Source organism: Vicugna pacos, chromosome 24 (genome assembly GCF_048564905.1).
Source record: "Vicugna pacos chromosome 24, VicPac4, whole genome shotgun sequence".
Lineage (NCBI taxonomy): Eukaryota > Metazoa > Chordata > Mammalia > Artiodactyla > Camelidae > Vicugna > Vicugna pacos.
The window spans coordinates 3,273,245-3,379,119 of record NC_133010.1 but is presented as its reverse complement, the minus strand read 5'-3'; the positions used below and the strand labels follow the sequence as shown (position 1 = coordinate 3,379,119).

The following is a 105,875-nucleotide window of genomic DNA, read 5'->3' as shown; positions in this document are numbered from 1 at the left end:
GAGATCCTTCCCTTAATCACACGTACTGTTTAAGGAAACACTTATGAGCACGGCACTAGGACCTGGACATCTCTGAGGCCTCTATTCATCCTGCTACACCGGACTTCTCAACGCTCCCCAGAGGCAGCTCCTTCTGAGGAGAGGGCAGGGTGTTGGGGCGCACAAGGCGGAGCACGGCTGCTGCAGCCAGAATTTGGGTTTTGGGGGAGAAGTGCAGAGGTGACGACTGTGTCCCAGGCCACCAGATGTGACTGCTGGCTGGCTGGTGAGGACCACCCTGGGGTGGAGTGGGCCTGGCACCTCGGTTCACACTTGCGGGCTGTGCACCAACCAAGAAGCACTTGCCTGAGGCTGGTCGGGGTCAGCATGGTCCCCGGCTCCGAGGGCCCTCCATCCTGAGCGCCAGCAGAGCCTTGGTGAGGCGTGAACGTCCAGTAAGCCGTGGCTCTTACCAGTCTCCTGACTCTGCTCTGTCCCTGCCCAGCCCTTCCTGCCCAGGACTGTCTGGTTCACCTCCGTCTTCCTCAGGGGCTGCCCAAGACCCCTGGAATCCCTCCTGTCCTCCGATCTGCCTCTGGGGCGGGGGACATGCCCTCTGCCTGGGACAGTCTCCTGAAGACCTCCGAGTGGCTGCCCTGTTGCTTTGAGTCTCAGCTTGGGGGTCACCAGCTCAGAGAGACCCTCCCAGGCTCTAAATTGCAGCGGCCACCCAGTCACTGTCCGTCCCGTCCCCAGACCTGGCTTGTCCCCCAGGCTTTTGGTTGGTTCCTCTGGCACGTACGCCCCAGAGAGGGGACCACCGCTGGCTTGTCACCACCACAGCCCAGGATACAGTGATGTTTGCTGACCCAGTCAATGGATGGATATTTTCCAGACGTTGGTTCAATGAGAAAATGCCGCAAATAACAGAAAACAACACCCAACAGCAAAAGCAAACCGGCGAGCGGGACGAATCCAGCCAGACCGTTCCAGCGACGCTGGGACACGGTCCGCCCCTCCCCCCGGGCCCAGGCCCTGGCTGGGTTCAGGTTGTTACAAGACTAGGAGTTCGGGCGGAGCTTTTGTCCGGCGAGTGCATCTGCTGGGCTCCCGCTGTTGCCCGGCTGCCCTGTGAACAGAGCAGTAAGTGCTGGCTCCAGGGACTCTCCGGGCTGGGGGACCCTGGCGAGGCCCTCAGCCCGTCCTCAGGGTCCACGAGGTCTTTCTGGGAGAGGAAACGAGGCCGGACATCCTTCTGTCACGTCCAGGAGCCAAGCACAGCCTAGGGCTCAGCGATTACTTTTGAGTCAAATCAAACAGAATATTCAGGCGAGATCTCGCCACACAGAACTCCAGGGAGTGTTTGAATCCCAAACCCTCTTCCCCCGACAGCCAGCGTGTTTGCAGGGAGGAGGGTGTGGGGCCTGAACCACTGGTGTGGCCGACTCGAGGGGCGGCCACAGACCAGCAGTGCTTTCCCACTCACACATTTTTTCCAGGTGGGGGCAGAGAAGGGAGGACATCGGGATGTGTCCCCTGTGGCCCTGGGCTCAGGGCAGGGGCTCCTGACCCTCCGACCCACCTCTGCGGAGCAGCACTGCTGTGACGGGTTTTACAAGCTGGGGTTCCACAGAAGGCTTAGTTTGACAAAAGGGCTCTGCTACTCAGAATGTTGGAACACCATGAAGGGAGTCCTACTCTGCGATTCACGCATGAGGCTCAGAGAGGGACATCGTCTGCCCCGGGCCAGACAGTCTGCACGGGTCCCCTGGCCCCTGGGCTCCCCCCAAACAAAGGCTCCCTGAAGCTGGGCTCTTAGCTTCTGCAAACCCATGGGGTGGCCTGGTACGGAGCAGCCCGGCACCCGTCCCATCAGCCTGCACTTGGCCTGGGACCCAGACGGAAGTCCCTGCCGAGAGCCAAAACCAGGAGGTTCTGTGCTCCAAGGTTCCTACTTGCAACTCACGTGAAAGACAAGCCCCAGAAATGCTTCGAGAGCATCTAGGCATGCGAATTAGCCACTGAGGTCGCGGGTCGGGGCGGGCGGCACAAGGCAGTTTGTTGCTGGGTGCAGGCTGGCTCACCTGGGGTGACGGGGGTGATCCACCTGCTGTTTCCCGGGAGGCCTGGTGCTCTGTTGCCATGTGGAGGGGGGAGGTCCAGACAGAGCCAGGCAAGTCGGCGAGTCCACCTGTGCCCCATGGGGGAGCCTCGTGGTTGGTGGATCTCAGGAGGGCAATGGTGCAGCCCACCAGCCAACATCACCGTGACCCCAGTCCTCTTGGTTGGACCCTGCTGGGTGAGATAGGCTTGGTCCTGCCTGATTGAGCTGCCCAGAGAGGAGACCAGACCAAGATCCAGGGCCCAGAGAGAAGGTCCTGGGGGAGGCAGGGCAGTGGGACTCAGAGGGCCAACCCCAGATTTCTGAGGCTGAATTCAACTTTTGAGATCTGACTGGCAGAGATGGGGAGGGGCTTCCAGAGCCAAGGCCAAGGGCCGGAAAGCTCAGGGAGCTCACAGCTCAAGGAGAGCAGACAAGAACAGACATTCTTGCTTCTTGCTTTGTTACTGATACCAGGGGAAGGATTTCGGTCTTCTACCGTTGAGTGTGGTGTTAGCCTTGGCTGTTCCATAGAAACCTGGTGAGGGCCAGGTGGACAACGTTATCTTCTACAGCTGCTTGTGGATGTTTTTGTTATGAAAGAGTATTGCATTTTGTCAGATACTTTTCTGCATAAATTATAATCATATGGGTTTTTTCCCCTTCATTCTGTTAATATGGTTTATTACATTAATTGATTTGCATGTGTTGAACCATCTTGCATTCCTGGGATAAATCCCACTTGGTCATGATGTTATCACATTAGGTGCGAGGCCCTGTTCTCGGGGCCCTGGCCGGACTGAAGCCCCTCTGGCTTCGTCAGGGAGTTCTCTCCTACTTCCAGTTCGCACTGGAAGGGTCCCCTTCAATTATTAAACTTGAATAAGAAATATGAAAAAGAAAAATCCAAAGCAAATTAATATAAACATATTTTTATTTTTAAATCCACTTCTTAAGGTATAATTTACATACAGTAGAATGCACCATTTTAAAACGTACAGTAGATCACTTTTGATAGAGGTACACACTCATATAAATGCCACCACATGGTAGGAGGTTGCTAACTTTATTCTTCTACTCAAAGGACCAGATTTTGGCTTTTTTGTGTATTCTCTTCATATTTATATTCTATTTTTTTACCTTCTGTTCTTTATTATTTGGCATCATTATGTGGTTCCTTCTGAAGTTGTAAGTATGGTTCATATATTTCTATAATTATTTATTTATTAATTCAACAAATGTTTATCAACCACTTAAAATATGCCTGATGCTATCGTAGGCCCTGGAGATTTAACGGGATTTTTTTGAAGACACAAATCCCTGTGTCTTTATAAATTGTCTTCTAGTGCCTACACCAGAAAACAGAATGAGTAACCCAGCTGTGCACCATGTTAGAGAATGGCAAGTGCTAAGGGTAAAAGTTAAGCATAGATGGAGGAGTAGGAGTCACAGAATGCTGGTGGGTGGGAGCTGCAATTCTGGGAAGTCAGAAAAGTCGTTTCTGAGAAGACACATTTCAATAATAAGCAGAAGTAAGTGAGGAGGTGGCCATGCCTATTTAAGGAGGAAGAACAGTTAAGACACAGAAAACAACCTTCCAAAGGTTCTCAGGCAGGAGGATGCCTGATGTCCGGTAGAAAGTTACAGGAACAATGGTGTAAGTGTCACAAACAATTGTTAGAGCTGAACCCTATAGAATGAGATGACACGAGTGGAGATGTGGTGAAGGAAGCCATTTGGTGGGATTGTTGCTGAACTTCAGCCTCTGAGCCCCCATTCGCAAATTGAAACTCGGAGACAGAGTTTGGATAAAGCTGGCAAAACAGCTTTATTTCCATACCAGGCAAAGGAGGTGACAGTCGGCTGGTGCCTTTAAGACTGTGAGCCCAACGTGGAGAAGGTGGCTGAGGGCTTTGTGGTGAAAGGCCAAGGAGCAATGCGCCTGGTAAGAGTCAGGGCAAACCCGGAGCTGTGTTTTCTTCTTTGATGCAATCATGCGGGTGTCAGGGGAAATCTGGTGATTTTATTTATTTTGTTTTTAATTTTATTTAATAATTTGTCCCTGATTTCTGATACCCATTTTGATGATAAATCAGTTCTGGCCTTACTGAATCTGTGTTATATATTTTCTGGATCAAGAGTCAAAAGCATAAAGTCACTCCAAGTAACTTATGAAATTTTGATTTGTTATTTATACTTGCTAAATAGGTAATTTCATTATGGATGCTCTTTAACTACATGGAAAAGGCTTTAAAATTAAAAAGGAAAATCAGAAAATATAATAATATTATAGGATGATTGAAATTATATAGATATGTTTGTATATAAGCAGAGAATAAAGTAAAACAATGAGAACTATTTGTAGGTTGAAATTCTGAAATATGCTTTTAAAATATGTTTCAGAGAGAAAAACTGGAAGAACACAAACTTCTGAAGCCAGTGGTAGGAGAATTGGCTATGAGAGAGGACATGACAGAAGTTATAGAAATGCAAGAAGTAGCACAACAGGCTAGATCGATAGGAGGTGAAGCTTCATACCATGCACCTTTTATAAGTAACGGGTTTTTTCAAACACAGAGCGGTTTTCCTCAACATTGCTGCCTCAGTGATTTACCCAAATAGCTTACGTGCCCTAACTGGCAATGGAGGTAAAATTACAGCCACAATAAGCCTAAAGATGGAAAAAATATTTTTTTCTTAAGGCATAATCCAACTAAGATACTGAGGAAGTCAGGAATCATGACTGCAAACTGGTGTCCAAGTCAAGAAATGTATTTGCTTAGGAGAGAATCTCCAAAAGTGTCATTTCTAAATTATATAGAGATATTATTTTTCAATAATTGAGATGCATATACATTATATGCACATATATATCCTATACACATGTATATGCTTACTAAAATATCTATTAGAATCTCTAACTGTCATATGAGGAAAGAGCTTCAAGACATTAAAGTGACCTGATCAAGATTGTAAAGCCAAGTCATTAGTTCTCAGACCTTTGCAGAGGGAACAATCACTTGTGGGCTTTTTTTTTTTTTTTGCCAAAAAATGTCTTGGTCCACATAGGAAGACCTTGAATCAATGCACATGGTTAAAGCATAAATGTCAACATTAAAAAAAAATGTTTCCCACGTTAGTGTAATTATGAAAACTTTGAGAAACAGAGTTACAGTGTTGATGGAATTAGAAATATGAAAGTTGTAATTCAGAGTCCAAATACACTGTTGTTGCAAGTCACCATATCCCCAGTTTTCTTTGCAGATGAATCATTTCTCAGCCATGTCTGCCTTATATTCAGTGTAACCATGGAGATGAACAGCCGTGTGAATGAGTTCATTCTATATGAGTTAACACGAGATATATTAAGGGAGAAAGTAGTATTCGTGATCTTGCTTGTATACCTCACAACTCTGTTGGTGAGCTTCCTAATTGTGATGACCATAAGACATAGCCAGACACTTGGGAGCCCCACGTACTTCCTCCTTCTCTGTTTATTCTTTGCTGATTCTTGTTTGTCAACAACCACTGCTCCTAGATTGATTGTAGATTCTATACCTGAAAAGAAATTCATCTCCTACAATGAATGCATGACCCAGATCTTCGCAAGTCACGTGTTTGGGTGCATGGAGATCTTGGTGCTCACTCTTATGTCCTTTGATCACTATGTGGTCATTTTAAGCCCCTGAGATACACAACCATCATGATCCAATGCGTCTGTGCTGCATTGGGTGGGGTCTTGTATCCATTCTTCAACACAGATCCTCTTGGCTCTGAAATTACCCTTCTGTGGGCCCAGTGTTATCAGTCACTATTTCTGTGATATGCAGCCTTTGTTGAAACTTGCCTGCACCAACACTTATGTCATCAATCTACTCATTGTGTTTAACAGCGGGGCCATGTGCATGGTGAGTTTCACAGTGCTGCTTATCTCCTATGTTTTCATCTTACTTCTCTGAGTAATCAGACTGCAGAAGGAAGAAGGAAAGCCCTCTCCACCTGCACCTCCCACAGTATTGTTATCATCTTGTGCTTTGAACCGTGTGTATTCACATGCACTCGACCTCTATCTGTATTTCCAATGGACAAGATAGTGGCTGTGTTTACACTATTGGGACACCCTAACTCAACCGTCTGATTTATACTCTGAGGAAAGCAGAAGTCAAAACTTCAGTGAGAAAGTTATGGTGCAACAAACTCTGACTTGAGATGGCAAAGAGCAGAAGAAGCCAATTGCTAATTCTGTCACAGTTTAAATAAAATGGATTGATAGAAAAGACAAAATGTTCTCACTCCGATGTGGACAATGGAATCCTCTTCCAGTGGGAGCTTCGGGGGAGCAGGCAGACTGAGCGCAGAGCAAAGCCAGCGTGACAGACCGTTAAGCGCAGTCATGTTTGTGAAAGCACAACCCTTTCCTGCGCGTCTGCGGTTTGCGTCGATAGCGCTGCTCTTTTGAAGCTTGCGAGCCAGATCCTGTTGTCTCCATAGTTTGCGTTTTTGATTTTTGTATTAATTTGCTTTGGATTTTTCTTTTTCATATTTCTTATTCAAGTTTAATAATTGAAGGGGAAGAGCATGAATTGCTTCAGGTAACATAGATATCCTCTCCTTAAAAACCACACTTTCAATAAATCAAAAAGTAGCAAAAGATAGTTTTGTTGGCAGGTGGACAGCCATAAAAGAGGTCGTGTAATTTTATTTTGTTTCATTTTAAGTAAACAAAGAGAAGGTTTGGAAAAAAAAAAAGAGAGAGTAAAGATTTGGGGACTTAAAGACAGGAAAGCAGCACTTGACAAGATATATTCATTAGATCAGATCGTCGCCTCGGAGGTTTATCATTTTCATCCGTTGTTTCCAGACCCTCCTGGACCATCCTACCTCTTTGATTAAGGGGTACATCACAGTAGAGGAAGCTATTTCCGTTTATAAATCCTTAAGTTTTACTTTCACCTGTTCAAATTTTAACCACTTCAAATACATTTGGAAATATATTTGGTGCCAAAAGCCTTCCAATTTTTTTTCTCTGGATAAATAAACATCTGCATCTCTCTCTTATGCTCCTATATTACTATGTGGATTTTCATATACACATAATTAATTGAATAAGGCAATCCTGGATTATATATTATTCCTGCTCTGTAATCTGATCATTTAAACAAGCTTTCGCTTGTGTTATTTCATTTGACCTGCACATTTAATTTTTTTGCAAGGTAAGTGTGGCCATTTGCTTTGTCCTTTTCTAAGTACAAAGTCTGATTTGTGCTGCAGGAGTTTTACCTAAGACAGGTGAGAACTAGAAAAGGATGTGACTAGATAGCCTTCCTCTCTAGCATTCATGCTACATGTCATGTAAAATATTAAATACAAATCATCACATAGATTGCATCTTAGAAAAGAAATCCTGAGCCTTCAAAAAAGGATGATAATTGATACCTTAAATTTCTGTCCTGACTTCAAAATCAAGTTCTTTAAACTGCATGTTGGGGCCAATATCAAAGCAGAAAATAAATGCCTAAATAAATCATACTGAAGAGGAAGAAAGAAACAAAGATTAGATAAAGTCAGAACAAGAGAGAGGAGAGTGAGCAGACACGAAGGAAAGAAGAGCCAGGGGACAGGATACAGAAAGATATAGTGAGGGGAGGTGAGCAAAAAATGGAAGAGCCAGTAGTTTGACCCAAGATTTCATCACAAAGTTCAGCTTCTTTCTCCCTGACCCACCACACCATCACTTTCCCCAAAACCAAGCCAGGAATGTGGTCATAAGAGAAAGGTTGTCAAAAGTCCTGAAAACCCAAGTGTGTAGAAAGTACAGTACTATCATGGACTTTGTCCCAGAAACATCACCACTGACTTAGAACTTCATATGGGAGGATTCCCAGGATAGAAACTTCTGCCACACTGGCCTCAATGCCATGGTGCAATCATTGCCTTGCTTTTGAGCAGAGATGCTTGGGAAACAGTGTACTTTTACACGGAGGTCGGGGGTCTTAGGAACGCTGGACCACCATGACCCTTCACTGGTGACAATACTGCCCAGGAGCTCCTCTGTTTGTCAGAAGACACCCTGAGCAAAGATTCTAAGGCAGAAATCTTGAGAAGACAATTGGAAGAATTTCAGACAGATTGAATCACTCACTTCTTTTCTGAGGACCAAATAGATGACTTCCAATCAAGTGTATTTTTCATATCTTCAACTTTAATTGACTTACATGGTGAATTATATGAAGTCTGAATGAAATACACAAACTACACTTCACTGAGATTTATCAGTGCCTTCTACCACAAGAGGTTATGGGACGTACGGAGTTTTGGGGAAAGAAACTCTGCACGTGGCCATACTTCTCAGGTGTCTCCCCAGAAGCCCTGGGTCAGAGAACAACAGTGTCTGTACTGGAGTAGACAGAAGGGTCATGTAAAATGGAGCGAATTTCTTAATTTGGTTCTTGCATACTTTATGGAGAAAACTATTTCTGTGTTCTGAGAAAAAAATGTTTATCAAGCCATCTCTCTTCCCACAATACCTGTTTTTGGAAAATCATGAGTTTAAGTGTTTTCTTTTTGCTACATTGGACATTAATTGTAACTCCCACAAAGGTTTACATTTCCTAAGACAGGGCTTCAGCCTCAGGAGCTCCAAGTAAACTATTTCTCCCAGCCCAGTCCCAAAGGATATTCCATGAGCTACCTAGCTCAGACAGTCCAAGCACAAAAGCAAACTTTGGGTCAATTAGCTAAACTCCAACCCCTATGACTTGATATGAGGAAAATGCTCCCTTCTCTGTAGGATTTCCTTAAGCCCATCTCTTCTAGAGGCATGGAAGCCTTTGAAGCCACTTAAAGACTCAGATAAATGAAATGTGTGGTAGACTTGAGTCCTGGCCTCACCACTGCTATGTGAATTTAAGCCAGTTTCTCAACCTCTTGAATTTCCTATTTTCTGTTTGTAAGAAACATATAGTAATAATCAATATTTATTTTATATTATTAATATTCCATTTTTACATTTTTTATCTATGTTTTTAAAGCAATGTAGAGAGTAAGACAAGAAGGAAGGAAAATGAATGGAATTCTTGAATACTTTGTCTTACGTATTTTTCTTTTTTTTAAGAGTATTCTATTTTATTTTATTTTACTATTTTCCCTTAATTCAGAGGATTGAACCCAGGACCTCATGCACGCCGAGCACACACTCTACCGCTGGGTTATGTCCTGCCCCACTGACCCACCCCTGCTTTTTCTTTTTCTTTTTTTCTTTTTTTTTTAAAGATATGTCCTTCCACTTGCAGGAAAAAGAATTAGATCTTTGCTTTTGGATGGTTACAAGCTATTCAAGGTGAGAGAGATTACATTACAAAAGTGCTTTCTTACCCAGGAAACCATGTTACAACCCAGCACTCTGGTCTAAGAACTGCCTGCAAGGTGTGACATGGCCTTCAATGACGGTGAAGTGAGAGGTCCAGGGTATGTTTAGGTGGAAGGGGAGAGCTGGGGACAGACACTGAGGTTGGAGTATGCCATGGATGGATTGCACCATGCTCTGCACAGTTGCTGCAGGGCTAGTGGCAGCTAGCAAGCCCAGGTGTCTCAGAGAAACATTGTAGAGAAAGTAACATTCCAATGCCTGGCCTTTATTTGTTGCAAATGTATGGGAAGAATCTGAGGAAGGGTTTTTGGTGTGTCACTTAACGTATTTGAGTCTCAGCTTCCCCATCAATTAAATGCGAATATGAAGACTTAGTTTTAAAAACTTTTCATAAATACTAAAATGTATAACATATGAAAAGAAAGAATGCCTAACTCAGAAATAGTACAGAAAAAATATTTATGTATTTTTATCAGTTCTCCTTAAAGATTGCAAATAGAGAAAGTGAAATAAATCACCCATGCCACACAGTAAATCAGCAACAGAACTGAGCCTGGAATCCAATTATTATAACAAGTCTTATGAATCTAAATCTTGTTAATTTTAATATGACATACACAGTGATTTTATAAAATTTCCCAGCTGGATGAGTAAGAACAGCCCTGGGAAGGGCTCCTGCATTACACTCCCCAGGCCCAGAGCCCTGAATGAACACCCGCCTTTGAGGGGATGGCTAAGCTGTTCAGTTCTGGGGGCAGAAAATGTTTCAAAGGGCAGTTTCAAAGGAGAGCACTGAGCTGGACAAAGGCAAGAAGGCGAGTCAGTGGTCTCTGGAAGTTCCTTCAATCTGAGTGAATTGACTCTGAGGGCATTAAAATTCATTGCAGACTGAATGATTAGATTATCCAACTGGCATCCTGGTTCTGTTATATCAAGACCAGAACTTTATTGAATGCAGTTGATAATGGTTATTCCGTCACAGAAACTGTGAAAATAGGGATAAATCACCACTGAGGTTTCTACTATCTTCAGTTTGTCCACCCCTGCCTCACATGTAGTCTCGGGATAAATTAGGGCCCTAATTTAAACTCTGTTCAATGGAAGTTGTAGCTTACTAAGGTGAGGTTTCCAATGAATAATACAGACCCTCTGGCCAGATTAAACCCACTCTAACATCCAAACTTGAGGTAGTAGACAATGTTATTGAAATAAGAAATATTTTCAGAATTAAAGTCAAATCACTAAAAGCAAAATTTAATTTTGTAGGAGACAAAATTGAGAATAAAATGAGAAAAATAGTAGATAGACAAAAAGTGCCTTTATTTTCTATTAGAACTTTTAGACCTTATATTCAGATTTAGATCTGGGGAAATTAACTAGAATACAGAGTTATTTTAAATACTCTGGTCTGTGTTATATCATAGCATGATTTATAGTTTCATCAATATCAAAATGCTAATAGAAGCAATAACTATATCACTTTGCCAAATTGAAATATTAGTGTGTTAATGTTAAAGATAGGCTTACATTTAAATATGGGAAGATATCTCACTTATTCATTTTTTCAACAGATAATTACTGAGCTCCTATATCAGGCTGTTCTAGACACTAATTACTAATTTTACATCAATCAACAAATGAAAAAAAAATAATTCCTTGCTTCATAGCTTACATTACATGACAGAAGGCAGACAAAAATAATAATAATAATAAGTAAACAAAGTACATGGTATATTAGAAAGTGATGAGGTCTCTCAAAAAATACAAGTAGTTAGAGAGGGGGCTCATAAAATCCAAGGGGCAAGTTGCTATCTTTAAACACTTGAAATAGAGACGTGATACAAGAACACCTACAGCTGAGGTTCTGTGAATGCTCTAATCTCTTCCACTCCTGAGTCGTGATTTTTTTTTCATCAGTCACTGAAATCCGCATCCTAAATATACAGGTTTTTCCATGTGAAATAGTTTGAGTAAGTTCCCATTTCTAATCTCTAAGGTAGTTTTGTCTTCCCTGCACAAAGGTTTTCCAAAGTATCTACTGAGTGGCAAGAAGTCTGGGAGACAATTTCTCATTTCATTCTTTTTTGACATTTCAATTCCAAGTAAGCATAGAATTCAACTCTTTTCAATTTACATTTGAGGATGCTGAGCTGCCAGATCAGAGTTCATAAGTAATCTAAGGGGGAAAACATTATTTCCTGACCCTTATGTTAGTGCTTTTTACATTACATTGCTTTACCACCTGCCAAACAAGACTCACCCACATAGAGTGTTTATCTAATAAGAAAACTTGAATTTTCAATCTTGACTTTAAATTTTTTCAAAGATCAACATTTTACTTTTCATTAGCCACTATTATTCTGTTCCACACTTTCCTCATGGCATTTTTCACTTCCTTATTCCTGAATGTGTAAATCAAAGGATTGAGCAAGGGAGTTAGGATGGTGTAAAATATGGCTACTATTTTGTCAAAGGAGAAAGCAGATGGAGGTTGTGCATACACAAATATGCATGGGACAAAGAAAAAAACCACAACAGCAATGTGAGATCCACAGGTAGAGAGAGCTCTCTGCTGCCCTTCAGTACTACGGGTTCTCAGAGAGAGCAAGAAGACCCCATAGGAGACGAGCAACAAGGAGAAGATAAGGATGCAGATGAACCCACTGTTGGCAACCACCAAAAGGCCAAAGATGTGAGTGTCAGTGCAGACTAGCTCCAGTAATGGGTATAAGTCACACATGAAGTGATCAATGACATTGGGGCCACAGAAGGGCAGCTGGAAAGTGAAGAGAATTTGTATCATGGAATGCAGGAAGCCCCCTGTCCAGGCTGCCCCTGTCAGAATGCCGCAGAGCCTCTGGCTCATGATAGAAGAGTAGTGCAGGGGTTTGCAGATGGCCACATAGCGGTCATAGGCCATGGCCGTGAGGACAGTCACCTCTGCTCCAGCAAAGAAGTGCTCAGCAAAGAGGTGGGTCATGCATCCTTCAAAGGAGATGGTTTTCCTCTCAGAGAGAGAGTCCACGATCATCTTTGGGGCAATGGCGGAGGAGAAGCATGCACCCATGACGGACAGAAAAGCCAAGAAGAAGTACATGGGGGAGCCCAGGAGTGCTGGGCTGCAACTGATGGTCACCACCATTAGCAAGTTGCCCCCGATAGTTGTGATGTAGCCAAACAAAAACACAACAAATATTAGTTTCTGTATATTTGGATTCTGTGAAAGCCCCAGGAGGACAAACTCAGTTACAAAGCTTTGGTTTTGCATGATTTTCAAGAAGAGGGTGAAAGCTACTACAGTGAGCATGTAGAACCTACAATTATGAGAAAGAAAAATGTCTTATACCAGTTCATGGAATTACCATAGTCAATGAGTTTGTTCATCCATGTGAAAGATTATCTAATGTACTTGTGCTTCTCTTGTCATTGACAACAACAACAACAAAAGAAAGTTTTAAGGCAGCAATGGGATGTCAGGAAGGATAGGGATGAATTATTAAATACTTTAAGATCGTCAGAGCTTCAGAATAGGGGAAGGATGGCGATCCAATGCGATAGGGATGAGAAATGTATTTTTTTATCTCAACTGTTAACTCTGATCATGTAGTAGTGGTTTCCTGGAGTGAACTGGAAGAAGGATTCTGAAATCACATCCAACTTTTCTGGAAAGGAGGAAGGCAGTTTATTAATTACAGCTGCCATGTGCTTGGAATGGGAGCGGGGATGACCTGCACGCCCTCCCTGACCAGGAAACGTCCTTATCTGCAAATAGAAGAAGAAATAGCACCCAGTTAAGGACATGCTTAGAAATCATGGCTATTCCCCCATGACTTTTAAAAGTCTGAAGTGAATTGAGCCTGTAAGATTAATTAATCAATTCTTTATAAAAGAGAAAGATCAATGGGAATTCACTCTGCTATAGCCTAACACATCACAAGGATGCGTGCTTTGAGTTGGTTTTTTTCCCACTCATTGAAAACAAAAAGAGAAGTTGATAAAAAATAATAATACCCACTTATGAGTATTGTTATTATAACTAAGTTAAATAATGCAAGGAAGCATTTGTTCAGGGTCTAGTGGGTAAGAAACAGTCCATGTTAGGTCTTAGTACTTTATTTTACTGGTAGAAAATTCATGCCTTTTAAAAGAGATAAAAATCAAAGAAATAACAGGTGCTGAGTCTCAAATTTTAACCCGGACCCCTGGCTCCAACGTCCAAGTCCTTTCCACTGGATCTACAGGGAAAGAAGCAAACATTTTTTCTAGCAAGAACTTTAGAACAGAGGTGGCCTTTGGAGGGTTGCCGTCCACTTTAGAGGTGAAAACTTCTGATTCCTTTGTTCACGTTTGAATGATGCCTCTTGATGGAGGACACTGAGCAAATGATGTAGAATCAGAAGGTAATGGTCCAGTTACTTACAGACACAAACTGGCAACAACCACATAGGTAAGGAATATAAATTATATGGTGAATATAAGTCAGAGCCTTGAGGCTTCCATTATTTGCTAATTATTTATACTATATGTCCCAGTCTGATCAAGTACAGCTTGGCAAGATAAATGTGTTTCTCAAATTTCTATGACTATTGTAATGTAGGGAGGTTCATATATAACCTTTCTGTTCATCTCACAGGATTATAATGAGGGTCAAATTGAAAAATGTGAAACTGTTGCTTTTGATAAAATGTCCATATCAGTTTTAGTTACTTTTCTCTCACTTAAAAATCCTGACACCTTACCCACAGAAAGTTTTCCCATGAGTTATCCAGGTTATTACTCCAAATTTTGACTTCATTTTTCATAGCAAGACACATCTTTGAAGAATGATTGTGTCCTTACTTGTACACTTAAGAGACATTCATCAAACGACATGTATGTGTGTACAAATAGGCAAGTAAAAGAATAATTAGGCTTTCTGTAAAAATTAAAAAATAAGTTGTTTTTTATGAATGACAGCTAACAAAAATAATTGAAAATTTTAATAAAACTAACAAATATAGAAGTGTGTATAGTACTATCTGTCCATTTGTTTACTTTGAAATAACCATCTTCATTATGTTTCCAGGGCACCAGACATTCCTAAACAGTGCTTGCATTACGAACTCCATATCCAGCTACAGACTGCCGTCAAGAAAACAAGACTATAAAACAAACCCTATGTTACAACAGTTATCAGTTTATCCTCAGATCAAAACAAGAGAGACGATGGAATGAAATGATGAAGAGCACCAGCTCCAGGTGCACAGAGACCTCGGTACAAATCCAGGCTCTTCTACTAAGGTAGATTATGTGATAAGAAAAGTTACATAAAATTCTCAAGGACTCAGATTCTATTCTGGAACTGGGTATAATAATAGTGCCTCCTGAGAGAGTCCTTGCGAAAATCAGATAAGGCTGTGCTCATAAAACCATTTATGCATTTAGATGCACTGGAGAAAATTATAAACAGTAAGAACAAGCCCCCAAAGCAATTGACACAGAGTGGAAATGAGAATGCTTTTATTCCTAATTTCTGCTTTACCATGCCAGGGCTGAAAAATAGCTTTACTCATTTTTGACTTATTCACAAATATAAAATATTTTATTGGTCAGAATGCATAAATGGTACTGTTTAAATCTGCAACACTTTTGAATATCTTTAATAATCTCTGAAATAAATGATTGTGGCCTTCAGACCCTCATGTGTCCACCTCTTTTTCAGGCAGCTTCATTTTACAAATAAAATCAAATAGAATGAAGTCTGGAAATGAAAACCAAGATTCTATTTTAATCTAACAGTTAAATAATTCTTAGGCTCTCTACTTCCTTACTTGGGGGGTTTCTCAGAGAAACACTATTTTAGAATCAAAATGCTCATTAAATATAAACAAATCAAGCCTCTCTTTTTTTTCAGATAAAAGAAATTTCTAACATTATTGTTAAAGCTTTGACAATGGAGAGTATGGTGTCCTCAGAGTTTATGATCACAAGGGTTTTGATTTGGAATTATTTATTTATTTATTTATTTAACATTTTTTATTGATTTATAATCACTTTACAATGTTGTGTCAAATTCCAGTGTTCAGCACAATTTTTCAGTCATTCATAGACATATACACACTCATTGTCACATTTTTTTCTCTGTGATTTATCATAACGTTTTGTGTATATTTCCCTGTGCTATACAGTGTAATCTTGTTTATCTAGTCTACAATTTTGAAATCCCAGTCTATCCCTTCCCACCCTCTACCCCCACCCCGGTAACCACAAATCTGTATTCTCTGTCCATGAGTCTATTTCTGTCCTGTATTTATGCTTTGTTTTTGTTTGTTTGTTTGTTTTTGTTTTTGTTTTTTAGATTCCACATATGAGCGATCTCATATGGTATTTTTCTTTCTCTTTCTGGCTTACTTCACTTAGAATGACATTCTCTAGGAGCATCCATGTTGCTGCAAATGGCATTATGTTGTCAGTTTTTATGGCTGAGTAGTATTCCATTGTATAAATATACCACATCTTCTTTATCCAGTCACCTGTTGATGGACATTTAGGCTGTTTCCATGTTTTGGCTATTGTAAATAGTGCTGCTATGAACATTGGGGTGCAGGTGTCATCCTGAAGTAGATTTCCTTCTGGATACAAGCCCAGGAGTGGGATTCCTGGGTCATATGGTAAGTCTATTGATTTGGAATAATTTAAAAGGTAATTATCCTAAATGCATTTTGTTGTCCTGGATTGAATCCTAGAACAGAAAAGGGACAGTAGTGGAAAGATTAGTAAAATATGAATAAAATCTGGTGTTTCATTAAGAATAATGTATCAACGTTCATGTCATAGTTTTCATAAATATACTCCTGGTAATGTTGGGTGATGAATATGAGGGGAAAATAACTGAGGAGGCGAAATCAGAACCCTCTATAATAGCTTGCAACTTTTCTATTAATCTAAAATTACTCCCAAATAAAAAGCTAATTTAAAATAATATCATAATTGTTCAGTTCCTGATACCAAAAATGTAGTGATTATGTGTCATTGAAGAAACCACAAAGCCTCTGAGTCCTCGCTCATAAAATAAGAATAGGCAAGTAACGCTTGTCCAGGCTGCTGGCCCCTGAGAGTCAAACAAGACACTTCTTACGAACATTGTTTGCAAAGTACAATTTGAGTGGAAGATGTGAAATGTTGATATAGGCATGATTTTACAGGGATGTTTATACACACAAAGTGAACTGGAGAATTGAATCTATCATATGAAAAAAGTATGTTTCTAAATCATATTTTTAATTATATCAAACCTAAATTGTAATGAAGCTGCTTCATTTATTTAATCTTATTAGGAAATGTTTTAGCAGTTATTTTCAGAATCATAAACATGTTTATATTCCTTATACTAGTAGCCTTAACCCTAAAAATTGTTCTAAAAGTAAAATGAGGTGGTGTAAGTTTTTTAGTGAAAGATGATGTCATATATAATAGTAAAAATTCAGAAATATCTAAAATGTTGAATGATAAAATGTTTATGTAAATCAGTCTACTACAAACTAGTAGCAAAATATGCTATGAGTAAGACACTAGTAATAAAAGGACAAAGATGGTGAGACATTTTTACTTGCTAAATGAGAAAAACAACAAAAACATTGTGATAACCCTGCTCAGACATTTTAATATTATTTTAAAATCAGAAGTAAACATGTAAAAATGGTAGGGATTTTTAAATTTTCAAAAGATATTTTGGTATAATTATAAAAAATTTAACATGAAAAATCAAGTTTAAAACACACAACACCATATTTTTCACGATCTAAATATTTGTTCAGAAAAAGATGAGGTTTGAGGGTAATTTTATTATCCACCCAGGGCAATTAATTTGCATAGGTGGAGCCAACATGCTAACGTAACACGGAGTCTAATACTGAAAGGGCTTACCTTCTGTAAACCATCTACAGACAGCTGCACTGTGGGCCCAGCCCTCCCATCCTCTGTACTGACTCTGATACCAGTTTTCACTTCATATACTCCTACGTGGAACAGCTTGTTCTGTCTGTACCTCTCATTGAAGACCCCATGGTCTTTCCTTTCTTGATAGTCATATTCTTTAAATGCTGGAGCTGCACAGGAGATCGCTCAGGTCCCCTCAAACCAGAAACTGTGGGCTCTGGGCCATGTCTTGGATCTGTGACCCTGGAAATTTTGCCTCCTGACTCTTACCACTGCTCACTGTTTCCTTCCCATTTGTTTCAGCAACAACCCTATTGCAGCATTGATCATTCTGAAAATGATAGAGAAATTCCTCTTTCAACTTTGAAGTTGATATATTATGTAATATACATAGTAATTGTACTATTACATAGTACTATGTAGTATGTTACATAGTAATTATACAGTATTAAATGGTAAGTATAATATTCAAAATTGTATGAGAAATTAGTAGTACAGTTGTCATCATAAGCAGTGTTTTTTCATTATATTTTAACTTTAAATGAATAGATTTAAAACTCCATTCTGATTACTCTCCCTGATAAGTTCCTTAAATCCTCTGTACATTTGATCCAGGATTATTATTTATTTCATAAAAGATTTATTCTTCTTCTGTCTAGCTAAGCATATTCCTATCCTTCATAGTCTGAGAAATATGTTCTTTTCAGATTTCAGACCCTTTCTCTCCCCTCAGTATTGCTCTGCTGATTTATCTAAATGTCTCAACTTTTATACTCTTACTATTTCTGGAATTTGGAAAAAAACTAATTGTCTAGGTTTCCACCTGTGTCCTTCCTGATGGATGCCTGAGCCTTCTTTCCATCTGTTGTCTTAGTGACTTAGCTCATTTCAGGAGAGACAAAACCATGACAACTAGCACTAAAGCAGTTGAGAACTTCACCCGTTTAAATAGCCTGAACAGTTCTGAAGCAGAAGTCAAATGCTATTTGTGATATCAAGTGCACGTGGGGAAAATTAAATGGGCAAATTTAAAATCAGAAGACTACACTCTGGGACTTGAGTAAGACACTCCATCTTACCTTTCATGTCCTTCCCTGGGCCACTTTTAGCAGTTTTTTGTGGGAATATTAAGTGCTATATTGCATATCAATAAGTCTAAATGGTAAACGGCACTTGAGTTACATTGCTTCTATGATGATATTATTCATATAGCCTCAAAAATTCCACTTTTTAACCTAAAACACCAAGACAAAGGACCATGTTAGAGGATGAAGGATAAATGAGAATATATAAAGTAACAAAAACATGCTATTGACTACCTATGACACAATGATTCATTTGCTGCATTTCATAGTTATGTGGGTTTAATTTGAAGATGAAAAACTGAAGATAGGTCTAATTTTTAGACTTGAAAAGGTACTCCTAGCCCTCCAAAAAATGTTTGCATTCAAATAGCTGCTAATTATTGAGCACTTAAGTTGCATCAAGTGTTGTCCAATTAACTCCGTATGTATTGTTTCCAAATCCTTTGGCCTTGTTAACATATAATCTCCATTAAAAAATAAACCCTCTGAGCGCAAACAAATTTGTACAGCTGGCCCACGTGTGCACAGTTACATGACAGACCCTAGCCTGCCTTAAACCTGGTAGCCTGCATCACGATACCCGTACTTTCAAGTACTACATCCCAATTTAAAATCCTTTCTGAATATGCAAAAATGTGAGTTACAAATCTCACCATGTCTCTGTTCCTTGAGAATTCTGGTAATGACAATCTCTTATTCTCTATAGGAAAGTCCATCCTCTAGCTGGCCAAAACATGAAGTATGGGCCCAAGTCTTACTTCTACAACTAAGAGCGGGAGGAAGGGCAACTCTGGCAGATGAGGTTGAGAATTTTCCCTGCTGCTTCTCAAGCACTGTCTTCAACATGGTCTCCAGGAAAAAATAAATAAAGAAGCAAAAGTTTCCTCCTTGACTTCTAATTGGAAATTCCCAAGAGGCCATAAACCTGCAGAATTGCCTCTCAGTTCCCCTCAGGGCTTGGAAATTTCCCATCATTACATTTTTCCAAGATGCAGTCTGTGGTTTGACTTGTTCAGGTGTTTGTAAACTTTTTATGCTCCCAATCAGAGATTTTTTTCTTTTTTCTTTTTTGACTTCTCCTGGTCTTCTATTTGAAGATGCTTTCACTTGCCTTCATATTCAGAAACTGAAAACTGTGTGAACTGGGACTGAATATAGTGCCTTAGCAGAACTGGGGTGAAAAGCCTGTGTACTTATTAAGTGAAAAAGATGAATTCTGGGATGAGGCACAGCATCAGTCCACAAAGACATGTTCTGTTTGAGGGTGAGAGCAGCAGTCCATGCTTATTAAAGAATAACAATTAAATACATTTTTGCACATAAAAAATAAAAGCAATCGAGATATAAAATAGAGGATAGAAAAGAGACATAATGAACACTAAATAGGCCAAAGAAATCAGCAAAAATTGATCAACACCTTCAGGACATGTAGACAGTGGGATCCAAACTGGTTCCCATCATCATCACAAGCATGATTTGGACATGTCCACTCCCATTTGCTACTTCAAAATCTAGATGTGGGATAAGGAAGAGAAAAAATAATCACTGAAGTAGTTAAGATAAACAGTTAAAAAACTGAAACTGAGGACATAGAAATGGAGAGGAGAAGAAAGAACTAAAAGCTACTTAAGAGGCATAGATAGCAGTTTGGGGTCAACAATAATAATAAGCAATGTGACTAAAAAGCATGTTACAAAAGTCATGGGTCAGTATGAGATATTTTGATTAATTAATGGAGATTTAGAATCACAGGTAGAGAGGAACTACTTAGGTATTTGTTTGTTGTCCAGTCAGAGCACAGAAAGATACTCCCTGGGGCTCAAGCATCTCTCTTCCTGTTCAATTCCAGACTCCATCTCTTCTTGTTCTCTACTAGGAAAGCAACCCTGAAATATAGATTATCTGTATCTGTTAGGATTGGTATTATGAGGCAAGAGAACACTTGTGTGGTATAGAATAGTGGTTACCAAATCAGGTCCAAGGACAGGTGATAAAAGTTTTCACCAACCATAAAAAGAAAAACATGGAGAAAACTGAATTTTTCATAAAAATAGCTAACTTTTATAAACGTATTCACACTGATGGGCTATTGTTATCCCCTATTCTATGTTCCTCTTCACTCTTGGTATCAAAAATGGCTTTTTTTAAATGAAATAATGGTGATAATAAATCACAGCTTTAAATATATTCTTGTTTGGCAAAACAAAAAGTCGACAACTGTGTATCAGTCCCCTCAACTAAAAAAAAATATTTTTTTTCCCAGTACGTAAAATACAAGACTGGGAACCAGTGCTCCAGTGGGAGACTGCTAGAAGTAGAAAAGGCCTTAGAAGACCAGTAATTCTCAGAAAGTAGGTTTAAGTGAACTGGAATGATCTGGGGGATCACTTAGCAAAAACATCCATTTTAACCACTTAAGAGTATTGAATTAGAAAAACTGAGGAAGTAAACTAAGAAAGAGGAAGACGTGAGATCCAGGATACAGGAGATCCTACAGGGGAGAGGGAGAGGAAAGTCCCCAAGACTGTCGCTGTGCACCAGGCCTGGGCGACAACTAGCCAACGGAGGGAGTGTACCAGGAGAAAGGGGAGTAACTGCAGGAAGCAATGCTTTATGTGAAGGGAAACTCAAAAGCACTATACTCACAATCTATGTAGTGACCAGTGTTCACATGCTCATCCTACCAGTGTCCCAGCAAGACGCAGATGGCACCCTCGAGATAAAGACGTGGCGCCGAGCAAGTAGTCATAGATGCTATCACCCTGAGCCCCAGAAGGGCAAGGAGAGGGAGAGGTTAGTGGAAACTGAAAGGAGTCATGTGGACTTGGCCACCTGGAGGTAGTGACTTTTGGCTCAGGAACACACCTGGCCTGAAGAGGCCTTGAAGGGAAGGAGCCAAGGGAATAAATACCTTGACCTGGCTCCTTCCCTCCCTCCCATCTCCTGCTGCAGATCTCACTGGCCAAACACAACAGAACCCAGAGGTCCCAGCTGTAGTAGTCCATACATCTTTCTTGAGCAGGAGAGCAGGGTGAAGGGAGCAGAGATCTGGAGGGGCAAATGAAAGACTTCTGGAACACTCATGATGATATATATACACACTGATCAAGGACTTAACCAAAATTTACAAAAACATTTGGAAGACGTATGGGAGAAGGAGAGGGAAATACTGTAAGACAGCTGTATCTCAATCATGGCAGAAGTCAATAATATTTAAAGTTGGTATCTCTAAAAACTACAGCTATCTATGTATCATTTAGAAATATGGAGATAAATCATAAGACAAAAACAATAGCTGAGTGAGTAAGCCTTTGGTATTTTTTTTTTTTGGTGGGGGGAGGTAATTAGGTTTATTTATTTATTCTTGGAGGAGGCACTGGGGATTGAACCCAAGACCTTATGCATGAACATGTGCTCTACCACTTGAGCTGTGCCTTCCCCAGAGGAAAGCCTTTGGAAACTAAGGGATTAGGGACATTATAAACCTTGCAATATTATTTGATTTTTTAAAATGATGTATTTAATAAAAACTAATTTTAAAAAAGTTGCTAGAAGGCTGTATGAAAAGCTAACACTGGGGTAAAAAAGAAAGCTAACACTGGTTATACCTGTGGAGCTAGAATAAGGGAATGAGAGTAGAAAAAAAACATTAACTTTTCACTTCACTTGCTCTTATATTGTTTTACTATGAACGTCTGTTATTTTCATAATAGTATTTATATCTTAAAAAAAAGAACTAGATCAACTGGATTTAGTCGCTAAAGGGAATTTATCCCTCAGGTGGGCTAGGGCAGAGAAGCTGAAACACATTCATTTGAATCAAATGAAGTCCTAGGTGGATCAATGACTTGACCAGACACATACATAGCTTAACAAAGCCTTGGTTAGGACCTAGGACTTCACTGGGGACCCAAGGGGAGGAGTCCCTTCTAATCTCTCTTTGCTTCAGAGAGAATAAATATTATATAAAGGTATGTCTCATCATCTTTGAATATTTACGTATTGAAGAAGCCTAGGGGTGAAAGACCAAGTAGAGAGGCCCAGACCAGGCGAGAACTGCTCAGTCACGTCACTCTGGTTGAGAACCACTAATTTTAGAGCATCTTGTTATGCAACAAAATAATTGATACAAAATAATTGATATAATCTACTCTTTAAAAAAAAAAGAAAATATTGTTGTCCCATAACTACCTGAGTGCCATCACACCATTATAATACTGCTTTCTGATGTGGTAAAAACAAAAAACAAAAAACAAGAAAACCCTTCCTTTTAAACATTTAAATATTAAAAGGAAAAAGAACCACAAGCTAAACTGAATGTTTAATACATTTGCAGGAGGAAAGGAATGTGACAAGGATTAGAATTTTATAATATACACTAAACATTTATGTAAAAGATGTTCCATTTTTCAGAGAAGTTTCCCCTAGTTCCCTGTCTTTTCTGTCTTCCTCAGAGCAATAAACAGTAATTACTACTCTCTCAGATAAGCTGCTCCACTGACTTGGACAGTAATTACATCTTTATGTTTCATTATCTCCAAAAACTACCTTTCATTTCATAGCACAGTCTCACTGCACTGTTTCACAGTAAAATTGTACTCCTCAAATTTGAAGAACTTGAATAAAAGGTAGAGGCCCAAGGATTTTTAGGCATTGATTAAGTAACAATGTCTACGGGCACAAACGTTCTATTTATTCATATTTTAATAACTGCAATAAAAGCAATGAAAGCTACTTTAATGAAAAAGGAACTCAGGAATGAGATAATTAAATATAACTAACTACATTTCAAATACAAATACCAGAGTAGTGTCAGGTAAATATCTAAATTATCTACCCTGAATTCTGGTCTGAGAAAAAGATCGGAGACAATTACAAGGAAGGTGCTTCATATCATCAGGTCCATTTTTAAAACAATGAGATCCTTTAGGACAATCACTTTAGCCTTTCTTTTTCTCAGAGATTTCTGTTGGTCCTCTTGTTGGTAACCCATTTATGTCTGCACCCTGAAATGAAAAATCATTTTAGATATTAGTTGTAATAATATAATAATATTTAAAAGACAGACACTATAAGAGATATTCTCTTTAAAAACAGACAACGAAGTCCAGAATGATAGAACTTCCAGAAACATGCAGGATGGCTAAATTTGTGCAGCTGAACAAAACCAAAGTTGAATTTGACAAGCACCATTGCTAAAAGACAACTAAATTGCCTATTCATTAAAAAAAATAACTTATTGTTTAAAAAAAATACTCTATGATCCTACCAATTAAGTATCTCATTAAAGTTATCAATCAGTGAAACTGGCTTATTTTAGTATCATCTCTTGTCTTCTATTAACTATTTAGCATTACTCTTACCAGCCAGGAAATACTGGTTATTATCTTGGCTATAAAGCAAAGAGCAAACTCATAAATCAGAGGTCTAGTTTAAAACCTTAGTTTAAACAAATGTTAACTGTTTAAATAAAAAACCCCAAATCTCTATTTTAAAAAAGAAGGAAATGTAGACACATTAATGAAGGTTTTGTCTGAAGAACTTGCATTCCCAAAAGCCAAGTATTTTACCCTGTACCCCAGCCCCTGCAACCCCCCGCTCATTCAAGGCATTTTAACGTTCTTACCTTATAGTCTACTTTGCCTTTACTTTTATCGTTGGATTCTCGTACAGCTTTCCTAGGCCATATACAACTAACAAAAGGGGAAATCAGCGGGTATATATATGGCTCCAGAAATTTTTTGTAGACCCAGGGCAAAACTGGAATGACAATGCAGGGAATGCACACCATTGTCCCAGGCTTGAGCTCTTGGACTGCCAATAAACGTGAAGAAAAAACAAATTAGATCAAATGACTGAAGGAATTCACCTAGATTAAGATATTTGAAATGACTTTCTACACTGAAGGAAAAACTTAAATCATACTACAAGTATTAGCTTAAATCAAGTCTATTAAATCAAAATGCTGCTATCTGCAAGGTAAAGGAATAATAAGTGGTCTACCGGAAAATAATAGTGAGGTGCCTGCCTCCAAACCTCTCCAGTCACTGCTCCCCAATCATAAATATGATAATATGAAGGAATAGCACCAACATTTGCTGGGTGCTAGGCAGTCAAGCTCTTAACACATATCAACTCATTTAAAACACCCAGTGAGGTTGAGTACCCTGGCATTTCCATTTACAGATAAATAAAAGAGGGCACAAAAACATTAAGGAACTTGGTAATTTTCACATACTCCAGTTTAGTGTGACTTAACTTGCAAAGCCCAACCACCTTCAGGGACTGACAATATTCGTTACACAACTTACAATGCCAAGGGAAAATTTTGTTGAATGGAACTCAATGAGATACCACTTTGGAAGACCTCTAGGCTGCAAACTGGCTTGCCTCTCCCAGGCAACAACTCTCCCTTGATATATTTGCTTTTCCTTTTTTAATAGCAATTAAGGTATACTGAGTAATAAAAAATTTTAATTTAGTATTGTTATTTGTATAAGTAAATTGTCCATTTCCAAACATTAACACCTAAATTTCCTTGATGATTAGAAACTGTCTTCGAATTTCTCAAAATCAGCAATTTCTTGAAAAAGAACAAATATTACTTCCATAATATACTATCAAACCATGGACCTCTTAAATTGACAAGAATTTTTAATCCCTTAGCAGAGGCCTTAAAAACTCAGAAGCTTCAGAACAGTGCATAAGGCTAAAAATTAAGAATGTTAAATTTTCTTATTTTCAAAACACTGTAAATTAAGTAGTATTTGCTGACAAATGAATAAGCACTGTTACACTAAAGCAATTCAAAATTATTTACAAGTGAAGAGTGGTATAAATAATCCAATCTGAATGTGGCTTTGAAATGAATTACAAGACCTGTAAACAAATATAAACGTACATCAAGGAATGACCAGCTATTTTATAAAGAATTCATAACTGGATTCTTTAAAAACAGTCCTCTAGTCAAATTTAATAAAACAGTGTAAGAATTTATCAAAGCATTTTGTTTCAAAATTTTAAAGAACGTATTTTCTGATTACAATAAGCCAAACTGGCAGGAGAAGGGGGAGGGTCTTTTTCAAAGAATTATTATTCTTGGCTATTGGACATGTAGAATCTGATCAGAAGAGACTTAAAAGGTGGCCTGGTTCAGGTCTTATGAGTACCACAGCCTAATACTCAAGCAGCTGCCTGAACTTGAGACCTGCTTTCACTATTTTCAACATAGTGTTCTTGGGCAAATCATTTAACCAGTCTTTGCTGTAGTGCTCTCATGTCTAATGTGAAGACAATAATAAATAGTACCTATCTCAGAGGGATGTAGTGTGGACTAGATAAATTCATAGGAATACAAAGCTCAGAACAGTGCATACGTTAATGTTAAATGTTGTTACTAAAAGGGAAAAAACCCCAAAAACCCAAGGATTAATTTCTAATCATCAAGGATCCAAAAGTAATAAACTGTTCAAAGCCCACACAAAGGCAACCAGTAGTTAGAGCTGGCTAAGACCAGAATTCCTAAAACTGGTTTCCTAGCTCAATGCTCTTGCCTTTTCCCTTCCAAAACCATGATCATCATCATTCCACTTTCTACCAAACTTTCAAAACCAACCAAATCCTTCAATACAACAGGCAATACCACCGAGCACTAGACTATTAAGACTGTCAATCCCTCCATTGTAAAGATTTAAGTTTTTAGCTACTTGAAATTGTGTTTTAAGTGAATTCTCAAGAAAAAATATCACTAATTACTTTTGTCAAATTATGGCTTAGAAAGGTCTAGAAGGCGGCTATGACATATTGATTAAAAAAAAAATCACGATTTTTTAAATTCTCTCCAAGCCAATTCTCGGATATTACAATAGAGCAAGAAAAATGGATTGAAACTGCTGGAGGAGAGAAATTTCTTTCATCTGCCTTAGTCCACTACAATGGAATAGGAAAAGGCGGAGGCTCCATCAAAACTTGGGCAGGGGTAGCGGGGGAAATGCCACCTCCTTAAGCAACCCAGTCCGGCGTATTATTTACTGGAGACAGAAGAGAGCGGGACAGGCTGAGTCAAAGACAAGGGCTGAAAAGATAGAACAAGGGCAAATGGTGGTGACAATAACAGAGAAGTGATACCGACAATTCAGGCCAGAGAGCGGATCCTGAGGAAAGGAGAGACGGATCGGACGCAGAAGAGGGGTGGACGCGGACGCAGGGGAGGAAAACGGCGAGGAGGGCAGGGGCAGGGGCAGGGGCTCCGCGGGTGCGGGCAGCGGTGGACTGTGACGGCCGGCGGGCCGCGAGGCCAGAGCGCTGGAGAACCGCGCACCCCGCAGGCTGCTTAGCGCGTCTCCATAGCGCCGAGCCCCCGTCCGCCCCGAAGCCCCAGCCACAGCCTCGGCCCCCGGGGCCCCGCTCACCCGCGACCACCACCAGCGGAAATGTCCGCGCTTCTAGAGTGAGGAACGCGGAGGGACGTGCCGCAGCCGCGCCAATGGGCACAAGGGCCGACAAAGGTGCGCCTGCGTCAGCCCGAGGACGCGCCGGACGTAACCGTGACGCCCAGGCTGGGACTGGGGGCGGCTTCCGGGCCGGCGCGGAAGCCGCTGGCTTAAAACCTGCGGGCCAGGCCTTCCCCGGCGCCCGGTTGCCGGGACAGGACCCGGGGTGCTGACCCAGGAGAGGATAACGCCTGTGCCAGTGGCTCACCACCTTCGGGAAGGCCTACTCTACCTGCTGTTCTCCAGTGCAGTTTTGGCTAAGCTAACCATTCTACTACAGTAATACTAACAGTGAAGTCAACTTTAAGCGGTATTCTCTTACAAAAAGCAACACTTCGCACCCGCTAGCATAAACAACAGTCGAGAAGGCGGAGTTGGAACCCTCATACACTACTAGTCAGACTGTAAATATCGCTGCTTTAGAAACGCCTGGAAATCCGTCAAATGTTTTAATAGCTAATCCAGCAGGGCCACTCTTGGTATACACTCAAATGAAAACACATGCCACACAAACTTTGTAATAGCTAAACAACAGGACCGGTATTCCACACTTCCACAGTGAAACACAGGTACATGCTGCAACATAAACCCTAAAAAAATTATTCTAAGTCAAAGCCAGTGACTAAGGGCCACATACTAATACTTCATTTTTATGAAATGCTCAGAATAGGCAAATGTACAGTCAGAAAATTGGTTGCCTATGGCTGGATTGTGGGTAGGGGGTAGTGACAGCCAACCACTACCAAGGTTCCTCTTTGGGATGTTGAAAATAACTAAAATTCATTGCGCTGATGGATGTGGAACCAAATATACTAAATGCCACTTAACAGTGCGTTTAATCTCAATAACGTCGGTGTTAAAGTTTCAGAAATTTCCCCATGTTCTAATATTCCATTTTATGCACAAATTCACTGAGATGCAAAACAGCATGCTATGAACCAAAATTAGTGGTTCAGAGCAACAGAATAATCTAATTCTAATAAGAAGAAAACTCATATGATCAATCTTGTGATGACATTTAAAATATATTTACTAATTAAGACAACCAAGACTCTGCTTTTACTTTTATTTGCATTTATTTTTTGCTGAATTTATTCCCGGGCCATAAGTTTTTGTTTCTTCAGTTTCTTCTGGGATATCTGTGGAAAAGAAAAAAAATAAAAGGGCTTAAGATTCCAGGAGAAACCCATACTACATCTTAAAGGAGGTCGTATCTCAACGAAAGAGCAACTGAAAATTTCAACATAAAGGTTAAGAGTCCTTTGGCGTAGAGACAAGGGGAGATGAGATGGGCAGCTGGGAGGAAATTATAGTAAGCAGGAGAGTCAAAACTGCACGCAGGGAGCCGAGATGGTTAAGACTAAGCGACAGCAAGGATGGAGGATATTTAATGATAAAAATCAACAGAAGTCAAATCCATTAGGTGTGAATTATCACCCTCAGGTTCCGGACTTAAAGAACTAAATGTAATCATTAACTGAAAACAAGCTTATTAGATTGGGGGGAGGCAGGGAAGGGGCCCTTTGGATATGTGGCATTCAAAGTGACTATGGACACTTCAAATGCAGGTAAAGAGTAAGTGAGGTAGAACATCAGATATTCATGTAGTTCTAATAAACTGTAAATACAAAGTTACTATTCATTATTAGTCACAAAACAAAGGAGACCCATGAAAGCCAAAATAAAATGACTACAAGAGGTAGTTGGTTGCTCAGAACAGTTTCCTTTCACGGTTATTCCAAAGGTGTCCTAAGTCAGTCATCACAGCAACCACTAATTCTAATACACCAAAGGAAACAGCAAAGACTAAGTAATTTACCTTTTTCTTCTGTGCAACCTCCTCTTCTGGTTTAGGAACAATCTGCTCTTTTTCAGTAAGGATCATCTCAATGTGGCAGGGAGAGCTCATGTAAGGGTTGATCCGACCATGAGCTCTGTTAAGTCCTGCGCCGCATCTTGGGAGCTTTGTTCACCTGGATGTGCTCAATGACCAGTGAATCCACATCTAAGCCCTGGGAAGAGGGGAGGGGAAACAAAACCAGGTAATACCTTTATTTTAAATCCACAAACTGCCGTTAAAGTCCCTGCCTTAATGCAATCATTTTGAAAGGCAACCTTTTAAAACTATTTGTTCAAGCAGTTTTTTAAACACGTAGGATAGTGTCCTTTAAATCTAAGTAACTGCCAAAACTCAGTGCGAAATGTACCTTGTTTATAAGGGCACTCCATAAAGGTCGCTGAGGAATGGAGTTACAGGATGGGTAGCATTAAATAAATCGAGACAACAGCAACTTTAAATGAATAATGAAATTGCATGTATAAAGATGTTTATGGTTTGGGTACCTTAAGTTCTGCATTACTTTCTGCATTTTTGAGCATGTGCAGTAAAAACTCAGCACTCTTTTTGGGCCATCGACCCTGTGTCCAGCCCCACTGTTTTGCCTAAGAAAATGAAAAAAAAAAAGAGACGCTATTAGTTATTTCCCGATTTAAATCAATGTTATAATCAAGATGACTTATTTTAACATTAAGGTTGCTCAGAACATGTTTTTTTTCATGGTTAATACAAAGGTGTCCAAAACTGCCATCACAGGAGCAAGATCCCGATTAAAGGCAGATTCTTATTCCATCCACTTTCCCTCAGTTTGTCTTTTGAAACGACAACTATGAATTCTCACCTGGGCACACCTACCAACTCCACCATTGTAACGACGAAACGGCACACATTGCTTCTGTAAAGTGACGTCCTTCAAATACTTGGTGGCTTTTCGGATATGCATACCCTTAATGGCCTGGGCAGTTTCACGAGTGTTCTAAGTATAAATAACATAAGCTGTGAGTTAACTGTATTTTCAGAAACCTCAATTTAAAAAGTAAACATTATCAGATTTTCAAAATATGAACATTTAGCAACAGCTAAAACCTTTCTTTGGAAGTGAGGTAAAACAATGAGGAAAAAAAAATCTGTGATTAAGAGCCAAGGACGCTTGGTTTGAAGGTGGAGAAAAATGATTCCAAAAACCATTTATTCACTATTAACATGCTCTCCATCATCTTGCAAACAATTACATGTCCCAGATCTTGGTCTGTATACTAGGTTCTCAGGTAGTTTCACCCAATTCCACAAATCCTAAATCAAAGTGCTCATTATATACTGTTGATTACCCACCAAAAGGTGGCTGCTCAGAATTGATTTATTTTCACGGTAAATCCAAAGGCGTCCTAAGAAACACATCATCGCAACTACCTTTTTTAGGATGGTTAAGAACTCGCGGAACTCTTTTAGAGCATAACTATGATCCACATACCTTAAAGTGAACACGAAGATTTGAACCTCTTGATTTGCATGCTAGAAAATAAACAAGTTTTGGTTAACATTGAGTATCTTATTGTCTTGCTCCAAAATAAGGAATGTTTCTTGTTCACTTACATTTTGTGGGGTTTTCTGGGTCAAGTGAATAGCGAACCATTTTTAGAGGTCACCTGAAAGGGAGCAAGAACCATTCTGTTAATCTATGTTTACAACGGCATATAGTTTATACAAGTATTAAGTACTACCCCCGCGGCTGCTCAGAGAGTAATTGTTTTCATGATTAATCCAAAGGTGTCCTAAGAAACAACATCATCGCAGCCATCCTTCTCTGTCCAGTTTTCTTCCCTTTTGTAACTACCAGTGACTACAGCAGTGCTGACATCAGACTAGTGAAACGGACCTCGTCGGCCCTCTTGCCTTCTGGAAGAAAACACAGTCTGTTTCAATTCACATCTGGACGCACTGGCAACTCAAGCCAACTACAGTCCCCTACGTGCTCCCCCTCTATAGAAACCTCCTTTGCTCACAGCTTCACAAATAATCCGCTCTTCCCACACTTTAAGGTTATTACTTGCGTTAAACGCCGTTGAAGTTGAAAAAACTTAAAAGAGTAAAGCCTCGACCGGACCTGACCATATACCCCTCAAACTTTCTCTGGATGCGGCTACAAACGCGCTGCATACGCGGCCTCCACTCACCACGAAACACATGACCTCCGGAGTCGGCACCGATCACAGACTGCCAGTACAACCCCGCCACCCGCATTCCTGCCCATCGGGCCCCTCTGCCTGCTGCCAAGGCCTGACGGCGCCGGGGCTCCGGGCTGGGGAATCCGACACGTCGCCCGGCACAGAGGGCCATCGCCACCAGCGAGTAATCAGTAGCCGCCAGCATCCTCCTCCCGAGGGTCTCGAAATCGGCGCCCCCAAGTCTAGGATGGCAGCGATTACCGGAGGAGTCAAACGTCGGAGAAAGAAGCCGAAGACCTACTCACCTCAGGCCGCCTACCGGAAAAGGAAGAGCGGTGGTTCATGGGAGAATTCATGAGATCTCGATATCTCGCGAGATTCCCTGCCGAAGGAACGAGATTTGAAGAGAGGAGGAGGGCGGAGGGAAAAGGGAGTATGGAGTTTGTTTGAGAAGATCTGAAAACGAATTGCCTCCTTAGGTACTGTCTCAAAATTCTCCTCTTTTTTTGTATACAGAAAAAGTTACGAATTTTAAATATCAATCAATTGAAAACTGGTTTGTAGTTCTAGAACAGGACCACGTATCGTTAGGTATAGATGAGGCATTCATTTGTCAACTTTCGTTAGGTTTCATTATGTGATTATGTGAAAGTGGTTAGTAAATGGACAATAAAAAGATTCGAAGGACGAAATGTAATTATGGTAATCAGAAAATTCTCAGGATGGGAATATCACTCAATCAATTGTACAGCAACAGTATGAAGGCTGTACTAACTGAAGTGTCTGGTTCAAGAGTGGGGTCTTGTTCCTCACTGCAACTGATAGATCTTCATCTGGGAAAGGATGTCTGTTCCTTGAGAACAAAAATACCAAAGGGCATTTTCTTCCTCATTCAGGTCATCCATCTGGTTATTCCCTTACAATCACTGATTGTATTAGCACTTAGCTTTAGGTCTTCCTTTTATAGCCTTAGTGAACTAGTGAAAATTTTAAATGAACTCTCTAAATTGTATTATATTTATACATATATATTTATATATTTACTTCAATCTGTTGTTTTAACAGAGTCTTTGTTTTAATTTTATGATATTTATTGTGCAGAAATCTTAATTGCTAAAACAATAGTTAACTACAAATAGGAGTAATCCTTAGCAATCAATTTATTTGTTCATTCATCCATTCAGTGAATATTCATTGAACACTTATACGCCCACCATGATGCTAGATGCTATAGTATAACAAGTACTGGGAAAGTCTCACATGTCAAGGAATCCACAGTCTTAGAATGAGAGTAGAGATAAAAAGGGGACAAGGAGATGAACAGCCAATTAGAATACAGTGAAATTGCTAAAGTGAGGTGAGCACTTCCCTGCCAACGTCAGAGGACACCATACTTTTTTTTAATGGAGGTATTGGAGATTGAACCCAAGACCTTGGGCATACTAAGCAAGTGCTCTACCACTGAGCTATACCTCCACACCCTAAGAATATCACTGTTTGGAGCAGAATAAGGCCATTTGAGGAACAGCAGGATACCCTAATCCTCTCAGAGAACCTGGAGGTAGTCAGGGGCCAGATCACTAGGGCTGGTTAGGGTATCTAGGCCCTGACTTGGCACTTGGAATTTGTTTTAATTGTCATGGAAAACCACTGAAGGACTTTTTACCTAATGGCTTTAGCAGCTGTTGAAATTCATTGCCTAGATGCATGATTTCATTAGATGTTGAAAAGCAGTGATTTCCCCCCACCTAATTTTATCATTCCATTAGCATTTTTAAATTGGATTTGTATAAAAAAGTACTTTCCCTATTTCACACAGGAACGGCAGGCTCAAACTTATTGACATTCAGAAAAATGAGCTGGTTCCCTAATAACTGCCAAAAATACTGATTTAGATTTTTAGAAATCAGCTTTATTGAGGTATCCTTTATATGCAATAAAACTCCCCCAATTTTAGAATTAAAACAAACAAACAAACAGGCACAGTTTTAAGCATTTCATGTTAAGTTTTAAAACTTTGAGGGTTTTCTCGCAGACCCTGTGAGGCAGGTGTCCTTACTGTTCACATTCTCGTAAACCAGAAGAGGGATTTTGGAGATCTCAGCAAACACCCACCTACTTATGTGGGTTCCAGAGTCAGACACTTGGAGGGGTTGTCGGGTCTCCCAATTGAATAGTAGTAAAATCTGGATAGGGATTTACTATGAATGGCAGGAATGGAAGTAGAGCCTCTATGAAGAGAATCTGGCAGTAGAAGGTGGTAGAATTTTTTGCAACAGATTAATTTCTTAAGGCATCTCATAATGCAAGACTAATTTCCCAAAGCAATGAACATGAAATAAGAGGGAATGTATTCCCAATACACCTAAATATGCAACTGTCATAACAGTCTACACATTTTTTTCAGCATTCTCTCTTAAGATTTCATAGCGTAATGCTTGAGAGCATAGACAGTGGAGTCAGACTTCCTAGTTTCAAATCTCATCTCCTCTCTCCTCTTCTAGGACTGCCTTTCACTTGCCCTGACCTGGAGAAATTACTTAAGTGACCTGTGTCTCAGTTTCCTTATCTTATCTTCTCTCGTCTGTAAAGTGAAGACAATGACGACAGTAGGGGTATTATGAGAATTAAGTGAGTTAATACTTACAGAGCACTTAGAATGGTGCCTGGTACCCAGAAAGTGCTATTAAGTATTTGTTAAACTAAAAATTATTAACTGTGTTTCAGAGAAGGATTTCTTAAATTAACAGCATGGCAGATCATGAATTTCTTTCTTTCAAAAACCTTTTTCTAACATTTCATCACATCTAAATTCGGTTGCAAAGTTATCGATATTTTTGGATACATTTCCAGCAGTAGTGTTGGCACCCTCTCTTAGGTGGAAGACCTTGTTTTAGGATACAGAAAATACTCTTCTGAGTCATAACGGTGAACAACACTGTAATCACTAAAATCACTTATGGGTTCACAAACGTAGATTTGGGTAAAAGCAGTCACACATTAAAGACTGTGACCATATTTATATGATTTCATTTATGCTAAAGACAAAAACTAATCTTTTCTATAAGAAGTCAGGATGGTGGTTGCCCTCGGAGGGGAGCAGGATGACTGGAAGGAGGTACAAGGTGGCTTCCAGATGCTGATAATGTTCTGTTTCTTCATCAGGATGCTGGTTTCACAGTTCCTTAGCCTGCAAGTTTGTCCAGCTTGTGGAAATTCATGGAGTTGTACACATATGCTGCGTGTGTGTCTCTCTCTCTGTTATGCATATATATTATTCAGTGTTATTCTTTATTTATATGAATTTTTGATATTTTTAAGTAACAGTATGTTCATTAGTTTGCTAGGGCTGCCATGACAAAGTACCACAGACTGGCTCAAACAACAGATTTCATGCAATTTCTTTCTTTCTTTGTCGCTGAATCACTAATCCATTCAACTAAGAAGCCATTACATGTACTAGGTGGGCCATTCAGGGTCCATGTACAGTAAATTCTAAGGGGTAATCTACTAGCCATATACAGACAGATTATATAAAGAAGCAAAGATTTTATAAAGAATGCAAGTGATGCCATAAAACAACGCAGGATTCACACCCAGAAGAGTTGTGCAGATCTTAAGTAATTTTGGTGACTGCTTTCTATGGTGTAATGAACGTTTGGTGGCATGGAAGGGACCACATGCCAATACGGATTGAATAAATCCGACAATAACCTTTAAGGGTTGCGCTGACCACATGCTGGGTCAGCTGAGCTCAACTTGGAGAAGGGGAAGGGTCTGGCGCTTATTACACAGGCATTGTGGCTGGATGCTCCACATTTGCTAGTTCATAGAGTCTCATGACAGGAGGAGGGGGTAGTCAGGTTGGGCTTCCCCTGGAAGCAAAGTCTGAGACACAGGTGAACAAGCGCTGTGGAAAGGTAGGTCAGGTAGCAGGACTGATCAGGAGGCCTAGTCAGGCTGGGATGCAGTCCCCAATGAAGGCTTCAGCCTGTACCCTGCCCCCACCCAGGGGAACCCTGGGGCTGGATGCTCCTTAGAGTTGTTCCAAGTTGAGGGGGTAAGGGGGCTGGGCCTTTATAAGCCCATTGATCAGTCACTGGAGGTGGGCTGCCCGGGAAGCGGGTGTGACCTTGGGTGAAGCAGGGTTCTTCAGCCAGTCCTTAAAGAGGACTGACAGCTGGGGAATGACAACATTCTTAATGGAGGGAGAGTAAGTCCTTTGTTCCTGAAGAGGGATCTGGGAAGCACATCCCAGTGTCCCCTACAGTAGATATTATTGTTTCATTTTACAGACAAGAGAACCAAGGTTCAGAAGGGACAGAGCAAGGGTTTGAACCTAGGTTTACTGTCAATGCCTGCATTCTTTCCCAGCATCCTGTCTGCCAGTTCTGCACATTCCTGCCTCCCTGTTTGCCGGTGACCTCCACGTTTCCAACCTCGGCTCACCATGGCTATCCTGACTTCCCCACCCTGCCTCGGGGCCCTCCGTCTCTTGATTGGCTATGGTGCTTCCCTCCAGCTTTTACCTGGTCCACAGTCCCACTTCCTCAGCCCATGGCTACCTGCATTCATCAAGATCAATGTAATAAAAGCAATGTGAGGAGGATTATTCTGGCTCTGAGGCACTAGGTGGATTGGTGAAGCCAGCAATGTCAGATTAAATTCTGGAAAATACCAGAAAAGCTGTAGCAGAGGAGGTAAGACAAGTTTGGCAAGGGCAAAGAAGGTAGGAACAGAACAGCAAACGCCTTTGGGCTCCCCTGGGACCTTCTTCTTTTGGCTTCCCTTTGATGGCGACCACGGGGGTTCATTTGCACTATAGATCTCCAGGGAGCAGCAGGGAACAACAAAACCTTAGCCTTTCAGAGTCAAAGCCATTCTCCTTGCTGACCTGACAAACACAGATATCAAGTTGTCCCTGCAAGAGTTTGGCAATTTGTCCAAACAACTGTTTTCCATTGAGGATATAAATCTCTTAGGAAAAGGTTTGTCTGCCTGGTTTGTTCAATCAGTTGGCCAATATGAATTAGTCTGACCACGTCCTTGGAAAAGAATATCTTTGGGGGTTTTCTGATGACTGAATATTCAATCTTCTGCTTTTATCATCCACCTCCTCTGTCCATTCCTATAATACTTTTGAGACAGTTGGCTCCTGGGTCTCCAGGAGAGCCAGGGGAGGGAAGTCTTAATCCTTTAACAGGGATTTCCTTGGCTCTCCTCAGTCTGAGCTTCCCATACAGTGCTCTTTGAGTCTTCCTTAGAAATTGGCCTTCTTTACCAGGAAAGGGGAATTCTTTACATGACAATAAGAAAAATGTAATTCCTTACACCAGAGGTAGAGTCCTTTTCTTTGCCTCTCAGGCAGGTGCACTGCTGCCATCTCCTTCCTGCCTCCCGGTCTGTCTTTCCCCAACCTCCCAGAGCTAGCACTGGGGGCCAGGGTTGTGTAGCGGGATACTGACATCTGGTAACTGGGATGGAATTCCACTACTTCCCCAGTTGGGTCTCTTTGGTTTTGCTGAGCTTTGCTCCTTCGTTTGTTTAAAAAAAAAAAAGATAAACCAATTGTGCTGGGTTGCTAGGAATGTTATAAGAGAAAGTTAAAAGATGCAATGAACAGCACAATGTAAATATTCAGTAATACTGGCTCATTCCTACTTTCTCCCTCCTTCTCCTTAGGGTTTATTCTTGGACATCACTTAATCTGATTCTTTTCCCAAAGCAGGGATTTCCTCTGTGACATCCTGCACTGACTACCCTCTTCCAGATCCATTCTCTGACGTCTGTGCCTTGTAAGGCTGAGACTACCCACTGCCACCCAGACCTCCCTTTGGGTGTGGCCCATGGTGAGCATGAGAAGGAGCTGGAAGGTCAAGGAGAAAGGCTGGGCTGTTTCTTCCTAGCTCCCTTGCTGCCTTGGCACTGGGTTCTGAGTGGCTGCATCTCTTCAAGACTACAGCCCCTGCCAGATTGCCTGTCCTCCCAAGCTCAGATCTCTCTGGGCTTCCTTTCAGTACCTCCTAATTCAGTCAGTCGCAGGCACGGAAGCATCTTTCTGTGGTTGCTGCTCTCTAGGTGCCTCAGTGTCTCTTGTTAGTTCTGTTATATTTGCCCATATCTCTTGAGTTCCTTAAAGCCTCTTCTGATGAACTCTCTGCATGGAATTATTTACTGCTGGCATCCAAGCAGAAAATCATCCACCCTCTGAATACTTCCGGAGACTGGAGCTCAATATTTATCTTTTCACTCTGACTTAAAACAATGATGTATTTGAGAATGGAACTTATATTTAGGGTATATCTACTGTATGTTGAGCGCTACGTACACTTTGTTACACAACGACTTTGAGAGGAAGATTGTACCCCCCAACACTTCACAGAGGGTGGACCTGAGGCTCAGGGGAGTTCGGTAACTTGCCCTGATCTTGCAGCTAACAGGCAACACTGCATGCATTTGACATAGAGCTAGGTTGTCCTAACTCCAACATTTGCTCTTTCCTATCGTTACACCCAGCTGTCATGGGGCAGAATTCCAGAAAGGGGAAGCTGGAACTATGGGGAAATTTGCTTTTGTCACAATTTTGCCAAGGGCTAGCTTGGAAAGAAACCCCAATACTGTTCACCAAAACTTCTCTTAAAGGACATGTTCCTGTTAAGCAGTAACACCAAGGGCCACTAGATGGCACCAGTTCAGCACTGGGTAAAGCTTTTTCCCGTAACATTTCTGTGGGCAAAGGGAGTGTCTAGAAAAAGTTCTGTTTGCCTTGACTTGAAAATACGACTTTGAGTGTAATGAACTATGTGTTTCCTCCAAACTGGGCTGACTTTTCGAGGCTTTGAAAGGTGAGAATATGAATGGGGCATAACGGGGAAGAGGGGAGACTCATGTAGCCTCAGGAATGATGCAGCTGCAGCCTCACAAAGGGTTAGTGGGGTGGAAGCAGTACCCTACCTGTGACACCAAACCAAGTAAGATAGTCATTCAAAGGCCAGGGAAGCATGAGAGGTGGAAGGGCCTGATGAAGTCTTCTAGCACAACCCTGTCATTATGCAGACGAAGGGGCATTCTTCTGTCTCTTTCTGTGCAAGTGATCCCTAACTTACCCAACTGCTCTAACTAAAATATATATAAAATAAAATATATATATATATTGGCCTAACATCTTGTGCCTTGGGACCTTCCTGACTCTGTAAGGCAACTAGATAAAGGGTGCAACTTTTGCTCCCCTCTCTTTGTTTCTGAAGGGACTTCTTTTCTTTTTGTCCATTTGAAATTCTCTAGACAAAAATTTAAAGTTTTGTCTTTACATTTATCACTTAAATGGAAAACAAAACCAGGGAATACATTCATCTGGTTCAAAAATCAAAACAATATAAAAAGGCAGCCAGTAAAAAGTCTGACTTGTATCCCTTTCCACATCTCTCTCATCCTCCCTTTCCTCAACCCACGAGTAGCCATCATTTTTATTGCTTCTCGAGTCTTCTCGAGTTTCTTAATGCAAATACAATCAAGTGCAAAAATGGAAAGGTTTTTATTTATGTCTTTAGGGGAAAGGATTCTCCACTGTTGGTCCCTGGCTGCCAGATGCCCTTTCATTCCCACTTATCTTTAGGGGTGATTTCTCTAGTGGTCACACTTTATTGGAATAAAAAAGATTGAGACGTGGTACTGACAAATACCAGTTAACTGTACCCAGATGGTGCTCCTGTCCTGGAAACCATGGGAGCCCTTGTCGTCGCACCTAGTCAGCGCTCCTGGTCTTTCCCAAGTCCCCAGATGCTCGCTCTCTCGTTCCTGGAGGAAGGCTTAGTTTCTGACTCCATGTGTCCTCCAGGAGACGCTAAGCCTGCCTCCTCGCTTCAGAGCTCCTCCACCTCTCCTTACCCGGCTCCTTCCAAGGGCTCCAGCTCTCAGCATTCCTGGGGCTCTGGCTCTGCCTTCAGACACCTCCCACTCTTCCTTATCTTCTCTCAACTCCTTGTTTCTGTCCCTTTTTGCCCCCTTTTCCCAGCAAAGTTCTCTAAAGACTGGTCACTGAGATTTCTTCACCAGTTAGTTCAGTTCACTGAAATTGAATGAGCACTTATGACCTGTGAGTTATGTGCTAGATGAGGAAGATACAAAGATAGAAAAAGATGTGGTCCCTGCCACTGAGGCTCTGTGGCTCAGACCTAATTAAGTGAAACACGCTGGGATACATGTAGTAATACAGCTGTGGTCTCACTGGGCTGAGCACAGAGCGGGAGCTGTGATTCCTAGAGACGAGGATCTCAGTCACCACTGCCGGGCCTCCAGGTGCTGGAGCTTGGGATGTTAAGATCCTGATGCTGCTTCCTCAAACAGGTCCCCTGGGCTAATTTGGCCCCCCTTTCTTTAGTCCTCTGCTTCCTGCCACCTGTTTAGATGCCATTCCTCTCTAAAGCCCTCCAAGTCAGGGCCATTTCCAGATCTGGCCTTCTCAGGTACTGCTCCCTCCTCCAAACCCCCTTCACCCCTCAAAAACGAACCTGTGCACCTTCCCCCGGAGCCCTGTGTTTGTTTTCCAGGGTGGTGGCTCACGCATGTGAAGATAATACTGTTTTCCTGAAGGGCCCATCCCAGCTAAGTGACACAGGTGCGTTTTGATAGTGATCTGGAAAGGCAATTCCTTAACATGAAGGATTCTCGGTCACAAATAGGTTTTGAAGCTTAGTGACAAACCAGAAAAGCTCTGAGGAGGGCAGACCAATGGATGGAGGTGTTGGTGCTGGTGAAATGTCATATGAGGAGCCATAAAATGAGAAAAGAAATCTACCAGTGATTGGACACTGACTCATCATTTGCCAAGCATTGCCTGAGAATTTTGCTTATATTGTCTCAGGATATTAGTTTTCTCATGCTGTGTGATAATACCACCACAAACCTGGTGGCTTAAAACAACACATGTGTGTTATCTTAGAGTTTCTGTGTGTCAGGAGTCCAGGCAAGGTTGGATTCTCTGCAAGATTGCAATCAAGAGTTGGGCTCTCATCCGAAGGCTTGACTGGGAAAGAATCTGCTTCCAAGTTTGCACAGTTGTTGGCAAGATTCAAGTCTTTGCTGGCTGTCAGACTGAGGGCCTCATCTCCCCTCTGGCTGAGAGGCCATGATCAGTTCCTACTCAGTTGTTGCCCAGAGGCTGCCCTCAGGCCCTTGCCATGTGGGCCTCACCAACATGGTTGCTGACTTCATCAAAGCCAAGAAGGATAGGGTCTGGTAGCAAGATGGATATTAGAATCTTATGTAACATAATCATGGCAGTGATGTCCTGTCACCTTTGATGTATTCTGTGGGTTGGAAGCTTGTCACAAGTCTTGCCCATACTCAGAGGAGGAGATTACCCAAGGTCCTGAGACCAGGGGTGGGTATCATAGGGCCGTCTTCGAGTCTGCATCACCATCTCTGGAGTGGGCATTTCTAGGCTCACTCTACAGGTGAAGAAAAGGAAGATTGGAATAGTAAGTAACTTGTCCAAGGGCGCTTAGGTGGAAAGTAGGGACTCCAGACATGGCCTGTCAGATCTGAAGCTCATTGTGTCCCACTAAGGTAAACTGGGGGTGTTTGGCCTGGATCAGAGCAGACTCAGAGGTGGGAGTCCTGTTGACAGTCTTCTGGAACCTGGGTCACCACATGGTTGAGGGCATGGACAGAACTAAAATCAATAACTGGGAATTGTCAGGCATAGAGGTAACCTCAAATAAAGGACTTCTAGCATTTACAGTGACCTGAATAGAATGAACGTCCTGAAGTGGCCTCTTCCTTTTATCACCTGGGCTCAACCAGCAACCATGGCAGGATGAACCCTGTCTAGGACGCTGAATGGGGTCCTATCACGGGATGGGGAGCTGCTGGATGGGGTTTAAGATCTCAGAAGTAGAGAGTCTGTATTTCTTAGAGGATATCAAAGGTGGACTCTGCAGTGGATGGACCTAGAGATTATCATACTAAGTGAAGTAAACCAGAAAGAGAAATACCATATGGTATCACTTATATGTGAAATCTAAAAAAAATGACACAAACTTATTTACAAAACAGAAACAGATTCACAGGCATAGAAAAGAAACTTATGGTTACTGGGGAGAAAAAGAGGTGGAGAGATAAACTAGAAGTTTGAGATTAGCAGACACAGACTACTACATATAAAATAGATAACCAGCAAGGTCCTACTGCATAGCACAGGGAACTATATTCAATATCTTATAATAATTTATAATGGAAAAGAATATGCAAGTGAATATATGTGTGTATATGTATGACTGAAACATTATGCTGAACACCAGAAATTGACACAACCTTGTAAACTGACTATACTTCAATTAAAAAAAAGAATATGACAAAGAATATATGTATATGTGTATAACTGAATCACCATACTGCATACCAGAGACTAACACAGCATTGTAAACTGACTATACTTCAATAGAAAAAAAGAAATGCCAGTAGAAAACAAAATCAATAAAATAAACTATTAGCTAGACAAATCAATTTAAAAAAGAGAAAGCACATATGTAAAAATGATACATGGAAAGTAAAGATAATTCAGTGGAAATTAAAATAAATTTAGAGTTATTTGTGTTAAAAAAAAAAAAGGTGGACACTGAAGAACCCAGCAGCCAGGTGGAGGAAATATCCTGGGGGAAGTTAAATTTCACCTTGCTTGTGAATCTGTCCAGGTCTGAAGCCACCTTGAGGAGGCCCCTGGACTTCTCTCCCTTCTCCTGCTGACAGTCTGCCTGGGAGTGAAGGTCAAGATGACGGCAGGGGTTGTTCCCACGTGTAAGTGCCCTCTGTGGGTTTCAAAGAAACTTTTCTCTGGGTTTTATTATCCTGACTATGCTGATAAGAAGATTGACCAACCAGGAAGAGAAAGTGGGAGCCACAGGCCATATCTCTTGGCAGGTCACACTCAGGTCTTTCCTGCTCACATCAGCTGGGGTTGCAATAGCTCCCAGTTCGAGTGTACCTGAACTGGTCACTCGAGGGCAGAGTCTTGTCTGTCTGGAAGTCCTGGACCAATGAGCTGAAGTAAACACCTCACCCCACTCTCTACTGCCCCTTGTGCAAATTCCTTGTCTGGCTGATACTTCTTTTGTGAAATTGTGCCAAAGTTTATCAGTTCTGGGACAACATGCATAACTTTGCATAGGGAATAAAACTCTTTTTATTTATTTCTTTGTCTTGCTGAATAGAATTGCTATTACTTCCCCTATGAGTTTCTGACATAAAGGCAGATAGACCCAAGTGCAAGCTTTTCTATCATCATGTTGGTCCTGCTGAAAGGATTTGGAGCTGGGTTCCTGTGGGGGGCAAGGGCCTATAGGTCAAAGCTATCCTTTCGAATCCTGGTTCAATGGATGCGTAATTAATTCTTTGCTTGTTGTACATATTCTCTCAGGCAGAAGTGTAATTTGAGGAAAACAGGGAGTGTGTGTGTCCCATGGAGATTGGGAGTGGAGCCCCACTTGCTCAGCTTTCCTCCCACTGTACCAGCCAGCCTGGCTTGTTCATGCCCTTCTTGTGTCTCTGGGCCTTTGTGTCCTCACTCACCTGGAAAGGCTTGTCTGTTTCTCTCATTTAGTCACCGGAGCACCACTGAGGGTGCTGGGGAGTCTGGCGTGGCTGTGCCGGGTAACGTCATTCAGAGCTCTTGACCTCTTTGGACATTCATTCCTCATGTGTGGCAGGAAATACTTATTGACTCAGACTGAACCCACCTGGACAGTGGGAAGACCTGGACAGTGGGAACCACCTAACCTACTGGGTAGCTGTAGGGATTAAATGGCATAAAGAAAGTTGGGGGTCAAGGGTGAAGGTATAGCTCAGTAATGAAGGTAAAGTACATGCTTAGCATGCATGAGGTCCTGGGTTCAATCCCCAGTACCACCATTAAAACAAATAAATAAATAAATAAAATAAATAAATAAACCAAATTACCCCCTGCCCCCACCCACAAAAAAAAGGAAGAGTAATTTTATTTCAAAAAAAAGAAAGTGAGAGCAGAATTCTTTCTGGACTTCTGTCCATTGATGTCCCATCCGGAGCCTTCAGAGCGACTCCAGCCCACAGTGACTGATCTCATTTGTCACTTATTTAGCCCTGTACTGCTTAGCTAATTTGTGATCTGTTTATGTGTGTGCTTTACCTACTCCTCTTGTACATAAGCTCTTTTTCTGCTCCTTCGGGTCCTTTCAATACCTAATGTGATGCCCAGTCATAACTGGCTTAGTCTCTGTAGATTGACTGCTTAATTGAAGCTGTGATCCACAGAAGGAGATTTATTTTCAAGGGACCACCCAATGCAAGAACCTTAGGTTTGAGATCATTTTATGCCCCTTTCATGGTGGAATGAAGACTGAATAACACAGTCTTAATGAATAATGCAGTGTGTCATGAGTTGGAAAGGGAGAAAAAAAGGGAATATCTATACATGTCATTTTCAATCATCTTGATTTGAATTGCCTGGTCGTATATGGTCAAACAATAAAAGCTGGGGGAAAATGGTCAAACTTATCGCTTGATTCTTTGAGACAAAGTAACTGGCTGATTGACTGTCTTTTCTGTTCAGCAGAATTTGCGGGTCTCGGAGCCACGGCCAGAAACTGAACTGAGGCTAATAGGGTCACAGCAGGGAGGGAACAGCAACCTGGCAACATCTTTATTTTTGCCTTGTTGGTGTAACCTTGCTCACAAAGAAGACATGGAAGAGAAAAGACTTAGAGAGTGGGAGAGGAAAAAGAAAAGAAAGTCAGATCGTGAGGAAGGGCCAAGAGGACACAAAGGAACCAACCAGTTAACACTCAGGGAGTAACCAAAGTGTCTGTGGGAAGATCACAGCAGGGCTTGCCCCACATGCTGACAGAGGACGAGCTAGGTTGCCTTCCTCCCAGCTGTGCCCCGCAGGGTGATGTCAGTGGCCATCTCCAGCCTGAATGATTCTCACACCCGCCATTTCCCCAGCAGGCAACAAAGTTCCCCTTACCTCTGCCTTTCAGGGGGGTCTGGGCTCAGAGATCCCCTCAAGCCCTCAAGTCAGGGTACTCCAGAAGAACAGAACCTACCACACAGTGGTCCTTCAGTATTCACAGGGGATTGGCTCTAGGACCCCCCCCCCACCCCATGGATACCAAAATCGGAGGATGCTCAAGTCCCTTATACAAAACAACATGGTATTTTGCATATAACCTACATACATCCTCCTGTATACGTTTCATCTCTAGATTACTTATAATACCTAATGGAAAGGAAATCTATGTAAATAGTGGTAAATTCAGTGTAAATGTGTAAGTAGTTGCTGGCACATGGCAAATTCCAGTTTTATTTTTTGGAACTCTCTGGGTTTTTTTTTTTTAAACAAATAATTTTGATCTGTGGTTGGTTGAATCCATGGATGCAGAACCTGTGCATATGAAAGGCAGACTATATGTGTGTGTGTTTGTGTGTGTGTATATATATATATATATATATACACAGACATATGTATAATGTAATATATAATATTGTGTAATATATATATATGCACATATACTCTGCCTTTCATATGCACAGGTTCCGCATCCATGGATATATATAGGAGAGATTTACTTCAAGGAATTGGCTCATGTGATTGTGGAGGCTGGCAAGTCCAAAATCTGCAAGGTAGGCTGGCAGGCTGGTGATCCAGGGAAAAGTTGCAGTCTGAAAGCAGTCTCCTGGCAGAACTGACTCTTCCTTCAGGGATCGCAGTCTTTTTTCTTCTAAGTGACTTCACCTGATTGGATGAGGCCCACCCACATTGTGGAGGGTCATCTGCTTTCCTAAAAGTTTATTGATTTAAATGTTAATCTCAGCTAAAAAGAAAAAAAACTTCACAGAAACAGCTAGAATAATATTTGACCAGTTCTTTGGGTACCTTGGCCCAATCAGTTGACACATAAAATTAACCCATACACCTGGGAAGGGAATTTGGTTTCATGGCAAGAGCTGATTTTGGAGGGAAGTGGCTGTTGCTTCTTTTTTTTTTTCTTTCAAAACTTTATGTATTTATTTATATTTTCAAACAGAAATACAGGCAGATGGAAAATAATCTGAAAGGCCTAGAAAGGTAGCTAGGGAAAAATGAGCCTACTTCCCCTTTCTAAGCTGTTTCTTGAGAATCCTTTCAGAGATATTATATGACTATAGAAGCATATTCCCATAGAGTTACATACTGTATACACTTCACATCTCCACCTTGTTTTTTTCTTCACTTAACAAGAAAAATCAGAATTTTTCCTACATCAGCTTGCATTGACCCACTACATTCTTTTTAAGGGCCAGATGATATTCCCTAGTGCATTTACCTGGTCTCCTAGTGATGCTCATGCAGGATGTCTCCAACCTGTTGCTATTGCCACCACATTACAACAAACATCCTTGCACATCTGTCCTTGAAGTAGCCTTTTCCTTACAAACCCCTCATGATTTCCCCAATGCATCTTTCAGGTGAGCTCAGTCAAGTTTTTCTGATATATCCCCATCTCTCCAGGTCACACCCTGCCTTCATGAAGCTTTGTATGTAAAGCCACTGCATCTCCTGCAGGCTCAAGCTCTCTCCTCCAGGAAGAAGTTAATCTCCCTCTGGTTTCCTGGGACTCGACTCAGTTGGACGGTGTCTGCCTGCATGCCTTTATCCCACCCCAAACGGGGTGCTTCAGATTCAGCTAGGCTTGCTCTTTGTTGAAGAGAGCCTGTATATTTTCTAAGCTTATTTCAGAGGCAGCAGCATTCAGATTCAAATTTCTTCTGACACTTGGCTGCAGTCAAAGTGACCGAGGAGAATAAATAGTAGCCAGACAGGCTGCACAATCCTCCTGCCTGGCGGAGGATTTTGTTGGCTGCAAATCCTGTCACCAGGCAGGCAGACATCCTTATGGCTCCCAAGCAGTCCCGTGGTAGGCCCCAATAGACAGTGAAGGTCAGGCTACCTCCAGCCCTGGAAATGTTCTGGCCCACAAAGGGCTGGACAGTGTGCAGTAGGAGCTGGAAGAGATTACAGAAATCATGCAGCCCAACCCTTATAACACGAGGACCCAAAGTCAGCCCTCAGAAAAACCAGCTCTGGGCTGCATCCTTCATCCCAGTGGTCCTACACCTGAGGTCAACGAATTCCTTGGAGAATTTGATGAAAGCTTGAGCTCTTCTTCCCAGGAAAGTGGACATATGCATAGACACACAGAATTGTGGATACAGTGTGTTTTGGCTGGAGTGGTAGAGGAAGAGGGTATTCAGAGTTAAGAGTCAACTAAGATGATGCCTGAGAAACTTTTTCTCTCAAGGTACTATACAAAGGCCAGGCATTACTGTCTTTTCCAGGAGTGCTCAGATCAGAACATTTCTCCACTAACCTGTCTTTAGCTGGGCTAGCTTTAAAATCATTGCATTTCTGGAAGATGCTGGCTAGACTGTGAGGGCTGTGTACAGCCTCCTTTCCTGAGAGGAAATTGGTTTTCCCAACTCACTGATCTGAAGAGTGGATGTGCTTAAATTTACCATAGTTACTGGAAAGCTTCATTCTCTTCAGGTTGAATGGCAAGGGCCCAGTGTGAACCAGCCACACTACAAGTTTTGATCTGGCCTCTCTCCAGCTGGCCCAGCCTGGACCCATTTGCCCATCTGAGAGTAGATCCCAGAATGGGGACCGATACGTGCAAGACGGGAAAGGGCCTATTTCACTTCTGTGAGAAAGAACAGTATGTCCCCACCAAACTTAAAATATATGCAATATTGTCTCTTCTCACTTTACCAAAGTAAAACTTGTTCATTTTTGAAAATAAAGACAAATAAATAAAATAAAGATCACTAAGAATTCCAACATTCAGAGTATTTAATCAGAGTGTTAATATTTTATATTTTGATATATGATCTCACCCACATACATTTTACACACTGTGATTGGACTCTTATGCCTCCTGCTTCAGTTCTGATGACTCCTCTTTAAAAATACAAGAATATTCCAACAATCTTGAAGCCATTTTGAGTTCTTTTTTGTGTATGATGTGAGAGACTGTTCTAATTTACATGCAGCTGTCCAGTTTTCCCAACACCACTTGTGAAAGAGACTGTCTTTTCTCCATTGTATATTCTTGCCTCCTTTGTCGATGATTAATTGACTGTAGGTGTGTGGGTTTATTTCTGGGCTCCCTATTCTGATCCATATATCTGTTTTTGTACCAATACCAGGCTGTTTTGATTACTGTAGTTTTTGTAGTACTGTTGGAAGTCTGAGGATTATTCTTCCAGCTTCATTCATTTTTGTCAGTATTGCTTTGACAGTTCTGGGTCTTTTGTGATTTCATATAAATTTTGGGATTATTTGTTCTAGTTCTGTGAAAAATGTCCTTGGTAATTTGATAGGGATCACATTAAATCTATAGATTGCTTTGGGTAGTGTGGCCATGTTAACAATATTAATTCTTCCAATCCAGGAGCATAGACTATCTTTCTGTTTCTTTAAATCATATTTAATTTCTTTAATCTACTATGTATAAAATACACAAACTACAAGGTCCTACTGCATAGCACAGGGGACTATATTCAATACCTTGTAATGGCCTATAATGAAAAAGAATATGAAAAGGAATATATATATGTATACATGAACCACTATGCTATACCAGAAATTAACACAATGTAAATCAACTATACTTCAATTAAAAAAAAAAACACAAAAAAAACTAAACAAAAAAGAATCTTCCAACAACCAAAATGATCCGGTGATGGAATTGGCTGCCTCAAAAACCATGGTGCCCCGACTCCGGAGGTGTTTAAGCAGAGGTTGGACAGGGTGCTATAGAAGAGATTTCTGCAGTAAGTGAGCAGTTAGTCTAGAAGATTTTTAAGGATTCCGTTCAGTAGATTCGCTGGGATCTTGGGCAGGTGGCCACTGACTCCCTCGCTTCCTGGCTTGCCCTCCTTGAGACAGCCTGGCTCCCCCTGGAGGCCCAGTTAGGCCTGCCGACAAGAAATCAGCATTCTTCCCTGCTCCTCTGCCTGCATTTTTTTTTTTTTGAGCAAGGAAATATATATTTTTAAATTTGAAGTACAGTTACAATGTGTCAATTTCTGGTGTACAGTGCAATGTTCCAGTCATGTATATACATACATATATTTGTTTTCATATTCTTCATTAAAGGTTATTACAAGGTATTAAAAATGGTTCCTTGTGCTATACAGAATAAACTTTTATTTAAACCTATTTTTATATATAGTGGCTAACATTTGTAAATCTCAAACTCCCAAATTTATCCCTTTCTACCCCCTTTCCCCCCGTAACCTTAAGATTGTTTACTATGTCTGTGAGTCTGTTTCTGTTTTGTAGATGAGTTCATAGTCCTCTGTCTGCATTGTCACCAGCCTCTGGGTAGCCGGCTTAACTTGCATTGGCTGTCATTAGCGGAACCTTCTACTTTCAAGCAGTGACCTAATTGGTTCCTTTCTTAATACAAAATAGAGGACATTCTATTTCTGTTCTATTTCCGTCCCACTGTGGATACTCTGGGTTTTTCATTTAGTACTCCACAGCCAGTTGTCTTGTGTGTGTATGTGTGTGTGTGTGCATCCATGTGTGCATGTGCCCCTATTGCAATTGTTTCCTCAAACTCAAACCTCCTGACACTGCCTCATGCTTCAGTAAAGGGGCACATGCCTGGGTTTGCAAATGGTTTTGTACTGAGGATTTGGTTAATCCAAGTGTGTGTCACCAAGGAATCTGACTTTATGTTATCAACTTAATTTGATTTTTAGATTTTAAAATTATGAGATATTTCAAGAATTCAGGAAAGCACAGAAAAATAGAATTGACCTCCACATAGTCCATTCACTTGATTGAACAAATGTGTGATATTTTCCCTTATTTACTTTAGCATTCTCTCCTTTTGTAGGAAATATAGTATCAAAGTCTGATAATCTCATCCCTTCTGGCTCCCTTTCTTCCAGTTAATCACTCACCTGAAATTGCATCTTTTTATACTTTTACTATGTACATGAATGTGGCCATAAACAATGTGCTATATTGTTTTGTTTCTTTTTCAGATTAACTAAATCAATCTGTAGATAAAATTTGCAGCCTTTGTTTTTTGCTATAGTTCTGAGATTGATCTGTGTTGATCAATGAAGTTCTCATTGAGTCATTTTCATTATCATGTAGTACCTCATCATATGAAATGGTACAATTTACTTATCCATTTTCCTAACTGGACATTTGAGTTGTCCATCCTCCCTGCCTTGCTTTAGCTATTGTAAGTGGGGCTGCAGTGAAATTCTGTGGATTTGCTTCCTCCCTTGTGGAAATATTCCCCAGGTACTGATCTTGGAGGTCGATTTCAGAAGTAGGGTGCAGAACTTCATTTTATTGTTGAGAATACAGGGTATTTTAGTTGTTAGTTTAGTTTTTAAAATTGTGGTAAAATATACATGGCATAAAATTTACACATTTTAACCAGTTTTAAGTGTGCGGTTCAGTGGCATTAAGTGCATTCACATTGTTGTGCAACCATCATCACCACCATCCTTCTCCCAAACTTTGTCATCTTCTCCCAAGGAAACTCTAACTCCTCTCTAACCCCTCCCTCCAGCCTCTTGTTCTTGTTTTAAGTAGAGGAAGTCACTATTACTCCATCATTCATTCTGTAAACATTTATTCCATGCCTATCATGTTTCAAACATATAAATAGGTGCATAAAATTTAGTTTCTGCCATCAAAAAACTCCCATCCTAGTCAAAGACAGACACAGGAACAATAATCTGGAACAAATAGTAGAATCCAAGTGCTGAGATTGTCCAGAGGCAGAGCAATGAATTCAGGGCAAGGGTGAGATGCGATGAGGGGGAGGAGGGCGACAAGAAAGTCTTTAGAAAGGGAAGAATTTTCAAGCTGAACATTGAGATATGAAATAAGACTTTTCCAGGCAAGCAATGGTGGGGGTGTGAAAGTGCCTTCAAAAACCAATCCAATATGTCTTTATCAGTCAGGGGCTAACCAGTTTAAGAGAAACCACTGAAGTCTGTGAAGCAGAAGGAATTTAATCTGGGTATTGGTTACAGAGATGATGGAGGAGCTGAGGTGCCAGATAGGGGCTGATGAGGTGTCAGGAGACTGGTAACAGAAGGAAGCACCTTCTGACCACCCCAAGATCAAAGGAAGGAGGTAGTGTTGTCAGAGCCAGGGGCCAGCGTCTCCCAAGGGAGACTGGAACCACAGCGGGTCTGATGGACAGCAGTTAGAGCTGTGGCAGAGACATCGCCTCCCCTGGAGAAGCACCAGAGACAGAGAGGCAGGGGGACCACCATCCTGCCTTCTTCCTTTCTCCCACGGCTCACTGGCCATTGGCTGAGAGAGCAAAGATGGAAACATGGGAGTAATACAGAGATTGTAAGCGCAGAAAGTAGGTGGAAGTGAGAGCCAAGCAGATGAGGTGGGGGGCATCAGGATTAGAGTATCAGTGGAGGGGCCCATGGAGACTTCTGACAAGGGGGGGCTTCCCAGCTCCTTCTGGGACCTCATGACTGGAGGGCAGGCTTTGCTAATTTGGTGCTCAGACTTCTGAGAAGGTCTTCCCTTCACCAAAACTAATATGGATACTGCTTTTACTGAGAGTCAAACCTACTAACAACAGGGACCAACTAAGTCCCCAGTGGAGCATTTTTCTCTGGGGTGGGGGTGGAGTCAACCAGCCACATGGTGGCAGATTGATTACATTGGGCTCCTTTCATTAGGAGGGGAATAATGTTTTGTTCCACTGAAATATGTAGCATTCTGAATGGAATTTGGATTTGCCTTCTCCAGTCTTGACATGCAACACCCTTGCCGTCTATGAATTTATAGAATGCTTTAGATGTGTAACGTATCCCATACAACCTTGCTGTTGGCCGGAGAACTCACTTCAGCAACCAACATGGGCTCAAGCCCATGGCAATCACTGTTCTTACCATGTGGCCCCTTTTGTCCTGAGCGGTGGAACAGAAGGCAGATACAGTACTAATTGGGATTAACAACCTGAGTGCTGAGGTCTTGGCTTACAGGGTGTGGAACACGCTTTGAATCAGTGGCCAAAACATGGTGCTGCTTTTCCCACAGACAGGACGTAGGGTCTAGGAATCAAGAGGTAGACTGGGAGTGGCTCCACTACTTATTACACTTAACCCTTTCACAGAATGTTTGCCCGCTGTTCTTGTACCTTTGGATCTGTTGGTGTGGAGGTCTTGGTTCCCACGGAGAGGAACGGTTCCCCCGGGAGACCCCATAATGGTTCCACTGAATTGGAAGACCAGAGTGCCGCCTGGTTGTGAGCTACCGCTGAAGTGGCTGATCCCATTACCTGGGGGAATTTGGTTGCTGCCACACAGCTGGGGCAAAGAGGACTATGTCTGGGACTCTGGGCATTCTCTGGGGTGTCTTAGTACTTCCATGTCCAAAAATAGAAGTTAATGTGAAAATATAGCCACTAAAAAGGCAAGCCTACGGAGGATTCTGATTTTTTCAGAATAAAGACTTGGGGTCAGCTCACCAAGTAAAAAATTCGGGTAGCTGAGATAAGGGCTGAGGGCAGGTGGAACATAGAATGGGGCTGTGGAAGAAGCAAGCCGTAAATAGCAACTCTAGTCGTGACGTTAAAGAAACGAGGGCATTAACAGCTGTGCAAACTATGCATACTCATCCTTACTTTTCCACTCACAGTGTTAGCTCACTCATACATGTTATGTATATATACTGTCTATTTTCTTGTTTTCTTCCTTCTTCCTGTCTCTTTATTATCTTATTGTTATATCATCTTTGGAGAGTTTTTGTTTGTGTTGCAATGATCCCTGTTAGGCAGGATCCCTGAAAGGGACCTTTTATATGTACCTCAAGCATGGACCCAGTCAGCCAGCCATGCCTCCTGGCCATCTTCTGTTTCTTCTGTCCGGTGATTATCTGCCAACTACTTGGAATTCCCTGCAAAGGATAAAAGGGTTTTAATTCAGCTTGGGTTGTCACAGCTCATTAGTAACAATTACCACTTGGCTGAGCAGGCTTGCCCTCCTGGGAAACTTCACAAGAGAGGAGTTAGCTGCTATGATCCAGGGAAAATAATAGTCATTCTCTCTCTGTATATATACGTTTATTTGTTTGGGGGCTTAATAATAATAGCTATTAATACCTGATATTAATCCTGTGCTGGTGAAGACATAGTCCCACTCGAGTGGGAGAGGAACAAATAGATCTTTGATTATAGGACATGGTGATAAGTGTTATGCTGGAGGTTTCGGGGGTGGCTGCACAATGAAGCAACACCTAACTTAGGCTGGGTAAGATCTGCAAGGAAAGCTTCTTGGAGGAGGTGGCCCTTGAGCTGAGGTTCCAAGTAAAAGTAGGAGGTAGCTTGCCCAGTGGGGTAAGGTTGTATTGGGCAGCTTTGGTGTGGGAAACAAGATCTGCTGGAGAGCTTATGCTAGCTTTAGCAGTGGGGTTTGTTGTAAAGACACACACAGGCCGGAATCGTCCACACAGAGGAGCCCTCAGGTTCTAAGGCGTAAGGTGCATTGGAATCATCTGGAAGGCTTGTGAAAATGCAGATTGCAATTCCGTGGGACTAGGGCAGAGTCTGAGAATTTGCATGGCGAACAAGCGCTCAGGTGATGCTGATACTGCGGCCACCCTCCTGTCGGGGGCAGGTCTGAAGAGCTGAAGTTCATGGATCTCAGCGGCCCTAGCCTGGTGTGATCACCGTTATTGTGACTCACGGCTTCCTCTGCTTTGGATGCTTTCATCCTTCAAGGGTGGTTCCTCACAATCCCCTGCTGCTCTGTGTGTCTTTTCTTTAGCTCATATGTGGCTTCGGCTCACCTGTGGCCCAACACGACCCCTCTGCCATTCTGGGCATCTCTTTGGCTTCCCTTTTAGGCTCCTACTCCATCCTTTAGTATTTCCTAGGTCAGATGCTGAAAGGAGAGAAATTTGGCCAAGTTTGTTCCTAGCTGGGCATAGTTTGGGGTTCTAGGCAACCACAGCTGCCAGTCCACAAAAGGGCTTTGTCTGGCTCAGATCCACCTGTGAAGGTGGAATCAGGGCACCGAGGAAGCCTCTCCTGCCTGCTCTCCCAGGCGTCTTGACAGAACAGCATCTGTTTCCTCTCCCATTGCCTCTCCTCCTGTTCTCTGCTCACTGTGCCCCCTGTAAGGTTCTATTTCCATAACTGTTGAAACCCTCCATGGCTACTGTCCTCCAAGCCCAAGGCCTTTTTCCATCCTCAACATTTATTTTCTTTGGCTTTACTTCCATCTATTTAGTCTTGAATAGACAATGAATTTGTGGGATTCAAATGCAAAAGTTTCAAAAAAGTTATGTAGAGTTAAAAAAAAAAACAAACCCAAATTATCTCCACCCCTTTCTCCAGCCACTCAAATATCCTTCCCAGAGGAAATTAGTGTTTCTAGTTTCTTCTAAATCCTTCCAGAAATGTTCTATGAATATATAAACATTCATATAGTCTCTTTGGTGTTTTTAATTTTTTTTGAGGGGTAAAGTAATTAGGTTTATTTATTGATTTTAATGGAGGTGCTGGAGATTGAACCCAGAACCTCATGTGTGCTAAGCAGGTGCTCTGCCACCAAGCTCTATACCCTGCGCTCAGTACTCTTAACTAATGCACAGTCTCTATTTCAATTTTACCATTTTAAAAAACTTTATGTTGGACTCATTTTAGTCTTACAGAGAAGCCATAATTTTTCTTAAAGTTTTTATGCTTTCTACTACTTGTGTGCTTCCAACGGGTAAAAGAACACAAATAAGCAACAAAGGAGTAGTAATGGAAAAACTTGGAACTGGCCGATGATCCTTTGACAGCTGGTTTTTCACCTGTATTTGCAATCGTGTTCTCACTGTATGTTTGCAGTGTGTAAACGTAATGAAACTGACATTTTCAAGCAACACACTTCAGCTAAATAAACAGTTTTCCATGAGATCATAGTTTATGGGAATGAACGAAATATTTTAACGTTTAATGGTCTTCAGAAATAAGCATTGTGACCTTCAAGTGCTTTCTAGTCTGAACAAGTCTGAACAAGTCTGAACACTAAGGCACTCTATGCCATCCATCTGTTTAGAGATGCAAGACACCGTAGGGGTGGTTGTTGATTTTCTTGGGGCGAGAATCAAGCTTTGGGCTTTCTGGACCAGACTCTTTCAACTAGTTATTGCTGAGACCATGGTGGACCTCAGGCCTCTGTTACTATTATGTACTGGAATAAATGTTGTGTGTCTTACTGGAATCACTCCTCCACCCCTAGTACTTAGATCCTCTCTCGAATAGCGATTTAATTGATTTATATTTGTGTACTTTAATTATTCATTTTTTAAAAATGTATGCCCATGGTGAAAAATTCAAGCTGTAACGAAAAGCATAAAACAAAGAGTTAAGGTCTTCCTCTGTGCCTTCCAACCAGTCTAGACCACTGGTTCTCTGGGGAGATTGCCATCTCCTGGGGGCATTTTGGAAAAGTCTAGGACTGTTTATGATGGTTCAATGATTAGAGGGTATTACTGGAATTTCAGGAGGGACCAAGAATGCTTATAATTCTGTAGAAAAAAAAATTTAGTTGTATCCAACACAAACTTTTAATCCTGGTGGCTGTTCATATGAGTGAATGATACTATTTACAATGATCTAAATCTGGACTATAGATGCCGTCAGTGCTTGTGTGGGTTGTATACTGTTCAGCCTAGTGGCTGCTATTCACGTGGTAGAAATCATAGATTTCAATATTCATTATGCCATTTTTCTGACAGATGACAGTCAAGTGTCTCATCCTAACATAATTAGCATGGTGTGATAGTTTTGCCCAAAAGTGGAGATAAAGTATCTTGAGGAAGGAAATCTTTTTTCTAATTTGCATAAAGGTGACAGATTGAATTATCTTTTTTTTCAGTAAAAATTTATTGAAAATTAAGAAAGCGAGTTCTTGGATGTAACAAACATTTTGTAACTCAGTTTTAAGTTTTATTTTGAATTGTTTAAAGTCTTTTTTAGTGTGGAAAAGTTTTAAAAACTTTTTGTGTGGCCAAGATTATTATTCTTTCATTTTTGCCTCTGTGTTTATATTTTGCTTAAAGAACCTTCCCCCCCCAAAAAAACCCTTCCCTATAATACTCGAAAAGTAGAGATTTCTGTATATTTATTACGTAATCACCCTTGTTATTGGATTATCTTATTTCTAACTTTTTCAAACGTCTATTGAAATAATTTGTTTTTCGTCCACCTTTGATGTATGAAAGTGGTGATCATTCAACAAATATTATGAGCCTTCTATTTACAGGCTTTATGCTGTACTCTGGGAGAAGAATGGTAAACAGAAATAAATCCAGGTGCTGCTTTTAGAGCTTAAATTCTAACAGGGAGAGGGACATTAATCAAATAGTCAAACAAATAATGTCTAATTAGAGACCGAGGTAAGTTCTATAAAAGAAAGGAACATTCTTAAAGGAAACCTAGGCCAGGGGTCAGGGCAAGTTTCTATGAAGAAGAGACACAAGCAGGTATCTGAAGTTTGATGAGAGTTAGCATTAACTAGGTGAAAGGGCAAATCATAATACTTTAGAATGTTCAGTAGAAATACAATGTTAACTAGTACATAATTAAACCATTATAAAAAGCCATTAAAACCATTCTCCAGCAACCATTATAAAAAGTAAAAAGGTGAAATTAATTTTAGAACTATGTTTTACCAAACTCAGTGTATCCCAAATATTTTCAACATTTAATCAACATAAAAATTATGAATGCAATATTTTTACTATCTTGTTTGTTCGAAGTCTTTGCAATCGGCGTGTATTTGATACTCAGCACATCTCAATTCAGACTTGCCATGTTTCAAGTGGCACTTTGATCCCCCCGAGTTATGTATGTGAGTTATGTATTGCCCTTTGGAAAGGGAGTGCCAAACCTCCATCAAGGGAGCAGCATTCCTCGGCTTACTTGGCTCTTAGTTCTGGCTCATTTATGCAGAAGAGCAACTCATATTAGGTAGCAATCAGTGTATCTGCAGGGCGGAGGGGAGGGTAGAGCTCAAGTGGTAGAGCACATACTTAGCATACACAAGGTCTAGGTTCAGTCCCCAGTACCTCCTCTAAAAATAAATAAATAAGTAAGCCTAATTACCTCCCCCCAAAATTAAAATAAATAAATAAAAGTTGAAAAAAAAAAAGACTATCTGTAGGGCAAAAGAACCATGCTTGGAAGTATACTCAGGAAGACTGCATTGCTCAAGTCTCACTGTAGATTGGTCTGGGGGGTGACACCACTGTTGCCCACCAAAACCAGAACTGGCTGCCACTGCTGTTCCACTGGCAGAGTGGCATGGCTACATTCTCCAGACTCACTCGCTTTCACCTCAGGGTTTGATTGGCTGAGTTTAAACCAGGAACTCTAGCTGCAAGGGAGGCTGGAAAGATGTGTGTTTACTTTTCAGCTTCTGAAGTGGAAAGTGGACTTCTCTCATGAGAGGGGGACTCATTCCTCTAACATAGAAAGGTGCCTCAGATGATGGGCTACCTAAAAGAATGACCAGAGTCCTTTGCTAGAATAACCTGAGACCCTGAAATTTTGACTGTGACACAAACAGAAGTTTCTGCTGAAGCTCCCCAAGCAGGGACTTCCTCCACACAGGAGGTTCCCCAGATATCCTCGTGGTTCTACTGGAAAGTATAAAGAGTAACAAACAGTTGATGTTATACATTAATGCTCTGATTATAATTTCATTATATCCTGTGGAAGTTCTCACATGATGTTTTAATATAGGGACACAGGAGGGCACTCTAACCAACCAGCAATAAAGAGTAAATGGTTTCATAGCCTAGGCAGTTTAAGAGAAAAAAAAAGGATATTAATCTTGTTGAATATATATATATATATTTTTTTTCCAGGTAGGATAACCAACTTTGCAGGAGTACCAAGCTCTCTGTGGGGATCCACTTGTGACAAAGGCCCCCAAAACACACCCTCAACACTGTCCAGTTAAGGTTCTGAAGACTATGATTTGAGCATCTCAGAACAGAGAAGGGGATTTTTGACCCCCAGGTTTCCCACTGCATCGACCACTGAAGAGATGGAGACATGGTTCCCAAGGGCTCATATTTAGAGGTCAATTGGCTAAATCAAACTGAGGGAAGAGAGAGAGAGAGATCTGGTTGTCAAGACTAGCTTCAGAACTGTAGCCTGTCCCATAACTCAGTTTTCCCATCTGTAAAATGGAGATGATACCCAACTTAGTCTGCATAGTTTACCAATGGAGGACAGCGATAGAGGAGGGAAGCAACGTTTCTGGCGGTGCTGTTTACCACGCTCGTAAAATGCACTGAGTTTTACACTTAAAAAAAAAAAGCGAGCCCGCCTTTTTTTTTTTTTTTTTTAGCGCACAGGAGGGACAAAGCGTGCTCCGCTGGCAGCTGGAGTAACAAAAGTAACAAGGATAGGTCGGAACACGACCAGCTCCTCCAGGCTGGTTTCCCCACACAGATCTTCCAGGCTGGGGCCCCGACCCCAAGGAGGTAGGGGCGCGGTGCTGCTCGGGCGATTTTCCTCTCCAGGTAGGAGCAGGACCGGTTCCTGGCTCCGGCGGGGTTACTCGCGGTCCAAGGTGCAGTCTTGCACAGCCAGCTCAGGCTAGAACCAGGCGGGATGGCGGGGCGCAGCCCTGCCGGGACGCTTTCTACCTCTCCGATTCCCAAGGGCTGTTGTGGCGCAGCCGCCCCCTAGCTGTCCCGGCCGCCGCCCGGGGAGTGCCTGGGGCTCATTCCCGGCCCCTCGCGCCAGACTTGGACTCCTGGCCAAGGTCGGAGCGCTCGCCTCCACGTCCTGGGGTGCAGCAGGCTGAGCACCCGTGGGAGGAGAAGGGACGCGCTGGTCAATAAAGGGAAGGAGAGGAGGGAAAAAAGAGAAGGGAGAGGAAGAAAATGCTTAATTCCACGGAATAGGTAGTTGTGCACGTTGGCGGAAACTTGGCGCTGATTACGCGTGAGACACCCCCCCCAAAGCTTGGCTCACTGTTCCCTTTGGGGAGTGTTGCCTGGCATCCCTCTTGTCCATCCCCCGGTGCGATAGTGCCTACCACGTGGCAGGCGCCGCACTAAGCGCTGTGTCTTTCAAATTCCCCAACATCCCTAAGCGGCAGGAACGGTTACCACTCTCGTACTGGGGACGAAGTAATGGCCTTGGAGAAGTTGGATGACTTGCCCTGGGTTTTGCAGCTAGCGGCGGAGCAAGGACTCCAAGAGGGTTCTGAGCGATCCTAAAGCCCAGGCCACAGCCCGGAGCCCCTCAGCTCTGCGAGTTATTGTCCCATCACGCCGTTTGCACCTGTCGCGGGCCTCGCTGGGCAGGAAAGCAAGCGGAAAGGGAGAAAAGAAGGACCACAGGTTGACCAGGTGGCTCTCCTTCATCTGGCCACTTGGCGCGGGGCGAGGAGAGATTATTTCGGGCACGGGGGGTTTGCTTTGGAGAGGATAGCCTTCCTTCTCCAGGGTTCGCATCCGCAGCGGGAGTAGGGGTTTGGGGCAATGTTCCCCCTGGGGTGTCAGGGGCGAGTGGGTTATCTAGGGTCCGGGAGGTGGCACCTGGAAAATGTGGGGTGGCTGCAGCGCGGCTGTCTGCGGAGCCGGCTGGGGAGGAAGCGAGGCAGCGCGTGCGGAGCGTCCACGCGGTGGGTGTGCGGCGCTTTCATTCAAACTTTGGGGAGTCTTTGGTTCGGGCGTCAGCGAAGGTGTGACCAATCAGAGTCCGGGGAAGGGAATAAATTATGCAAATCGCCATCTGGCGATGGGTCAGATGACTTCAATACTTTAAAAAACTACCTCGCTCGCGGTGTGACAGTGGCGAGCCCTGGCTTCCGGCGCGGGCGGCACGCGTGAGGGCAGATCTGGTTCTGGTTCAAGCCCCTTCATAACCCACTCCTTCCACCACGCGGCTTAGTTTGGCCAAGTTTTCATTTTCCACCTTTTCCACCTTTGGCTGTCTGAGGCCACTCTCTGGTTGAGAGGGGGCTGCCCACTTCGACTCTTACAGGCTCAGACTGCTGGAAACTCCGAGAGGTGTTTTTGTTTATTGTCCTTTTAAAAGCCCTCTTTGGGGGAACCGGGTGTGAAGGGGAAGGATGAGAAACTCCGTTCTTCTGCTCTGCCTCTGGAGAGCCTGTTGTTGCTTTGCCGCGGGAGGCCCCACACCCCTTGGTCCAGAGGGATGGCCGCAAGGTAACGTGCATTTAATTTTATTACCACCCCCACAACTTCTTTTCTGTGCCAGGTCCCCTCTGTCTTGCCCGCCCTTCTTCAATCTTCCTCAGTCCTGCGACATCCTCCTTCCTTTCTCCCTGCGCTGTCCATTTGCTCCTCCTAATCAGCCTTGCAGTCCACTTGTTCCTCCGCGCTTCTGACGAGGGCATCCCCGGCTAGGCACCCAAGAAGCCGCAGGCTGGCGGCTGCGCTGGCCTGCGCTCGCTCTCGCCCCACATCCTTGCCGTTATGTGGTTCCCTTATCTGTGATGTCCAGTCAGCAAAGTTGGCTGCCAGCAGCTCTGTAACCTTGTCTTCTTCGTTGAACCTGGAGTTTTCGAGGCAAGAAGGTTGTTAGAAAAAGCTCTGTCGCCTGGTGCCCCCTTTTTAAATCGTGGAGTAGGTGTTATAAAAGTTAAGGTATCAGGGCATCTGGCTTTGTTTTGATGAGTGCTAGCCATGATCATTTGATGAGTAACTTGAGCAGAGAAGTGGCTGGGCTTATTCCCCAGGTTGCCAGCCATCTCTTCTCCAATACTCTTTCCAGCCCTGGCTCTTCCTCTTCCTACCTCTCCTCCTCCTCCTCCTAGCTGCTAGCTTTTCTTCTGAGTTCTGCATGGCAGTCTCTTCTATTGGAGGAAGCCTACCTTGGAGGAGAGAGGGTAGGGTCACCCAGCAGGAGCATCAAGCCAATTAGTTAGGCAGAGGAGGGAGAGGAACCCCTGAGTTACACCCCATTGTTTCATCTTCTGCTATTCTGCTGGGGTTGGGGTCAAGTGATGTTGGTCCCTGTCAGCTTATGCGCATGTGGAAGGGTTAATTTGAATCAATGGGAAAACCTTGCTTTACTTAACATGTTCCCAACTCTAGTGCAGTTGAATGGGGGTAGGTTACATCTCTAGTTCATTTCCTGGAAAGTGCTACCAACTTCCTTCCAACTTCTACTTTCTGTGATTCTGAATATTTGGGGATCATTTCATTCATTTGAAAAAGTATTTGTTGTGTAGTGCCTTCTTCCAGAGGAGGGGGTTACAGCAGTGAACAAAACAGGTGAAAACCCCTGCCCCCAAGATCTTACACTTCAGAGATGGGAAGACAAATGGCCAAGTAATTAAGATATATAAATAGTGCTCAGTATTCTGGAGGAAAGTAAAGCAGAAGAGGAAGGTACAGAGGGCTGGTGGGAGAAGGTGGTGTGGTTTTAATCGTGGCCTGGCTTCCTTTACTGAGAAGCTGACCGCTGAGCTTCTGAACTTTAAGGAGGTGACAACGTGCCCTGAGGACATCTGGATGAAGAACTAACATGAACTACCAGAGGTTGAAGTGATTCGAGCCAAAAGTAGTAGGAATGAGGCTAGAGAACTCTGGGGTCAGAGAGTCAGGTGCTCAGGTGAACGTTTTGTGTCAGTATGGGGGTTTATCCACAGGTCGGTGCCAGGAAACCAGCAGACTCCCTTTCCTTTTCCCCTAGACTTCCTAGCTAGTCTCTCTGTGTAGTTATCTAGGTAGAAATTGGGAGATGTTGAACTAGTTATGTCCATGTTTCAAATTTCTGCCAGTTGGGGCTTTTGTTCTGCTTGTGCATGTTTAGTTGCATTTTCTGAACCTTATCCTTTTTACGTCTGGTGCATTGTTGTCCTCCCCCTTGTCCCCTTCACCACCACCTCCCCACCTCTCTGATCTCTCCCTGACTCCATTTGCTTCCTAACTCTGGTATTCGTTGAGCTCCTGGGATGGTCATTTGTTATCTTTTCCCCTGATTTCTGGGTGACAGGAGAGTTTGATTTCTAATTTCCTAGCTGGTTATTAAGCTGGTTTCCAGGATGGTTGGAAGAGTGCTCGATGGGGTTCATTTGTGACCTTCTGAAATAGTGTGGTGGCAGTACATAGTGTTAAAAGGCCGTAGGCACCATCAGTGACATTGGCTGTGTTTTGGGACTAGAGCCATCTCCTATACGGCACTGTGTGGGTGCAGAGGATCTGAAAGGAGAGATTTTGCTGCTCCTACAAGCTTCCCCATGGCTTCAATAATTTATTTAGCAGGCTTAAAGAATGCCAGGCACACGTCTGGTACTGCCAGGAGTGCTGAGGATGCACGAGGTCTTTGAGGTAAGTGTTGGAGTCGAGACCAGAGCACTACGGGAAGCCCAGTGCATAACAGGTCAACAGCTTCTTGCCTCCAATTCCAACATCCAGATCTTTCAAAATTGAAACATGTGTTCGGTAACTAGTTTGGCAGCAAGATCTGGCCTTACCTGACCTGAACTCTTACTTATTTGGCAGCAAAAACTGACCTGAACTGACAGGAGGATATTTGTAAATTTTTTTTTTTTTTGCCCTTGAGTGTGAGTAGTCATGTATTTCCCTGCAGAAATATTATTGATGTGTTAGATTCATGTGGAGTGCCCCCATACCCCATGGGGGGTGTTATATAATAGATGTTATATATACCATAATGTCTTTCTAAAATCTGAACATTTCTGAATTCTGAACCTCGATGGGTCTCAAGTATTTCAAGAAAAGAATTGAGGACCCATGCTCTGAAAGTAGTAATTTGAGAGAAGGAAGGAGAACTCGTTTGGATAGGGCAGAGAAAGAAAAACAAGAGAGACTTATTTTTTTCAGATTCACAGTAATTGATACTAGTGACTAATTAATACTCTTAAATATTGATAAGATGTCCCTTTTATGACATCTTTGCAACATTTCTGGGAGGGGAGGAGGAAACATTCTGAAACCCGGAGAGGTTAAGTCACTTGCTCAAGCGTGGACTAGAACTAGACCCCAGATCTCTCACTGCCACAGCCTGCTCGTTATACCCATGCTCTGGTCTTTCTCCCCAGATGAGCTCCACAAATCCAGTGATGTACTGGCTGCTGCCAACCCCCCTGTGAGATTTAACCTCCGCACCTCTGAGGACCCAGACCACGAAGGATGCCACCTCTCTCTCGGCCACAAGCAGCCCTTAGAAGACTGTGGCTTCAATGTGACAGCCAAAACTTTTTTCATCATTCATGGATGGACGGTGAGCCCAGGGGAGGGATCTCTATGGCTTTACATGAGATTTGGTTTCCTTTGTTTTGGTCAATTAAAAAGAATACTGGTGCTTCCAGATTCCACTCTCCCCCTCTTTTCTTGTGGGCTGCTTGTATTTCAGACAGCTGTGAAGAATGTAATGGGCACTTCGCTGAGGGGGCAATCTGGACTCCAGCAGGGTGGTATTTAACACTGGCACACAGCGGGCTTTCAGAAAGTGGCTGTCCTGAGGGCAGCAGCCCAGCTCCACTGGCTTTTAAGGGGCCCTCTAATTACACTTAATTACAGTGGTCAACCACCACCTCGCAGGGGCCATCCCTCCGTAGGAGCTGAGCTACACTGAAGCAGCTTGACTGGCTCAGAGAGACTGCGAGGAGCCAGCTGGCCTGGATGGCTGGCATGGTGCCCTGGTGTTTGTATAGAGATGGCTCCGTTTAAAGGCATTGGGGTCTTTATGTGCCCTAGCTGAGCAATTCACGTTGAAAGGCCCATGACAAACTTCAACAAAAAAAGGACTTTAGCGCTCAGCCTCAGAAGCTTTTGACCACTGAGGGATTTGTTCACTTATATAATGGCAGTCTGGAGGAAAATGGTGCTATTAAGTGAGAGGTTTCTGCCTGGGCTAATTGGGAGGGGACATTCCTCCTCTGAATGATGAGAAATTCATATCCGTTACATGCTTTCTGGTTCTTTAGGTCTATCACCAATGGCTGGGTCAGGCCTGGCGGAGAGGGTAGGAGGCGCCTACCTATGTACCGTAATTGAAGAGATGATTAAGGGCCTGTCCAGCCATCCTCACCCTACAGCCTATGATTAGAATCATGCATTCGAACCTTTTTAAAGGCCCGCTGTCAAAATGCAAATACAAACTGCCTGCCACTTATAAATGGCTTGCATTCCAGAAAGTTCTTTTGTAATCTGCTTGGAACTTGGAACAGCAGTTTCCCATAGAAGTAGGATTGTAAATGGCATTTGGGTTCCCAGGCGAGGCACAGAAAATCTCTTTATCTAATAATGTACTTGTGGATAGGTTTACAACTGGACGTGGTCACCATTTATACTTTGTTTCTGTGGGAAAATGTGTTCTGAGTTCTAATTTGGGATTCCAGAGACCGGTCTTCCTTCCTCTGGGGTCAAGATGGATGGCAGAAATGGGTTGTGGGAAGGGGTCATTAGTTAACTCTGCATTTGCCTAAGAGACAGCATCTCCCTGCATCTCTGAGAGAGAAACTAACTCTCCGGGGCAACACTTCTCAGCTGCTTTTGAATGATGGACCAGGCTACTTACTTGCCTGACTGTGACCAAGACTCAGGCTAACCTAAGGCCAGCATCGCCACCAATTTGTATCTCATATAGTGGTCTTATCGGTCAGTGGGGCAGCAGCAGAGGACACCTGCTCTGAAAGTTTTGATGGGAAAAACTGAGATGTAAAGAGCAATGGAAAACAAACACCCATGTAGCGATCCTGTCTGTGGCTGGCCCTGCTCATGTGCAAGTGTTTGGTGCCTGGGTAGCCAAGGTGAAAGTCCTGGAAGTGGCTTGAGAGAGGTTCATGGAGCTGAATTCCATATTCATGAGGATTTCTGAAACCCAGAAGAAGAATATTTGTTAAACGTCCCCTTTTCTCTGCAGATGAGTGGCATGTTTGAAAGTTGGCTCCACAAACTCATGTCAGCCCTGCAGACAAGAGAAAAAGGAGCCAACATCGTGGTGGTGGACTGGCTTCCTCTGGCTCACCAGCTTTACAGAGATGTGGTCGATAACACAAGGGAGGTGGGACACAGCATTGCAAAGATGCTCAACTGGCTGCAGGTAATGGGACCAAAGGGAGTCCATCTTTCATGAGTGGGACCTTGAACCCGAATCCTCTTAAGAAATAGATCAGGCTGTTACAGTGAACTTCACAGGTCTGAGAGTAACTTTGAGATTCAAATTTTTACTGAATGAAGTATTGCTTGAAATACTTGGAAGCTGGGACTTTAAGAAAGCTTTCTCATTATTGATGCATTTCTGGGTTTTTCTTGTTACTTTAACTTGTGTGGAGAAAATTTGTCTTATGGATCGTTACTTGCTGATGCCCTCAGGTTGGGAATGGTCAGGAGCTTGGACCAGCTGGTAATCTTAGATACCTACTGAAGTCTGCTCTTGCGTCTGAAGGGTGGCTGAACTGAGGGTGGAAAGTGTTGGTTCAAATAAATGCAGCCTAATGCCTTGCATAAAATATGTGTGGAAAACAGATCTTGAGGTCCTATAAAACTTCCTTTTTATAGGTTAATGATGTGCCTGCAGTCAGTGGGCTTAACAGGAGACTGGCAAAGTGACCCAATTATCTGGGCAATGACCTTCCTTAGAAAAGTCCAGGGAATCTGATGATTTCTGGCAGAGCTCTGGTCAGGATTCTTGAACAGTCCCTCAGTCCTCTGCTTAGGTAGTTTTGCTGAGCTTGGTTGCTGAGCTGCGGGTCAAATCCCCGCCTCCTCGTGCCCCCAGCTGAGTGCCCTATCTGGGTACCTGTCTAAGTGCCCATGACTCTAGGGTCCCAGGTGGGCTTGCGGTGAGGAGATTGGCAGCTCCTGGGCCTAAGAGGGCAGGCAGGGAGTACCCTGCGGCGGGCTGGGGGTGGCACTTAGTTTCCAGTGAGTCTGGTGGCTTTGACCTCCACACTGCCACTCCTCCCATCCCCACTCCCCCCTTAGATACTGCCAGAAAAAACAGAAACATGTAGGGGAAAGTTCAGGTATGCAGCTCCTAGTCACAACCTCCACCCTGTCCCCAGCGCTTGGCATTTGAAGTGCCACCAAGTCCTTTTTACTTCCCCTTACCTGGCTGTTTCCCATCTGTGTTGCACCATCAGCAGTGCCAGCCATGCCCCGGCTCCCATGTCTCTTTCCCGGCGTGATTGACATTGAATTGGTGGTGTCCCTGCGGGCTCAGGACCACACTCTCCACTCACACACTCCTGTGACTTTCTGCAGGGGCAGGATGACTTTTCTCTCAGGAATGTTCACTTGATTGGCTACAGCCTTGGCGCTCACGTGGCTGGATACGCGGGCAACTTCGTGAAAGGCACTGTGGGCAGAATCACAGGTAAGCTCTGCTTCCTCTGCTGACAGCTGATGCCAGAGCTCCCTTGGCCGCTGCGCCCACCTGGCTTTTCTGAACCAGGGTGCACCCGGAGAGGCAGCTGGAGTGAGCTGTAAAGGGTTAGCTTTGGGAGACACCTAGAGAACATCTAACCCAGGGCTTTTCAAATGTTCTTTTTAGTCAAGAGCCCTCTTTGCAGATTGAACTTGGGCAGGACCCCAGTCTATGAAGCACATAGAGGAGGTGTTTTGGGCGAAGCTGGGCATTTGTGGGCAGTGTTAGCCTTGTTACTTGGGCCTCTCCCTTCTCCGGAGGGGTCTCAGGGTCTCAGAGCATCGGGGAGCACAGTTTGAAAACCACTGTTCTAGTCCAGCAGGTGAGGTAACACCCAGGGGCAAATATAAGACTCAAGGGCAGAGCTGGTGCCGAGCCTGGCCTGTGAACTGGTGCTCTCTTCCAGCCTCTGCCCATCGTACCCCAGGACCTCAAGGGAGAGGAATGAGTGGTGGACTGTGGTTGAATTCTTGTTCTTATTTCACCCGCCAACGTCCTCTTTCCAATGTTTGGCTGGCATTCTTATCAGGGATAACTACCTGTTTAGGAACGGTGGTTAAACTATGTCATTAAAGAGACATTTCTGATATTGGTACCCAGGTTGTCAATAGAATATCAGATTTTCCATCTTGGTGGTCTTTTGATGTGAGAGTCTGACTTAAATCATTAAATCATTTAATGATTACAAAAACTGGGAAGGATTTTCTTTCCCAGTTTGGGGCCCCCTCAAACACACACACGCAATATGGCTTCTGCGAGGTGAAAATTAAGGGCAAATTTGTTGCCCTGAACTTTTATCCCCCTTCTGGGATTCTTTTATTTGTCTGCTCTCCCAGTTTCTCCCTCACCTCCCACATATTAAAGGTGCAACCTAAAGGGAAGAGTTAATTTCTTTCCCGGCAATGTTTTCATTTTGAAACAGGACTCAGGTAGAAGGAAGTTCTTAGCTAAAGAATGATTTAGTAAAGGTAGAATTTCAGGTTTCAGCAACAAGCTGGTAAGGTACATTTAAAAATATATACATTTGTGAATATGTATATTTTTTTATTTGTGGAAAAAAGGAAAAGTAAAGAAAAAAGAAAAAAGGAAGAAAAAATATATTTATGTGTGAGGTTTTAGTGATCTTCCTCCAACCATTGTCCGCGGGGTTAGGTCTAATGAGTACACACACACACTCCTCTAAATCCGACTATGTGATTCAGCATAGCTTGAGAGCGTTTTTTGTTTTTTTTTGATTATCAAGACATGGATTTTTTTAAAATTGTCAATTGGCCTGAACTGTCTAACGGGCAGTGATTGTGCGGCCACACGTGACTGCTCATTAACCCGTTGCCAGAGCAAACACTTCGGTTCGGCCTCAGCCCCTGTGGGTTCCGCTGTCTGGGCGCCCCTCCCAGCCCCCAGGGAGAGGCGTGGCGTTGCAGAGCCAGGCCAGCTGTGCTGGGACTGCAGCACACACGAGGTCCCCACCAGAACGCCAGATCCCCACCAGAGCGCCGGAGCCGGAGTGCCCTTGGCAACAAGGACAAGCTGCAGCTCCTCCCTCTCCCTGTTTCTAAATCTGAAATGTGATGGGGCTGGTGGGAGTGTTCCAGTTCTTCCCCCGGCCTGTCTGGGTGGGAGCTGCTGAGATTCGGGCTTTGCGGACAGAATGCTAATCAGCTGTCTGCAAGGAGCATCAGGCCGCCGTGTCCTGCGCACAGCCTTTCCCTCTGGCCTTTCTCTGTGGAGTGGGGGCCCCGGGGTGAGCATTACAGGAGGGGGCGACCTCTGTCCAGTTGCCAGGCAGCACCTCAGAGGGTATTTGGCTGACCTGACGCACGCTGCTGCGCATGTCTGATGGGGGAGGCCTGTGCCCTCTCCCCAGACTTCCCAGGGTCTGGGAACCAGGTGGTCCTGACTGGTAAGAGGAGCAGAGACGGCAGCTTGCGTGGGGTCCTGAGGCCAGTGATGCTGCTATCCAGAGGCCCGCAGAGGTCCTTCACCTGGGCCTGCGGGGGGTACCTAAACCCTAGCCTTGCTCGGATCGGAGAGCTGTGGACTGGGGTTTGCTGGAGTTTTACCCTCTTAGGCTTCTGAGGGAATTCCATGATACACTGAGGAAGAGGTTGTATATTTCTAATTAAACTTGTGTCTTGTGAGCTATAAATAAATAAGCAAGCAGATTCATCTATACATTCAAGAAACATGAGTTACATGTCCACCCTGCAGGCTCTGGGCTAGATACGACCAACTGTCAAGTACCCAGCGAGTGGTACTTCACACCATCTCTGAGCCGCACAGCGTCTGGGTGAAAGGATCTTTTGGGCTTCATTTTACAGATGGGGAGACTAGGACTCAGTGCTTAAGTAACGGGCCCCATATCTTGCATGCCGAGGAGCAGGACTGGGATTCGAACCCAGGCCGTTGGATTCCAGAGCGTGCAACTCACCCCTACGCCACCCTGCTGCTGTTCCGCTGGGAGAGATGAGGTCGCTGTTGTGCAGCAGGCTCTGCCCTGCTCTTTCCCTGTGTGTGTTCATGTGCATACAAGAGTGTATGCGTGTGCATGCATGTATGTGTTCCATTTACTGGACAGGACACCTTTGGAGGAATCTGACTGAAAGGAAGCGGTGATTCTCCAACTTCTCTTTTTGGAGGGGATACGTTCACCCTCCCATTCTTAGTTAACAAGTGAATTGTGCAACTTGTCCCCGGAGTCCGATGGGTCCTGGCTGTGTGTCAGGTTGGGTCAGCCTGCCTGCCAGCTGGCCTTTCGAGAAGACCCATCAGCCACCTGCATTCCTCCAGCCCAGCTTGGTTTCCATGGCACTGACCGTCTGGTGGAGACTTTTGTTCACCAATACAAGAGCCACTAGCTGCACTCTCACTCTCACTAGCTGCAAAGCAGAGTGTTCCCCTTTTCTTTCTTTCTTTCTTTCTTTCTTTCTTTCTTTCTTTCTTTCTTTCTTTCTTTCTTTCTTTCTTTCTTTCTTTCTTTCTTTCTTTCTTTCTTTTTTTCTTTCTTTCTTTCTTTCTTTCTTTCTTTTCTTTCTTTCTCCTTTCTATCTTCCTTCCTTCCTTCCTTCTTTCTTTTATCCCAGGGGATATGGTGAAAGGCTGCCTGTGTCAGTATCGTGGTCCTTGCAGCCACTGAGAAGTCATCCTGGGCTACTCTGGGAGGCCCCCCCATTTGTGCCATCTTTCTTTTGGGTCCTGGGCCAGAGATGAGCCCCCAGGCAGCCTGGGCTCCCTTTCTGCCTCCGTCATTCATACGTGTTCCTAAACTTCTCTAGAAATGATTTCGCATTTCAGTCTCTACCAGTTCTCATGACGAGTGAGTTCTACAAGTTTCCTGTCTACTCTGGACAACAGCCCTGCCTTTTGTTTATCCTAAAATTACCCCATCTCTAGTTTGACAGTGTGTTTCCTGGTTTCATCGCGCTGGGGTCTGGGGAACACAGTTCTGTTTCCCGTCTCCTGCTTTCACAACTCTGTTCTTGGTCATACCTCCTCTCTCCCTTGGTGTTTCCATATCTGGGCTTCTCAACCTTGGCACTATTTGCATTTGGGACCAGATAATGGTTGTGTGGGAACTGACCTGTGCCTTGTAAGATCTACATCCCTGGCCTCTATGTGTTAGATGTTAGCAGTTTCTTCTCTCCCTCACCCTCAACCGTAACAACCGAAAATGTCTCCAGACATTGCCAAATATTGCAAAATCCCTCCCAGTTGAGAACTGTGGTTCTAGACTAACCAAATCCCCTTCCTCTGCTGCACGTAATCTTTTCTTAACTTTCTCCAGGTCCTCTCTCTGTGTCTGTAGGGCAAACAAAGAGCCTTCTAGGTTGGGATGAATCCAGCTCCCATGGTTACTTAAGCTTCGTGATAGTAGGAAGTATTTACACTGACAAGCACTTAGTCTCTTAACAGCTCACACGATCTGTGTGAATTGAGACATTCAGTTTCCATTCTATAGATGGTACTCAAGCATGGAGCTGTTTTTCAAAATCAGGTCCACAGACCAGCTATTTTTAGGATCACCTGGGGATTAAACCCATATTTCTGGGCTTCGCACCAGATCTACCAATCAGAATCTCTCAGGGGTCGGAGAATCTGCATTTTATGCTTTGCAAATTCTTTTTATTTTTGGAATGGTTTTACATTCATGTGGCTTCAAGACTGAAAGACGGTGAAAGTATCTCTTCTTGTCACTGTCTTCCCAGCTCCTGCCCTGCCCTCCTCCCTATCACATGTACACACAGGTAACAGATAATACAGGAGTTTGTGCGTCCTTCTCGAGTTTTTCATAGCTCCACAGTGGAATCTGAACTGGTAAGAAGCTCCCCAGAGATATTTGTGCTGTATCAAATGTGAGAACCTGTGTTCTCTGCAGTGTTGCTTGCCTGTCAATGCAGAACATTTGCAAGCAAAAAGGTTTTTTTTTTTTTTTTTTTTTGCGGCTGCAAAAGCGAGGCATTCTGGAGGCTTGGAATGTGGATGCTCAGTGTGGCTGGGGTACCCTCTCTCTTACCATCTACCCCAGGCCTGATTCAGAACTAAAGGAAGGGAAAGAGTTAAGTCCAAATACAACGAGCTCAGTTTGGGGAGACAGTCTTCCCTCCACAGGGGTAGGTAGCTCAGTTATTCTGTCAAACTTATGCTAAAATTAAGGCTGTGAAGGCTCTCAGTGGCAGAATAAATGGCAGGAGTGGCTTAGTCTCAGCTGGCTCGCGTTCTTTCTAGAACTGCTCCAGTTCTGGCAGGGCACGGTTCCTCAGAGCCAGGTGTCCGCTGAATATTGTGGCCAGTTTACTAAGTCAGCGATTTGTCAGGATAGGTGAAGGCTGCAGAAGAAAGCATAAATTCCTCTCCAGCGGGCACCACACTGTTCACGATTCACAGAGCAGGGATGCCTTCATCTTGACTCGCCGACTGAGCTTTCCATCAGGACTTGTTGCCTCGGTGCCCCTGACACAGCGGGTCTCGGCCCCTCCTTCTGCTGCAGGTCTGGATCCTGCCGGGCCCATGTTTGAAGGAGTGGACATCCACAAGAGGCTGTCCCCTGACGATGCGGACTTCGTGGATGTCCTGCACACCTACACGCGTTCCTTTGGCTTGAGTATTGGGATTCAGATGCCTGTGGTCGCATTGACATCTACCCCAATGGGGGTGACTTCCAGCTGGGCTGTGGACTCAATGATGTCTTGGGGTCAATTGCATATGGAAGTGAGTTCCTTCTCATTTGTTTTGACTCTCTTATCACATCTCCTCCTAAATCAGCCAGAGCTGTTAGTGCTCCCTACAACATCCATTTCACTATTTCCACTTCCCCACCACAGTGGCCGTCCAGCACTGTTCATCCTACAGTGCATCACCCTGCAAGCGTATTGACAGCCTTCCCATGGTCCTTGCTCTGCCTTCTTACGCTTTAAGGTCACAGTTATTATTGATCAATTTTGTTTTATAACAAAAGAAATACATGTTCCTTGGGGGAGAAACCAAGCATTGTAGAATTGCACAGAGCAAAATGTAAAAATACCCCTCACCTCCCACTCCTGCTTTCACTCTCCACAGGTAGCCAATATAAGCAATTGTGTGTGTATCTTTCCAGTCTTTTTGTTTTGCATATTTGTGTGTGTGTGTGATATTTTTAAAAGTCACATTATTCTGCAACTTTGCTTTTTCAGCCCTAATATAGACTATGGATATTCTTAGACATCAGAGCACACAGATCTACTTACCTTATTCTTTTTATTGTTCTTTTTTTGGGGGGGTAATTAGTTTTATTTATTTTAATGGAGGTACTGGGGATTGAACCCACGACCTCATGCATGCTAAGCACGCAATCTACCACTGAACTCTACCCTCCCCCTTATTCTTTTTAAAGGCTGTATAATATTCTTTAGCATGGATGCACTATAATTAAATTTTTTATGACATTTTAAAGAAGTATAATCAAGATACTTTCTCCATTCACTTATCATTTATCTTCCTGAATGCCTAAGCCTTTTCCCAGCTGACTTGAGCCGAACTGCATTTTTGCTGCTGAAACTGATGAGCTGGGTTTCTCCTTTGCTCACTGCCTTGCATCTGACAGCATCTCTAAGTCTTGGCCCTGGCTGGCTGTCTCCACTCTGATGCTCTGCTCTTTGGATGTTCCACTCTGTCACTCAGTCTTAAGTTGCCCTTTCCCAATATGATAATATCCAAATAGCCCCTGCAGGGCATGGGGGTCCTTGCAAGAGGAGTTCAGCCCTGCCTTAGGGGGATCAGATGATGGCATTTCTTAAGGTTGGTAGTGTGAGTGGGAAAGGGGTACAGGTGGCTTTGACAAATTTTCCTTAAGGTGCCAGGATTTACTGAAACTATTGGCTTTAGCCTCTGGTTATAAGGAATAATGATGTACTATGGACCAGAAAAATCCAAATTATAGCCCTAACTTTGCAAACAACTGACTGCATGACCCTGAGCAAATTACTTCACCTCTAAGGGCATTAGGGTCATAATCTATAATTGAAAGAATTAGACTAGAATGAGGTTGGCAAACATTTTCTTAGAAGGACAGCTAGTAAATAATTTTAGGCTTTGAAGGCCATATGGCCTCTGTTTCAACACCTCCACTCTGTTGCCATAATGTGGAGGCAGCCAGAGACAATAGGTAAACGAAAGAGCGTGGCTATGGTCTCATAAAACTTTACGACAAGGGGTCCAGCCTGCAAGCCCTAGTTTGCTGAGCCCTGGACGAGATGATGTTTAGCATCTGATCCATTTCCAGCATTTTGTGACCACACAACTCTATCAGGGCACAGTGACTCCCGCTGCACAACTGGTCTCCATCACCCTGTTTAAGTGCTTGTCCTGTGTTCGTTCTTGCTCTTTATTGCTTTGTATGAATCAGAGCTGTCTTCATACCTAGAGGGCAAGCAGTTGAGTGGCAGGACTGGCCTTCAGTCCTACTGAGAGCACATCTCTGGGCAAGGGTTAAGAATTGCATAAACAAGTGTACGAACAGTGACATGCAATGCAGTTCTCACTGACGAGGTGTTCAGTACTTACTGACCGAGGGGGCCAATCCCACAGGAGCAGCTCATGCTGACGGTCTCCGTCTCTCCCTCCCCCAGCAATCGCAGAGGGGGTGAAGTGTGAGCACGAGCAGGCCGTGCACCTCTTTGTCGACTCCCTGGTGAACCAGGACAAGCCGAGCTTCGCATTCCAGTGCACGGACTCCAATCGCTTCAAAAAGGGCATCTGTCTCAGTTGCCGGAAGAACCGTTGTAATAGCATTGGCTACAACGCCAAGAAAACGAGGAACAAGAGGAACAGCAAAATGTACCTAAAAACCCGGGCGGGCATGCCTTTCAGAGGTAACCTTGGTCCCCGTCCGTGTCGCCCTGGGGGAGGAGCTTTATCTTTTTTCCTCCTTCTAAATACCATGTTGTAGAACAGGACACATTCCAGCAGTTAATTTAAGTCATTGCAAATCAGGTTATGTTGTGCATGCCCTAGTAAAGTTAATCTTTAAAAAATTAACGATGGGGACTCCTTTTGTGGTGGGAAGCATCACTCTAGGATCACGAATATCAATATCTTAAATTTCTATCTTGCATTTAGCTTTGCAAAGCTGTCCTATATTTGTTTTCTCACTTGATTGTCAACATAGTCTGAGGTAGGACCAACAAGAGATCAAAATTATGCCTTGCATTTTTATAACATGTTATAAAACCATAAGGTTTTGTGGGTATTGTGGGTGTTATTTTACACATGAGGAGGTTGGGGCTCAAGAGGTTAATACCTTGGTTTTTAATTCAAAGTCACACAGCTGGAAAGTATCTAGGTCAGAATCCCCCAAAGGTTTCCCTAAACCCCAAGTTCAGGGCTCCTTCTTCTGCAGTGACCTCTCAGGCCATCAAGCAGAGTGAGATCAGAGGGAGGTAGAGGCTGGGCTAGACCCAAAGGATGTCAGTCCCTAAAAACTCACTGTGCTGGGTGACTCAGTTTGGGTCAGGGTGCCCTACGATGACAAACCAGGCTCACACATGTCTTTATTCTGCTGTCTCTGCAGTTTATCATTATCAGATGAAAATCCACGTCTTCAGCTATAAGAACGTGGGAGAAATCCAACCCACCTTTTATGTCACCCTTTACGGCACCAGTGCAGACTCCCGGAGTCTGCCTTTGGAAATGTAAGCCATGTGTTTCCTTTGCTGGGTCCAGGACAGAGCACAAGTTGGTTTGAGAAGGAGAGAGAGTGCAGTCGCAGGCGGACAAGTGCAGGAGAGTGTAGTCTGGGAGGAGATGCGTGGTTCCTCTCTTCTTCTTTATATCCTCTGCTGAGCCCTTGATTCAGAATGTTTCTGGGAGGGAGCGCCTGGGATGAATCAGAAGCATGAGAATTTGCTGTTTCATCTCAGACAATGCCTGATTCCTGAGGCTTTAGGAAATTTGGAACTTAATAAATGTCATCCCTGGCCCGTTTTTAGTTCTCTGTGGGAGGGGCACATAGCAATGTGTACACAGCCACTGAGCACTTACAAGGTGCAAAGCACCATGCTGAGTAATGCTGAGATTGCAAAGTAACATCATCAGAGGACTCGCTTCCAGGGCTCAGGGCCGAGTGGGGGGACCAGGCTTGTATGCCCACATAGTTGTGCACACAAATGGGGTGAGGCAGCCTCCCCCAAGTGCCAAGTGAAAGGGATAGGCAGGAGGGACTGGGAGCTCTGAGGGAGAAGGATGCCTGTGGGCTGAGAGCAAGAGGACATTCTTGAGTGAAAACGTGTCTTCTTTGTGCTTTCTCATGTCTGTCCTTTCCTGGTCCTATTCCCTCCTAGGAAGTAACCTAAATGGGGAGATGCTCCTGTCCCCCCCAGGAAGGGTTTTGATAAGAAGCTGAGGTGCCATGGGCAAGGTCTGCATGAAGCAGAGCTGCGCTCCTACCTGGTCCTGCTGGTGGGACGTGGCAGGCATTGGAGAAAGGGACCTCTTGCTCATTTCTCTCACCTGCTGGGGGCAAGTGCTGCTATCGTGTCACCCAAAGTGGTGCTGCAGTTTTCCAGGTGGCAGGGGACTGACACCAGCTTCTTCCTCCCTTTACAGAGTGGAGCAGATCGGGCTGAATGCCACCAACACCTTCCTTGTCTACACTGAGGAGGACCTGGGAGACCTCCTGAAGATCAAACTCACTTGGGAGGGGACATCTCAGTCCTGGTACAGCCTGTGGAAGGAGCTTCGCAGCTACCTGACTCAATCCCGCAACTCCGAGCGGGAGCTGAATATCAGGCGCATCCGGGTCAAGTCTGGGGAAACCCAGCGGAAGTAAGTGCCCCACAACCCTTTTCCTGTCCTGTGTCAATGGTCAGCAGAAGGCGTGTGCTTGGCAGCGTCCTTTCCTTTGCTGAGCACGCACCTTCCAGCCTTCTGTATCTAGAGCATTTGGCAAAACCTCAAACCCCATGCAGAGAAAAGTGATTTCCAGATCAAGGCCTCTTGTCAACTGTTGTGCAGCTTGTGCCCGAACACAGGCCCTCAGCTGAAAGGGGTGGGCCAGCGAGGGCTCGAATCCAGCCCTTGTCCCGTTTGCCAAGCCCTGTGTCAGCCTGGAGGAGTGGAGCTTCTCCTGGACAGCACTCTTTAGGAGTGCTGCTTGTTAATCTGCTTGCTCTGGGGTCCATGCAACCAAAAGTCTTTGCTTGCTCCCTTTCAGAACAAACCAGGCTATCAAGTCTAGGAAGCCTGCACAGATGAGGTCTGCAGGGGGACCTGGTTTCCCTTGCATCCAATTTTCGGAGCATTAAACCTGTCCTTGGGAGGCTCGGACTCAAGGACATGGGTGGGGTCCTAACGTCGAGTAACTGAGATTCCCCAGTGCCATGCCAGCTGGCATCTTCCCCATGTCTGCTAACTAAGCCTAGCACAAAAAGCCACACCTTTGTTTATCAGCCCCTAAAACCGTGCCTTGGCTCTCTGAGCAGTTTCTGTCTACGTGGAAGCCAGGGAAACCTGGCAGACCTCTGTCTAGCAAGGAGGTTTTCTTGGCCAAGTCCTTCCGCAGACCTCTGGGAGGTCACTGCCATGTTGGGACGGCGGGAAGCAGCCTCCATCCCCTGTGCATGTCCTCCGGTGTTTTCTCCATGGCAGGTCTTCACGTGTCCCGTGTCCATCCACCACCTATGGTGCAGCTTGGCCAAGAGGGGAGTGGAGGCCTGGGTCCCTTGTTTGAGTGACTCTGGTCTAGAAACCTGTGAACTGGGGCAGGGAGCAGGGTTGCAGGGGGTGGTGTGCCAGCTGTGGGGGAGCTGTTAGCACCCAGGCTGTGGTCTGGATAGTTGTGTGTCTTCTCCCTTCTCTTGGCACTTGTAAGTGCAGCCTGAACCTATGTGTGGTAGCAGAAAGATGATCTTTTTTTTCTTTGTTTTAGAAAGATGATCATTTTTATAAAACATTTCAAATTTTATAAACCACTGAGACTTAATATATGTAAACCATTTTTCATATTGGTTTCAGATACGAGATTTTAAAAAGGAAAACATTACAGAGAGAGTTGAAGCCCCTTTGTGCCCCTCCCCCATCTGACTCCTCCCCCTCCAAACCAAATGCACTAATCTTCCGACATTAACTATTGTTGGTGTGTTTCCCTCCTTCATGGAATTTATGCCTTCATTTCTTCTGTTTATATCTATAAACAACCTATAGAATTGTTTTGGTTGCTTCTGAAATTTACATGAGTGGACCTATCCCTTTAAAAGTTGCTTTTCTCCATTCGACACTGTTTGTAAGGTTTATCCAATACGTACAGATCTTGTCTGTTCTCCTTTAACTCCTACATGTAAACCGCCATCGTGCAAGCAATAGTTTTGCCATTGTTCTGCTGAACCTTTGAGTCGTTGCTGCTTTTTTGCAGTCACAAATAGTGCTGAGACGAACAGCCTGGGACATCTGACCTGTGTGCGTGTGTGAGGGCTTCTCTGGGGTGTGTTGAATAACTGGGCTATAGTATGTGTATTCTCCAGCTGGACCGGGTATTACTAAATCCCTCCCCAAAGTGGTTGGACCAATTTTCAGTCTCAGCCACAGAGTAAGAGCTCCCTCTCCCCTTCCTCCTCACCTACATTTGGTGCACACTCTGGCCATTCATTGGGTCTGAATTGGTCCCCTACTGTTCTCATTTGTATTTCCTGATTATGAGTGTGGTGGGTGTTTATGGGCTCTGGGCTCCTGATAAAGCTTCTGAAAGCTGTTCTGCATGTGGCTTTTGTCCTGCTGGTAAGCATCAGGGTCAGGCATCCCACACATCTACCGGTCACAGGATCATGCTGACCACACACCACCGAAGCTGGGGCCGCGCGCAGGGTTTGGCTCTAAGTTATAGTTGAAGTGGTTATCGGCCCACTGATTCTTCCTGTGATCTTGGTTGTCTGTTTCTTGAATCTTTGGTGTTGACTCACAGCTGAGTTCCAGTGACACTTGTCAGTGAATATTTCTGAACACTGTGCTGGAAGCACCTGGAGTTCCTCCATTCAAGGAGCTTACAGTCCACCATAGGTGACGGGAATCCACACGCTATTCAGGGCGGGATATAATGTGTTGGAATAGGACACAACCTTCATAATGAACTCTATGCCGTAAGAAGTGATGGAAATGACAAAAGCAACGTTTATAGGGATGCGCCTATTTATTAAATTGGGAGATCAAGGGAGTGTTAGATTAGGAAGGTCTCGGACAATCGGGACAGCCTCCAGAGAGGTTGTGCCTTGAAAGCAGCCAGCCTTTTGGGTAGGCAGAGGGGAGAAGGGGGAGGGGTGGGATTAAAGGCTGTATGAGCTGAATCTTGGGAGACGGCAAAGTGAGACACAGTTTAGAGTGCTTGTAGCAGCAGCGGAGAGTTCGGAAGGTTCTTGAGTCAGGATTGGCACGATGAAAACTTCCCTTTTCTCCTTGCTCCATCCACCCCAGATCCTGAAGGCACCGTCTGGCTGATGCAGGGTGCAGCCATGTGCACCCCGCCCCTGGACTTTTGGCTTCACTGGTGGTTTCTTTTTCCTCCTAGATTGACTTTTTGTGTAGAAGATCTCGAGAACACCCGCATAGCCCCTGGCCAAGAGCTCTGGTTTCACAAGTGTCGGGATGGCTGGGGAATGAAAAACGAAACCAGGTAACCGGGACCTTCTCAGAGGTTCAAGCAGTGCATGTTGACGGGTCCCCTAGCGTACACTGGACATGAGTCTGGGCACTCGGGACATAGTGGTGAACAAAACAGACCAAAGTCCGTTCCTTTATGAAGCTGATCTTCTGCTGGAAGGAGAAAGACAAATCAGTGGGATAGACAGGGTGTTGGAGGGTGTGAGTGTCCCTTTGCCTCTTGTTCTACCTCACCCTGTAAGGGTCACAGCCACGGTCCTGCTGGAATGAAGTCTTTCCAGGACTAAGTCCCCGGAGTTGGCACCCACGTCCCCAATTTGGATTGAACTTCTGTGTAGTGGCCAGGGCTGAGGGAAGTTCCTGGGGCTTCCTTCTGGGCTCTAGGCTGGACTGGAGAGTTGGGTGGGAGGTAAGGGAGAAGCACAGATGAAGTCCTCTTTTAAGGTTTTCTGGAACCCAGGCTGGTGTAGGTGAATATTAGTGGGCAACTCTCCCCCTTTTTGAGAAGCAGGAGTGCTCGTGTGTGTGGCTCTGTATGCCACCAAGGGGTCATCTCGCTTCAGTGTCCCCATTGCCCCATGCTGGGGTCTCACTGTTTCAGAATTGGGAAGGCTGATCTCACGGTATAAGGCAGTGGGTACATCCAAAAGGGGAATCTGTCACATACCCTCTGAGCCTAAATGCCTCCTGAGGAGGAGGGAGATGGCCCCCCACAAGCCCCTACCCTTTGCCCCGTCCGAGGTACTAGATAATAACGCTGCTGCCGTGCACCAAGCATGCAGTGTGCACCCACTGGCATTCAGTGCCCCCCACACATCATCTCATTTGCTTTTATCATCAAGCCCAAAATGCTGGTATCATTAAGTTTGTGAACAGTTAGGGAACCCCAGGCTCAGGGAGGTTGACTCACTTTTTCCCAGTCCCGCAATGGGTGATGGCAGAGTGAGGATTTGAAGCAGGTTGGTTTACCCTGAAGCCCATGCTCTTTCTTGAGCATGGAGGTCCCAGTTGCTCAGAGAAGTCACATCTCCTTCATGTGGGTATCAATTATCAAGCAGCTGCACCCATGCTGGGGTCCCCTGTGATTAACTGTCTGCCAACCCTGAGGACCAGGCTACATCCCAGCTGCTCTGTCTCAGGAACATCAATGTGACCACAAACTCCGTGATCACAGGACTTGTGGGATTCTGAAAACTGCCCATCTAATTAAGTGACTCAGTCTAGTGTAGGCTTATATGATTTTCTACTATGATAATAATTTTAATTCTTTATGTTTGTATTCAAATGTATACCTTTCCAAATGCTTCCATATGTATTAATTTCATTGATCCTCAGAACAGCCATGAAGATTGCAAGAAGGGTTGCTATTCTTATCCTTATTCTTTTTTTTAAACATTTTTTTATTGAGTTATAGTCAGTTTACAATGTTGTGTCAAATTCCAGAGTAGAGCACAATTTTTCAGTTATACATAAACATGCATATATTCATTGTCACTTTTTTTCACTGTGAGCTACCACAAGCTCTTGTGTATATGTCCCTGTGCTTATCCTTATTCTTATATATTTCCTTTCTGCTCCAGAACTTCTTAACAGTTGAGAATGCTGTAACTGCCTCATAATACCTCTTTGAGAAAACAAATTATCCTTTCCTTTACCCTTAAAGGAGCAGAAAATAATGGGAACTCAAGTCATAAATTAACACCTAGTCACATGTTAGCCCTTAAGTACTCTCTCTGCTGACATGGATACTGTTCACCTGTTCACTGAGAAGGAGACTGAAGTTCTGAGAGGTCCCATGGCACATCAGTGTAGCTGAGACTAGAATCAAGATCTCTTGACTCTGCCTTGCCCTCTTCCTGCCACACTGCAGGGTCTCTTGTATTTCAGATCAAAGCAGCGAGGCATTGATAGTTCTCTCTGCAGTTGTGTCTGTGCATGTGCCTGTGTGTGCGTGTGCGTGTGCCTGCTGTGGGTCAGTGTTGTGCAAAATCTGCAAATGCCAGCATTGAGGTATATGGAACTAGGAACCCCGAGTGGGCTCCAGAGTGGTGTTTCTCAAAGTGAATCTGTGGCTTGATGGGGAAGCGGGAGGAAGGAACACTCAGGACCTTCTCCATTTGTTCTGAAAGGGAAGCAATAAAAGAGTGTGATGAGGTATGTGAGAAAGCTTGGTCTTGAGGTAAACAGAGCTGTGTCTTTGCTATGCCAGCTAATGAATCACACTTCCACGTGGTTCCTTTCAGTCCAACCGTGGAGCATTCCTGAGGGTGCCAGCAAGGGCCCCCACCTTCCAAACACATGGAGGAACGTTACTCCTGAGGACCCACCTGCTGGAAGGACCCCTCTTGACGCTGGAGCCCTGGAAAGAGCCTGCTTGCTGGGCCCAGCACCTGGCCTCCTGTGATGGCTGGGACTTCTCGCCGGAGTGGACCACGCACTGCTGTTCCTGCTGCTGCTCTAGAATAGCGTTAACTCCAGATCTGTGTGCAAACAGCTGAATGCCAGGCCTCTGTGCACCTCGGGCTGGTTTCTCAGTGACCAGAGGAGCCTGTGCTTCACCTGACAAGGAACCCTGGCCCTGGAGTGGCTCTGTATGGAAAGCTGTCGGCTGTCTGACCTGACTTGAGTTGTCGTGAGGGGTCTTTCTGCTGGAAGCTGACTTGTGTCAGGATGGCAGACCTGGGACCTTATTCACCCGGGAGGGGAGAGTAGGTCTGGGGAGGCCCTTGCTGTTGTTGGGGTTCAATTGGGTAACCGGCTAAATGTACTGTTTACCTTTTAGACATTCCATCCTGTTCCCCAACTCACTCTCTGAAGCACACATCATTGGGTGTCTTATTTTCCCATTGCTCCCTTTTTAATTGGACAGATGTTTATTAAGCACTTAAACTTAATTAGCACGTGGCTGTAGACACATTAGTAAGTCGCTGCAGACCACTTCCTCATTTGAAACCCAAGGGGGTTAAGATGTCTAAACTCCCTTCGAGTTGAGATGATCCATGAATATGCACGTGATGAAAGGCACGTGGGGCACTGGGAAGGCTACAGGATGTAAGAGTTGAAGACCCTGAGGGTTAAGTGATTTCGACCTATTTCTTCTTAGTTAACGTGCATCCCCTTTAAGCGTGACATCTTTGATCACCAGCAGAGTGGTAAGCAGAGTATCAGATGTGCTGGGGCCAGAATGGTGACCAATGGCCAAATGTGACTGCTTCAGAGCAAAACCTCTTCCATGTAGGAAGTTGGAAGGTATTACATAGGTTATACATATCTGTTTATACAGAAACCAGCACCTGTCACACACAGCTGGTGCCAAGATTTAATTAATGCAGTGTTTTTTTCCCTCCTTGGAATACCTTGCTCTCATATGAGTGCCTTTTCTGAGTTGAGCATTGTCAAAAAGCCTCCAATTCTAGATCTCGATTTGAATTAATATACATGATATCTGAGGAACCCTTTTATAATTTTCTAAAGATTTGAACATGCATCACTTAATTAGAGACTCACAACAGGGGGTGAGAAGGGCAGTTACTATTATCTCTGCTTTACAAAAACCCAGGCTTAGTGAGGTTTGGCCACATGCCTAGAACTATATACCAAGTTGGTGGTGGAGCCAGGTAAGGACCCAGACCTCCTGGAGGCAATGCCCATGGTATGGTAATCTATGCAACTCCATCAAGACTTCTACATCGTTTCCCACCAATATGCCCCAGATATGACAAACCAGGACTCTTTTTCAGAGCCATCCAGAAAACCCTAAACCCTTTTATTGATAACCAGGAGAACGAGAGTGCCAAATGGTTTGGATTTTTATGGATGAGGTTAATTTGGAAGGAGATGTGATGCCAGGTGGTGGTGGTGAAGCGTGATTTTCTCTGTGCTTAGGTTTTTAAAGGGCATTGTTTTAATCTGTATTGTGCCAAAGTTGTATCTTTGTTCAGTGCCAAACCTCCGAAGACATGACCAGTCAAGTACCTTAATTCAAGGTATTTTTTATCAATCCAACGGGGTGCTTTTTCTGTTACTTCTGTGATTTCTAGCCGAAGTAGAGTTTGTTATTGACTGTGCATCCTGGTTACTTTCTGCTTCTGCTTTTAGTAACAGAAGCCTTGGGAATCAAATCCCCAGTGGGTCCTGTATTATACATTTGGCTTGAAGCCTTATTTGTACATAATGATGCTTTTTTTTTTAATGCTTACAATACTATTTATTTCTCAAGTGTATATAATGTATAAAAACAAATATATGGTTAGTTTTTACTTTATGATTAACCCATTTCAAGATTAAAAATTGTTAATAGTGAAATAATAAAAATCTACAAAATTCTTAGTGGTCTGGCAACTCAATTCTTTCTGGGGGGGTAATTAGGTTCACTTATTATTTATATACCTTTAGAGGTGGTGCTGGGGATTGAACCCAGGACCTTAAGTATGCTAAGCATGTGCTCTACTACTTGAGCTATACCCTCCCCTCCCAACTCAGTTCTTAAAATTTGAAAGAATTATGACTGCCTGGGGTTTAACAAAGTTAAATTAATGTAGGATGTATTCTCTACTTGATACTAATTGTTGGTAGGAAGTGGACAACAACTCTTTTCACTAAAGAACAAGAGAAAAATTATTTGGGTTGCAGTGGAAATGCTAAAGGTGGATGTTAGGAAGAAATGGGATGGTGGCTGGACATTGGGGGATGCTGGTGAGGATATATGTTTGGTCTCGTGGGATCTAGATAACAGTGACTTAAACCAGCTAGAAGGTGAATTCTCTATTGTGTTGAAGTCCCAGTTGGTATTGAGGTTCTGTTCCATAAAGCCAAGAGGGGTTCAGGCTCTTACTTTGCTGTGCCATTCATAGGATATCCCCCTTACCCCCACAGTCGAAAGTGTCCCCATCAGGGCCTCTTTCAGCTTGCGGAAAGGGAAAGGAGAACATGTCCTCTTTTAAGAGAATGATTGAGAAGTTGCCCACATACTACTGGCCAGAAATCAGTCAGATGATCATGCCAGAGGCTGGAAAATACTGTTTTTACTAGGGGTGCCCAGGGGCCCAGCTAAAAATGCAATTACTACTTATAAAAAGTGAAATTGGATAATGCCATCTGTCCATCAGGAATTCACTTTTTATTCCCTTTAAGTCATCCTTTAAATCATTCCATCTTATAGTCAGATTTTAGTAATCTTAAACTGATCTACCACTATGAAGTTTGATGAATTACATAAATTTGACTTTCTTTCTAGTCTTAAATGTTAAAATGTTTTAAAATGAGAAGAAATCTCTCTGCAAGGGGCCTTCATGATGGTGGAAAGTGGCTGCTCTTCCTTTCCACCCAAGACATTCTGAAATATCAGGCTTAATCATGGGAGTAGGGGAGGGGCTGTGTTAGAGAGTAAGAAATACGTTGTGTGTGTGTGTGTGTGTGTGTGTGTGTTAAAAGGAACTTTACTGGGTGTTGGGGGTTCAGACGAGGTCCATGAGGATGTTGTCCACCATGATGCTGGGCTGCAGGCCCTGCTAGGGGACCCGGCCTGGGGACCGCCCCCCTCAGCAGCATCTGACCTGGCAGTGGAGCCCTCAGGGGGAGCTGGGCAGGCCAGCCAGGGCTGGGCGGGTGGCGGGTGCAGGAGGGGAGGCCCCAGCTGAGAATGCCCCAGGCCCTGGTGTGGTGGTGGCAGAAGTGCAGGGGCCTCTGATGGCTGGAGGTGGTGGAGGGAGGCCTCAGGGGACACCCCAGTCTGGGACGGTGGTGGTTTAAGGAGGAAGCTCCACAGCTGGGTTTTGTGGCCGAAGGATGAGTCTGGGAGGGGGTTGCCCAGAGGCCACTCCAGGAGGGCTTTGTGGGGCACCTGGAGTGGGGGGGCCTGGGAGGCACCCTGGGGCTGGGGCCGCCCCACGGCCGCTGAGGCCCCTGTGGTATCTTTAGGCCAGGGCTGCGGCGGTGACAGCAGTTCTGTGAGGGTCTTGCCTGGACCTCTAGAATGAGGCCCAGCCCAGGGGGCGCCTGCTGTGCCCCTAACCTGCGCTGCTGCTGGACTTGCTTGTGGTGGGTGATGACCGGCCGGATGCCGTTGACGAAGCTGCGCTGGTCGTAGGGGATGAGGCCCCTGAAGATCTTCTTGGACGAGTTCAGGAGCATGAGCACGCGCGCCTCACAGGGGGCCGTGCGGTGGAAGTGCACGCAGCCCGCGGAGCCGATGCCCAAGAGGCGGTAGAGGCCTTTGAGGGAGTCCAGGTCCTTGGTGAAGGGGAGCTGGACCATCCCTGATTTCTGGAACAAAGGGCCCAGGGTGGTCCATAGCTGGGGGATGAGCCGCACGATCAGCGCCTGGGGCCACTGCCCGGTTTTCAGGTTCTCGCGATACTTCACGTAGACCGCCCCCACACAAGGCAGGGATACATCAGCTTGGTGTCGGCGTCCACGGTGGCAGGTTTGGGCTTCTCTTGCCACCTGAGGAACCCGTTCCAGGCCAGGAGTGCTTTGGAGACTGACTAATGACCGCCGAGAGCCTGGGCCCGGAGCTGGGCCGGAGAAGGGCCGCTCACGCCGCCTGGGGCCATGGTGCCCGCCAAGGACGTGCCCCAGGCTGCGCAGGGGGCGCCAGGCCCGGGCCAGCGGCCACAGTGGAGACCAGTCTGGGCTGGGAAGCGGGAGGCGGCCTGGGGCGCCAGGGACCCTTGGGGGCAGCGGGGAGCCTGGGCCAGGCTGTAGGGGGCCCACTCCTGGAGCGGCCTGCTGAAGAGGGTTGATGGGCGAGAAGCGAGGGCTCAGCCCAGCCTTCTGGTTCTTGGCAGCCTCTGTTGCGTTCTGGGCTGCCGCCTGAGCTGCACTTAGGTTCCCGGGGACCTGGTACTACTGCTGAGGAACTGGTGGGGCGAGGCAGAGGCTGCTGGGGGGCTGCCGAGAGTGTAGCCCCTGAGGGTGGAGCTGGAGGCAGGGCACAGACTACTCTGGCTGGAGGGGGCCTGGGGCCGAGCCACCCGCAACGGACAGCACAAGGCCCCGCACCAGCACCATGTGCATCGGGTCCTGGCTCACATCTGCTGGCGGCTGGAGTGGCTCCAGCATGGCCTGGCCGGAGGAAGCGCCTTCTCCAACAGAAGCTGCAGGGCAGGCAGCTTCTGGGGACACATGATGGAGAAGTAGATCCCTGGCTCCCTAGTCTTCTGCACAAGGCTCTCGGACGTGCACCCAGAGTACGTGGTACTCTCGACAGTAGGCAGCAGGTCCGGCGCCAGTTACAAGATAAGGAGGCCGACTCAGTGTGTTTGGCCGTTCTGCTCGCGCGTCTTCTTGAAACTGCCTGCAAGGCCCTGCTGAGACCTTCGGCGTGAAGCTGCAGCCTTCGCCACCCCACCCATGAACTTCATGCCATCCAGCCAGGTGACAAACTCAGGCTCTACTGGTGGGAGCATGACATTGGACGTGGGACTGTGGAGTGCTGTCCACCGTGTTGAACACCACGAGGCTGTACTGGGCCCCACATAGTCTCCCCTGAAGCCCATCTCGGCAGGAGGATCACCATTAAAATACTCGACCACCGGAAGCAGGTAATGCTTGTGGAGGCCCTCGAAGCAGGTCCCCAGGTTGGCCTTGCCCTTTATCACAAACACCACGTCAGCTGCGAGGTCCCCGGCGCAGGCCTGCCCTCAGACCTGGGGACAATGATTCACGCTGCAGATGCTGCAGCCGCGGGCAGAAATACGTTCTTAAGCTAATTCAGGTGACAGAGGAAAGGACTGAAACCTTCTCTCTGGCAGACTAAAGGAACTTTTGAAATTATCTAGAGGTAGAGGTGTAGTCTTGGTGCCTCCATTGTGTCTTATCTGACTTGAGGATTCAGTTGTTGTTCCTCCCTCCACTAATTAGAGTCGGAGAACTTCCATGGAACCTCCTTTGACCCTGCAAACGACCTGAAGCACTGAACTCCTTGGAAGGATGGATGCCAGGTAGGTACCAGAACAACCATTGTTACCAAAGGTGATTTTCTTAGTTTTCACCTCTGTGTTCAGAGCTACCCCGGGCCCTCAGCCATGTTAGTTCTAGGAGGGCTGAGATTTTTATCTGGCTTATTTGCTGTTGCAGCCCTAGGATGTAGACTAGTGTCTGGAATATATTTTGGTGTTCAATAATATGTAAATAAAAGAATAAAATTAGGTACAAGAAATCAGTTGCTTCAACAGGCAATAGGGGAATTGAGAAAAGAGAAACTAGTTTGGAGTCAGAAGTCCTGGTATGTCACTCAGTATTATGTGGGTTTTAGGCTAAATGCAATCTTTCCAAACTTCTCATCTGAGAAACACAGACAATAACTTTCAGGGTTGTCATGAGTATTAAATATATAGAGTAAAAATATATAGTGTTTTGTAAACATTTGAATTGGGAAAGAGCAAAGATAAAATAAGATACATTCTGTGGCAATGTGGACATTTATATAAAATAAAAGGGGCTCTGTTAATCACTGGGCAAGGAATGGGTGGTTAGATAGATGATGCTTGGGAAACTGGGCTCATTAAAGGATAAACCTACGACTAGATCCCTATTTCATATGATTTACAAAGATTAATTCCATTTAAATGAAAGATATAAATGTAAAAGAAAGGTATAAAGCTGATAGATGTTAGAAGTATGAATTTGAAATCTGTGTAAAACCTGAGGAAATATGAAATGTCACAATCAGGACAATAAGAAATAGAAAACCTGAATAGATCAACAAATATTAAGGAAATTAAAAAGCTAATAAAAGATTCCCTTTTACCTCATACATTCAAAAAACTCCCTAGTCTTAGAGGTTTTCTTTGCTTCTTTTAAATGGTTCAGATGATTAGATTAGTCCCACACCGGATGGCCACCCTTTTGAGTAACTCAAAGTCTACTGATTAATAACTTAATCACAGGAATGACATGCCATCACTTCAAAGGTTCTTGCCACACTTTGGAGGAAGGATTACACAGGGTGTGTGTAAATCAGAGGGTGTGAATCTTAGGGACCATTTAATTTTCTGACGGGGAGGTAATTAGGTTTCTTCATTGATTTCTTCTTGGAGGAGGTACTGGGGATTGAACCTGGGAGCTCCTGGGTGCTGATCATGTACTGTACCACTTGAGCTATACCCTTCCCCCAGGAACTATTTTATTTTATTTATTATTATTATTTTTTAATGGAGGTACTGGGGATTGAACCCAGGACCTCGAGCATGCTAAGCATGCGCTTTATCACTGAGCTATGTCCTCCCCCCCATTTTAGAATCTGCCTTTCCTAGTGTCCTTCCCTAGGGGTGTGGGCAAGTAAGTGTGGTGGATGCAGTCTAGGGAATACAGCACAGCATGGACTAGAAGTGCTGGGCCTGATTCAACTTGGATAGACCTTGAAAACTGTCAAATGAAAAAGTAAGCAATAATAGGATTTTATAGGACAAAAAACGTTATATAAATGAAAATGCATATACTCAAATAACACTATACATTTTGTAAGAATATGTATCAAATGTGTTAAGAATAGGTGCCCAGGGTGGGAGGGAGGAAATGAAAGTTAAGATTAAGTGAAGGGTGGGGAAAAAAATAAAACGAGAGATTTGATGATGAGAGAATGCCGTGAACTGAGGCGAATGGATAATTCAACTCCCTGAAGCTGGGATACAAAAGGAAATAAATTGAAATACTTAAAATAGAAACTAAATTCTTTGACACAGCTCTCTTCCTTGCTTGTTTTCCTCTGCCAATGACTTAGAATGATTTTAGGCATAAGCAGAGCATTTCCTATGTGCTGTACAAACTATTTCAGTGGCTTCTTTTCTCAAGCAGGTTTCTTAGAAAGGCTGTTGGATTTGTAGGGCAGGTCACACAGAGGCTGAACACAAGTGCCATTGTTGCTCGAGGGGAATGGGACCTGCCCTGTTGGGGTGGTGAGGCAAGCAACTCTGCCTTGTCTGAAAGAATAGAGTCCTTATTAAAGTAACAATATAAATTAGCAAAATGTTATAATAATTATAGGCAGTCTCCAATTTGTGAACATACGTTCATTTTTAAATTGAATTTTGAGAACGTTCAAGCTTTCCTCTATAGGAACAATGCTATAAATCATGGTTATATACCCAATATTTGCTAGACCACACACACCACATAGCTGAAACAGGATAGGGGTGGAGCTCACTTGGGTTCTGAGTCTTGGGAATCAGGAGAAGGAAAAGAAGGAAGACTTCCAAGGCTGACTATAATTAAAATATTGAACTAAATGAAGTTCACATTTGTCAGTCTCTGATGTTTCTTTCTTATGTCTCTTGCTTTCTTCGCTGTACAATATAATGGGAGTATTTTTCTTGTTGCAATAAAGCTTATGATTATTTCTAAATGGCTGCAGAAATTTCCATACAATGGGTAGATGATCATCCTTTGCTTAGCGGTTTCTCTGTTGCTGATGATCCGGTCCACACTCCTTTTCTGCCAACTTTATTCCCCCTGGGTACCTCCTTTCCTGGCCCCTGTTACACATTCTCTAGTTGCTCTGAACACTTCCCCTCCCAGACCCCTAAAGCACTCCATTTTCCAAACTTACTTGACTTTCTGCTCTCTCAGCCCAAGCTCTTGTTTATTCAGTGCAGCTGACTTCTGCAAAGATTTGTTGGAAGCTTTGAACTGAACTCAGTCATGCTCATGTATGTATCAATGGCTAGTAGACCTCTAACCAGTCCAGAGTGATTCACATTGTTAAAGGAGGATGCTCGTTAATCCAAATTAATCTTTGTATTGAGCCAGCTGAGCAAATCAAAAGGAAAGTTTCCTGTTAGGGTAGAAAAAGATTGGATCAGGGTGATCACCTTACAAATAGGCTAATCCTGCTTGGGAATCTTTCCTCTAACCAAGTCCCCTAAGATATTGCTGGGTTTGCACAGTTGATTTCATTCCTTTAGTCTTTTTTTTTTTTTACATTTTTTTGAGTTATAGTCATTTTACAATGTTGTGTCAAATTCCAGTGTAGAGCACAATTTTTCAGTTATACATGAACATATATATATTCATTGTCACATTTTTTTTCACTGTGAGTTACCACAAGATCTTGCATATATTTCCCTGTGCTATACAGTGTAATCTTGTTTATCTATTCTGCATATGCCTGTCAGTATCTACAAATTTTGAAATCCCAGTCTGTCCCTTCCCACGCTCCTCCCTCTTGGCAACCACAAGTTTGTAGTCTATGTCTATGAGTCTGTTTCTGTTTTGTATTTATGTTCTTTTTTTTTTTTTAGATTCCACATATTAGCGGTCTCATATGGTATTTTTCTTTCTCTTTCTGGCTTACTTCACTTAGAATGACATTCTCCAGGGACATCCATGTTGCTGCAAATGGCATTATGTTGTCATTTTTATGGCTGAGTAGTATTCCATTGTATAAAATATACCACATCTTCTTTATCCAGTCATCTGTTGATGGACATTTAGGCTGTTTCTGTGCCTTGGCTATTGTAAATACTGCTGCTGTGAACATTGGGGTGCAGGTGCCTTTTTGAAGTAGGGTTCCTTCTGGATACATGCCCAGGAGTGGGATTACTGGGTCACATGGTAAGCCTATGCATTCCTTTACTCTTGATCCTGTGGATCCTCTGAGCAGCAGTTTTTGTTTTTCCCTCCCCTCCTCTTTAATGGTTTCCATGTGGTATTGGTTGCCATTGAGAAGGGGAGAGAGGTGTCAAAGCTGTCTTTTGTTTTTTTCCTCTTTTTTTGGTGGGGAGGGGTTGTGGTAATCAAGTTTATTATTTTTTTTATTTAATGGAGGTACTGGAGATTGAACCCAGGACCTTGTGCATGCTAAGCATGTGCTGTACCGTTCGGCTATATCCTCCCCAACGTCTTTGCTAACTGAGGGTTTAATTGGTAAATTGGGAATGGTCTCTCCTAAAAAAAGCTTAATAAGCAAATAAAAAGAATAAGAGTAAAGCAAATTCAAAGTAGAGTTCAAGTCATTTGTTTTCCTAAATGTCTGCAGTTGGCAATACGGTGTAACCTAGACTTTCCTTATATCATTTCAGTGCATGTGTGTGTTGTAGTGGGAAAGGGCTGCTGGAAGCTAGGACAGGTCTAAGCAGGCAAGGGCTTAGATCCAGAGGTCAGCAAGGAGCAGATTTATCTGGACCAGTGCTAATTATCTCAGCCCAAAGGAATCCACATTCAAATCTGTTTATACTTTCATAGGAGAGGGATGATCATCATCAGATGCCACAAAAACTTGAAAGCGTTGAGGCCAGGAAGAGAGGCTGGGAATATCTCCGTAGAATGGAGATGCTAAGAGCACAGATCTTTGCTTCTGCTCTGGTCATTATCCCAAGACAGCTTCGGTGGGATTATTGCAAAGCCAGAGCCTCACTGAGTCACCAGCAAGGCGTGTACTCCATCTGACTCATTTCAGTCCACTCATTTTCTTTATTCTGTCAGAGATCTCAGTCCTACTGTGGTCCTGTGCCCTTTTTTAGGACAAACACATCTTTCTTCTTTCTGACTTGGTTGCTCCAAACTCTCTCCACAGGTTTCTTTATTGTCTCATCAAAAAGAAACCCTCAGAAATGTGGTTTCATAAACCTGCAGCTCATTTCTGCTGTGACCCAACCACATTGCTGCCATCTCTCCCTCCTCCAAGGCAGACCTCTTCATCCATACATCTCCTTCTCCTCCTTGCCTTCCTCGCCCTCCTCCTCTTCTTCATTAAAAGGTTTTACACACTGAGATTTAATGGACACACAATACACAGCACCTATGTAAATCATGTAATTTGATGTTTTGGTATGTGAAGTCATCATGAAACTGTGACCTTGTCACCACAGTTAAGATAGTGAACGTGATGATCACCTCCAAAGATTTCCTTATACCCTTTGATAATCTTTCCCACTGCCCTCTCTTCAGCCAATCACTAATCTGCTTCCTGTCACTGCGGGTTAGTTTTATAAGTGGAATGAATGTAGAGTATGCTGTCTTCTGTTTGCCTTCCTTCACACGGCATAATTATTTTGAGATTCATCCATGTTTCTGCATGCATACTGGTCTTTGTAAGGACGTGGCTTTTTTTCTTGGATTCATGTCTAGGAGTGAAATGGCTGCATCATGTGGTGGATGCATGTTCAGCTTTTTAAGAAACTGGCAAATTGTTTTCCAAGGAAGTTGTAACATTGTTGTATTCTTAGCAGCAATGTGTGAGAATTCCAGTTGTTCCACATCCTTGTCAACACTTGTTATGGGTCAGTCTTTTGTTTTTCAGTCATTCTAACAGGTATGAGATGGTATCTCATAGTGTTTTAATTTGCATTGACTTAATGACTAATGATGTTGAGCATCTTTTCATGTGGTTGTTTGCCATTCATATGTCTTCTTTGAGGAGATATCTGTTCAAATCTTTTCTCCATTTGGGGAGAGGTTGTTTGTTTTCTTCTTACCAGGTTTTGGGGATTATGTATTCTGGATATAAGTTATCAGGCATATGATCTGCAAATATTTTCTCCCAGTCTGTGGTTTGTCTTTTCATTCTCCTGTCTTTTGAAGAGCAGATGTTTACAATTTTGATGAAATACAATTTATCAATTTATTTTTAATGGATGTTGCTTTTAGTATCATCTGTAAGAAATATTTACCTAACCCAAAGTTACAAAGATTTTCTCTTATGTATTCTCTGAAAGTTTTATAATTTTAGGTTTTATATTTAAGTCTATGGATGTTTTAAATTAATTTTTTTGTACATAGTGTGAGGTATTGAGAGTTCTTTTTTTTTTTTTTAACACAGATATTTAGTTGTTCAGGCAGTATTTGTTGAAAAGACTAGTCTTTCTCCACAGAATTGCCTTAGCATCTTTGTCAAAAATCAATTTTTTTACAATATATTTGTGGCTTTCTTTCTAGACTCTGTTTTATTGATCTATTTTGATGTCAGTAACACTCTTCTCATGATTACTGTAGCTTTATGTCAAGTCTTGAAATTGAGCACTGATAGTTTTCCAATTTTGATTCATTTTAAAATTGTCTTAGCTATCTAGGTCATTTGCATTTTCATATGAATGTCAATTTATACAAAAAGTCTGCTGAGATTTCTGTAGGGATTGTATTATATTTATAGAGCTGTTTGAGGATAATTGATTTCTTACATCAGGTTTTTCAACCCACCTAAATCAGTTCTTCATTTGAATTATAGTGCTTTTTACGTTAAGTTGGGTATTTTATAGCTTAGTTTTCTACAGACAAAATGATTTCTTCAGGGAGCTATGGCTTACTCTTTTCGAATATGTAAAACTTATTTTTGGATGAAACAATTTTAAGCAAACACACAATTACTTATTTACAATGACATTTTTATTTTTAAAGTTAAAAATTTGAACATTAAAAAATGCTAAAAGGCGGGAGGTGGTAGAGCGCATATTTAGCATACACGTCCCGGGTTCAATCCCCCATACCACCTCTAAAAATAAATAAATAAATAAGTAAATAAACCTACTTACATCACCCCCAAAAACTAATAAAAATTTTTTTTAAAAAAATGCCAGGATACCACTTCCGATGGTCTGTCGGATGTGTGGAGGGCCTCTCAGACGCCCCCTTCGGATCCGAGGCCCTCATCCTCTGGCTGCTGGGAATATTGGTGGTTGACAGCGCTCATCGAGCCTCTCTGGGGATTGCCCTCAGCCGACCAAGGGACTCAAGGTCACAGCCCTTCCCTAGAGGCAGTACACATCCAATGACTAGTCCATAAGGCCTGACCTCCTTGCCTAAAGACAGAACCACTCTGAAGGGCTGTAGAAGCCGCACAGCTCCCGGTGGGATCAGCCGAGGCCTCTGTGATGTCGAAGTTCAACCCCTCCCCCACCCAGTAGACATCCTGCCCTCTAATCTCCATCTCAGTCTGTCTCCCAGGGAATCCAAGTAAAGACAGAAGATAATTTCCTAATCAGCTCGCAGTTAATGCAAGGGCTTAAAGGAATGGAGATAGTGACCCAGGGCCAGCCCACAGGGCCCAGAGATGAGATGTGGCAAAAACTGGAAGCCAAATATTTTGACTGTTGGCTTGTGGTCAAAGTCACATCCTTCACTTAGAAGAACTTTTCCCTTTGTCATGTCACCTTTTGAAACCACCTTGACTTTGGGAGGAGTGGAAAGCCCCTGGCAGGCTTCTGCGTCCTTGGTGGGGCAGGGACACGGAGGGCACACGGCAGAGAGAGAGAGAAAGAGGGACTTTCCATACAGGCTAATTGACGCTGGCTGGAGAAGCTCGCCCTCTGGGCACAGGGCATCACAGTTGGAGGGGCCGACGGTAGGGGAGGGCTCACTTTATTAACTGTTCTCAACTCCTGTTTGATGGGCCCAGGAGTGTGAGCCGGGAAGCAGGAGGAAATAGTACCAAAAACCACTGTAAAATTAAAAGTTGTGATCCTCAAACACGGTTTTAGTCACCTATTGATGCTAATAAAACCTAGAGTGATCAGAACTGACAGGTGGCAACCAGGATCCTCAAGGAGGCATTTCTCCATGGCTCTTCTCTGAGACAGGAGCCAGCATTCTGCCTTCCGTTTTGACATAAATCCTTCCCTACTGTGATTCCTCTTGGAATCACCCCACATTAAAAAAAAAAAGTTAGAATAGGGCCTTTAAAAACAGCCTTAGGGTGGTGGGTAGGTATGGCTCAGTAGTAGAGTGTGTGCTTAGCATGCTATGAGGTCCAGGGTTCAATCCCAGCACCTCCATTAGAAAAAAAAGTCAAAAAACCTTGGGTCAGCCCATGTAAATGAGTTTCACTTTATACAGCAGATATATTTATGTAAATTTAGTTATATAATCATGACTAATAAATAATTGTATTGTAAATTCATTTCACCTGTTTTTCCTTCCTCGTTTGACATTTACAACAGTCTATGGCAGAGGAGGAAACTGAAGTTGAAAGAGGTCACTGGCTGGTACTGGGCCTCTTAGTAAGTGGATGAACTTGAACTTAAACTTGGGTCCACAGACACTAACACCGGTGTTATTTCCTTCGCTTAAAAGCACTAGAAGAATTTACCTTCCAGAAGATTCCTCCATAAGTCTGTATCAACCTGGGTGTTCATCTGTTCTGAGGTGGGGCCAGCTGCTCTCTTTGAAGGAACACAAATTTCAAGACTTTCTCATAAGAAAATGAACAATGAAGGAACCATCACTGTGGTGCCCTAGGTGGGTGGGAGATTGGCAGGCACCAGGTTTCCACACTTGCCTAGCTGGCTTGCTGTGGGATACCAGCATGACGCAGATTCCTAATGAAAGTCCTGGAGATGTTTTGCCAGCAAAACTACCTTGGCGGTGGGCGGGGAGGCTCCCTGAGGAGGGGTTGGGGAGACGGGACAGGAGGTGCTGTGGAAGAGGAGCTGCAAGCGAGGCCTGGACGCGCTCCAGCTGCCACTCGGTGAGGCAGGCCCAGAGGGCTCTGGAAGGAACAGAGGACCCAGTGTGAAACCAGGCCCTTCCCAGCCCCACTTCATTTAATCCTCACTCTGCTGCAGTGAGTTTTCCTTTCTTTTATTTCAAGTGTGGAAACAGATTTTTAAGAGGCTGAATTATCAAAGGTCAGAACAATTAGTGGGATGTGAGCCCAGGTCTCTCTGATTGCAAATCTGTTGTGTTTAACCACTCGGTTATATTGAGTATAGAGGTAGGCAGCATAGTGAACTGCTTTGCATACCTTCAGGCTCATATTTAAAATATTTCTTCAACATTTACCTAGTGGAAAGGTTCAGGCTGAGAGGGGGAGGTTGACAAGTGGGGGCAGCATCCAGCGTGGATACATCGCCTCCTCCCTCCATGTGAGGCAGACGGGGCAGCTCTGGGTTCACCTGAGCCCAGTGTTGGGAGGGATGTCTTCCCCACCCTAAGCAGCCCATCAGAGTATCCCTTACAAGGATGAGCAGTTCGGCCCCTGAGAGGCAGCCTTGTAAATAACACTGCCAGGGAGATGGCGGTGCTGAAGGCCGGATCCCTGCGCACTACCCTGTTTCCCCACGTGGTCAGACCACAGACCACAGACCACATCCGTGGACACTCTGGAGAAGTCTCACATTCTATCTGTTGGCTTCGTTCATCATGGCCTGTGTCTATGCTCTGTTCAGGGCTGGCAGCCTGCCTGGAAATGCTGGCCCCACAGGCCAGATGGCTCCACCTGGCCCTCCTCCATCTGGCTGTATTGCTCCTGTTCTGCAGCAGGGGTACAAGCACCCCTTTCTCAGCCAGGAGAACAGGAGTCAGGGGACCTGGTGACTGTTACCTGCTTGGGTGGCTTCCTCCCAAGAGACATCGCCTGCTTCCCCTTAGATTGCCAGCTGCCCCAGGAAATCACGAGGACATCCTGCATCCATCCACCTTAATCTGAAGGAAGTTTGGATTACAGGAAGACCATCCTCAAGGAAGTGTGCCCCAGGATTTGCACAAGATGATAAATAACCAAAAGCCTACTGCTTGCATTTTATTTGCTGTCTGTAAATCATCTACATATTTGATTGAGGCTGCACTTCATGCATAGGTGAATGGGAAGTGAACTGAATATTTTTTAAAACTAACTTTATACAGTAATTCAGACATTTTTCCATCAAGGGATTAGTAATCTACCAAGATTTCAGTCCACGATGTGGGACAAATCTTATGTGCCCAAGCCAATTTCAACATTTGGAAAAGATAAGGTGAGAATTTGTGCACAAGTGAGTATGGGTGTGTGGGGATAAAAGGAGAGAAAGGAGCAAAGATGACCAGAGGTGACTGGCAGGGAAGGAAGACCCAAGAAAAGCCTGCACCCGCTATGATGTGCTCATCGGAATGCTAATTATTAGAGGAAAGGAGACACGGAAGATGAATGTCCTGTCCCCTTTGGTGAGACGTAAGTCAGCTAGACGTGCCAGGGAGGCCTGTCCTAATCTGTGCAAAGCAGGAAGGGCTATTGCCTGGTATTTACAAGATTCATCTATGCTCTAAAGATGTGCAGATTATTCCATGAGTGAGAGACTCTGGAAGAATGCTCAGCTGATGCTGGCAGAGATTGAATTTCCTGGAGGAAGATGGATCATCCTAGCCTGAAGATGTATACATGATTTCCCAATGCCTACTGGTGAGTTTGAACAAATTCTATGAAGACAAATCAGTGAACACTATTAAGGAGTGTCATGAAGTCTAGGGGAAGATACTGGTGCAGTGGATCTGGCCACCACAGGGGCAGGTAGGAAGGTCTGGAACATCTGGCTGTGAATGTAACATCTGAATGATACGGTGTTATTCATCATGGTGTCAATTTTCCTTTCTTTTGTTCTGGAATAAGTCTCTCTTGCATAACAAGTTGATACCCTAATAAGGATTTAATTAATGGTTTCCCAAGTCCTTTGAGAAAGAGAAATTAAATTAATTAAAGCAGGAAAGTGGACAGAAAAAGCAAGTAGCTTAGCCAAGATCTCATAGCTCAGTGGCACCTAACTTGAGGTTTTTGACTCTAGTAAACGATCCAAGGGAATGTTACTGCTGCCTTCTCTCCTTGTATCAGTTTCTTTCCACCCAAAATGTTGGGGTGACCAGCAGGATTCTTGTTTTTTTCTGGTCCTTTCAGAAGGCAAGAGGCCATTTTTTTTTGTACACAAATGTTCATAGTAGCATTATTTGTAATAGCCAAAAAAGGAAACAATCTAAATGTGCATCAACTGAAGGATGGTTAAACAAAATATGGGGTGTCCATGCAATGGTGTATCATTCAGTCATAAAAAGGAATCAAGTTCTGATACATGCTACAATGTGGATGCACTTTGAAAACATTATGCCAAGATAAAGTCAGTCCCCAAAGACCACATGTTGTTATGATTCCATCTATCTGGAATAGAATCTACTTGGAAATGTCCAAAATAGGCAAATCTATAGAAACAGAAAGTTGTTTGTTGGCTGCCTTGGGCTGAGGAGCTTGGGGGTGGGGGGGTGGTACAAGGTTTCTTTTTGAGATGATGAAAATGTTCAAAAATTGTGTGAGTGGTTGTAAAACTCTGTGAATATACAAAAAAACCATTACATTGTACACTTTCAATGAGTGAATTGTATATTAATTACATCTCAGTCAAATGGTTCAAAACAAGTAACGAGAGACCGTTAGTAAGATGTGGGGTGTTGTGCTAGAATTTTTTGTTTTGTTTTGTTTTGTTTTAGGTTGGTGGACCTTCTGGATGCTTCTTAATTGATGTCAGTTAGACCAGTGCATCTCCAATTTGAATGTACAGGTAAACCACCTGATACTCTCATTAAACTTGACTCTAATTCAGTATGTCTGGTTGGGGCTCTCGTGAGATTCTGCGTTTCTAACAAGCACCCATGGGCTGCTAATGTGGCCAGTGGGGACCGCCTTTTGAGTAGAGGGGCTGGATGACCACCACCCTCCATTCAGCAGCACTAATACATGCAGGAAGGCGATGAGTTCCTCTTTCTTAGAGTCCCCTTGACAGCAGCAACTGTGTCATGGTCACTCCATTTTCTTTTTTTTTTTTTCCTGCAGTGTTACTTTATTCATCATTTCCTTCTTCAAGGTCCTTATGGAATCATACTAGGAAAAAATTCGTAAAACTTTATTAATCATTACATGTGTGTATCCGATTGGTACAGTAATCATAGGTTACATGCATTATGATCTAAAAAAATTGTACAGTAAGATGTAAATGACATAGTTTCTGTGAATGGTCGCTCCATTTTCATCTTGGTTTCTACCTCTCCTCACTTTAGCACTGTGCTTGGCATAAAGAAGGCACTTTTTTTTTTTTGCCTGAAGAATTCATTTTTATCTTTTATTGAAGTATAGTCAGTTTACAATGTTGTGTTAATTTCTGGGGTACAGCATAGTGATTCAGTAATACACACACACACACGTATATATATGTTCCTTTTCATATCCTTTTTCAGTATAGGCTATTACAAGGCATTGAATATAGTTCCCTGTGCTATACAGTAGGACCTTGTTGTTTATCTGTTTTACATATAGTAGTTTGTATCTGCAAATCTCAAACCCCAGTTTATTCCTCTACCCTTTTCCCCCCTGATAACCATAAGTTTGTTTTCTATGTCTGTGGGACTGTTTCTGTTTTCTAAATAAGTTCATTTGTTTAGATTCCACATATAGGTGATATCATATGGTCTTACTTTTAATGTTGGACTATGAGCAGTCAGCCCTGAAGGTGATCAGATAAAGTCATGAACTCTGAGAGTTCATGATACCTCTGTTCCTGCTTGGCCACATGGTGTAAACTGGTGCTTTTCACCCCCACTGCAGATTAGGGGAATTTAAGAAATAACCAATGCCCGGGTACACCCCAGTGCTCTGATTTAATTGAACTGTTCTGGGGCCTTTGTATGGATGGATGATTTTAGAAGCCTTCCAGGGACTTATAACTCAACAATAAAAAGACAAACCAACCAACTGAAAAATGGACAAAAGATTTGGACAGAAATTCCTCCAAAGAAGATGTACAAGTGGCCAATAAGTACATGAAGAGCTGTGCCAACTCATTAGTCATTAGGGAAAGGAAAATCAAGGACACAGTGAGATAACACTTTATACCTAATAAGATGGTTAAAATAAGAAAAAAGACAGGAAGTGCTGGTGAGGACATGGAGGAATCAGAACCCGGATACCCTGCTGGTGGAAATGTCAAATGGTGCAGCTGCTTTGGAAAATAGTTTGGCAGTTCCTCAAAAAGTTAAATATGGAATTGCCACATGAACCAGAAATTTCATTCCTGGTTAGTTAGTACCCCAGAGAATTGAAGACATATGTTCTCACAAAAAATTGGACATGAATGTTCATAGCAGCAGCATTCATAAGAGCCCAAAAGTGGAAGCAACCCAAATGTCCATCAACTGATGAAGAGATAAATAAAATGTAGTATATATAATGGAATATTATTTAGCCATAAAAAGGAATGAAGTGCTGATACACATATGGATCAACCTCAAAAACATTGTGCTAAATGAAAGAAGCTAAAGGCCACACATTGTATGGTATGGTAGTGGGTACTCCTGAGGATTTACAAGCTCTTCAGCCCAGGATGGTGGCAGAAGGAAGGGTCAGCTCAGAACTGGGCAGCTGGGCAACATTGGTTGGGGTGGGGGTTCATTTGTGAACCAGGCCTCCTGTTCCCTGTGTTTCCTCTACTGCTCAGGGCACCTGCCTTCCCAGCCCCCAATCCCCACCCCTTGGGAAAACTGTATACCCATCCATTTACACGAAGGTGTTGGGAACTTAAAGTGCTACTTCTTCCAGGCTCATTTGCATTTAAGCAGTGGCTTTAAGGAGAAAGTGGTCTTTCTAAAGTGCAGTTTTAAGCTCTAGGGTGCCTGGGTTGGAAGCCACCTGGTCTTCAAATCACATCTCCTCAGAGACAGCCTATGGGGCACAGGAATTCAGCTGTGTCTCCAGCTTCCACTGCTGAAGGCTGGCGGGCCCTCCCTAGGTGCAGCTGGGCTGCTGGAGCTGAGGAATTCCCCATCTGCTCACAGCCCCGTCCTCTGTGGGAGAGAGGCAGCAATTAGCATCCCTGAAACAGATCCTCTTTGTTTACGTTCCAGACTGTGGGATTCAGGCCTCCCCCAGAGACATACTGATTTTGTGGAAGGGACCCTGGGTGCCTATTGGCATCAGATCCCAGCTCAAATGTTGCTGCTGCTGGCAATAAGCCAGGTGTAGGTGAAACCCCGTCCAGGCTTGTGCATTGATTGTAACCCGCTTCTCATCCAGGAAGCCCCCTGCTGCTCCAGCCCCTGGAGCTCTCTCCATATCTTCCTCCTCCAAAATTTCTATAGCTCCCATGGTCAGGAAAACATGCTTGCTCTCCTCATGAGTATCTTCCATCATCTCACCCACGATTGCCTTTCCTTCCTATCTAGATTGCGGTTCCTTCACAGGGGACCTTGTTTTATACTTAAAGAATCTACCAACCAATCAATTGATGTTTATTAAAGAATCCTTTTTTGCCAAGCACCACGCAAAGATCAACAGGGCACTGTCAGCTGAGGGGGGCTGAAGAGGGATTTGAGGAGGTGAGCTGCTCCAACTGGAAGAAGGCGCAAGGAGCCGACCTGGAGCAAAACAGCACAGTATAAGGGGGTGGTGTGTGTGGCACGGCGGCAGTGCCGGCTCTCAGTACTTTCTTCTAGTTTAACAAGGTGGTGCTGGCTGTGGCACACTTGTCCTGCTTTTATCTATTTTGCCCGCACATGGGTGTTGTTCATTTCTTTGTCCATACTACTTACATAACGCTGCTAGCGCATGCATACCTTTACTTTTCTTTGTTCATAAGGCTTACATAACTGGCGCATGTGTATTGTTCATAATGGTTACTCAGCTACCAGCACGTGCATACGTTTGCCTCTTACCAGGTGCAAGCTATTGTGAACTTTTGTTCTGGGCTCCCCTGGCCTATTCACTTAAGGCTGGGTCCCATGGCCTACTCACTAAAGGCTGCCAACAGGCACCATCTGCAATGAGTCATGTGCAGCTTAGTTGGGGGTTGGGGGATATACAGCTGAGTGAACAGTTACATACCAGTGGCTAATAGAGGAATGCATTGATTACTCTGGGAAGGTTGAGGAGGGGGTCCAGAAATGTGCCTGGGAAGAAGGGAAGGGAGGAATGGCAGAGGGCTTCCTGGTGGAGGTGACATCTGGACATGATTAAGGATGAGTAGAGTTTACCTTACCAGTGTTACAGACAGCTGGAAAAGCATGTACAAAGTCACATGGTGGGAAAGAGTTTTGGGCTTTCCTGGGACCATGGGAAGCTGAGGTGATTGGGTTGTGGACCACCTGTGAGAGGGACAGAGGCAAAGTGGAGAGGCAGGTGGCTGAGTCCTAAAAGGTATTACCTTCCAAGCTAAAGAGTTTGCAGGTTGATTTGAGGTCCTGGGCAACCAGTGAAGGATTTTAATGAGGACGATATGGGCAGAGTTGCTTCTCAGAGAGAGAGAGGACAGTGTGGAGGATGAGATTGGGGTTATGAAATGAAAGGGGGGGACCAGGAAGGTGCTAGGACTGCTGAGGACTGAGACCCAGGCAGGAAGAGTGGGGCAAGGAAGGAGGCGGTGAGGGAGAGGGGAGACCAGATAGCACAGGGGAGTTAATGAGATCAAAGTGTGGACACATTGGATTGTCCGTCATGAGGTTACTGGTGATTTTAGAGCAATTTCAGGGGAGTGGCGATGAGTGGATAATACTTTCAAAAAACTTTGCTTTGAAGGGTGGGAGATGATAGAATGAAGTCCAAGTGGAGCAGGTGTAGGAAAAACTTCCTTCTAAGACAGATTTTGAACATATCTCTATCCTTTCTCTTTCCCTATTTTACTGAAATCATCTGAGCAGGTGGATGGATGCCTGCCTCCCTGACCACCCCAGCATTGCTGTGCATCCCAGTCTGGATCAGGGGCTGCTCTTCTCCCAGTGCCTCAGCCCCATGAAGAGCTGTAGCAAAGCACACAGGTGGTGAACCAGGTTGTCGCTTCCTTATGTGTCTTACTCATAGACCGTGAGGGGCACAGGAACTACGCTCATGTAGCTTGGATTTCCCATCCCCCATCCTGGTGCTTGGCACGAAGTTGGTGCTCAGTAAATTGCCTTGAACCAGCTTGTGTGAGCAAAGTGGTGGCTGAGGGCTCTTGTTTCCAGACACTGCCTACCTGGGGAGACCCAGGTGGAGTGAACTGTGGTTATCCTAGCATTGGAGCCACAAAGCATCTGTTGACTCTTGTGTGACCAAGAAAAATGACAAAAGAGCTGAAATTTCTCTGCCTCTCAATCCAGGGCCAACACCTTGGGAATAAATGTTTAAGTGCAAGTTCAAGCACATCCACATCAGGTATGTGAACCCAGAGTGGCTCACTCGTGTTCCCGGAACTGGTGTTTGTGGCTGCCAAGGGTGTGCTAAGTCTTGTCCCTCCTAGGTCATGAAAAATCTTAAAGGAAGTGCAGTCATCCGTGTTGATTTCCTAAGTGGAGGCTGTGAGTGAAAGGCTCTGCCCACTCAACGATACGGTTCCCTCCTCACTGATGCCTGGAATTGTCCTGGTCTCTGTGAGTGTGCATTACCCCTTAAGTACCGCCGTAACCTGGCTCTCCTCACCTGGAGAGTCAAGGAGTCATTTCAGCTCCACTTCACTCAGATTCTGCTTAATTTTTAGATCCTTTCTTGAGATAAGGTTTTGATAGGGAGAGCCTGGAAGGATGTTATTTATGTACCTGAGAGGGAAGAAGGGCTTCTGCGGAGGGTGAAGAGCTGAGAAATGGGAGGCTATGGCTCTGGGAAACCAATTGCCTATGCCCCTGCCTGCATATCACCTCCCATGCAAATGAGGAGTCAGGATGACCCTGACCGTGAGAAACCCAAGCAATCGAAGCAAGTTCTTGGTGATCATGTGAAGTCATATCCGTGGGCTCCCACGGGAAGCGGCAGTTTGGACCAGACCAGTTCAGACCTGCCCTGAAAGTAACTCAAAGGCCCCTGAAGTGGTCTCAGAACTACTGGGACTGCTCTTCCTGGGACCTGCTCACTGGATTTGCTCTGGCCTGGACAGCCTCTACGCCTGCCCTGTGCTGTGACTAAGCCCTCACGGTGATTCAGGCCCAGAGCACACCCAGCCTGCAGGGAGGTAAGGCAAGCTCCCTGTTCTACAACAAAAGCATTGAAGGCACCTCTATCTGCCCTTGATGCCGTGAAGATGCTGCCCCGAGAAGGCCTGGTTCTGGGTCTCCGTTGGTGGATAAAGCAGAGATTCTGAGAGAGCTTTCTTCACTTTCTGGTTCTGAGTAGGCAGTGAGAGTGCGTGCTGTGACTTGGTCAGAGTTTGGTCTGGGCAGTGGTTCTCACATCGTGAAGTTGAGGAGACCCTTCCTGATGTGTTGTGGCCAACTAGACATGAGAGGATGAGGAACATAGAGCATCTTCAGAGTCTGTTTTTAACTCTTAGTGCAATGACCACTCTCTGAAAAGGGGAGGCAGTACACTTTCCCAGGAAAAACCTGAACTGGGAGCCAGGACGCCTGACTGGTTCTACCACTCAAGATCCAAGTGCACTTTACTACCTGGGTCTGTTTCCTCATCTCTACAGTGGGGATGACAATACTTGTCCTGGGCCCTCTAGTTTTGAGAATCAAATGAGATAAAAATATGAAAGGGCCTTGAAACTGCCACATGCTGTCCTGAGATAGGAGATGGTTCTTTTGTTGTTTCTTTGGTTTTTTTGGGGGAGGGGGGTAATTAGGCTTATTTATTTATTTATTTTTAGAGGAGATACTGGGGATTGAACCCAGGACCTTGTGTATGCTAAGCATGTGCTCTATCACTTGAGCTATATCCTCTCCCAGGAGACGATTCTTTTGGTTACAGACCAACTGGACTCTCCCTCCTCCAGATCTTTGCTACATTAGACCACACGGGCCTGCAGGGGTAGGTGTACGTGTGGCAGTGGGGCTCTTTCAGCCCAATTTGGGGCCTTCCAGCTGGCAGCACAGTTTGCTGCCTTGTGTCTCTTGTCCATCTGTCCCACAGCAGAGCCAGTGGGGGCCTCGAGGCAGGAACTGTTTTCACAGTTTCTGGCATGAGCAAAGCAAGCTTTCCCTAGTCTGTGCTCCAAGTCCCCGGTTGTTGGAGAGGATCGGAGACTTGCTTTTATCTCTGGAACAGTTACAGCTTTTATGGTCGGTCAGGCGTTTTATTGTTTCCGTAGTGATGCCATGGTTGGAATTTGGTTCGTCTCTTTGTAGTGCTCCCTGCTGTTGAATTAATAAGGGGGAAGTCAAGGGAGTTGTGCGCTGGACAGTGAAAGCTGTGGGCTTGGGATTTTACAAACTCACGGCAGTTCTCTTTCAGTTGGGAGGCTGCTGAGCTAGGAAGGGTTGGAGATCTGGAATTCTCCTTTCTCATCTGGCTCCTGGGAGTGGGGCCAGGATGGCTTACAAATCTCTGGGCATTGTCTTATTAAAATTCTCTTGTGGGAAGCAGGCCAGTGCCAGAGGAGGGGCTTTCTGGGGACCATCTCTGAGCGGTGACAGAGCAAAAATGTCAGCATCAGGTCTGTGAAATTTAGCCCTAAAATGATCAGTTTCATGCAAAGAGCAATGTCGAACAGGGAAACAAGATTCAACCACTTAGGATTCTGGCTCTTTGGAACCTACAGGAAAGGAAATTGAACATAGGCACACGTGGTTAGGACCCATGGTGGACTCTGATGACCGCCATTAGGGAGGTACCAACACAGTGTGATGAGGGTTTAGAGTCTTGCTATGTGTCCCCCCAAGTTCATGTGTTGAAGCCTAATCCTCAGTGTGATGGTATTAGTAGATGGGGCCTTTGTGAGGTAGCCCCTAGTGGTCGTGAGGATGGAGCCCTCATGAACAGGATTAGTGCCCTTACAGCAGAGCCCTCAGAGAGTGCCCCAGTCCCTTCCACCATGTGAGGGTACAATGAGGAAATCAGAAAAGGGCCCTCACTGAGCAGGCTGGCACCCTGCTTTGGACTTCCAGCCTTCAGAACTGTAAGAAGTAAATGTCTGTAAGTTATCCAGTTTCTGGACTTTTGTTAGAGTAGTTCACATGGACTGAGACAGGTATTGTCGGGAGACTCCCAGAAGTCTGATGGCTGATGGGTGGCTGCAGCAGCCACATCTGTGATCAGGTGTCTCCACAGAGCCCCACGTTGTTGCCACCTGAGCTGGTAGCCTGAGAGCATTGTTGCATCAGCCTGAGTTTGAGGCCAGTCTCATCAGGCAAACAAGCAGCTCTCTCATGGGCCATAACAGGTATGTGCCCAGGGTGACTTCCTGCCCAGGGATGCCAAGCCTGTCACCCTGCGATGCCTCCTCTGACTTGGACTAGCCTGTGTCCCAAAGATGAGGTCCCTCTTATTTAGAAAAGAAAAGAAAACTAGAAACCATCAGAAGCAGTCCCACCCCCAGTTCCTCATCCCCAGACGTTCCTCTATTTGTTTGCACCCTGTGACTCCTCCCTGTGTCGCAATGAAAGTGTGTCTGTAAAATCCTCCCATCCAACTCACCCCCACCACCTGTGGCCCCGGATTTCACAACCTACTGATCCCCTGAAATGTCTCCTCTCTCCATGTCTTCAGCCCCCTCCCCCGGGCTAGTTTATTTTCCATCTGCATTTAACACATTCAAGTCTCATTCACAAAAATAAAAGCCTCCCTCCTTGCCTTCATATGCCCTGCCATTCTGTTTCCTGCACCTTCTGGAAGGCATTTCTGTCCTTGCCTTCGCCACCACTGTTTCCCCCTCATGTTCATGCTTGAACTCACTGCTCTCTGGCTTGTCCATCTGCCCTGTGGTACCAAAGGCCCGTCTCTAGAGCCAATGTCCATTTTCTTGGCAAGTTTGATTCTTTTGGCCTCTCCTTCCTGGCGAAAGGAAAAGCCCCCTCCTCCCTTAAATTCTTTGACACCACACATGTTCCTGGTTCTCCTCTGTCTGCAACTTCTCCTGCTCAGTCTCCCCTTCCCAGCTTCTGTTCTTGTGTTCTGAACTTTCTCTCTCTCTCTCCTTGACACTCACCCTCAGCTATTTGATCCATTTACATAACATAAAAACTCACTGCCTACCTCTGATTCCAGCCTACACAGCTCTCCTGAGCTCTGACACCTGCCATGAGCATGTGAGGCAGGCTCCCCTCCCTCTTGTGTGCATCAGCAAATGGCATGGTTGGTAACTCTATCACTCAAGTCAGGAACCTGACTTTGTGAATAAAGTGTGGGATGCCTGGTGAGTACATGAAAACTTCCCTTGAGCTCACATTTTCTCCCACCACTCTGGGGAAGTAGGTTCTGGAAGGACAGAGAGAGAGGAGGTGGGAACAGAGAGGTAGGAGGAGAAGGAGAGAGAGACATAGACAGAGGTGTGAAATAGAGCCTGAGTCCTCTTTTTTAAGGATGAACTTCTGTGACATGTTTTATCCATGTTTGCAGCATTTGAGTAGTGAAGAGTTGTCAAGGCAGGATTCTGGCGGATTCCTCATCAGAGGGCATTTCAGAGAATGGCCTTAAGGATGAACCCAAACAGGAAGATTGTCCTGATGTTTTCTTGAGTTTAGATCTGGGTCAGCATTGATCAAAAGCTGAAGTCCCCAACAAGAACTGGTGCCTGGGGGAGGGCTGGGAAGGAGAGAGGACAGGCTGCACGTGTAGATGGCGCCAGCATCGTGGCGCTACCACCAGCGAGGGGCTCTCTGAGCGCTGGTGGGCAGCTCTTCCTCCCTCCCCTGAAGTGGCTAAGGTTCAGGCAAACAGACCCTGGAGGCCTAGAAGGGCCGTGGTGGGAGGGAGGCTCCAAAGATGATACAGCCCAACTCTTCTCACTTTCA

At 44.0% G+C, this 105,875-nt stretch overlaps 3 protein-coding genes, 1 long non-coding RNA gene, 4 other non-coding genes and 3 pseudogenes across 11 annotated transcripts; 2 read left to right on the top strand and 9 right to left on the bottom strand.

Annotated features, from left to right (window-relative positions):
* The first annotated feature begins 5,388 nt into the window (after positions 1-5,388).
* LOC140688947 (olfactory receptor 4C11-like) lies at positions 5,389-6,283 on the top strand (annotated as a pseudogene).
* A 5,501-nt stretch (positions 6,284-11,784) lies between these two features.
* Positions 11,785-12,717, bottom strand: LOC140688857 (olfactory receptor 4C15-like). The gene has a single exon (XM_072948879.1). It carries the CDS (start codon positions 12,715-12,717, stop codon positions 11,785-11,787), a length of 933 nt encoding a protein of 310 aa, XP_072804980.1.
* A 3,318-nt stretch (positions 12,718-16,035) lies between these two features.
* Positions 16,036-20,095, bottom strand: LOC140688969 (uncharacterized). Of its 2 annotated transcripts, none has more exons than XR_012063810.1 (3): positions 19,869-20,095; positions 18,446-18,601; positions 16,036-16,170 (listed from the first exon to the last, which is right to left on the bottom strand). It is a non-coding gene; the product is annotated as an uncharacterized lncRNA (long non-coding RNA). The 2 variants fall into 2 exon arrangements; XR_012063811.1 differs by lacking the exon at positions 19,869-20,095 and adding an exon at positions 19,105-19,287.
* Positions 20,096-23,123: 3,028 nt separating this feature from the next.
* Positions 23,124-26,992, bottom strand: LOC140688968 (UPF0729 protein C18orf32 homolog). 2 transcript variants are annotated; one of them, XM_072948948.1, is made up of 3 exons: positions 26,863-26,992; positions 24,078-24,265; positions 23,124-23,457 (listed from the first exon to the last, which is right to left on the bottom strand). In XM_072948948.1, the coding sequence occupies exons 2-3, from the start codon at positions 24,240-24,242 to the stop codon at positions 23,392-23,394; spliced, it is 231 nt and encodes a 76-aa protein (XP_072805049.1). In that variant the 5' UTR covers positions 24,243-24,265; positions 26,863-26,992; the 3' UTR covers positions 23,124-23,391. The 2 variants fall into 2 exon arrangements, with proteins under 2 accessions (XP_072805049.1, XP_072805050.1); XM_072948949.1 differs by lacking the exon at positions 26,863-26,992 and adding an exon at positions 26,583-26,766.
* Positions 26,993-27,949: 957 nt separating this feature from the next.
* Positions 27,950-30,650, bottom strand: LOC140688967 (large ribosomal subunit protein uL22-like; annotated as a pseudogene). Its single transcript, XR_012063809.1, has 6 exons — positions 30,374-30,650; positions 30,252-30,292; positions 29,622-29,756; positions 29,287-29,385; positions 28,763-28,955; positions 27,950-28,082 (listed from the first exon to the last, which is right to left on the bottom strand). The product of XR_012063809.1 is annotated as a large ribosomal subunit protein uL22-like (transcript).
* LOC140689063 (small nucleolar RNA SNORD58) lies at positions 28,650-28,713 on the bottom strand. Its single transcript, XR_012063955.1, has one exon. It is a non-coding gene; the product is annotated as a small nucleolar RNA SNORD58 (small nucleolar RNA).
* Positions 29,476-29,542, bottom strand: LOC140689066 (small nucleolar RNA SNORD58). Its single transcript, XR_012063958.1, has one exon. It is a non-coding gene; the product is annotated as a small nucleolar RNA SNORD58 (small nucleolar RNA).
* LOC140689065 (small nucleolar RNA SNORD58) lies at positions 30,122-30,186 on the bottom strand. The gene has a single exon (XR_012063957.1). It is a non-coding gene; the product is annotated as a small nucleolar RNA SNORD58 (small nucleolar RNA).
* LOC140689064 (small nucleolar RNA SNORD58) lies at positions 30,509-30,574 on the bottom strand. Its single transcript, XR_012063956.1, has one exon. It is a non-coding gene; the product is annotated as a small nucleolar RNA SNORD58 (small nucleolar RNA).
* Positions 30,651-59,087: 28,437 nt separating the features above from the next.
* LOC140688856 (endothelial lipase-like) lies at positions 59,088-81,736 on the top strand. The gene is given in 11 exon segments (XM_072948878.1): positions 59,088-59,203; positions 62,068-62,249; positions 63,894-64,073; positions 65,237-65,348; positions 70,387-70,518; positions 70,521-70,607; positions 72,503-72,745; positions 73,444-73,564; positions 74,478-74,696; positions 77,428-77,532; positions 79,763-81,736. Coding segments are annotated over 11 exon segments (1,500 nt in total). The 5' UTR covers positions 59,088-59,106; the 3' UTR covers positions 79,785-81,736.
* A 1,239-nt stretch (positions 81,737-82,975) lies between these two features.
* Positions 82,976-85,329, bottom strand: LOC140688914 (mediator of RNA polymerase II transcription subunit 25 pseudogene; annotated as a pseudogene).
* Positions 85,330-105,875: the final 20,546 nt, after the last annotated feature.

Bases quoted from the DNA above. Each gene is read 5' to 3' on its own strand.
- LOC140688857 (XM_072948879.1), bottom strand. From the start codon at position 12,717: ATGCAAAACCAAAGCTTTGTAACTGAGTTTGTCCTCCTGGGGCTTTCA.
- LOC140688968 (XM_072948948.1), bottom strand. From the start codon at position 24,242: ATGGTGTGCATTCCCTGCATTGTCATTCCAGTTTTGCCCTGGGTCTAC. The intron at 23,458-24,077 runs GTAAGAACGTTA...TTTTCATTTCAG, and splicing joins AAGGCAAAGTAGACTATAAG to GGTGCAGACATAAATGGGTT.